This window comes from Ornithorhynchus anatinus, chromosome 1 (genome assembly GCF_004115215.2).
Source record: "Ornithorhynchus anatinus isolate Pmale09 chromosome 1, mOrnAna1.pri.v4, whole genome shotgun sequence".
Lineage (NCBI taxonomy): Eukaryota > Metazoa > Chordata > Mammalia > Monotremata > Ornithorhynchidae > Ornithorhynchus > Ornithorhynchus anatinus.
The window spans coordinates 123,842,245-123,979,419 of NC_041728.1; the positions used below are offsets into that span (position 1 = coordinate 123,842,245).

The 137,175-nt window shown below is 46.0% G+C and overlaps 1 protein-coding gene across 6 annotated transcripts; it reads right to left on the bottom strand.

The window, feature by feature from the left end:
* Positions 1 to 5,716: 5,716 nt before the first annotated feature.
* On the bottom strand, positions 5,717 to 89,739 carry YEATS2 (YEATS domain containing 2). Of its 6 annotated transcripts, XR_005660233.1 has the most exons (31): positions 89,625 to 89,739; positions 87,679 to 87,776; positions 87,484 to 87,576; positions 81,532 to 81,777; positions 80,316 to 80,431; positions 77,969 to 78,130; positions 74,751 to 74,862; positions 73,666 to 73,710; positions 68,048 to 68,234; positions 63,821 to 64,063; positions 62,112 to 62,270; positions 60,021 to 60,124; positions 57,351 to 57,458; positions 56,774 to 56,938; positions 51,093 to 51,351; positions 47,777 to 47,938; positions 43,890 to 44,032; positions 42,610 to 42,768; positions 41,287 to 41,463; positions 29,992 to 30,190; positions 26,444 to 26,575; positions 23,809 to 23,907; positions 22,909 to 23,023; positions 19,812 to 19,885; positions 17,877 to 17,956; positions 15,804 to 16,005; positions 11,189 to 11,415; positions 9,959 to 10,033; positions 9,458 to 9,531; positions 7,365 to 7,914; positions 5,717 to 7,224 (listed from the first exon to the last, which is right to left on the bottom strand). XR_005660233.1 is itself a non-coding variant. In XM_029058893.2 (30 exons), the coding sequence occupies exons 1-30, from the start codon at positions 89,722 to 89,724 to the stop codon at positions 7,806 to 7,808; spliced, it is 4,161 nt and encodes a 1,386-aa protein (XP_028914726.1). In that variant the 5' UTR covers positions 89,725 to 89,739; the 3' UTR covers positions 5,717 to 7,805. The 6 variants fall into 6 exon arrangements, 5 of the variants coding, with proteins under 5 accessions (XP_028914726.1, XP_028914724.1, XP_039768731.1 ...); XM_029058893.2 differs by having other exon boundaries at positions 5,717 to 7,914; positions 63,821 to 64,000; XM_029058891.2 differs by having other exon boundaries at positions 5,717 to 7,914; positions 57,351 to 57,455.
* Between the last annotated feature and the right edge of the window lie 47,436 nt (positions 89,740 to 137,175).

The following is a 137,175-nucleotide window of genomic DNA, read 5'->3' on the forward strand; positions in this document are numbered from 1 at the left end:
GGCTACTGACTATTTTCATTTATCTTGTCTACCTTTTTTTATGGTATTAAGCACCTAATATGTGCTAGGCACTGTACTAAGCACTGGGGTGATACAAGATAATCAGGTTGGAGATAGTCCCTGTCCCACATGGGTCTCACAGCCTTCATCCCCGTTTTACAGATGAGGTAAATGAGGACCAGAGAAGTGAAGTGATTTGCCCCACACTGCAGAGAAGTGGCAGAGCCAGGATTAGAACCCCGGTCCTCTGACTCCCAGGTCCGTACTCTTTCCCTAGGCTACGTTGCTTCTATGAGTTGAAGCTCTTGACCTTTTTTCCTTTCACGTTTCCCGCTGGGGGTTTTGTGCTGCAGTGCGGAGTTCAGAGCTCAGGAATTGACTCTAAACATTAAAAGTTGTCTCTGTGCTCTAGGTTATCCGTGTATCTCTGAAGATAACGAATGGCTGGAACAGAGAGATCTGCTGACTCCACATCAGAAAGTCAAAAGCCAAACAGTAAAACCAGGTGATGACTCTTATCCAGATTTCTTGGCGCCTCTAGCAAGTGGGGCCGCGCTGGTATCAAACCCTAAGCGAAGGCGGTGCCTAGCTGGCATCAGTAATCGTCACCTGGGTTGGCTTAGGAAGAGACGGTGAAAATTCTGAAAGGCGCAAAGGCAAACATAAAACTCCCATTGGTAGGACTAGTCGTTGCAGTTTCACGTTTGCCTGTCAACCGTTTTGTTGATCCTGGACCAAGGGAAAGGAGGTGTTCAATTATCTGTTTCCTTGTGTTAAATTTGAAGGGCTGGGATTTCTGAGAATGGAGATGGGAGGTGCAGAAAGACATGCAATCGCATGGCCCTTTCCTGCTATATTTCCAGTCAGGTGCTCAGTCAATCAGTTGTATGCCTTGAGTGCTTACTGTGTGCAGACCACTGTACCAGTATTTGGGAGAATACAATACAACCGAGTTTTTCCCTGTCCACAAAGTGCTTACTGTCTAGATGGGAAGACAGACATTAAATTATGTATATGTACACTAAGTGCTTTGGGCTGAAGGTGGGGTGAAGATAAGTTGCTTAAGAGATACAGATCCAAGTGCATAAGTGATTTAGAAGGTGAGAGGGCGTAAGGGAGATGAGGCCTCATGTGATTTTAATAAGAGTTTGAAGGTGGGGAAAGTGGTGGTAGATCATATATAAATGAGGAGGAAGTTCCAGGCCAGCTAGAGACGTGGGCAAGGGGGTGACGGCAAAATAGAGATCGTGGAGACACGGGCAAGAGGGTGATGCCAAATAGAGATGGAAGTACGGTGAGTAGGTTGGCTTTAGAGGAATGAAATGTGTGGGCTGGTTTGTAGTATGAAATCAGCTAGGTGAGGTAGGAGGGGACAAGCTGATTGAATGCTTTAAAGGCAATGGTGAGGAGTTTCTGTTTGATGTGAGGCTGGATTGGCAACCACTAAAGGAGTGGGGAGACACAGATGGAACTTTTTTTTTTTTTTAGAAAAAAATGAGGGCAGCAGAGTGAAGTAAGGAGAGGAGTGGGCAGAGACAGGAGGCAGCAAGACCGAGGAGGCTGATGGTGCTTTTGCGATTATTTGGAGGCAGTAAAGCCTTGCCAGAAGGAAGGGGACAGGTTAAGTGGGGGCTTATCTTTCCTTTCTTCGCAGTGGTGTTATTTCAGTTCCTTTCAGACTGTTTTTGCTTTCAAGACCAGTGTTCCTTTTCCTTAGGTCCTACGGGCATTGTCTGGAGGCTAGAGTGAAATAAGGTCTGGGGTGTCCAAGGGGGAAAGTAGGGAGGGGAATTCTAGGAAAGCCACATGAGGAAACTGTGGCTTCACCAGGGCTCTGACAGAGGAGGAAAAATCCAAGTGTCTTCTCCCTTCTATTCCTTGAAGTATCATTACGTGGTCTTGGACAAGGCACCTTTTCGAAGTTTCATAATCTTATCTAGAGAGTGAAGCAACCATTCAGGCAGCTGTGCCAGATTTTAAAAAAAATAATTTATGTCTATAAAACAGGACAGTGACTTTATTTGAAAGACATTATGGAATGCATTAGGTCTCCCAAGAAATTCTCTGGATCATTCAGGCTCAACAATAATTCATCTTGGGCCTTGTTCACATGTTTTGGGCTCGGGTTTTTACTAGCCCAAAGTATAGGCTGTTTTCTTATTTTTTGGTGTGGAGGGGAGAAGAGGACAGAGTGCCATAAAGCTTTCTGACTCCCCACATGTAGCATCCTTTATTCCTCCTCTCTATGCCATGATCATATATCATACCATCATCAGAGAGAAGCAGCGTGACTCAGTGGAAAGAGCACGGGCTTGGGATCAGAGGTCGTGGGTTCAAATTACACCTCAGCCGCTTATTGGCTGTGTGACTTTGGGCAAGACACAACTTCTCTGTGCCTCAGTTACCTCATCTGTAAAACGGAGATTAACACTGTGAGCCCCACGTGGGACAACCTGATCACCTTGTATCCTATCCAGTGCTTAGAACAGTGCTTTGCACATAGTAAGTGCTTAACAAATGCCATTCTTATTGTTATCATTATATCAACTGCATCTTTCTATGATGCTGTAGTTTAGTAAAGATTTTAATCATTTCTTGTGCTGGTATCCCTTTTAAATGAAGACAGTGGTCATCTTCATAGTCTGACTACTATAAAAGTCATTCAGGTTCTCCACTCTTCTTCTTCTTCAGTCTTTTCTGAAGCAGATCATGAGGCTGAGGGCAAATATAAAACCACCCCTCTAGAGCAACAGCTGAAGACTGACCGGAAAACAGCCCATTAGGAAAGAGGATGGATGGGGTAGTGATGGTTCCACTTAGATTTGATTTGCAAGAGAATATAGTTACTCATGGGAGCTAAAACTCTTGAATTTTACTTTGGAAATGAGTAAATTAATTTGGAAAATAGTTCAGCATACCATACATAATAATAGCGGTATTAAGCATTGACTATGCATCATGCACTGGGGTAGATACAATATAATCGAGTTGGACACAGTTTCCATTCCACATGGGGCTCACAGTCCTAAGCTGTGGGGGGAGAACTGCTATTTGAATCCCCATTTTACAGCTGAGGAAACTGAGGTGCAAATAAATGGAATGACTTGCCCAGAGTCACCCAGCAGGTAGGTGACAGAGGCAGGATTAGAGCCCAGGTCTCATGACTCTGTCATTTAACTAATAGTATCTATTGAGCACTTACATTGGACAGAGCACTGTGCTAAGCATTTGGGAGAATCAGTAAGCACAATCCTTGCTCTCAAGGAGCTTACCTCTACTCTTTCCTCTAGTCACAGTGCATCTAAATGTGAACATGGAAGAGCTTATGGCAGGCTCTTTGATTTTGATTTTAATTCAGGTGGTGGAATGAACTGAAGATATTGCCTGTGAACTAACCACTCTATATCAGGAAGAGGGAAAATGCCTACAGAAATACCAGGCTTTGTTCTTGGTGGCCAATTCCCAGGGCCCTAAAGCCAGTGCAATCCTGGTGACTTTGTGCTCAGCTTCAGCTAGAAAGCAAATAACTCTACTTGTAAGCCCAAGGAACTGGTTTTCAGAACTTGCCCTCTGATGCTTTTCCCTACCCCTAGAAAAAGGAAACTGTGCTGGATTATACCTGAAATGTATCTTGTTGCCCACATCTTAGTAGGCTCAGGGGCACTGGGAAGTCTAAAGTAGGTGGTGAGATCAGTTGATGAGTAGAAGCAGGTTTTTTTTTCTTTAAGAAATGATTAACAGATGGAAAATAATAGAATTGAAAAAGCACAGAGAATTTTTAACCCATTACAGAGCCTCAAATGATATTCTAGAACCCAACTCATATGGAGATCCTGCTGTCATCTTTTAAATCCTCATGTGATTATCCTTTGTATTATCATAGCGAAATTAGCTTTGCTTGTTGATTTTTCTTCACTCAACCCCTCAAAAGCTAGTTGGCAACCTTCCAAACAGTTTCAGGACTGTTACAATGTGGTTTGTAGAAACATGACAATGTAGCAAACCACTTCTCTCTAAATTCCAGGAATGAAGTACAGTTTAGGGGCTCTGCTTGAAACAGCATTACTGAAAAAAGACCCACTGTGCCCAGTTATATTAATTATCCTGGATAAATTACTGGACAAGCAGTCCTTATGGGTTGTGTGACTTTAGAGCCTAATGTTTAGAGATGTAAAAATACAAGTCCCCAACCACCTTAGACTGTAAACTCATTGTGGGCAAGAAGCATGTTTACCACCTCTGCACAATGAGTAGTGCAGAGCATTTACTGTGCTCATTAAATATGATTGATAGCTGGATAGATAAGAAGGGTTGTTTGCCACTGTTGGAGACAGAATCTGGGCTGGATGGTCCATTGGGCTTAACTACTACTGACACCCTCATGCTCATGTTCTTAGGTTCTTATGTGTGAATTCTTATGTTTCGGATAGGGCCGCATGGTACATTTCTCCTAAGGATTGAGCAGTTCCCTAGAGAATTCAGTCCCATCCAAACCTGTGGAAAGATCGAGTGGGAGCGAGGGTTAAGAATCCAAACATTCCGTAGAGGACAGTCTGAGCCTCTGGGTTCCATGGAATAAGGGGGTAAGGTTGAGCCGTCAGAAGCCACTGGCCCTCTAGAAGGTTTCTGGGTTCTTTTTTTTATGGTATGTGTTAAGCAATTACCATGTGCCAGGCACTATTCTAAGCGCTAGAGTGGATACAAGATGATCAGGTTGGACACAATCCCTGTCCCATATGGGGCTCACGATCTTTATCCCCATTTTACAGATGAATTGAGGCACAGAGAAGTAAACCGATTTGCCCAAGGCCACACGGCAAACAAGTGGTGGAGCTGGAATCGGAACCCAGGTCCTCCTGGTTCCCAGGCCCGTATTCTCTCCACTAGGCCATGCTGTTCTTGCCCAGCTGATGACTTTAGGTAAATTGGATGTTTGCCCCAGGTGACATTCTTTCATTCATTCACTAGTATTTATTGAGTGCTTACTATGTGCAGAGCACTGTACTAAGCGCTTGGAAATCAGCAGGTTCCAGAGAGAAGACCAGAAGGAACACTTTCTGAATAGAACAAGCCCAGATATAGCCTGGAATAGGTCAATCCAGCTGAGCGGGTTCATTACCCTTTGGAGATGATATAGATTCTCTACTGCTCTGAATAACTCTCCGATCCTTCTGCAGGTTTGTGGTTGCAAGCAGAACACGGACCAAGATCTTTCTGCACTTCACTTGGGTCATTCTTCTTTACTCCCTCTGAGGCTGCATAACTTATGGAGGCAAAAGCTTTCCTGGCAAAGGTTACTTAAAGTTCTGGGGAAATGTAGGTCTATTGAAGTAGCTCTTTATTTTTGGCAAAAGGGGTCAAGTTTCAGAAGTTTGTTGCAGGGGGCTCTTCCCTGGCCTTCCCAGGAATCTCATTCATTCATTCATTCAGTAGTATTTATTGAGCGCTATGTGCAGAGCACTGTACTAAGCGCTTGGAATGAACAAGTCGGCAACAGAGACAGTCCCTGCCGTTTGACAGGCTTAAGACATTGCAGTTACTACTGGGTGATTGCTGATCATCGTCGCATGATTCCTCCATACATTCTGTTGCTCCTTTCATGGGGGGACCAGATCCTGAGCTGGGAAGACCACCACTCGGACCTGGTGCTGGTCAGACCAATTATGGTTCTCTAGATAATGACATTTAGCGGGGGTTTCGAAGTCTGACCATCTCGTTATGTATATGAAAAGAAAATTTATTGTAGACATATGTTACACACATATATTATACACTATAATACAAATACATCTGAAGGGCTAAATCACTTTTCTTGGAATTATTCAATTATTCATGGTCTTAGCTCATCTGATTTTATTCATCTCTGTAGCAGGGGCAGGTCTTCCCTGGCTGAGAATTCAATTTCACAGATCATCTTATATAAATGCTTTTACATTTTAAATCTCAAAAAAGATCTGTTCTGGGTGCTTAAGAAAAAGGATGACAATTTGAGTCAAGTTAAATGCCATTAGTAGTTCAGGATACAATACCACATTCTCTGCTGAATCGAATTTTCATCTCTTCGACTCCCTCCACCTCCCGGAGAAGGGATCAGCAACAAACAGGGTGACGGAGCAAATGCTGCCATGCTGGAATGTCTTCTCTAACGGCTTCATTCTCTGTTCTCTCAACACAACCCCCCTCCCACCGTCACTGGCGTGAAAGTTAGAAAAGAAAGGCAAGGCGTCCTGGGTCCTCTCACCCTTACTGACCCATCCATTCCTGCAGGGCACAGAACACCATAATAATGTTATTTGTTAAGCGCTTACTATGTGCAGAGCACTGTTCTAAGCGCTGGGGTAGACACAGGGGAATCAGGTTGTCCCACGTGGGGCTCACAGTCTTAATCCCCATTTTACAGATGAGGTAACTGAGGCACAGAGAAGTTAAGTGACTTGCCCACAGTCACACAGCTGACAAGTGGCAGAGCTGGGTCATGGCAGTGCTCATGACCTCTGACTCCAAAGCCCGTGCTCTTTCCACTGAGCCATGCTGCTTCTCATTACTTAGGGGCTTTTCATAATTTGGTACCCCTGCTCTGCATTTATTTGTTACCGCTCTTACCTTTCCGTGAAAAGGTTTCTTTTCCTCTCTGCTCCAGGGGACTACCCCTTCCTGGTTTGGGACTGGAGAGGCTGCTCACACGCCTGCCTTTCTCCTGTTGTTTTCACTGCAGGCAAAGCAATCCCGACACACTGGGTCTGAGGGATTGCCACTCGGCTAAACCGACTGTCTGGGAAAGGGTGATTTATTATCCTCAACCACGGAGCCCATCAGCCAGTCATCCTGTGGATTTTTCTGCCAACATGGTAGTGCAAGGTAGAAGACATCACAGAGCAATGCAAACTAACCTCATGTGGGAGGCAACACATTTATCCTTAAAGGCAGCTTAGCCTTTTCGTGGTTGCCAGGATTCTGAAGTGCTGTCTATTCCCGACCATTCCATTGCTGGTGGGAGGTTTACTGGGGGGAGTTTTCTCTCTGTCTCGGAGCCTTCTCTAAAGGACAGGATATGGTCACGTTCTCCACAGGGACAGAACTTTGGCAAGTTCATTTTCACTGAGACAATACTCTGTGGCCTTCCCTTAAATGTCTACTTGTCTCCGGGTCATTACCTCCTTTGTCTGCCTCCAACGTGATTTCCATATCCTAATGTGGCTTAAAATCCCTGCAGTGGCCACGTCTCTGCAAAGAGAGAGAAAAACGCAAATTTGGTGTTCTCTTGTTGCAGATTTCTCCTTGAGAAGTAGCCAGGGAAAGAGTTGTGGGACAGAGAATAGGCCCAGGAATTGATGGATAAAAATATCAACTCCCTCCAAACTCACTTTGATTAGCTGCTACTGCTCAAGGTGGAATCTTCACCATGAAGATGGAGCCTTGAATAGCTGTCTCTAGCAAGTAACCCTCTCCAAAGAATTCATAGTGGGAGATGTCAAGGAACAGAATCAGTGCCAGGATGACCAAAAACAAATCCGGTCATCTTGATTTTGTTCCTGCCTTATTTTCCAGTCTGCATGCCAACAATGAAAAAATAAGCCAATTGACTAATAATATTTCATTTACCATCAGAAGTCTAAAAGTGTGATGTGTAACAGCACTCCTTCGTTCCATTAAGGTGCTTGTTTAGGAAGCAAAAATGATCTAGTAATGTTATTAAGTGTATATGCAGAAGAATAGCATCCATCCTGAGAAGGTAGAATTGGTACAGTCCACAGATTTTTGTTATGGTACAGTCTTTAAATCTTGCCTTTCTGGGTTATCTTCGTTCACTGTTCTTCATTTAATATCCCCATGTGTTTGTTTGTGAGGAAGTCAAGAAAGGGAATGTTACAGATGGCTTGATGAATATTCATGATGGTAATCTCTCTTGGAGTCCTGCACCAAATAAATCAAAGGGTATTACCAATGAATAGATCAACTGAACAGATATAGTCATTCAGCACTAGGAATGAGGTTTTGGAGGAAAGGGAATAATAACTTTTGATTTGTATAGTATTTTGATTTTTCCAAAGCATTTCCCAACACCTAATTCATCTTTTCCTTGCAACCTCCCTGGGAAGGAGCAGCATATGATACCATTCCTCATCTCCAGGGGCATAGGAGGATTAAATTATTTGCCCAAAGTAACACAGCAGATAGAGCTAAAATTGGAATCTAAGTCTCCAACTCCCAGAGCCTTTCCCCCTGGATCATGCTGACACCTTTGGATCTGTTAAGTAATCCCACTTCCACACCCAGCCTGTCATCAGAATCTTTTGAAAGGAGTAAGGGGAGGAAATCTGGGACAATAAACTGGAGGCTTTCTTTCAGAGGAAGCTCCTGGAAAACAGTCATGCTTAAAACAAGAGAAATCACCAATCTGGGAGAAAATTCAATCAGCCACCTAGTTCATCTCCCATATCTAAAGCCTCCAAGAGGAATCTACCATCCTTCCTTCAGGTGAGGCCATTCTGCAGCTTTGCTCGGTATTATCATGTTGAGAAATTCTTCCTAACCAGACAATCTCTCCTGCTGCAAATTGAGGCTCTTCTTCCTGCCCCATCAATAATAATAATAATACATAATGATGGTATTGTTCGCTTTCCTCACCTTCAGACATCTGACAAGGTCTCGAGAAGAGAACGTCAAGGGGTTCATTTTCCTCTCTGAAAACTAGGTGGTGGAGACTGGTGCACTACAAGACTGCAAACAAACCACTGGCCTCTTCCTGATGCTTCCCACAGCCCAGGGAGCTGCAAGATTAATTGCCATCTACTGCTCTTTGTCTGCATATGAGACTAGGACATTGCTAATGGTTTTCCAAGGACCCTATTCCAGTGGTTCTGTTTTGAGCTGTTCCACTAAGAGTCTTTTACAAAGAACAATAAAACCTGACCTTTCAGACTGTCTGGTTCAGTCTCTACTGGGTGGGTGCCTTGGGTCCTAGCACATAAGAGCATTCCTGGGGTTGTCTGCCATATGAAGCTTTAGATCCTTCCCCCCACGGTGGGCTTGGGGCTCTCCACAGTTCTGAGGCCACCCGGCCATGTAGCTTAAATGGAACTGGCTGGACAAACTCTTGTTAGCAGTTCTCCCCGGTCATCTCCAAGCCCTCCAAATGACACCAGGCTAAAGGCCCATGAGGTCGTTCATGGAACCTGATGTGGACGAGGAGGTGGCAGCAAGTTTTGGGGGAAGAGGCCACCAGAGTTACTCTGATGCTATTGCCTTTTGGTGAGGCTCCACCTACCACCCTCAGTCTACTAGTGAATGAGGACATTCCTCTGTGCACGAGTGTGTCCGGGCAGTACCCAAAATAGCCTCGGGGAGAGGGGGCAAATTGTCACCGAAATGGTTTGGCAACAGGAAGTTTAGGGAGACACTGAATTTTACCCAAGGTTTTCCAAGGCCAACATATCCAACCGGGAAATGACTGTACCTGTTGTGAGAAGCTGTCTGGTATCCCACTGCCAACGCTTGTCTCAGAATATCACTCACCAACTGCTCAGTGGCCTGAAATCAAGGTAACAGAAGTGAATGTTAAGCCTAGGCACTGCCTGACTTTTCTTATTGAAAACACTGAATGAACTGAATCTTAGTTTGGGGATGTTTCACAAATGGTTCATGATATTACTGAATGACCTCAAAAACGTTTTGGAAGGCAGCTGGCAACTAAATAAATTGGCTTTAGCAGTTAAGTCAGACTCTCACATAATGCTCTAACCCCGAATTTACTTGCTTCTTTGAAAGATCAGAACCACATGGAATTTACACTCTACAGTGAGCTAAGAAATCACACAGAGATCACATGGTGGAATAACAAAAGACACGTGAAGCAAACAGCCCCGGTACAGAGCTGATTAGAGCCTGCCCTGTTCCCAGAAGTCAACAACTACTCCCAAGTTGCCAAAGCCTCTTTCCTTCTCCGCTGGATGCCCACCTTTAAAATCATATCCTCGATAGCCGACGCGTACACGTTCTTGTGGAGCTCCACGGGTTGCAGAGAAATTCCTATCTGCAAGAATGGGAGAGGAAAGATGGCCCCATCAATTCCCAAACACTGTCACATCAGAACTATTTCAGCCTCCACACTCACCTTCCAAAGAATGGTTCAAAAGATCAAGTCTACTTGCCAAAAGTCAAAAGGGATAAACTACTGATTTGCACAGAATGGGTGGCAAACCATTTGACAAATGACATAGGTAAGGGGAATGTGTTTGGTATACTGTACACTCTCAGGCACTTAGTATAGTGCTCTACACACAGTAAGCACTCAATAAATATCACTATCTGACTACTTAGCTTTTTTACTCTTGGGCCACCTTGAATTTTCTCCCAGCTCCCAAAGGATCCATGGCCTAGCGGGAAGAGCAAGGGCCTGTAAATCAGAGGCCCTGGGTTCTAATCCCAGCTTCACCACCTGTCTGCTGTGTGTGACCTTGGGGAAGTCACTTAACTTCTCTGTGCCTCAGTTTCATCATCTGCAAAGTGGCGATTCAATACCTGTGCCCCCTCCTACTTAGAATGTGAGCTCCATGTTGGGACCTGATTATCTTCTATCCACCCCCATGCTTAGTACAATGCTTGACACATAGGAAGCACTTAATGAATACCACATTTATTCTTATCATTATCAAAAATATTTACTGAGTGCCTAACCCTGTAATTGTTACTTGGGGGACATAAAGAAAGTCAAAAGTTGGGATCCCTGTCCTCAAGATAGTGATCTTTGTTTTGTGATTCAAGCACTGGTTTCAGGAGCTTCTCATTTATTTCTGGAGAACTGGATTTCCACTTGAGATGAGGCTTAAAAAGCACAGCTAGAGGGAGGCAGTGGTGGGCAGGGAGAGATACTGTGAAATGCAATCTGTTCTTACTACTGCCTCGTCTTGGCAAGAACAGCTGGGTAAGTGTAGGTAGATGAAGGAAGCAAAACCATGGTTTTACCAGTGGTGGGTAAAAAACAGAGCTTGAAAAAGTGATTTACAATGTGTGTATGCGCACAAATCTATAACAATACATGTACACAGAGCCATCCCAATGAATCAACTTGTAAGGTGTTTTGGTGATCCATCTGATTGAAGTTTCCTGAAATCTTTATTTCCTCCGCTATCTTTATGTATTATCTGCTCTCTCCTCATTAGCCCCCGTGGATCACACTTCTCTTTACCTTCTGGGTGGTCTCGCTGACAAATTCAGATGCTGGTACTGATGCCAAGAAGAATTTCATTTCATCTTGTTTCTCTTCCTGTTCTTTTTTGATGTGTATTTTCAGTGGCTCCGTAAAATTTAGGATATCCACCTCCTCATCATTATCCGGTTCCCTTTTCTGAAACTGCTGCATCTCCTCCAGCTTTTGGCAGAGATCATTGGCAGTGGAGAATGATGACGGACACTCTAAATGAGAAGCAATTCATCGGATTTAGGATCTGACAACATAAAAAAGTGCTTTGGCACACATCTTTGTTCTTGACTGCCTTCCACAAGACCCAAGGGACTTAAGTAACAAGTTGAAAAAAAAGCTCAAAAAATATGCAAAACTTTGGTTCTTTAATGAGATTGGCAGAGGGATTGACAAATAGTGCTAACTTTTAACAGTGCTAACTTTTAAAGTCCCCATAAAACTGTTTAGCAGAGAAACCCTGGAGAATAAATGAGTCAAGGCCACCAAGCCAATTAAAACTATCAGAGGAATAACTCCAGGCCATGGCTTATCTCCATTATCACTTAAATTATGCATGGAGCTGGTGATTTAAAAGTGGAAATGAAGTAAAATAAAAGCCAATCAATCAATGAGTCAATTCTATCTAATGAGTTTAGGAAATGCAGATGATTATCAAGCAACTTTACGAATGAGTTGCAAAGGAATTTATTTACGCAAACAACCTACTGAAGGCTTAAATGCAAGAATATCCACAAGTAAAACCCAATTTATGACTTTCCCTGAGAAAAAAAATAGATGAGAACAAATAAAGACCCTGAAGTCATATATAATGGTGCACTTTTTAGATCACCTAGAAAATAATTTCCCTTGGGCTAAAAAGAATCCCGAAGCCAGAAGACCCCAATTCATTTGGAAAACATCTCAGTTTGAGAAGCACCATGGCCTAGTGGAAAGAGCATGGGCCTGGAGTCAGAGAACCTGGGTTCTAATCCTAGCTCTGCCCACTTGTCTGCTGTGTGACCTTGGACAAGTCACTTAACTTCTCTGGGCCTCAATTACCTCTTCTGTAAAATGAGGATTAAGACTGGGAGCACTATGTGGGACAGGGATTGTGTCCAACCCGATTATCTTGTATCTATCACAGGGCTTAATGCAGTGCCTGGCAGAGAGTAAGCGCTTACCAAATACCATAAAAAAAAAAAACACATCAAGAAGAGCAGGCAGAGAGTTTGCAAAGCAATTGGTTGAGGGCAGTCAGTGAATGTGTCTGTTTATTGCTGTATTGTACTCTCCCAAGTGTTTAGTACAGTGCTCTGCACACAGTAAGTGCTCAATAAATACAATTTAATGAATAAAAACAATTCTTCAAAGTTTGGCCATAAAATGAAAAAGAAAAAAGGAAAAAAATCTCACTGAAAACTTACACCAATAAATGAGAGTCTGAAATTCACATGAGGTAAAAGGAATGAAAAATTCTGTATGAACAGGAAAGCTAACAATGCATTTACACATATAGAGTTTAACAAACACTGGCTTGGGTGACCAAACAAAAAAATTATCGGATCCTCCCGCTGCTTTGACATGCGTGCGGATTGGCTTATCTGTTTATTCAATACTTCTCTCCCACCTTCTCTCCCTCTGCCAGGTCTGCTAATTACAAATAGTATTCCAAGAAATTATTGCTGAGCTGGGTGAATATATGCCAAGGGGAAGAAAACTGAAAATCTGAGAAGTGTTATGATGTCAGATTGGGAGGGGGCTCTGACAAACCTAATGGAAGGAATGGGGCTATTATTCAGCTCTAGGGGCAAAGGTACAGATCATTAATCTTGCATCCTATCCCTCCCCTCAAGATAGGGTATTAAAAAGCTTGTCCTCATTTCCATCTTTTTATGTGCTTTGACTGAGATTTTTGAGCTTTACTGAGGGAGCCCATCTGTAATCCTCTTTTACGTTCTACAGGCACAACAGCTGGCGGTGCCCACCCACATCTGCGGTGGAATTAAATCTGACAGGTTCAAAACCATGAAAACGGGTTTCAGAAATAGAATACAAATTCAGCCCAAGAATAGATCATGGGCATCCTCACTGTATCTCGATCTCCTCTGCCTTGCCACCGACCCCTTGCCCATGTCTCCTCTGGTGTGAAACTCCCACCCCCTTCAAAATCCCCCTAAAATCCCATCTCTTCCAAGAGACCTTCCCCGCCTAAGCCTTCATTTCCCCTACTCGCTCTCCCTTTGCTGTCGCCTACGCACTTGAATCTGTCCCCTTTAAGCACTTGATATCCATCCCAGCCTCAGCCGCACAGTCCTTACGTACCTATCCTTACACTCCGCCACTTCTCCTGAGAAGCAGCATGGTCTAGTGGAAAAAGAACGGGCCTTAAAGCCGGCTCTGCTGGTTGTCTGCTGCGTGACCTTGGGCAAGCCACTTAACTTCTCTGGGCCTCAGTTTCCTTCCCCATCTGAAAAAGGGGGATTCGATTACACTGTTCACCCCCGCCCCTATTTGGACTGTGAACCTCACATGGGACAGGGACCCAATTATTCAATTGTATTTATTTAGCGGTTACTGTGTGCAAAGCACTGTACAAAGCACTTGGAAAGTACAATTAGGCAACAGATAGAGACAATCCCTGCACAACAAAGGGCTCACAGTCTGGAAGCGGCATGACATAATGGATAGAGCATGGGCCTGAGAGTCAGAAGGTCATGGGTCTAATCCCAGCTCCGCCACTGTGCCGCTGTGCCACCTTTCTGCCGTGCGACCTTGGGCAAGTCACTTCCCTTCTCTGGGCCTCAGTCACCTCATCTGCAAAATGGGGATTAAGCCTGTGAGCCCCATGTGAGAGACATGGACAAAATCCAACCTGATTAGTTTGTATCTACCCCAGCTCTTAGTACAATGCCTGACCCATAGTATGCACTTAACAAATATTGTATTTATTCATGGAATCTTTATTCCATGCTAGCTGCTGCTGTAAGCAGCGTAGCTCAGTGGAAAGAGCAAAGGCTTGGGCGTCAGAGGTCGTGGGTTCTAATCCCGGCTCTGCCACTTGTCAGCTGGGTGACCCTGGGCAGGTCATGCCTTCTCTGTGCCTCAGTTCCCCCATCTGGAAAATGACAATTAATACTGTGAGCCCCACATGGGACAACCTGATAACCTTGTATCTATCCCAGTGCTTAGAAGAGTGCTTGGCACATAGTAAGCGCTTAACAAATAACATCAGTATTATTATTACAGCACTGTAATAATGGTTTCAAATCCAGACTGTTACAAAAAAAAAATCTTATGGAAATAACATGTTCAGTTAAAGGTGTCTTGCTAATAGAAGCAGCTCTGAAAAGCAGCCAAGGTATTCAGTAACCTGGGGTAACTATGCAAGAGTCAGAAAAATCAAGAAATGAAATAAATGAATATCTGTTTTAATTCTACTACCTTCCCTCTCTCTCCTCTTTTTAGTGATAATTATAACTAATGTGCACAGTAAGGGAAAGAAGGAGAAGGAGCAAAGAACCCAAACAATTTGCAACCTGATTAATCCCCCAGACAGAATAAACGAGAGCTGATTCCACAGAAAAGAACATGCCTAGGAAAAGTACGATTTTGTTCAACAGCATGGCTTCCTAAGACTCTTTAAGTTGAGCATCTGATTACTTAAAAGGATAGGAGGATCTTTCACGGTGAGTATATACTCTTTCCATAGATTTAGGATGACAAAAGATTTTGGCCAAATCTTTGTCTCCCAGGACTCCAGATTTTCCAACTCTTGATCACGCCGCAATTTCCCAGATGCAAAATGATCTCTGATGCTCTCGAATGTAAGTGAACTTTCAGAGACCCAATAATCTAATCAGGCTAATTAAAACCCTCTCTAGAAACCAGTGAGCCAGATGACTTTGTACTGACTCCTTATTTTTGTTGTGAAGAGTGTAGCATTTAAATTCATCGTCCATCTGGCTCTGATGAGATGGACATTTATACTACATCCCTCTGATTAAGGAGAAACTTTCCTTAGACTTTACAGGACTAACCCTTTTCTGCCCCCATTGGAAAAGGGAGATGGTCTAGCCTATTGAAGCAGACAAGATCTGGTGGGTTTTTTTGATGGTTTTTTTTTTTGGCTATGAGCCTGTTAGGCAGCGGAGGTGGTCATTAACCTCAGACTTCTTTCCGTCAAAAGTGCAGATTCACCAGGGAATGTGTTTCCTGGACCTGCTGGACATCCCAGAAGATACTGGTAGTGGCTCTACCAAAGAACCAATACACTGCACCATCTGAAATTGCCCTCATGAATCAATCAGTCAATCCCTCATAGTTACTGAGAACTTACTATGTGCAGAGCACTGTACTAAGCACTTGGGAAAATATGATACAACAGGCTTAGCAGGCACATTCCCTGACCATATCGAGATTACAGTCTAGAGGGGGAGGCAGCTGTTAAGATGAAGGATAAGGCATTTGTTTCTATCTGGACAAAAAGTATACTAGTCTTGCGCTGAATCCTGAGCAATGGGTTTGGACTTGAGAATTTAGCTGAGCAGCCCTCCCCAGGTCACTAACCCCCAGACTCCAGCCAAGATACCAGTCACACAACTTTTCTGCCCTCGAAGCTTACCTGGCTCACTGTCTATTTGAGTAAGCACATCCTCTATAGAGTCCTCCTCGTTTCTCATGCTCTCTGGGTCAGGTGGCGTGTAACCATGGCAACGGCACCAGTGTGCAACGTGTTTGGTTTTGAGGGGCGTCAAATGGTGAAATCGGGGGTTCTTCTCCAGGATCTCTTGTAAGATTTTTCTCATCGTCATTGCTCGTTGCCACTAGATACGAGGAAATCAAGTCAGATATTTCGTCCTCACAGTACCATAGCAGAGCAAAGTGGTTGAACATAAACCGATATGCCTGCCACCGTCTTTAATAACCTTAGTTACCTAGATGGGTGAATGAAACCCATTACAACACTCTTCTGGATTTAGATACATTTGAGATGAGTAAACTAACTGCAACAACAACTCCATGATACTGGTGATGAACAGAGAGCTTCGCGAATACTCATCTGAGGTTTATTTAAAATCAGTTGAAAATCAAACTGCACAGCTGTTGATTTACTGAAATAACAGGTGCCAACGTTGCATTTTGAGACCGGGGCGAAAAAGGATCAGAGGCTTTAGGGGACATGGGTATGAAGCAAGACAAGCTTTAATGAGCTAAAACTCCCACAAGGCACCATTTTGAGTCTTTTCAGCCCCAGTGGGAAATTCTCATGTCTTATCAGACAACTAGTGTAAACAAGGCTGGAAGATCAGTTTAAACAACCATGTGGGCAATCGGATAGAGCCTGGGAGTCTGGGCCTGGGAGTTAGAAGGTCATGGGTTCTAATCTCTGCTCTGCCACTTGTCTGCTGTGTGACCTAGGCCAAGTCGCTTCACTTCTCTGTGCCTCAATTCCCTCACCTGCAAAATGGGGATTGAGACTGTGAGCCCCAAGTGGAACAAGGACTGTGTCCGACCCAATTTGCTGTTATCCACCCAAGCGCTTAATACAGTGCCCAGCCACAATTATTATTATTATTCCCCCACTGAAGTAGGCACTTAGGAATTCCTTTTAAAGACAAGTGAGCAGGATACATCCCCACAACGATAACAATGACGATAACTGTTAAGTGTTTACTATGTGCCCGGCATTATACTAAATTTTAGAGTAGATATAAGATAATCAGTTTGGTCAGAGCCTCTGCCCACCATGGGATGCACAGTCTAAATGGGAGAGAAAACAGAGATTGCCTCTCCATTTTACAGATGAGGAAACTGAGGATCAGAGAAGATGATAATAATAATAATATTTGTTAAGCACTATGTGCCAAGCACTGTTCTAAGCACTGGGGTTGATACAAGGTAATCAGGCTGGACACAGTCCCTGTCTCACATGAGGCTTACACTCTTAATCTTCATTTTACATGAGGTAACGGAGGCCCAGAGAAGTTAAGTGACTTGCCAAGGTCACAAAGCAGACTAGTAGAAGACCCGGGATTAAAACCCACGATCTCTGATTCCCAAGGCGGTGTTCTTGCCACTAGGCCATGCTGAGTCCCAAGTGAATTCCCAAGTTAAGTGAATTGTGAAGCAGCGTGGCCTAGTCAATCAATCGTATTTATTGAGCGCTTACTGTGTGCAGAGCACTGTACTGAGTACTTAGAAAGTACAATTCGATAGAGCATGGGTCTAGGAGTCAAAAGAAGGACCTGAGTTCTAATTCTGGCCCCACCACTTGTCTGCTGGGTGACCTTGGGCAAGTCACTTAACTTCTCTGGGCCTCAGTTAACCCATTTATACCATTATACCATTTCAGATGATCGAATCAACTGCAACAACTCCATGACACAGGTGATGAAGGCATTGCTACAGGAATACTCATCTGAGGTTTGTTAAATCAGCTGAAAATCAACATGTACAGCTGTTCATTCATTGCCCAAGGTCACATAACAGGCGAGGGCAGAGCCAACATTAGAACCCGGGTCCTCGGAGTCCCAGTCTTGTGTTCTTTCACTTAGGCCTCGCTGGTTCCCAAGAGCATGCTGTAAAAGCTAGTGCCATCACCCTGACAGCAACAATGTTTACGGAGGTAGTTAAATTACAGAAGGGTTTCAGACGCTCTCCCTGGGACTTCTAGTTAGTTCAACAAAGGGCTTACCTCAGCTGCTCTCCGTTTCCCAATGTTCCAGCTATAATATTGCTCCACTGAATTTGCACAGAAGGAATTGGCATCTTCACCTAGAAAACACACGCCAGCAAACTCTGATTTGGTTTTCTTGAGCCCAAAATAGAGTCCAATTTGAGCTACACAATCCTGATGATTTTCTTAAGAGACATTTTCCCAAGCTAATTCTTTTCCTTGCAAATATGCCACGCGAAATATACTCAAATTAGGAGGCACACGATGTGTCATCATAAAAAAGGTGAACTGGAAGGGAAACACCGCTTTTCCTCCAGGTCTCTGGATAACTCTCAGGTTCAAAATGTCTGAACTGTGAATCTTTACTGGATTTATCTCTCTAGACTGTAAGCTCGTTACGGGCAGGGAACGTGTCTGCTAATTCTGTCGTATTGTACTCACACAAGAACTCAGTACAGGGTTCTGCACACAGTAAGCGTTCAAGAAATACTATTGACTGGTGGATCGATCTCCTTGTGCTCCCTCCTAAGCCTCTAAGAACTTAATGATTGCCCTCTGGAAGCAAGATGGGAAGTATTTTCCCTGATAAGTGACACCCACTGTGTGTCTCACTTATCCTCATAAACAAGTTCTCCCCTCCTTTAAAGCCTTACTGAAGGCACATCTCCTCCAAGAGGCCTTCCCAGACTAAGCCCAACTTTTCCTCATCTCCCACTCCTTTCTGTGTCACCCTGACTTGCTCCCTTTGCTCTCGCTCCACCCCCGCAACACCCCTATCCCAGCCCCACAGCACTTATATCTATATATATATATATATATATATATATCTGTAATTTTATTTATTTGTATTGATGTCTGTCTCCCCCTCTAGGCTGTGAGCTAGCTGTGGGTAGGGAATGTCGCTGTTTATTGTTGTATTGTGCTTTCCCAAGCGCTTAATACAGTGCTCTGCACACTGTAAGTTCTTAATAAATATGACTGAATGAGTTTACGGCTCTGCTCCAGGTGTTCTGGAGGAAGAGGCCAGGTCTCTGCCCATAAACAGACTATAGTCGACAGAAGAGAGTTTTATCTCTCCATGGCACTTATGTATAAATGTGTACATCTATAATTCTATTTCTTTATATTGATGCCCATTTACTTGTTTTGATGTCTGTCTCCCCCCTTCTAGAGTGTAAGCCTGGTGAGGGCAGGGACTGTCTCTCTCTATTGCCAAATTGTACTTTCCAAGTGCTTAGTACAGTGCCCTGTACACAGTAAATGCTGAATAAATGAATAAACGAACATTAAGCCAATCCTATAACTAAATGCTTCACACTCTCCCCCGGATGGAAACACATTGTCCCGGAACATCTCTTAAGGCCAGTGGGAGAACCTCTTACGCCATGAACTATTTCTGAAGCAGTGTGAAATGGAACTTTCTAGGGGGTAAAGAGAACTGATCCAATTCCAAGTACCTTAAGGACACATTTTGTATCACTGCCTTTTGCCTGAGGGCCAAGAAGAGTCACACAACTGGGCGTGGCTACCACTCACCAGGGCAGGCCCCAGCTCCGTAGAAGGCAATTTTGGAAGAGTGTTTGGCACATAGTAAGCGCTTAACAAATACCATAATTATTTAGAAGCTTTCTAGCAGCTGCACACACCCAGGGTAGGATGCCAATCTCTGATGAGCTAACAACACCAAATAGCCACTTAAAGGGAATAATGTTGTTGCTCAGTTTCAGAACTGCACGTGTAACAACAAATGTCAGAATCTCTCAGATAGGAAGGGTTGAAACCATAAAAAGGACCCACTAACTGCTCAAGAAGTTACATTTAGTCACAACCATTCCATTTCATTCACTCACAAATGCACAGACAAAAAGGGTTTTAATCAAGTGTTGTAAACTCCACCGCACAATCAAGAATATATTTCAGGTAAAGAAAAAGTGTTGCCTGCAACTTTCTTACCTTTTCGCGTGATTAACGGGATTTTTTTTACTATTGCTGTTAAAAGTTGTTGGATGTTCTCTAAATGTTCTGTGCTGGAAGGGATTTAAAAAAAAATCAAAACTTAAGGTTAAAAAAAAAATCAGATATACTAGGCTGGAACATTAGTGGCTTTTTGTTTCACCTTCCCTCTCTCAAAGACCTTCCTACTTTTCCGATGGAATTTGTTGTCATCTTTTGCCAAGAGGATGGAATGTGAGCTATAACCACCAGAGATTACTTAAGCATTACAAAAATGTTAATGCATTAGGAATTTTCAATTACATAATAAGGCAATCTTCATTATGGAGCTGCTGCCATTAATATTCTGTTACAGGTACCTCCAAGTTCTAATACCCCAAAAAAGCAACCTAAAAATAGCTTGGTTTTTGAAAGGGAAATTGCATGGCAAAATAAGGAAATCTGTATTAACCTTTTGTCTGAGGGATCTTTTACATACAAAACACAGCTCCCAAATTCTTAATTCCTTACAATTTTGGACTGTGTACTCAAGTCAACCGTATATGTAGTAAGCACTTAATACCACAAATACAAATGTATGTGTGTATGGCATTTAAGTGTTTACTATAAATACTTTCGAATCAAGTGCACAATCAAAAGTGTATTAAATGGTATTTGGTAATACATGTGTGTTTGTGTGTGTGTTTGTGTATGTGTGTGTGTCTGTGAGAAAGAGAGAGAGAGAGAGAGAGAGAGAGAGAGAAAGAGAGAGAGAGACAAAGAGACAGAGAGAGAGACAGAGAGAGAGATGGGGGTGAATGGGGTATTTGTTAAGTGCTTACTATGTGTCAAACACTGTTGGGATAGATGCAAGATAACAGGCAGAACACAGTCCCTGTTCCACAGGGGGCTCACAGTCTATATAACAGTAACAGTAGTTACAAAAATGAAAATTCTACTAGGACACTTAATGTGCTGCCTTAAAGTAACAGCTAGATTTGTCCATGTAGTCATCTGTTTTATATTCCTATGTAATGGTCAGATGTTCCTTGGGTAATGGTAACAGAATAAGCAATCATCTTGGAAAGGCAAGTTGGAATTTGGGGACTGGCTCTATCTTGATAATCTGTTCGAATGACTAACCAATAATACATTTATTAAAGTGGGCTGTGGAAAAATTCTGAGATGGAACAACGACTCCCGTAAAATTAAGAGCGGGTCTCAGACTAGGTTTCCAATTTTCTATGGCTCTTTCCTGTGATCCGCTCCATCAGCCCAAATTTCATTCTGAAATCCAACAGAAAAATGGGAAATGATCTCAGCCAGTAAGCCACCTGAGTTTGTTCACAAAACTTAAGGTTTTCCTTCTCAATTGGCAAGCCCCGAAGTGTAGTAATGCAATTAAAAAGAAAAATGTTTTTAATATTTGTATCTTGAACACGTCTGGCTATGAAGGAAATTTTATTACCCCTTTTTGTAGTCAACAGTATGCGAATACTGTATAGCATGAGAATATAAGTGTACTTTAGAGGCCCTTTATCACTACTAATAATCAATTAGTGGTATTTACTGAGCTCAGTGTAGGCAGGGAACATATCTACTTATGCCGTTGCACTGTACTTTCCCAAGAGCTTAGTACAGTGCTCTGCACACAGTAAACGCTCAATAAATACCATTGATTGATTGAGTGCTTATGGTGTGTAGAGCGCTGTACTAAGTGCTCATAGTAATAATAAAAATATTTATTGAGTGCCCCCTGGGTTCAATGCAGTATCCTAAACTCTTCAGAGAATACAAAGGAAGCACAAGACATAATTCCTGTCTACGATATTAAAATGTTATTTTACCATTAATATTGCTTATCTTTAATTTACTTAAAAAAAAGGGGAGGAGGACAATCCATAAGCTAAAATCCTAAAACCCATAGTGGGACCTGTTGACTGAGGAATTGGGTGATACTGAGCTTCACCGACGGACATGGAATTCAGACCCAGGCAGGGGTGCTTTTGATTAGATGCCACAGAACTAGAAGCAGGAGCATGGTGCAGTGATAGAATACGGGCCTGGGAGAAGGTCATGACTTCTAATCCCGGCTCTGCTACTTGTCTACTGTGTGACCTTGGGTAGGTCACTTCACTTTTCTGGCCCTCAGTAAACTCAACTGGAAAATGGGGATTGAGACTGTGAGCCCCATGTGGGATAGACTGTGAACCGTTGGGCAGGGATTGTCTCCATTTGTTGCTGAATTATACATTCCAAGCACTTAGTACAGTGCTCTGCACATAGTAAGCGCTCAATAAATACAACTGAATTGAATGAATAGGGACTGTGTCCAACCTGATTACCTTTTATCTACTCCAGCGCTTGGTACAATGCCTGGCACACGGTAAGCGCTTAAAAAAATACTACAATTACTATTAACCAAGTTACGATTCCACTTGACAGATGTGGGAGGTTGGCCTCCTCCCCAGACCCACCCTTATGCCCGTCCAATGCCAGGAGCCCCAGAGGAATGCCTTCCTCATTCCCCTACATCATACTTCAAGCCCAAGATCATTTGGGAGAAGGGCTGCTGTGAAATGCTCCAAAGTTAAGGCAAAAAGTGTGATTTGCCAGCTGTGGGGCTGGCTGTCAAATCGACTGGTCTGGGGGTTTCTGAGCTAGTAATAATTGTAGCATTTGTTAAGCACTTACTATGTGTCAAGTACTGCACTAAGTTCTGATGTAGATATAAGAACATCAGGCCAAATACGGTCCCTGTCCCACAGGGAGAACGGGTTTCAAATCCCCCTTTTCCAGGTGTGGAGACTGAAGCACAGAGAAGTTTAGTGACTTGCCCAAAGTCACATGGCTGGCAAAACCAGGATTGGAACCCAGGTCCTCTGACTCCCAGGCTCATGCTTTTTGGCTAGACCCTCGCTGCTTCCCAAGGAAATCTGTTTCTCAAGGAAACCCCCCAGACTCTACCATAGTAGAACCAAATTCCCTTTAATAGATGAGACCCAAGATCCTTGCTCGATAGAACAAAACACTGCTGGTTCTAGAGGACCTGGGCTTAGTTTTCCAAAAACATTCCAGAAGCGTTAGGCTACTCCTTCAGAAAGAACTGAGCAATTACTTGATCGTGTAATTTCCTAACTCGGAACTTTCTTCTGTTTTCACTGTGGTGTGACCATCCTGAGAGACATGCAAGTTGCCATTTGATCCAGCTGTTGTTTCTGGCTCTGTCTTCACTACAAAGAAAAGCAAACACAAGCATGAAGTCAGCAGGCAGTTCTCAGCAAGCGGAACACCACGTGCAGTGTCCGAAAAACACAAAGCCTTTGGATGGTGAAACAACAACAAAATGGCTGACCCAGCTGACTCTGAAGGAGAGCCAGGAGATGGTGACCTACCTCTTCCACCCAGCAGAGTTTCACTGGACAATGCCCAAACTATCAGATTGGGAAAAAAGTGGCATTTTCTATCAGAAAAGATCTCATCAAATCCTCAATTTGCCATAGCAACTGTGGGAATTTAAGAAATGATCCACACATCACTTATGGAGTTTCCTCAGAGGAAAATAAAAAGCAATGAAAACATTCATCACCATTTAGCCATTACAGTGAGTCAGTTTCTCATTTCTCCGTGCCTATCCATTTCCCCCTTTACCACTTCCCATCACAAATAACCATTCCGTTTTCTTCCCCAGGGTCACCCAGAGAAGGTTAGAACAGACTTGTTTTGTTTTGCTGTCTCCCCCCTTCTAGACTGGGAGCCTGTTGTTGGTGGGGATTGTCTCTATCTGTTGCCTAAGTGAACTTTCCAAGTGCTCAGTACAGCGTTCTGTACAAGGATGAGCGCTCAATAAATACAAATGAATGAATGAATGAATGACTTGGAGTCAGAGGCGAGGAACGTAGATGTGCCTCAGAGTACAGGACTGCTACACCAGGCCCAGTGGAAACAGTCATGGGCATGATTAGTCTTTTGCAAAGGCTTAATGGAATGCTAGCCCACAGCCCTTTAACGCTATTACCTTTAGCAGCTGTTGCTGGGGTGGAGCTGGAGGCAGCGGTGCTCACCACAGCTACAGATGGGACCACAGGGGACTTGCTAGCTGATAGCGACTGTACGACTGGAGGGAAAAGAAGTGGGGAGAAAAATGGAGAACTCTTCTTAAATCAATAGGATTTGTTTTCTTCATTTCTGCTAAAAAACTGTACAGCCATTTCAATTTTCATTAGCAAAAAGAGGAGGGAGAAAGAGGAGAGGGAGGAAGAAAGCTTAGTACCGTGCTTTGCACATAATAAGCGCTCAATAAATCCAATTGAATGAAGACAGGAAATCCACAGACAATCCAAAAAACCTCTTTTGAACCAAAAATTTGACAAGCAAGCTTGGCCTAAAAAAAAAAAAAATTAAAAAAGTGGCATTTGTTAAGTGCTTACTATGTGCCAAGCACTGTACTAAGTGCTGGGGTAGATATAAGATAATCAGGTCCCACATGGGGGTAAGAGTATAAGTAGGAAGGAGACCAGGTATTGAATCCCCATTTTGCAGATGAGGCAACTGAGGCATAAAGAAGTTGAGTGACATTCAAGGTCACACAGCAGGTAACAGACAGAGCCGGGATTAGAATCCAGGTCCTCTGACTCACTCATCTCTCTCGTTCACCCCACACATCCTATCCGTTACCAAGACCTGCCGGTTTCACCTCTACAATATCGCCAAGATCCGCCCTTTCCTCTCTACCCAAACGGCTACCTTACTGTTACGGGCTCTCATTATATCCCGGCTAGACTACTGTGTCAGCCTTCTCTCTGACCTCCCTTCCTCCTCTCTCGCCCCGCTCCAGTCTATTCTTCACTCCGCTGCCCGGCTCATCTTCCTGCAGAAACGATCTGGGCATGTCACTCCCCTTCTTAAACAACTCCAGTGGTTGCCTATCGACCTCCGCTCCAAACAAAAACTCCTCACTCTAGGCTTCAGGGCTCTCCATCACCTTGCCCCTTCCTACCTCTCCTCCCTTCTCTCTTTCTACCGCCCACCCCGCACGCTCCGCTTCTCTGCCGCCCACCTCCTCACCGTCCCTCGGTCTCGCCTATCCCGCCGTCTACCCCTGGGTCACGTCCTCCCGCGGTCCTGGAACGCCCTCCCTCCTCACCTCCGCCAAACTGATTCTCTTTCCCTCTTCAAAACCCTACTTAATACTCACCTCCTCCAAGAGGCGTTCCCAGACTGAGCTCCTCTTCCCCCTCTACTCCCTCTGCCATCCCCCCTTTACCTCTCCGCAGCTAAACCCTCATTTTCCCCTTTTCCCTCTGCTCCTCCACCTCTCCCTTCCCATCCCCACAGCACTGTACTCGTCCGCTCAACTGTATATATTTTCGTTACCCTATTTATTTTGTTAATGAATTGTACATCGCCTTGATTCTATTTAGTTGCCATTGTTTTTACGAGATGTTCTTCCCCTTGACTCTGTTTATTGCCATTGTTCTTGTCTGTCCGTCTCCCCCGATTAGACTGTAAGCCCGTCAAACGGCAGGGACTGTCTCTATCTGTTGCTGACTTGTTCATTCCAAGCGCTTAGTACAGTGCTCTGCACATAGTAAGCGCTCAATAAATACTATTGAATGAAATACTATTGAATGAATGACTCCCAGGACCTTGATCTTTCCATGCTGCTTCTGCCTGTGGAAAGACCAAGGACCTGGGAGCCAGAGGATCTGGGTTCTAATCCCACATTACTTCTTGGTGCCTGAGTTTCTGCACCTGTAAAATGTGAACTAAAATACCCGTTCTCTTCCCCCATTAGACTATGAGCCCCTTGTGGGACAGAGACAGTGTTCAACCTGATTACCCTGTATATTTCAGCACCTAGTACAGTTCTGTATATTAACTAGTAAGTGCTTTATAGTAAGCACTTAATAAATATTACTATATTACTAATGGTTACTACTATTCTATTAACAACCTTCCTTTCCCACCAAATGAGGTGTGATTTGAAGTTTATCTCGTGCCCCTTTCCTTACCTAGAAGAAGCTAGTGAGCAGGGCACAGGAAGGAGATTTGGAGAACCAGCCTTAAATCAAGAGTTGGCTGGACAGGTCTAATCATTGGTTCTTGTCAACCACAAAATGGGCCAATCATTGATATAGCCGAAGATGTATCAACGCTGCCCAATGTTCCACCCAGTTACTGTGGGGATCATTATGGTAATAGTACTGTTAAGCGATTACCATGTGTCAAGCACTGTTCTAAGCACAGGGGTAGATACAAGCTAATCAGGATGGACATGGTCATCCTGGACATGGACATGAGGCTCAAGGTCTTAATCCCCGTTTTACAGATGAGGTAACTGAGGCACAGGGAAATTAAGCAACTTTCCCCAGGTCACACAAGAGACAAACAGCAGACCAGGATGAGAATCCAGGGATACAATAATAATAATGATAAGAATGGTACTTGTTAAGCATTTACTACGTGCCCGGCACCGTACTAAGCACTGAATGTCAATTCCCTCCTCACCTCTTCTGCTCCTGGCTCTACTCTCTTTCCGCTCTCCCCTATTGTGAACGATTTTTGACCCCCACTTCCCATTTCTTCCCATGTACCAGGATTTGGCAACACACACACCTCCAGCTTTACTCAACCCCTTCACTCAGCTTTACCTTTATTCACGGGCATCAGGATGGTCTGGACCCCTCCGGAGGCGGTGTTCACACTTAGCTGTTTGAGTTGGCTGGGAATCGTGAGCAGAGCCGGCTGGGGATTGGACTGACTGGAGTGGATCTTTAATAATCCTAGGAGGAGAGGCAGAGGGACAGAGATAAAGAGAGACAGTTGTCGCAAAAGGGGTAAGTTAGGGTTCCCTGCACTCTTTTACCTCTCCAGCTCTGGAGTGAAGGAATAGCTGACCATTTCAGAGAGTCCAGGTAGATTCGATTTATGAAAACTTCCAGTACCTGTGGCTGTCTGGCATGATCACCTAGTTTCCTCACACTGGCAATGTACTGTTCTTCCTGACATCTCTTTGAAGAAGCCTTCTTGCTTTTCACATCTGGTAGTAGAGCTGTCCTTTGATTCAAACATGAATTATTTGAATGTCCCTTATGTGTCTGAATGTGGGTACGCCTTCTACCCACTCTGTTGTACTCTACCTTCCCAAGTGCTTAGGACAGTGCTCTGCACACAGTAAGCGCTCAATAAATACCACTGATTGATTAAGCACTTCGATACTCACCCCATTCTCCAGTCCCTGTCCCACAATGGTGCTTACAGTCTTAATCCCCGTGTTACAGATGAGGTAACCGAGGCACAGAGAAATTAAGTCATTTGTCCAAGGTCATATAGCAGACAAGTGGCAGAACGGGATTTAAAACCCGGGATCTTCTAACTCCCAGACCCGTGCTCTATCCACTAGACCACTCTGCTTCTCCAAGATTGAGAACTGGTGCCTAATTTGCAAGTTTATAGCATCCCCAAATTATCAGTTATTTGGGTGGGAGGGGTAGTTGCTCCTCTCATGAGCAATCAAAGGTTTCTTATCCCCTCCTGCCTCCAGGACCTCTCTACAATGGTCTTTTCCCCACGGCTTTCAAACATGCCCATCCTAAACCCCCTCCCCCACTAACCCACCCCCCCCCCCCCACTAACCCACCCCCCTCCCCCACTAACCCACCCCCCTCCCCCACTAACCCACCCTTGACTTCATGGCTCCATCGAGTTATCACCCCATCTCCTTCCTCCCATTCCTTTTCAAACTCTTTGAGTGAGTTGTGGTCATTGGTTGTCTCAAATTCCTCTCCTCTAATTCTCTCCTTGACCCCCTGCAATCTACTCACTCAATCTCATCCTCACCTCTTTCAGGGCCAAGCCCTTGCTCCTGTTCTTCCTTCTACCTGGAACTCCCTTCCTCTTCACAACCTACAGGCCACTGCTCTTCCCATCTTCAAAGCCCTTCTGTAATCACATCTCCTCCTGGAGGCCTTCCTTGATTAATCTCTTTATCACTCAACCCTATTTTGCCCCCCAATTGCTACTTCAGCACTTTCATGTCGCCTAACTATTGAAGTACTCATCTATCCCCATTGCATTTCATGATAGGCCTGGGAGTCAGAAAGACCTGAATTCTAATCCCAGCTCTGTCCCTTGTCTGCTGGGTGACCTTGGGCAAGTCACTTAACTTCTCTGTGCCTCAGTTACTTCATCAGTAAAATGGGGAACCCCACGTTTACTGTTACTTTCCCAAGTGCTTAGTTCAGTGATCTGTACACAGAAAGGGCTCAATAAATACGACTGAATGAATATGGGACATGGACGGTGTCCAACCTGATTAGCTTGTAATAATAATGATGGTATTTGTTAAGCGCTTACTACATGAATTCCTTATCTTTTTTAACCTGTCTGAACCTTAGTTTCCTAACCTGTAAAAAGGGATAAAATATACATTCCCTACCCTCTTCGTTACTTACGAGCCTCTTGTGAGGCAGGGACTGTGTCTAATATGAAGATCTTGTATACCCTAGGATTTGGCAGAGTGTATGGCAGAGTGTATGGCCTGGAAGTCAGAGGATGTGGGTTCTAATCCTGGCTCTGCCCATGTCTGCTGCATGACCATGGGCAAGTGACTTAGCTTCTCTTTGCCTCAGCTACCTCATCTGTAAAAAGAGGATTAAGACTGTGAGACCCACAGTCTTGGCACATAGGAACCGCTTAACAAATACCACAGTTATAACTAAAATTGTTATTGCAGTGGTTGGGAGACAAAGAGTTTTGGAGAGATAGCCTGAAGCGAGAGTCAGCAGCAGCGATGAGGCTGGCACCCGCCGGCGGAAAATTATGAAGGGCATGGTCCAAAATTTTCTTTTAAACTTAAGGGTACTGGGAAATCACTGGAGGCCTATCAGGCTCAGACAGTTAAGGTACAAATTGGAGGTCAGAAACATGTTAGAAAAGGTAGGAGAAGGGAGAGGTGGGGTAGAAAGCAGAGACACAGATCCAGGAGCAAAGTAACACAAGGCTTGGCCTGAGATAAGAGAAGAGACAGATGAGGTTGAGTATGAGTCCCTCTCCTGCCCATTTCAGCTCTCTCTCCCCTCTGTGCCAGCTATACACTTGGATCTGTTAGCTTTCGACATTTTATATTTACCTCGCCCTGATTCCCCCAACACTTGTGTACATATCTTGAAATTATGTATTATAAATTATTTATTCATATTAATGTTTGTCTCCCCCTCTAATCTGCTGGCTTGTTATGGGCAGGGAACGTAGCTGATGATTCTGTTGTACTCTACTCCCAAGTGCTTAGTACAATGCTTGGCACATAATAGGTGCTCAATCAATGCCAATGATTGACTGGTTCGTGAGAGAAGGAAGCACCAGATGGGGCAGTGGAGGGTGGGGAGTTTAAAGTGCACAGGAAGGATAATGTCCCTCCCCTCTAGACTGTAAGCTGGCATGGGCAGGGTGTCTGCCAACCTGTTGCATTTTAAGGGCTTAGTACAGTGCTCTGCACATAATAAGCACTCAATAAATACCAGCGATGATACTGGAGAAATTGTGCAGCAAAGAAGGCTGGAGGTGGGACGGAGAGGACTTGGATGGGGGTAGGGAGATGAGGGACAAGGAGTTCTGCAGTCCCCTCTGACTCAGTGGGACAGATGGGCTATCAGAGAGAAATGGAGGAACCATTTAAAGAATACTTCCACGCCTGCATCCCTACGTGTTGAGGAGGACACAATTACTTGGGTGATGTGCAAAAATCAGTGGACAAGAGGAAAATCCTGGAGAATTGGTTATTTACTGAAAAAACAGATTATTATACCCTGAAAAATGCTGAAAAAGCCAAAATTCTTTAATTGCCTAGAAGTAACTTTAACGAACTAAGTTGCTAAAATTCCAAATGAATCCACAAGGACTTGAAGCAAAGGAGCCAAGTTTCATATTGTTGAAAAGTTTTCCTTTACATCCTTTATCTATTTTACACGTCCTTAGGCTTGCCTCTCTCAGTGGCAGCCTGTCCCTTCATTTTCCAAAGAAAATTTGGGATCTTTAGTAGAAGTCGCACTTCTCCCCGAAAAAGCACTGGTCCAGGCTAGTGTTTAGACAGAGGTGGCATCCTAAAACAAGCTGGGTGAACAAGGGTGAGTTTAAAGCTTGGGCTAACTGGGAAACAAAACGCAAGCCTCCTGCAAGAAAAACAACATAAAGCATTTACCTGAAACGGCAGCTTTGCCAGACACTGCGGTAGGGGTGCTCATCAGCGATGTGGCACTTATAACAGTGGGGGTTCCGGCTTTGCTGGCTACCACAGCTCCCGTCTGCCCTTGACTTATGCAAAGTTGATGCTGCTGCCCAGAGGTTTTCATCCCAGTACCTACAGTAGAAGATGAACTGGAAGCTGCACCTTCTGCCTGCTTACTCGGGAGAGCAGGGAATAAAGAGAAGCCAAGATAAAGAGAGCATGTTAAACTTTCCCGTTCTGAACAATTTCATTTTCATCTAAGAACTGAGATTTAAGGGAACCTGGAAGTCAAATCCAAGTAAACTTATCCACGACCCTGAAATCTCTCAAAGATGATACTCAGCACCACACACGGTTAAGGCCATTAATGAATAATGTTTTCTCTTGTCCTCTGCACATCTAAGTGCCCTTAATGCTGAAAGAAGACAGTAGATGGTTTACTGCACTTTTCCTACTAAACCTGCTTTGAAATAATCGAGCTTTTCAATAGCCAATGCTCTAATGGCTGAAAAAACAATAAAAAAAAAATCCCTGCAAGCAGCTAATCAATGAGAAATAGTGACAGGCAGAGCAAGAATTCCCAACTCCCTCTGTCCTGGGGCTTTGAAGATGGCAAGAGGGGAGGGAAAGTAGGAGAGAGGGGAAATGATGCGGGGAAGACCAAGGGAGAAAGAGTGGGATCATGGTAGAAAAAGAGTAAAAATGATAGTGGCAGAGAGGAAAAAGGTTAACAGTTTCACAGAGATTAAAAGACTCTTCTGGGCTAAGCGATCTTTTTCCATGGAACTAAACTTTCCCAAAGTTCTAAATCTTGAATCCAGGAGGGAGGAAATCAGACACTAGTTTCAGGGAATTGGGCAGAATAATGAATGGGATATGGAGGGAAACCAAAATTGTATCAGTTTGATCAATCTATTGTACTGATTGATTGTTTGCAGAGCACCTTACTAAGCGCTTGGGAGAGTACAACATAAGAGAGTTGGTAGGTTCCCTACCCACAAAGAACACTCAGCTCAGAGGGAAGACAGACATTAACACAAATGAATAGATTTTGGGTATGTACATAAGTGCTATGGAGCTGAGGACTGGGTGAATAAAAAATGTGGCAGCTCAGAAGCCAAGTTGGAAATGGAATTAAACTGGGATTCTTCTGAGAATGTCATCTGAAGTGACATATATGAGGAATTCCCTGGAAAACCTGAGTCAAAGATGTCCACATTGTACGCCTTACATCACTTCGCCACCTATCCAAACCCCAGCCCCAAAGTGCAAGAAAGGGAAGAGATCAGGGATTTTGGTTACTCTGTTGTGGTATTTTCTGGATTCCTTCATTCTCCTTTCCAATTTTCACTCCAAGGAGTGTGTGAGGCCGACAAAGAGAGCCAGTGAGACAACAGCACATATACGGCTACCTTTCCAAATGGAAGTCATCTACAGAAAAAGTTTCAAACGCTGCTCTCCATAAACACAGAGGTTATTCCTCAAGAGACATTCCCATCTAGAGAGGAGTCAACTAGCTAGATGATGAGTGGTGAGCTTTCCTGTAAGATACCCCAAGACACTGCATACCCTGTAAGGTTAAATAGCTTGTCGTTCCATTCAAGATATTGCCAGGTCACATCTCCAGAAACAAAACAAAAATATTTCTTTGCTCTCAAAACCACTTGACATACACCTTCCTGCTACCAAGATGAGGTGTATTTTCTATTAGAGGACACTGATGCTATCATCTATCTTGTATACATAGGCATTGAGTGAATACACAGTGATTAGAAAAATATATACTAAATCATATTTCTGACCGGTAGTGTAATTTGCAGTAATGTGTTTGCACTACTTCTTCATATGCAGTTTAAGAAATACTTTGCCTTTTCTACCCTCCTGTTTAATAAGAGGGCTAGGCCCATATTTTTACCCCAAAGAGGGCTATTTCTTCTAGGGCTTAGCATTATGGATTCTCGAATCCCTCACTAATTTCCAGTTACAGTACTCTATGTATCTGTTACCTCTAGGAAGAGTGGCTATATAATAATAATAATGACATTTGTTAAGTGTGTTCTATGTGCCAAGCATTGTTCTAAGCACCGGGGTAGATGCAAGGTAATCAGGTTGTCCCACATGGGGCTCACAGTCTTCATCCTCATTTTACAGATGGGGTAACTGAGGTACACAGAAGTTAAGTGACTTGCCCAAAGTCACACAGCTGACAAGCAGCAGAGCAAGATTTGAACCCATGCCCTCTGATTCCCAGCCCGTGCTCTTTCCATTGAGCCACTCTGCTTCTCTAAATGGCTTTCAATTTGCCCCCAAACTATATTCCTCACACATTCATTCTTTTTTTCAAAAAATCTCAATCTCATCTCAATCTCTCTCATATTCTGTGTGGTTGCTTTTCTAGCTGGGAGGCATGAAAAAACCAACAAGGAAGGAAGGGAATGGAGGTAGGGGAAGGGAATTGAATACTGAGCAAAAGAAAAGAATACTTAAGCAATATTTACAACTGAGAGAAATTCCCCACAGACTCTCCTCTTAAAAGCCCCTTCTTGTTGAAAGCCACTTTTCTGAAGATAAAACATTCCTAAATTTATTTCACTGGCAATTAAGGCTTCTTGTTTTGGCTGGCAGTGGTAACATTTGCCTGTCTGTTGGCTACGAAGTTCAATCTCTCTTCAAATCCCCATTGGTCAAATATATGAAAGATGATCCAAGTGAAGGCCTCCTATTCTTATCCCTCTAATTACTTATCTACTAATTGGGCACCCTACTCTTCAGGAAGATTTAATTACTCTATTTCATCTACTCAGATATTACATGTTTTGCTGGGTCATCATTTCTGAAACAGTGGAATTCATTACGATAAAGAAGCGGGGGACAGAGAGAGAGACAGAGAAATCAATAAGGACAGCATTTGAGCTGTCCTTATTTGGAACTGACTTTGCTCTGGACACTTCCAATGGAGCATCTATTGGTGTGGCAGAAAGATTAAAAGGAAAATTTAGGAAGGTGGCCATGAAGAGACACTCCAGGCAATGAATGTGTGTTCTCTATTCCCTTTCCAAAGGAAGAAAAGTTAGCACTTCTATGCACTGTCCACCTATTTCCTTTATTCTTCTCCAACTTTAATACCTCCATCTCCGGTGAGGACGCCTTCCTCTTCGCATATGATATTAATCATTTGTTTGGGGTTTGCTTTTCCCAGTCTTATTTAGGCATTCATTCGATTGTACTTACTGAGCATTTCCTAAGTGCAGAGTACTGTACTAAGCATTTGGGAGAGTATGCTACAGCTACAGACCCTTTGAAGGAAGGGCCCGTTCTTATCCCCTATTTCCCCTATCACTAATCTATTTTAATGTCTGCCTCACCCTGAAGGCTCTAACCTCCTTGGGCCCAGGGATCTCATCTACTGATTCTGTTGTTTTGTACTTCCCCAGATGCTTAGTACAGAGCTCTGCACACAGTAAGTAAATACCAAAGATTAATTGTTGGCTAAATCAAGCTTCTATATAGTGCTCATTACTCTGTGGCGTTTAATAATGCCCAGTGATCCTAGTACAACAGGCACAGAATTACGTTTGGCATTGTTTTCAACCTTCCTGAATGTAGGTCCTGCATATTAGTAGAGCTCTACGTGAGAGTAGAGTAGAGATTCAAAACCTTGGAAATGCAATAACTGTCCCATATCATGTGAGCCCATTGTTGGGCAGAGATTGTCTCTATTTGTTGCCGAATTGTACTTTCCAAGCATTTAGTACAATGCTCTGCACACAGTAAGTGCTCAATAAATATGACTGAATGAATGAATTTAACCAAATGCCACAAGCGCTGGATGCCATTTCAGATGATGATGAAGTTTCCCTTAATACATCGTTAAATATATAGGGTCGCGTATAAATTTATCTGTGAAGTCCTAGTTTCTAAATTTTTTTTAAGACAGATTACTGGGGTAGTTTTTAAAATACCATCCATAAACTCCTCTCATTCCTTTCTTTAAAAAAAGGGAGGGGGAGAGGGACTGAACAAAGCTATAAATGTAATGACAAAAATCAAGGAAGTGCCAAAATAAAGCCATTTACAACCAAAAAAGGGGCTAAGTTAGTTTAAGCAAAATATTTGTTTTCCTCCTCTATGCTCTCCACGGGGAAGTGAAAAACCCTGACCCACTCCAAAAACAAAATACAAGAAAATAAAAACTAGGTCAGGTGGAATTTCTCCCTGAATGCAGAGATGAGATGAGTCTGCTCTCTCTCTCACCTCCCTACTAATGCCCTGCTGGGGCTGGAAATTTTCTGTGTCAACTGGCCTTTCTGAGCCAAAGCTGGTGGAGTCTGGTCCATCATTATTATTATTATTATTATTATTCTAATTAAATATCTTTGATGGATTGATCTCAACTGCCTCCGAAAGTGTACATTATTTCTTTCTAAACACAACGCTCACCCTGGGAGGGTTCAGGTAACTAGATTTAGCAGTTGTGGACTAATGCCAGGAAATGCTCTCCTCTGCTGCTCCTTTTGAGCCTCATCAATTATTTAGCCTCATTTAAGCTTTAAAGTTGTTTGATCCTTTAGCCGGTTACTCATAATTCACCTTTGCTTTGAGGGGAGAGGGGGCAGGGGGTGACCAGCTGTGGATCTTAAGGAAGCTGTTTATAGAATCAAGGTTTTGGGGCAACCCATGGGGTCTTCCTGGGAGGAAGCTGTCTGTAACAGCAACCGGTAGGAATAGGAAGATGTAAGATTGGAAGGAAGACCCTAGTGGAAAAAGCCCAGGCCTGGGAGTTTGGGGACCTGGGTTCTAATCCAGACTCTTCCACTTGTCTGCTGTGAGATCTTGGGCAAATTATTTTACTCCTCTGTGCTTCAGTTTCCTCATCTGTAAAATGGGGATTCAGTCCTATTCCATCCTACGTAGTCTGTGAGCCCCCATGTGGGACGAGGACTGGGTCCATCCTGATGAGCTTGCGTTCATCCCAATCACTAACTGGTATTTATTGAGTGTTTACCATGTGCTGAGCACTGTACAAAGCACTTGGGAGAGTACAATTCCAAAGGGTTGGTAGATCCATTCCCTGCCCTCAACAAGTTTACAGTCTAGAGGGCTCTTTGGTCAGTGCTTGGCACATAGTAAACATTAAATACCATAAGCGTGTCTAAGTGGAAACAGCATGGGCTTTGGAGTCAGAGGTCATGGGTTTGAATCCCGGCTCGGCCACTTGTCAGCTGTGTGACTTTGGGCAAGTCACTTAACTTCTCGGTGCCTCAGTTACCTCATCTGTAAAATGGGGATTAAGACTGTGAGCCCCACGTGGGACAACCTGATTCCCCTGTGTCTACCCCAGCACTTAGAACAGTGCTCAGCACACAGTAAGTGCTTAACAAATACCAACATCATCATCAACCAACCAACGGCATTTATTGAGCACTTACTATGTGAGAAGCAGCATGGCGTAGTGGATACATCAGGGGACTGGGAGTCTGAAGGTCGTAGGTTATAATCCTGGCTCCACCACTTTTCTGTTGTGTGACCTTGGGCAACTCACTCACTCCTCTGGGCCTCAGTTACCTCACCTCTAAAATGGGCATTGCGCCTGGAAGCCGTATGTGGCTTAAACCTAAGTACATGTTGTGATGCCTGTGGGGGAATAATGGTGGTGCTCTGACTCAAAATGTGACTGGGACTTCTATACTAAAAAGCCACAGACCAAAGACGGAAGGTCCAAGAGCAGTGAGTCCAGCTGGTGGAGAGTGGGTGTTTCCAGTGGGCAGAGGGGATGGGTGGTTGGCCTGGGCGCAGCCCCCTAAATTCACCCATGACCTCTTTCTTGCCAAATCCAATGGCTCCTACTCCATTCTAATCCTGCTTGACCTCTCTGCTGCCTTTGACACTGTCGACCATCCCCTCCTCCTCCACACCTTATCTCACCTTGGCTTCATGGACTCTGTCCTCTCCTGGTTCTCCTCTTATCTCTCTGGTCGATCATTCTCTTTCTCCTTCGCTGGCGCCTCCTCCCCCTCCCATCCTTTAACTGTTGGAGTTCCTCAAGGGTCAGTTCTTGGCTCTCTTCTGTTCTCCATTTACACTCACTCCCTTGGTGAACTCATTCGCTCCCACGGCTTCGACTACCATCTCTACGCAGATGACACGCAGATCTACATCTCTGCCCCTGTCCTCTCCCCCTCCCTTCAGGCTCACATCTCCTCCTGCCTCCGGGACGTCTCCACCTGGATGTCGGCCCGCCACCTAAAACTCAACATGAGCAAGACTGAGCTCCTCATCTTCCCTCCCAAGCCCGGTCCTCTCCCAGACTTTCCTATCACAGTGGATGGCACGACCATGCTTCCTGTCTCTCAGGCCCACAATCTCAGTGTCATCCTTGACTCGTCTCTCTCGTTCACCCCACACATCCTATCCGTTACCGAGACCTGCCGGTTTCACCTTTACAATATCGCCAAGATCCGCCCTTTCCTCTTCACCCAAAAGGCTACCTTACTGTTACGGGCTCTCGTTATATCCCGGCTAGACTACCGCGTCAGCCTTCTCTCTGACCTCCCTTCCTCCTCTCTCGCCCCGCTCCAGTCTATTCTTCACTCCGCTGCCCGGCTCATCTTCCTGCAGAAATGTTCTGGGCATGTCACTCCCCTTCTTAAACACCTCCAGTGGTTGCCTATCAACCTCCGCTCCAAACAAAAACTCCTCACTCAAGGCTTCAAGGCTCTCCATCACCTTGCCCCTTCCTACCTCTCCTCCCTTCTCTCTTTCTACTGCCCACCCCGCATGCTCCGCTCCTCTGCCGCCCACCTCCTCACCATCCCTCAGTCTCGCCTATCCCGCCGTCGACCCCTGGGCCACGTACTCCCGCGGTCCTGGAATGCCCTCCCTCCTCACCTCCGCCAGGCTAATTCTCTTCCCCTCTTCAAAACCCTACTTAAAACTCACCTCCTCCAAGAGGCCTCCCAGACTGAGCTCCCCTTCTCCCCCTACTTCCTCTACCGCCCCCCTTCACCTCTCCACAGCTTAACCCTCTTCTCCCCCCATCTCCCTCTGCTCCTCCCCCTCTCCCTTCCCATCCCCTCAGCACTGTACTCATCTGCTCCACTGTATATATTTACATTACCCTATTTATTTTGCTAATGAAATGTACATTGCCTTGATTCTATTTAGTTGCCACTGTTTTTACAAGATGTTCTTCCCCTTGACTTTATTTATTGCCATTGTTCTTGTCTGTCCGTCTCCCCCGATTAGACCGTAAGCCCGTCAAAGGGCAGGGACTGTCTCTATCTGTTGCCGACTTGTTCATTCCAAGCGCTTAGTACAGTGCTCTGCACATAGTAAGCGCTCAATAAATACTATTGAATGAATGAATGAACTCACGGCAAATTACACATCAGGACAGAGGCAGCAGGGGGATAGGCTTGGACAAGCCTCCTCCATCAGCTCTTCCTTCCAGGGGTCCCGCTGTGGGGGTCACATGGAGTGGGGGTCGCGTAGGCCTGGTGGATCTGCTTCTTCCTGATTTGACTGTAAGCCCACTGTGGGCAAGGAATGTGTCTGTGAAATTGTTATACTGTATACTCCCAAGAGCTTAGTACAATGCTCTGCCCACAGTAAGTGCTCAATAAATATGACTGCTTGACTGGTACAGGGACTGTGTTCAACCCAATTTGCTTGTAATCACCCTTGCGCTAAGTATAGTGCTTAATGAATACCCCATTTATTATTATTGTCAGTATTATTCAGTAATTTATTATTACTGAGCCAATCACTTGGGAAAGAACAATCCCACAAACAATTAGTCCTGGCAGGGACCAGTTTTTCTCATCTCTGGGCTTTACATTAATCTCCCACACGTTGGTGAAGGACTTTGGTGTAACTTCTAGACACACGTACAGTCTGTAGAATACGTACAGTCACTTCGTATCCCCCAATTTCCCAAGGCATTTCTCAAACGTCTTTTGTGCACGGGGATGCTAGAAGCACCCGCCATCCTGGAGTTTCCAATTGAAGATAGACAATAACTATTCAAGCAGAGATATCAAGGACATTCAGATGAATGAAAAAAGTATGTTAATGACGGTATTTGTTAAGTGCTTACTATGTGTCAAGCACTGTTCTAAGCGCTAGAAACACATGATATGAATGTGTTTTTACTAGTTGAATTTATAGGTAAGCAAAGGATAGGCAGGGTGGGGAGAGAAGACACAACTGTTAGGCATTTGAACACTGGGAGGGATAAAGCTTATCGAGGGAGAGAGAAGGGAGCAGCCCAGCTGGATGGAAGGTGTGGTTTGGGGGAAAGGGAACGGATGACCTGACTACAGAGAGGGAGACGGGAACTTCAAGGGGGATGAGCAGTGCGAAAGGGACGGGAGAAGTAAGGTCCTAGAGGGCAGCCGTTGTGCGGGGTATTCGGTTCAGGAGGTAGCCCACTAATTCATTCATCCATTCATTCAATCATATTTGAGCACTTACTGTGTACAGAGCACTGTCCTTAAGCACTTGGGAGAGTACAATATAACTATAAGCAGACACATTCCCCGCGCACAGTGAGCTTATAGTCTAGAGCGGAGGAGACAGAAATCAATAAGACTGAATTACAGATATAGACAACCTCAGGGCCCCCCCGCCGCCACAGGGACATTTGGTCATGAGCTCTGGGACTCTCTCGGCCGCTGGCCACTTGACTTTGAGTCTGATCGGGTAGGGTCGGATCGTCCCCCGACCCTGGTCATCGCCTGCTTATTAACACTATTGTATTGTATCTTACTGTACCATGTTGCTATATTAGCGATTTTGCTTGTTATTGTTTATTGTCGTCAGTGCTGCCACCCACCTCTCTGGCCTCACCAGCCGCCTGACTTTGAGTTTGATCAGGTCGGCCCTTAATCGAGCCTACCCCCGACCCTGGTCATCACCCGCTTATTAACACTACTGTATTGTATCATACTGTATCATGTTGCTATATTACCGATTTCGTTTGTTACTGTTTATTGTTGTTAGTGCTGCCACCCACCTCTCTGGCCTCACCATGTCCCTCCTCCCCCCCTCCTCCCTCCCGCCCCTTCCAATCTTCCCCTTCCCCTCTCTCGCTCTACTCCCTCTACCACCCCCCCTTCACCTCTCCGCAGCTTAACCCTCTTTTCCCCCCATTTCCCTCTGCTCCTCCCCCTCTCCCTTGCCATCCCCTCAGCACTGTACTCGTCTGCTCAACTGCATATATTTTCATTACCCTATTTATTTTGTTAATTTTGTTAATGAAATGTACATCGCCCTGATTCTATTTAGTTGCCATTGTTTTTACGAGATATTCTTCCCCTTGACTCTATTTATTGCCATTGCTCTTGTCTGTCCGTCTCCCCCGATTAGACTGTAAGCCAGTCAAACGGCAGGGACTGTATCTGTTGCCGACTTGTTCATTCCAAGCGCTTAGTACAGTGCTCTGCACATAGTAAGCGCTCAATAAATACTATTGAATGCATAAGTCCTGTGGGGCTGGATAGCGGGGCCGGGCGGGGAGAGCAAAGGGAGCAAGTCGGGTGACACGGAAGGGAGTGGGAGATGAGGAGAGGGGGAGTTTAGTCTGGGAAGGCTTCTCGGAGATGTGCCTTCAATATGGCTTTGAGGGGGGAAAGTAATTGTCTTTTGGATTTGAGGAGGGAGGGCATTCCAGGCCAGAGGCAGGACATGGGCTAAGGTATGGTGGCCAGATAGGTGAGACCGAGGCACAGAAAGAAGATTAATACTTAGAGAAGGGAATGTGTGCAGGCTGGGTTGTAGAAGGAGAGAAGCAAGGTGAGGTAAGAGGGGTCAAGGTGGTGGAGTACTTTAAAGCCAATGGTGAGGAGTTTTTGTTTGATGTGGAGTTGGATGGGCAGCCACTGGAGTTTTTTGAGGAGTGGGGTGACATGTCCTGAACATTTTTGTAGAAAAATGATCCAGGCAGCAGAGTGAAGTATGGACTGGATGAGGGAGAGAAAAGGGGCAGGGAGGTCAGCAAGGAGGCTAATGCAGTAATCCAAACGGGACAGGAGGAGTGACTGCATTAAGGTGGTAGCAGTTTGGATGGAGAGGAAAGGGCTGAATTTAGCAATGTTGTAAAGGGGACCGACAGGATTTGATTGACTATGTGGGTTGAATGACAGAGGAGTCAAGGACAATGCCAAGGTTACAGGTTTGGGAAACAGGAAGGATGGTGGTTCCATCTACAGTGATGGGAAATTCAGAGGAAGAAGAGGGTTCGGGAGGGAAGAAAAAGAGTTCTGTTTTGGACATGTTGAGTTGTGGTGACAGCAGAGATGTCTTGAAGGCAGGAGGAAATACAAAACTGCAGAGAGGGAGAGAGATAAGACCTGGAGATGTAGATTTGGGTATCATCCACACAGAGGTGATAGTTGAAGCCATGGGAGCGAATGAGTTCTCCAAGGGAGTGGGTGTAGAGGGAGAATAGAAGGGGACCCAGAACTGAACCTTGAGGGACCCCCACAATCAGGGGATGGGAGGCAGAGGAGGAACCAGCAAAGGAAACTGAGAATGAAGGCCCAGAGAGATAAGACGAGAACCAGGAGAGAGAGAACAGTCAGCGAAGCCAAGGTTGGACAACGTTTCCAGGAGAAGCGAGCGGTCCACAGTGTCGAAGGCAGCTGACAGGTCGAGGAGGATCAGGATGGAGTAGAGGCTGTTGGATTTGGCAAGAATTCAGGGCACTCCAGGCCATGGATAAATATTATGCAATCACCACCACCAATGACAGGAAAGAAACTACCAGAAGCACATCCCAAACATTACAGGCAAGAATAGCTGAACAACAGGAGATGAAACAAAACAATCCACCCACCACCACAGATTCATTCAAGGTCAGATTATGTATGTGAGAGGAGTCAAGGGTCAAGTGACAACACTGTTCCTCAAATAGGCTGTGAGGGAGCTGGTCTTGGCCTGGTTAGATGGTTGGGCATTTCTCCCTGACACTGAGCAAGACAAAAACGTGGACTGGGCCCATTACATTAGGGAAGTACCGGCTGCTCCCTTGCTGTTTTCTACCTTATACAGAAGGAGAAGCCCAAATACAGGGAGGGTTTGAATCAAAAATGAAGGGTAACAACATTACTCCTTTCTTCTCTCCTTCGAGAATCCCATCCCCGATTAGGCTGATGGGCTGGATTCCCTGTGGTGTTTTGTGGTACTGCCAAGTTGAGTTCCACTGACGAACCTGGGTGTGATTTTACTCACCCGCTGGCACACCACCCCCTTTGTCGCCGTGCCGCTTACCTGCTGGGCAACGCCATTGGCAGAGAGTGACACGGCGGGCGAGGTGGCGGCAGTGATCACCCCTCCTGCGACTCTCAGCACGGTGGTCCCAGGCTTGGACAGCTGCGAGGTGGCTGGCACGGACTTCAGTGCGCCGTCGGAGAGTTTTACCAATGATGCTTGGCCACTGGGAGTCGCCTGTAAATTTGGGGGTTTAGATGAAGACCCTCCGTACCTCAGCCAATACATCGCCAAGGTCTGCTGGAAAATTCCCAACCCGCTTTTCGAATCGACACCAAAGAAGACCTTTTTTGTTGGGGGAGGGAAGGGAAGGTGGCTTTGGGAGATGGACATCTTTTAATTCGGTTGCCGGTCTTGTGCCTTCTTAGCTATAAATGCGAAAATACTGCTGAAATTAGACCCAAAGCAAGTGGATAGAGGCATCTACAAATTAACCTTCTGAGGAGGTTCTTGAGGAGTGGGGAGATACGAACTGAACGTTTTTGTTGAAAAACGATCCATGCAGCAGAGTGTGGTATGAACTGGAGTGGGGAGACACAGGAGGCAGGGAGGTCTGGCAAGGAGATAGATGCAGTAGTCGAGGCGGGATAAGACTTACTACTTCTCCTAGTAGTGTGCTTCTTAGAGAAGCAGCGTGGCTCAGTAGAAAGAGAAGAGGCTTGGGAGTCAGAGGTCGTGGGTTCTAATCCCGCCTCCGCCACGTGTCTGCTGTGTGACCTTGGGTAAGTCATTTAACTTCTCTGTGTCTCAATTCCCTCATCTGTAAAATGGGGATTAAGACTGTGAGCCCCATGTGGAACAACCTGATTACCCTGTAACTAACCTTAGCACATAGAACAGTGCTTGGCACATAGTAAGTGCTTAACAAATACCACCATTATTATTATTACTAAGTACCATTATTACCCCCTTCCCCTCCCAGCCCTTGTGCATATTTGTATATATTATCTATTACTCTATTTTATTAATGATATGTATATATCTATGATTTTATTTATCTATTTTGATGGTATTGATGCCTACTTGTTTTATTTTGCTGTCTCTCTCTTTCAGACTGTGAGCCAGTTGTTAGGTAGCAATTGTCTCTGTTGCCAAATTGTATATTCCAAGCGATTGGTACAGTGCTTTGCACACAGCAAGCGCTCAATAAATATGATTGAATGAATGAATAAATTAAATTATTATTAAATGGCAGGAAAACCAACACGTCTACTTTTCACAGCAAGTTTCAAGCACTACAGTAAACCTGATCCAGGCTAAAATAAGCAACTTCTTAACTGCAGAAAGAGAACGAATGATTTACTTTGGTTTATGCAAAATTACCTGTGCAAATAAAGTGGTTTTTTGGCCCGAAATAACTTTTAGTGTCTGCTGTCCTTGACTGGAAGACGTGCTGACTCCCAAGCTCCCCTGAACCACAGACCCAGTTGCCAACTGCTTGCCAGATGTCTGAGGTGATGGTTGGCCAACTAAAAACGTTCCCTGGGGTAAAAAAAAAAAACACAATAAAAACTTGGTTAAAATCAAGGAAAGTTGAGGTCCATCTTCAAATCTCAACATGTAGCCTCAGCTAAGTCTACCGATTTAGCTAAGCTATAGGAAAGGGGATCTCTGCCTTACTTACCATTCGTTTTACTCCAAAGAGATGGTGTGTCCTTGAGTCCCAGGAATATCCCTAATTGGGTGCTTCTTTAAAAACCAATTTACAAACTACTGGCCGAAGCAAAATCAAGATTCTTGAGATCATTTATTAAATGAAACTGCTGAAATTAAGCCCTCTGAAACTGATGTCTTACAATTCCATAAAAATAGAAGCGGAGGCAGTCCTGGCCTTCAAGTGTTTCTAGTTACAACCAATGGCACACTTACAATATTTCTGTGTCCTCTTTCAGCTTTACAATATATTGGTTTTGATCTTGTAACCCTACCCTCCTTTACTAAGGTGGCACGGACAATGTAGGGGGCTGTGTGGGCACATGGGAACTGGCAAGGAATGGGGAAACCACTGGAAAAGCTGCAAAATGCAGGGGGAATGAGGGAAAATTGAAAAGGAGTGAGGGGACGGGGCAGAATGGGAGATGATGGGTGGCTGGGAAGGTCACCTAGTTGCCAGGCAGAGTTACCAGGGCAGGTTGACCCATCAATTGTATTTCCAATGAAGAAGTTGGCCATTTTACCGTGGGACCTCTCTGACTCAAAATGAATTCAGGGATGTAGCTACATATTTATAATTGATCGAGTCCAAAATTCTGACTTATTTTTTTAAAAATCGGTTTTCAATTTGGATCAGGAACCAATCCCCCATTCATCACACTGCTCCTACGAGCAAACTAGCCCCGGCCTAAACGCATGCTTCAGGAACTGTGTCGGTAAGTCTGGGGGCTACCTGCCCCACCTCTGGCGGCAGCTGACTCAAGTCTCCCAGTTGGGAGAAGACGACCTTACTGCAAATGGAAATTTCTCTTTCTGGCATTTCAGCCCGTTCTCTCCTTTTACGACTTCCCGACCAAGCTAACCCTTCGGACACTTAAAGAGGTCTATCGGTCTTCTCTTGGCCTCCTTTCCTGGATGGCATTTAGGCCCTCGTGAGTGTTATCACCAACCTGGGGAGTCTGCTTGAGGATGTAGGATGTGTAAGTCAGGTGCTGAGACACGCCGCTACTACTGGTGCTCTGAGGCCCGACTCCACCAGCTCCTCCGGCTGCCGTTCCTCCCCCAGCGCTGGTGGAAGAGCTGGACTGGAGATCTGAAACAAAATGAAAGCAACACCATGAGGAAGACCAAAATGAGCTGCTGTAAGAGCACATCTGCTTGGAAAACTCTTTTTCCCCTGCAGGAACAATAATAATAATAATTGTGGTATTTGTTAAGTGCTTACTCTGTTCCAAACATTCTACTAAGCACTGATATAGTATATACAGAGCGGACACAGTCCTTTATCCCCATCAGAGCTCCCTGTCTCAGTAGGAGGGAGAACAAGTACTGAGTCCCCATTTTACAGATGAGGGAACTGAGGTATAGAGAACAATGGAGCACTGAGCCCAGAGGGCAAATGGCAGAGCTGGGATTGGAACCCAGGTCCTCTTACTCCCAGACCTGTGCTCTTTCCATTAGTCTTCACTACTTCTTCCTCTCTACCTCTGGAATAAACATATTTTTTGTCAACTGGGGAAATTAAATCCCTAGAGCAAAGAGAGTAAGCCAAAGACCTTGGCATGAAAAAAAAAATCCATCCAACTGGCTCCCGATAACAAACAAGCCTTCTACTTTAAAGAAAGGCAAAACAGAGAAAACCCTTTGACCGGAGTTAGGTGAACCCTGTTCCTGGAAATAGAGCCCAGATTGAAGTATTTGGAAGCCGATTTCCAAGCTCAAATCGCATCTGTCTCTTTCTGCATTTCCATGGCATTTCTGCCGCTCACTCCAAGTTGCCATGGACAAATGACTCTCAAACCAATTTTTTTACAAAGATCCCCCCCTAAGGAATTCAACCAAAAGTTCAGAACTCTCTGCATTTCCAGGTCCCTTTGGGTTTCCTCTCCTTCTTGCCATTCCTAGCTACTATTTATTATATTCTACTTCTTTCTTCTTTTTCCCCTAACAGGAATCTTCTATGCCTACCCCTCTCCTCAACAGCCCTCTCTCCAGCCAAAATAATTTTCTGCCAAAAGACCCCCCCAGTGAAATCTCAGCAGACCAACCAGTGGTCCATTCCATAGTTTAAGCCCTTCCCTCAAATGTCTGTCGAGCTCACCAATAATCTTGTGAGCAGTCATTCCACCATATTTACTTTGTGCGGACCAAGCAATTAATCTTATTTATTGAGCGCTTACTGTGTGCAGGGCACTCTATTAAGCACTTGGGAGGGTACAACACAACACTGTAACAATCACGTTCCCTGCCTCAACAGCAGACCACAGTACTAAGTGCCTGGGAGAGTATGACAGAATTAGCGGACATTACCCTTGTCCTCAAGGACCTTACAATTTGGCGGGGGAGGCAGATGCTAAAATAAATTACAGGTTGGGGGGGGAACAGTTGAGTAAAAAGATATGGACACAAGTGCTACGAGGGGGTGTGGGTACCCCAGTGCTCTGATGACACAGAAGTGCTGAAATATCAATTAGGAGGGGTGTATATATTGGGTGAGAAAATAGGGATGTTAAGATCTTCATTTGGGGGTATGGGCATATTTCACAGAAATGTCTGGCAAGGTCTAGCAGGGCATATTTCACAGAAATATCTGGCAAGGTCTAGCACCAAAAAGAGATGTGAACCAGCTTCTCCTTTGAAAGCTTCATTTATTAAGAATTAATGAGCGACCCAAAGTTACAACTGTCACCTCAGTCGCTATCCCTTTCTTCCAATTAGGGTATCAAACACACTTTGCTAATATTCTCATGTAATCGAAAAATGGCAAGTCCCTCCAGGCTCATTTATCCTGACTTTATCTTCTGAACTTATGCTTTGAGAATTCCAGCATGAATCAGACCCAGAGCATAATAATTCTTTCACTTTAGCTTTTGGAGTAGGCAAGAAAAAATGGTTTTATCTACACATCTAAAGTACACGATGAACAAAAACGTCCGTCAGATGCAGAAAACAGGAGTGATCCCTCCTAGGATTTAAAAAAAAAAGGAGCTGCCAGTTTGCTCTCAGGGGCTGGATCTTCTGCTCTTGTTACAGGGAGGTTCAATGGCTTTAGGTGAATGAGACATCCCTGGCCCAATCCCTGCCCCTACACACCATGGCTCCCCCAAATGCTCATCACCACCAGGGTGTTGGTGTCACAAAGCAAGAGCAGCTCCCAGTCTGGGCTCTGGTTCCCTCCTGGGGCCAAAGATGAACAGCTTGTCCAGTGGAAAGAGCAGAGACCTGGGAGACTGAGGACCTGGTTTCTAATCCCAGCTCTGCCATTTGATTGCTGTGTGACTTTGGGCAAGTCACAGCTTCTCTGTGCCTCATCTATAAAATGAGATTTAACTCCCTGTTCATCTTTCTACTTACACTGTCAGCTCTATGTGGGATGAGGACTGTGTCTGACCTGATGGCACTGTGCCTATCCCAGCACTTAGCACTGTGTTTGGTATGTAATAAGTGCTTAACAATAACTACAATTCTTCTTCTTCTTCTTCTTCTTCTTCTTATTATTATTATTATTGTAATCACTGGCAAGGTCACCGCCCTGGGGCAACTCAGCAGAAGAAACAACATCTGCCTGGTTCCCCATATTACCCACGGAATGATGGGAGGGAATTTGGGAAGGGAGGATGTGGGAGGGATGAGGGAAGTAAAAACCAAGTAAGAGACCTGGGTACCAGCATTTTGGCAGTGGAGAATGACTAAAAGAAGCTGCCTCCATATGGCTTCCTGATTCCCAAACAGCTAGTTCTCTTTATCATTTTCTCCCCAGTACTATCCAAAAATATAAATTTTCCCCTTCCGGCTTAATGCTGGAGCGTTCCCAAATGACCCTATGTATGCACCATCAGAATCATGCACATAAAGCAAAGCTTAGACTGACATTTTCCAGCCTTTAGCCTGAGTTCCATCTTACAGTCATTGTCTAACAGCTCAACTTGCCAGCCACCACATCTAGGAGAGTTATTGTTTGAAGCAACAGGATGCTAACCCCATGTTTCACTCTCACCTTAGCAGCACTGAGGAAAATAAAAAAATAAAAAAACACTTTTGCCCCTTCAGAGGGAAGTTAAAAGCTTGTTGCAACAAGGAGCACCAGACTGGGACTCAAAAGACCCAGGTTCTAATCCTGGCTTTACTATATGCCTGCTGCGGGACCTTGGGCAATCAATCAATTGCATTTACTGAGGGCTTACTTGTGCAGAGTGCTCCACTAAGTGCTTGGGAGAGTACGACATAACAGAGTTAAGCGATACATTTCCTGCCCACGATGATCTTACAGTCCAGAGGACATTAAGTCACTCAACTTCTCTGTGCCTGTTTCCTCATCTGCAAAATGAGGGTAAAATTCCTGCCCCTCCCTTAGTCTATGAGCCCCTTATGGGGCAAGGACAGTATCCAATCTGATTACCCCAGTGGTTAGTAGAGAGCAAGGAACACGGTAAACATGTAATAACTGTCATGATGATATTTTTTTTTTAAATCCACAGATGCAGATGTCTGTAGCCATAGCCTGCATTTCTGCCTTGGTTACCTCTCCCTATAATGAGGTTCTTATCATCAGCCATACATGTTATCCAGGAATCGCCTTAGACTTCCTTTTCCCCACCATGGCCCTGCTAAGGAAGGCCCTGGATTCCACCCAGTTAAAAGTCTAGCAGAGTTGAGACCCTGAGTGCCCAGGTCTGACTAATCCCAGAGGGCATCATTGCTGCCGTTAGAAGTTATTTGAAATACTGCTAAAACAGAGACCCCTCCCCAGAAAAGAGCCCACAATAGCCCTCTCTGAGGATAATGGTGATGATAGTCCTGGAGCCCCAATTTTGAAGTGACCCAGTGGTCTACTGACTAGCACTGTTGGTTGCACGCAGGATGGCTCCTTGAGGAATCAGCAGCAGCTTCCCTTTCCCCGAAGGGTTCTTGCTGTTGGTGGTTAGGTAGAGTTTAGTGCCGGGAGGTAAATTCGCCAAGTTTGCCAAGTTGGTGGCTGGCAGCTGGAGTGTGGCCATCACTAGAATGAGAAACAGGAACACCACCGGGTGAGGGAGGAGAAGAAATCAGAGAACAAAATCAACTTTCCAAAATATGACTTCCAAAAATAATATCCAGTTCATTTAAAATAGTAATGTACAGAACAGTGTGTACAAAAGATTCCTGAGATCCACTCATAAAACAATGCGCTCACAGAACCACGCACAAAGACCAAAATGCCTAAATCCTTCCTCCATTTAATGAGACGGTTCTGCAGATTAAATAGAGTAGCCTGGACAATCAAGCATTAACTTTAGGGCCTGCCCTTAGGCATGTTGATACCCTCTGTTTCTGGAGTTAGCCTTTCTAAATCTGAATTATTCTGGATGGTCAAATTCACATATGTGCATTATTCACTCAGACTAGTGGGGTGACTAGGTCAGTTTGAAATTCCGCTTGCAGGTCACCCAAGGTGTTTCCAACTGTAGGACTGAATCCTTCAGAGGAATAGTTCAGAAAAATGAAACGATGGGACTGTTGCTTTGGCCCCCGGGTAGGAAGAGCTGAGCAGGCTGGGTTCACGATCCTCCGTTAATCTAGTCTAGTTGGCCTTGGGAGCTTTCGTTTTTCAAGGTTCCACTAAACTGACTTCAGTACAGACGTGAGGTTCTACTGGCAGGGTAGGAATGTGTCTATTATTATACTGTACTCTTCCAAGTGCTTAGTACAGTGCTCGGCACACAGTGAGCACTCAGTAAATACTACTGACTGACTCATCTGTTGGCCTTGGCAGCTTTCAATTTTCTAAGGCTCCTCCATCTTGAATTCAGTATGGGTGTATGAGGCTCCGCAGGCAAGGTGACATCAAAGACAGCAAGGATCAGATCACTGTGCCCCCAGCCAGTAAAGGTTCAGAAGCCTGGAATTCGACCTCCAGTGCTCCTCCCACTCCTTACTTGGCACTTTAAGATGCGTTACCACAAATGATGAGGGGGAACGAAGCACTTGGGCATTTTGTCGTTCGGACCCAAGGGAGCTATTGAGCCAACAAACAAATGAGCTTTCACCTCCTCTCCTTCGAAATCTGCAGCGTCACGAACGTAGCCATATAAACTTATGGATGAAATGACGGCAGAAAACTGCCTCATCACCCCAGTTCCTTCAATCCAGAATCTCTTGAGCAAAACTTACAAGATGCAAAGGAAAAGATTTTAGGAGTTAAGGACACAATTCCACAGAGTGAACACATCTCTGGACTTGGTTCACAATTTTTCATTTGTGAGAGGGCTCAAGCTCAAGCCCTACTTTCTGGACTTGGCAGGATCTGGCCGCAAGCTCTCGTTGGCAAACAAAAATACCCTGAATGCGGCCAACAGAGCCCCACTCTCAAAGCCAGTGTGAGGTAGCCAAGACACACTCAGCAGGACCTCTGAGTTCAGTTCTGACCCATTTAATTTCCTTTCCTGAAACTAACTTCACTGGCCTTTGAGAAGGTGAAAAGCCCAATGGATACCCCTCCAACCACACGGTCTGCTTAAAAAATGATATGCCAAGTGATTGTGGTCTAGCGCATACAACACGTGCCTGGGAGTCGGAAGGGCCTTGGTTCTAATCCTGGCTCCGTCCCTTGTCTCCTGTGTGACCCTGGGCAAGTCACTTCACTTCTCTGTACCTCAGTTGCCTCCTCTGTAAAATGGGGATTAAGACTGTGAGCACCATGTGAGACAGGGACTGTGCCCAACGGTGCTTGACACATAGTAAGCACTTAACAAATACCATCAGTATACTTATCATTATTTTGCTGTTTGGGAATAGTTCTCACAGTGGTATCCCCTAGCTAAAAGGGATTTTTCAAACTGGGATAATAATAATAATGATGGCATTTTTTGAGCACTTACTATGTGCAAAGCATTGTTCTAAGTGCTGGGGGGGATACAAGGTAATCAGGTTGTTCCACATGGGGCTCACAGTCTCAATCCCCACTTTACAGATGAGGTAACTGAGGCACAGAGAGGTGAAGTGACTCTCCAAAAGTCATACAGCTGACAAGTGGTGGAGCCGGTATTAGAACTCATGACTTCTGTCTCCCAAGCCCATGCTTCTTCCACTGAGCCATGCTGCTTCCCATGGGATCTATCGCAGGGATCTATCTGCATGGGCCCTTGGGCTGGAACCAGGCTTTCATCCCCCTTACTTTGAACCTTGTGAATCAACAGGGCATATGGGCAACAAGCCAACGCGTGCATATTTGGTGCAAAAGGTGGATGCCCCCAGGTTTGGGTTACTGGATCAGATCTGACCACCCAATGTGCTTCAGGGGAAGCAGCATGGCTCAGTGGAAAGAGCCTGGGCTTCAGAGTCAGAGGTCATGGGTTCGAATCCCAGCTCTGCCACTTGTCAGCTGTGTGACTGTGGGCAAGTCACTTAACTTCTCTGTGCCTCAGTTACCTCATCTGTAAAATGGGGATTAACTGTTAGCCTCACGTGGGACAACATGATTACTCTGTATCTACCCCAGTGCTTAGAACAGTGCTCTGCACATGGTAAGCACTTAACAAATACCAACATTATTATTATTTTTGCTCTTGGACCGAATCAGATTGGGGATGCACTCAAAAATCAAAATCTGGCCAGGGCAGACTCCTGCTGTCAGGAGCTTGGACCCAGAATACTCCAAGTGTCACTAACACTAAAATTTTAAAATGAGCAGGATAATGGTTTCAGATGCCTGGAAGAGATGGAGGAATCACATTTGTCCATGAACCACTCCTGCCGCTTAACTGACCAAGACCAATGACAAGACAACTCAGGGTACAGCCTCCCAGAACAGAGATTCTAGCATCGTTCTTCATCACCGGGCCCTAGAGGCATCCCAGCCAAGTGGAAAAAACACCTATCTGGAAGTCAGAAGACCAGAATTCTAGCCCTGGAACTACCTCACCACCACTCTGTCCCGCTCCCCACTTTATAGGTTAACACTAAGCAGCCCCAAAGACAGATCTTCAATCTTCATATTGTTGTAACCCGGATTGCAGTGGTGATCCAGCACTGATTTTGCCTCCAAAGAACCCCCGATCGTAATCTGCCTTACCCAGTGAACTTCAAAGAGATGTCAGAGCATCCTAAGAGCTAAGCGTGGTTTCTTTCCCTGACTCTCCCTGAATCCCGCTTTCAGACCAGGGGAGTGGAATTACCTGAGCTCTGGGTTCCACTCTTTTGCACCCCAGCAGAAGTCACTTGAGCTTTGGTTAAGGTCTGGACCGGCTGGGCGACGATGGTTCCCCCGCCTCCACTCACGATTGCTTTGGCTACTCCTTGAGTCACCACCTGCTTCGGGCCAATGGCCTTGGCTACCGAAGAACCGGACTTGGCTACGAGGATCTGACCCCCGCTGATTGCCACAGCTTGCTTCACTGTCGACTGTAAAGCGGAACTGACTGGGACGCCAACAACCTGTGATAAATCAAGCATCGGGCAATTGGTTCAGTCAGGCTCCTCCTGGATTGAAAGCCATCCACTCCTTCTAGAGGGATTGGTGGGAAATGGAGAGTAATTCTACATCTTGCATTTTTTACCCTAGGTGCTTCACAAAGAACAAGACAGATAATATTCAACCTCCCAGGGGACATATGGGAAACAGGCCTTGAAGCAGCAAGGCATAGTGGATAGAGCATGGGCCTGGGGGTCAAAAGGTTATGGGTTCTAATCCCAGCTCCACCACGTCTGCTTTGTGACCTTGGGCAAGTTACTTCATGTCTTTGTACCTCAGTTACCCCAATTATACAATGAGGATTGAGACTGGGAGCCCCATGTGGGACAGGGACTGTGTCCAACCTACTCTGCTTGTACCCAGTGCTTAGTACAGTGTTTGGCACATAGTAAGAGCTTAACAAATACCACAATTATTATTATGTTATTTATTATAGATAGTCTAATTAAGTCCAGAGAGAATGCTTTAGATTTAAAGATAGAGGGACATTTCTTAAAATCCTTGAACCAATCTTTCTAACTTAAAAATCTATATTAGCAGAGGCTCTGAGGATTGATATGTCAAAATGTCAGAGTGGTATGTCAAAATGTCAGAGATTCCAGGAACACTCAGCTTACTTAGAAATTGATTAAAAAAAAAAAGTCTGATTTTTTAAATATTAAGTAAATGTTTTTGACCTCTATCAATCAAGCAAACCACAATCAACACTGGAAATTCTTAGATAGAGGACAATTCATTCATTCATTCAATCGTATTTATTCAGCATTTACTGTATGCAAAGCACTGTACTAAGAGTTTGGGAGATTACAGTAACGGACACATTCCCTGCCCACAACCGACAGTCTAAAGGGAGAGACAGACCTTAATATACATAAATGAATAAATAAATAACAGATATATACATAGGTGCTGTGGAGATGGAAGGGAGGATGAATGAAGGAAACAAGTCAAGGCGACGCGGGGGCTCGGGGGAGAAGAACAGTCAGGGAAGGCTTTCTGGAGGAGATGCCTTCAATAAGGCTTTGAAGTGGGGGAGAGCAATTATCTGTCTGATATGAGGACGGAGGGCGTTTCAGGCCAGAGGTAGGTTGTGGGCGAGAGGTTGGCAGCAAGATAGACGAGATCGAGGTACAGTGACGTGAGTATTAGAGGAACGAAGTGTGCGGGCTGGATTGTAGTAGGAGAGTAGCAAGGTGAGGTAGGAGGGAACAGAATGATTGTGTGGTTTAAAGCCAATGTGGAAGATTTTTTTTGTTGGATACAAAGGTGAATAGACAACTAGAGTTTCTTGAGGAGTGAGAAACATGGTCTGAACGTTTTTGAAGGAAAATGATCCAGGCAGCAGAGTGGAGTATGGACTGGAGTGGGGAGAGACAGGAGGCAGAGAGGTCAGAAAGGAGGCTATGATAGTCAAGGTGGGATAGACTAAGTTCTTGTATTAATGTGGGTTCCTGCTTCATCTGGAAAACTAAAGGACTTACTGTTAGATTTCTCTATTTGCTTAAAAGGGATCAAATAGTTTAAAATGAGCTTTCAAAATTCTAACATTTATAAGTCTTAATTTTCTTCTCTCCTTTGCTAGGAACGGTACGCGTTCTCTACACCGTAAGCTCCTTGCCACGTGTTTACTAACTGTTATCCGGGAACGTGCCTACTGTTATATTGTACTCCCTCAAGCAACTCAGTACAGTGTTCTCCACAGAGAAAGAACTTAATAATTGCTACGCAGCTTGAGGTACTAAAGTAGTTTTGCTTTCGGGGGAGAGAGTTTAAAAAAGCACTAGAAAAACAACAACTCTAAGGATTGGTAGTTTACTATATTTCTAAACCAGAATTCCTACTTAATTGTGATATAAACTTTTTCCACAAGCAAACTTAAAAATCTATCCTATAAATTTCCTACTTTGGGACAGATGAAAAGAATTTTCCTGTTCTAAAACATGTTCAAAAGTCTAAGAGAGGAACAGCACAGCATTTGACCAATGACACTTAATTTGAATTTTAATACTGTGCAATTGATTCCTTAAACTGCATGGCTTCTCTAGACTGTAAGCTTGTTGTGCACGAGGAGCGTGTCTGCTAATTCTGTTGTATTGCACTCTCCCAAGTGCTGAGTACAGTGCTCTGCACATAAGAATCACTCAATAAACACCATTAACCGATTTATAGCCAGTTATGGCAGGCTATTAAAAAGAGGCAGAAGGTAGGTCACAAATCTTAGGTTCTCTGCATTTTGCTCAGTTCAGAGAATCAATTTTGGAGCCATCCTGGATACTTTTTCACCTTGAACTTGGCAGGATTTGTGTACTGCAGGAATTCTTCAGGGAGAGAAGAGAGAGTAGGCTAATAGGAATGCCACAGATAGACCATTCGGCCTTACCGACAGCAAGATGGTTCCTATTCTTGTCCTGTTTCCTTCCTCCCTTGTCACCATGACCCAACCCGCTACTCCTTAACATTTTCTCAGTTTCCTGGCTTGTCCCATAGAACTTCCCCACATCTTCTCTCCAAGAATAACTGGGTTATTTCCACTGGGTGGTGGTGTTTCCCACGCCTCTCCTAAGTCATCCAGTTCAACCCCCAGGGTAAACAAAATGAGGGAGAGCGAGAGGGGCCGTCCCTCTGAGGGACACCTGCTGCCCACAGCAAGGAATGGGACTGTTTCCCTGGCATATAGTGTATCCTTCACAAGCTACTGGGATTCCATAAACCACAGGGTCCTGTCCTAAAATAAACTACTAGATCTTCTATCTGTCTGGGACACTGGGTCCACCGGGTACAAGGAGGGGCTGAGCTGGCCTGGGCCACCAGCCCTAAATGCCCCAGCGTCCCAGTGACACCGACTGGGCCACAAGATTCCAACATTTAACTTGTTAGCTCTGCAATCCTTCCGCTGGACAGGAGGCCTCATCTGGTCAACGACAATTTGGAGGGAGAGAATTCAAGAACTAGGATCGCTCATCCATAAAACTCACAGGTCCACAGACACCCCCAGACACAACCAAACGGGGCTTTGGGTCCTTGCTTGCTGGCCATACTTGCAAAGGACCCGCTGCACATTCCATCGCACCGACTGCAACTCAGCCGACGTTATCCCGTGAGACTGATACTGCTTTTGTCTCCCTGGCTCCGACCCAGGCCATTGGGAAACCCTCCTGAGCTTCACCTCAAAGCGGGGTGAGCGGTACGGGAGGGAGAGGGGATGAAGGGAAGAGTGCTGCTTGGCTGATTTACGTGTCCTAGTGGATATGGCCTGGGCCTGGGAGACAGAAGGTCATGGGTTCTAATCCTGGCTCTGCCACTTGTCTGCTGTGTGACCTTGGATTAATCACTTTACTTCTCTGCCTTAGTTACCTCACCTGTAAAATGGGGAGTGACACTATGAGCCCCATGTGGGACAGGAACTGTGTCCAACCCAATCTGCCTGTACCCACCCCAGCACTTACTACAGTGTTTGGCACATAGTAAGTGCTTAGCAAATACCATACTTATTCATTATTATTAATGGAAGTGGATGCTACTGAAAATGAGTTGTGAGCTTTCTCCGTTTCCCCTGAGGAGATTTTGCCCAATGAGTCGTAGTCTCAGCCCAGTATGGCCCTGCTTCATTCCTGAAAAGACTGTATCAGAGCCCAAGTCTTCTTCCAGTTCCAAGACAGCGGACGGGAAGTCACCTGAGTAGGAAGGAAGCCAAATATATACTGAGCTTTTAGTCACCTCCCTTAACGGGGCATCCGAAACTCTTTTCTGGGAGCCATGTCTGGTAGGAGAGAGATCACTTTTAAGGAGCACCTATCCATAAGATGAACTTGCTGAAGTCCCCAAACTTGGCAGAGTGACTTAACTGCGCTTAACTGGGGAAATTTTAGAGCTTGTTTTGGGCAGGGAACATGACTGCTACCTCTGCTGTATTGCTGCTTGTTTCACGCCGGCCCCTGCAATTTTCCATCATCAAACTAAAGGGCAACACATTTGAGAGAAAGATGACTCTACTGTATAGCTGAGCACCTAGAAAGAGCTCAATAAATACCATTAATTGACTCAACGATCACCATCAGATGGGCCAATGGCTGTGTAGCCCTGCCTTGGCTGTGCCCTCAACCAGAGCGCCTATCTTCTGGGAACAGATGATCTAGGAAAATGTTAGGCTCTGACCAGTAAATTTAAAAATCAAGGAACCCAAATCCAAACTCATTTCAGTAACACTGCTGAACCGATGCTAGCATTTTTCATCTCTCACAGATCTGGATCCAAACACAGTTTTCTACATCGCACCAGAGATTTCCAGTGGACCTGGAAAACTGTACTCCAGGAGGGGCCCATCTAACTTTATTTTCTTTGTTCTCTGTGAATAAGTAACCACTGCCACTGGGGCAACTTTCAAGTGGCTAACATATTAAGCGCTTAATTACTTCCACAACTATTGGTTCTGCCTTAGCTGGCTAACATGGGCGTAAATTCTGTAATGTATACATCTATAATTCTATTTATTTGTATCGATGCTATTGATGCCTGCTTACTTGTTTTGATGTCTGTCTCCCTCCTTCTACACTGTAAGCCTGTGGTGGGCAGGGATTGTCTCTATTTCTGGATTGCACTTTTCAAGCGCTTAGTACAGTGCTCTGCACACAGTACAAGCTCAATAAATATAATTGAATGAACGAATAATAAGAGTTATTTCTGAAGCACCCCAGTCTGTAGCCCAAATGAGAACCGATAATCTGAGTCATTAATACATCACAATGGGTCCTTTAGCTACTCTCCAAGTGCCGGGAGGATAACGATAATCCAGGAGAAAAAGGAAAAATCAGAATGAGGGTATCGCTTAGGAAAGGAGCAAGCACAAAGACAAAAGACCCAGGAAAGAACATGATCCTCTGGACTTGATTCCTACAAATTTGGGATTCTTATTTCACGCCGGCCCCTGCAATTTTCCATCATCAAACTAAAGGGCAACACGTTTGATGGACAGATGGATCTCCTGTACAGAGGACAACTTTTCAAACAACGATCCCAGGAGTAAAGGGAAGTACAAGCGAAGTGGCAGACCAAAGTGCTGCCACATCTCCATTTTAGGATTTGTGTCAAGGGGACAGGGTCTGAATGAGGACAACAGCCTCCGGTGCCAGAGGACATACTATCTTTCTGCCTCTGTGACCGTTTTGGGATCCCCCGCGACGCCCCCCCACCCCCAACGGCATTCCGATGCTTGTTCTTGGCTCTCCACCCAGCCTCCCTTCAGGTTATTTACTGTAGATTCCTCAGGGCTCTCGCCTCCGGCCTGGCCGCCGTCAGTCATCAGACTTTTAATCAGACGGACAAACTGACAGCGGTCCACCGCGGGCCATCTCTCTCAGGGACGACAGAGTGCTTCGGTGACTATACCTTGGGGGGCGCTGTCCCGTCTCCAGCGGCCACTATCTGCTTCTGGGGTGACACGGCAATCACATGACTCCCTTTCACGGTGACATACTGAGGGAGGGGAGGTTGGGAGGTGGCTCCAGACGCAGGCAGGTGTGCGGGATCTCCGGGTTCCTGTTTTATGATGACCTTTGCGAGAGACAAATCCAACCACACTTAGCAAGGTTTCTCGAGTAAGAAGCCCCCCCGCCACTCTGACAATCCATTCTGTTGTACCCCCGGCCCACTCCTCCTTCAATCTCGAGCAGATGGAAAATGATCCCACTAAAGAGCAGATTGCACTAGCTTCAAAACCCATTCTTGGCTTCGCAGGTCAGGGCATCTTATAAGTGGTTTTCCATGGCAATCGTATGACAAGGACCCCAAAGATCAAGCGAGGCCATCTCTCAGGACTTTAGAGGCTCCATTTGGGGAATCCACATGTCGAAGGCACATGCAGGACCAGAATGCTTCTGTGAGTACTGACGCTTCGCCTAGACAGCCTGAATGTCAGGATGACACTGGACTCCCCAAAAGACACCGGCCCCAAGCAAACGCAAACCTTTGTGAAGGCTCCGAGGCCTCCGGTCACAGGTTTAGGGCTCTGCACCTTAGAATGACTCCCAATTGGGCAAAGGGGTGGCATCGAGGCAAACATGGAGTCTTCCTGCTGAGGACAAGAGAAAAAAAAAATACGACAAACCATTTGGCTGAGAAAGGCATACCAGAATAGAAATAAATTTAATTTTCAGCTCCAACTTGACCACAATCAGCCCTCATTTCCTCTCTTCCCAACCCCTTGTAGATTGCCTTTGCAACTGGATCTGCACCCTTTATTCAGGCCTCCCTCAGCCTACAGCACTTATGTACACAACCATAATTTATTTCTATTAATGTCTGTCGCCCCCACTAGACTGTAAGCTCGTTGTGAGCAGGGAATATGTCTACCAACTTTGCTGTATTATACTCTCAAGCGCTTAGTACGGTGCTCTGCACATAGGAGGTACTCAATGATTACGATTGATTGGTTGACTGGCAAGTCTTTGGACTTTGCAGATGAACATAAGAGCCCTCAAAAGATCGTGCTAAATTTCCACAAGCTTCACACCGGAGATTAACCTCTATTGTGTAGCTGAAGGCAATTTTACAATTTAGCTGGACTTTCATTCTCCAGGTTGTGACAGGGTCTGCCAAATAAGCCTCCTTTGCTGAGAAATCAGAGCTTGGTTCTTCAATCTTACTCTCAGCAAATGTCATCGCAAATACATGCAGACATGTTCCATTCTTAAATAGAGACTATAAAATACTTTTGAAGGATAGCAAGGTATCCTTTAGGGTTACAAGAGTAGCCAAAATACTTCAGAAACACCTAACGGGTTGTATTTCATGGGCAATGAGTATATAATAATAATAATAATAACAATGGTATTTAATAATTATGGTATTTGTTAAGCACTTACTATGTGCAGAGCACCATTCTAAGCGCTGGGGTAGACACAGGGTAATCAGATTGTCCCACTTGGGGCTCACAGTTTTTAATCCCCATTTTTACAGATGAGGTAACTGAGGCACAGAGAAGTTAAGTGACTTGCCCAAGGCCACACAGCTGACAAGTGGCAGAGCTGGGATTAGAAGCCATGACCTCTGACTCCCAAGTCTGGACTCTTTCCACTGAGCCACGCTGCTTCTCTATTTGTTAAGCGCTTACTATGTGCCAGGCACTGTATTAAGCGCTTGGGTGGATACACGCAAATTAGGGTGGATCTCTGTCCCATGTGTGGCTCACATTCTCAATACCCATTTTACAGATGAGGTAACCCCGAGGCACAGAAAAAATGTTGGTATTTTGTTTGGCATTTGTTAAGCACTTACTATATGCAGAACACTGTTCTAAGCGCTGGGGTAGATACAGGGTAATCAGGTTGTCCCACGTGGGGCTCACAGTTAATCCCCATTTTACAGATGGGGTCACTGAGGCACAGAGAAGTTAAGTGACTTGCCCATAGTCACACAGCTGACAAGTGGCAGAGCCGGGATTAGAACCCACGACCTCTGACTCCCATACCCGGCCTCTTACCACTGAGCCACGCTGCTTCTCTAAAAGTCAATGACTTGCCCAAGGTCACACAACAGACAAGTGGCGGAGCCGGGTTTAGAACCCATGACCTTGTGACTCCTGGGCCCGTACTCTACCTATTGCACCAAACTGCTTCCAGCACATCAACATCATCCTCAATGCAGAGCACCATACTATTTGGTATAATATGGTACAACACAGCTGGCAGTCAAGTTCCCTAACCACAATGAGCTTACAGTCTAGCATGCAGTGTGGAGACATGCTTTTGTTACTGTTTGAGGCAATTTCAGTGACAACATCATAAAACAAGCTTCTTCACAGGAGAGAAAAAAACAACCTATTGACAAAATATTGGCAAATGGTAAATAACTCCAAATCCAGTACAAAAAAATTCCTGGGCTTGAAATGCAGATATTCTTTCATTTGGGAGGGGGATGGAGGGAGAGGTTCTTGTATTCTCTCTGCCGGTAACTCAGGGCAAGCAGGTACTCTGCACATAGTAAGTGCCCAATAAATACCATTGATTTATTGACTGATAGTCTCAGTGCCAGTTTCTCCACAATTAAATAGTAAATTTCTGCTGGTCCTCGAGAACAAATCACTTCATGGGACCAATGGCCACTGCGGAGCTCTTGTTTAACGGAGACCTTGTATTCTTCTCCACAGATTTCTAAGGACTTCTGCTCTGAGGGGACGGAATAGAGGAAAACAGCTTTGGAGACAATGATGCGGTCCTACATGTTACCCTACAATCCCGCTTAAATTGAGAAAATCATAAGGTAGAATAAATATTTTAAAAATTGCAATACTCTGTGAGTTTATATCCATTACCACATCTCCATCAATAAATGGTATTTATTGAGTGTCTACAGGGAGCAGAGCTCTGGACCAAGCGCTTGGGCGAGTACAATATTACAGAATTGGCAGACACGATCCCTGCCCACAAGGAGCTTACAGTTTAGAGAGGGAGACGGTTGTTGATATAAATAGATATGTACATCTCTCTCTCTCTGCAGATCTTAAACTACAGGTGAGCCAAGTAATCCAGCAAAAAGGAAAAAGCTAAAGGTACTTCAAATTTACATTGTCAAATGACAATCCTCTGCTGGGACAGAGAATGGCTTTATAAAGATGACCGAGTGCAATAAAGCATACCTTAACAGTAGATGTTACAAAACTGCTTCCATGAATCTTTGGGATAGGGGAACCTGTTCCCTGTGGAGCCTGAGAGACACTGGACAGCTTGCTTGTGGGGCTTCCTGAGAAGGGAGACAGTTTCAGTGTGAAAGGTTCAAAATGGCAGCCACCATCTTTCCTCTCTTCCCATAGCTCTCTTTGAAAACTACCGAGGACTTTCTACATTTCTGAACAGTTTTCCCTGTTAGGTTTCCTCCTTTCTCTTGTGCCACAAACTGGATGGGTGCCTACCTACCAAGAAGAGAAAGGGGAGTCATTCCCGAGGAATTCAGCTGCTTATCTAGAGAGGAGGAGAGAAGTGATTTCATCTCTCTCCATCTCTCTTCTGAGAGGCGCAGTGAAAACGGTTTATGTCCACTGCATCTGACACTCAGAGTCCAGCTGGCATCGAGAAAAATTTCCTTTCAGAAGATTCCTGGAATCACATCAAGGTCATTAAACTGTCCCACTAGTTTCACTATTGGTGTTTCCCTTTTCATGGGTGGTGTACAAATGTCTCCAATTTACAATCCAAAATCTCTTGAATTTACAGAAAAATAAATAGGTGACTTCAGGCTTGGATTTTGGTTTTAATTTTGAGTTGATAAAGCCTTTTCTGCTTTAGAAAATATAACTTTAAAACATAAATGAATATATTGCTTCCAAGGAGGAAAACTCAGTCTTCCAGGTTAGAAGAATTTCAACAATTTCCAAAATGGGATTTGTCTGTGAGTGTGTGTGCGGGGGGGTGGGGGGGAACGATTGAGGGCTGGGGCCAGGAGGAGGAGGAAGTATGGTTTCACAATTAACTTCTGGAAAGTAGTAACTGGAAGATGCTTAAAGTTTGTAACTGCATGAAACCACCAAGATGAATCAGCTAAGTCAACAATATGATCACTGTGAAGGAGCTTCCAGGATTCCAATCAGAATTTGAGGGTTCTAGAATAGGGACACGAATGAATAGTCTTGAAAGTCATCTTCGTGAACCTGTTTCCATTTCTTTCCTCCAGTCTTTGGTGACTGTGGCACCACCTTTTCACTTGCAGGGTTTGGCCATAATTACACTACTAATCCCCTAACCCAGAATAGGAACTGTGAGGAGCAACGGCCTCTGGGTATTTCTGAGGCAGTTAGAAAGCCCCACCCTCTCCTTGTGAGCCCTAGCCCCTCTCTCTTCTTATTTGGGGTGTTTGTGTTTTTCTCCCTTTGTCCCCCCGTTCCTTGAGAACCTATTTCTTCAAATCCTAAAATGGCAGCCTCGCGAAAAACCATACGGGATCCCAGACGGACTCTTCTTTCTTTTTTGGCGTAGGCCTGAGCGGCGTAGTCACGGGTGCCCGCCTAACCGGGGCCGATGGAGGTGATGGTCCTCACTACTTTTAAAGTTGGGCTCCCAGGCTCGCTCATCTCAGGTCTCTGACACAACCTGAGAGCTTCCAGTCAGGGTGGAAAAGACCTCAAGAGTGGCTCTTTGAAGACTATCCTCCCCTCCTCCCGCTGCTCAAATCCCGACTCCCATTTCTCCCAGATGCTCCCACTGAGAGTTGGGCCTTCGGCTTCCAGCACAGGATTAGAATTCTCTGCTCTGCAGAAATCTACCCAGATCTATTCAGGAGGAGCCCCAGAGCCAGCTCAACTAAACGGCTTGTGCTGCAGGAATACCCAAGGCTCTCGGATTCTGGGGGGCACCTAATCCGGTAGGACTCTGGGCAGTAACCTCAAAGAGGTGCCGATGACAGGTCCCACTCTCTGCTGACCCTGGGAGCCACAGCCAAATGTGAGCCTCACGTGGGACAACCTGATTACCCTGTAGTAACCCCAGCGCTTAGAACAGTGCTCTGCACATAGTAAGCGCTTAAATACCAACATTATTACATTTCCATGTTTGAGAATAGCCTTAGGGCTGCTAAAACCCTCCAGAACCCACCACAACCCCCACGGTAACGTTTCGCGGTCAACGTCTTCCAAGGTGCTAACTCGTGCCCCGTCTTTGGCCTCACCCAAAAGCAGCAGTACGAGAGGGGAGGGGGGAACAGCCGTCAGCAACTCGTGCTGAGTCAAACCACCCACCTGCACTGGTGGCTGGTGCTCCCGTGACCTGCCCAGGCTTGTCCACGATCACATAAGGATTATTAAGAACAGAGCTGGCAGCACCTGACTTCATGTGCACCGGAGTGGAAGTCGGAGTGCGAGGTAGAGGAGATGGGCTCGGAGTTGATATTGGAGAGCCTTTATTATTAAAAAAAAAGGAAAAATAAATTTTATTGATTTGTGTAAATAATAACAAGTGCTTACCATGTGTAGGGCACTGTTCTAAGCATTGAGGTAGAAACAAAGTAATTGGGTTGGCTACAAGTCCAAGTCCCACATGGGGATTAAGCCTGTGAACCCTATTTTCAGATGAGGCAACTGAGGCACAGGGAAATGAAGTGACTTATCCAAGGTCACAGAGCAAGCAAGTGGTGTAGCCGGCATTAGAACCTACTGCAGTGCTTTGCACACAGAAAGTGCTCAATAAATATGACTGAATGAATGAACGAATGAACCCTAGTCTTTCTAACTCCCAGGCCCGTGTTCAATCCACTGAGCTGTGCTGCTTCCAAAACAATCAAAATACTTGTTAGTAGCAATTTTTAGAAGTCTGTGGAAGGGCAGAGAGCAAGCAGCCATACGAATTTGGTCTCATCTAGAGGAGACAGGGAAGTACTTTACAGAAGTCATTTAGATTTAGAGACAGTGAGACCCAGGGCCTCTTCTTGTCCATCCCCTCTAGACTGTCAACTCGCTGTGGGCTACGAATGTGTCTGCTTATGGTTATATTATATTCTCCCAAGCATATAGTGCAGTGCTCTGCACACAGTAAGCACTCTTTAAGTACGACTGAATCGGCAATCATTATCCTCATCAATCGTATTTATTGAGTGCTTACTGAGTGCACAGTACTGTACAAAGCACTTGGGAAAGTAGAAGCAGCATGGCTTAGTGAAAAGAGCGCGGGCTTGGAAGTCAGAGGATGTGGGTTCTAATCCTGGTTCTGCCACTTATCTGCTCTGTGACCTTGGGCAAGCCATTTAACATCTCTGTGCCTCAGTTACCTCATCTGGAAAATAGGGATTAAGACTGTGAGCCCCACCTGGGGCAACTTGATTACTTTGTATCTACCCCAGCACTTAGAACAGTGCTTGGCACATCATAAGCGCATAACAAATACCATCATTATTACAATACAACAGAGTTTGTAGATGCGTTTCCTGCTCAGGAGAAGCCAAGGTTCTGGCCCTCTCCCTGTCTCTCTCTCTCTCCTGGCTCACCATCAAATGTAAAGTCCTGCTCTTCAGGAGCAGAGAATGGATGGGGAAGAATGCCCTTCAGGCTGAAAGATACAGTTCTGGAAACTTTCCCTTTAAAAAAGTTGTCTATTTTGTTGTTAAAGTCCTCCCGAAACACCGTCCTCATCCCTTTTCTGTGTGGACTTCTTCCTCATTGGGCCTTGGGTGCTGCCTCCTTCCTAAATTGCTAACTTCTCAAGCACAGGGCCTGCGTGTCTCTTAGATATGGTTGCAGCTCTCGGTCCCAATTCCCGGTGCTTATCAACATTTGACGATACCGGTTTAGTGTCGCGACTGGGGAAGATGTGCAAGTTGGTGAGGTGAGTAGACAGAAGGGAGGGTGGAGAGCGAGGTAAAGATGACTCACTGGGTAACCTCAGTTTACCCCCACAGACAGCGGCATTCCGCTGGGATCCTGCAGGCGTCCCCCGCCCACCAACATCTTGATACCTGATACGATCTTGCAGCTCATGGTGATCGGCTGGAAGGATTTGCCTGGGGACTCAGCCGGGCTGGGAATCTGACCCTGAGGCACAATTTTGCAACTGGCGGCGATTGGCTGAAAGGCTGAGTTGCCATGAGAACCGAAGGCCACTTTCTGGGGAGTTGCCACCTTGGTGGGTGTCCGCTCTATCGAAGAGGGCAAAGAGTAAAACGTGGTGTGCCTGTCAGCCTCGGCGTTAGGAGGAAATCCTGACGGAAGCAGGGAAGAGATTAAGCCTTTAATCCGGCTGAAGGTCCTAAGAGTCTTTCCACAAATCACTCCCCTCCTCCACCACCAAAAATCTCAATAAGTTCACACAACATTTCCTATGAACATTCCCTTCCTGGAGTAAAATTAATGAACCCAAATAATTTTTCACTAATAGCCCAGCCAAAATGATCTCTCCCTGGGTTAATCAATTTCATTTCTTGAGCAACTACTGTGTGCAGAGCACTGTACTAAGTGCTTGGGAGAGTACAATATACCAGAGTTGGTAGATACATTCCCTGCCTACCACGAGTTTACAGTCTAATGGAGGAGACAGACATTGATATAAATAAATTACGGATACATAAATAAACACTACAGGATGGAGCTTGGGGTGAATACCAAGTGCCCAAAGGCAGAAGGGAGAGGGAATCAGGGAAAAGATGTCTTAACTGGGGTTGAGAGAATGGCGATGTGTAAGCCTGGCCTAATACTAACTCTTATTCAGTGATTTGCTTCATAATCGAACAAAAAGTTAAGACAATAAGCATGTTACATAAATGCTACCAAACTGTGTGTGTATACACGTGTATATTCTTTTCCCCTGTTATTTTGGCTGAAGAAATACTTGACCAAAAAAAAAAAAGATGAATAGATTCACATTAGCCCGCCACTTAACCTGAGAGAAGTTTCAGCAAAATTATAAGAAAAGTAGCTCGGAAAAAGCTCCTTTAAGCAAGTTTGTACCACATTAACCTATAACTCTGTGCAGAAAATTTAGGACTACACTCAGTTCTGCCAATATGGAGGCTTCATCAGGTGCTTTGGCACCTAAGGAACTGGTGACATTCTTCTTTCAACATGCACTTTATTGGACTCGATGAGCTGAGAATGTGTCTGTTTACTGTTGTACTGTACTCTCCAAAGTGTGCAGTACACAGTAAACACTAAACCAATACAACTGACTGACTGATATCAAATAATTTGTTTTTGTGCATTGTGCTGGAAAGGTATGTTTCAAGAAGCAACTCTTCTTCAGCATGGAGTAGTGGATAGAGAATGGGCCTGGGAGTTAGACGATCATGGGTTCTAAGGTACAGTAAGGAGTTTCTGTTTGATTTGGTGGTGGATGGGCAATCACTAGAGGGTCTTGAGGAGTGGGGGAATATTACCTGACCCTTTTTTGTAGAAAAATGATCTGGCAACAGCGTGAAGTATGGTCTGGAGTGGGGAGAGACAGGAGGCAGGGAGGTCAGCTAGGAGGCTGACACAGTAATCAAGGCAGGATAGGATAAGTGCTTGGATTAATGTGGTAGCAGTTTGGGTGGAGAGGAAAGGATGAATTTTAGCAATGTTGCGAGGGTTGAACTCACGGAATTTAGTGATAAATTGAATATGTGGGTTGAATGAGAGAGAAGAGTCAAGGATAACACCAAGTTTATGGGCTTATGAGTCAGGAAGGATGGTGGTGAAAAAGTCAGGGAGAGGACTGGCTTTGGTGGGAAGATGAGGAGTTCAGTTTTGGACATGAGGTGATGGCAGGACCTCGAAGAAGAGATGAATTGAAGGCAGGAGGAAATGCGAGACTGCAGAGAGGAAGCGAGATTAGGGCTGGAGATATAGATTTGGGAATCATCTGCATAAAGGTGGCAGTTGAAGCCATGGGAATGAATGAGTTCTCCATAGGAGTGGGTAGATGGAGTAGGTGGAGAAATGGAGAACAGAACTGAACTTTGAGGGAACCCCGCAGTTAGGAGGTGGGAGGCAGAAGTGGAGCCCGCAAAAGAAACAGAGAATGTGCAGACCGAGATATAGGAGGAGAAACAGGAGAGGACGGTGGCAGTAAAGTTGAGTTTTGATAATGTTTCCAGGAGAAAGGGGTGGTCAACAGATTCGAAGGCAACTGAGAAGCCAAGGAAGATTAAGATGGAGTACAGGCTGCTGGATTTGGCAAGGAGATCATTTGTGACCTTTGAGAGCGGTTTCTGTGGAGTGAGAGGAACTTCAGACAGCAGGTGCAGATAACTCGATCAAGGAGCTTGGAGAGGAATGGCAGGAGGAAGATGCAGAGATAGCTGGAGGGAACCATGGGGTCAAGGAAGGTTTTTTTTTAAAATAGGGGAGACATGAGGATGTTTGAAAGCAGTGGAGAGTGACACGTTGTAGATGGCGATCAGGGAGGGAAGGAGGCAGGGGGCAAGTGTTCAGATAAGGCGTGAAGGGATGGGGTCAGATGTGCGGGTGGAGGGGGTGGATTCTGAGAGAAGGCAAGAGAGGTCCTCTCAAGATACTACTGCAAAGGATGGGAGAGTTGAAGAAGGGACTAGGGGAGGGAGGGACTGGAGAGGACCACGGAAGACTTTAGGGAGTGAGGCAAAGGAGGATTTTCACCTACCATCTCTATGGGGATAATTCTAAAACTACTTCTCCAGCCCTGACCTTGCCCTTTCTTTACAAACTGCCATTTCCTTATGACACAGGACATCGCCACTTCAACGGAACTTGGCCAAAACTAAACTCCTGTGCTTCCCTCCCACCTCCTCTCTTCCCTAGTTCTAACTTTCCCATTACTGCTGCAAACATCACCATCCTCCCCCATCTCAATCTCTCAAGCCATCAGCCTCCTTTCTTTTGACCTACACACTGACCCTCACCAAATCCTGTTGGTTCTTACTTCACAACATCTCCACAATCCCAACTGCCAACATGGTGGTCCAAGCACCTGTCACCTCCTGTCCTGACTACCTCGTCAGCTTCCTTGGGCATCTCCCTGCCTCCAACCTCTTCCCTCTCGGTCCACACTTCACTTTGCTGGCTGGATGATTCTTCCACAGCAATTTTTGTGTAAATCCCCCGATTTCTCAAAAGACCTCCAATGGTCGCTCATTCTTCTCTTAGTCAAGCAGAAACTACAGACCAATGGCTTCAACTCAATTTCCTCCCACTACAAGCCAGCTTTCATGTTTCATCTCTAAAGCTAGCTTAATCTACCTCATTCTCACTTCTTGCTGTCAATCTCTTGCTCACATCCTCCCTCCTGTCTGGAACTCCCTCCCCCTTGATGTTGTTGCTACTATTATAACTGTTTACTATGCAGCAAATTTAAATAGCCCTCCTAACAATACTGCTAGCTTCAAAACCCGACTGGGAAAGGAACTCAATGCACCCAGCTGCTCCATCTCAGACTGAAGACTCTGAATTATTAAGGCTGTGGAAGGGACGTTCATTGCAGGCAGGTGAGAGGCCATAAATGCAGAGCGGGACAATTGCTTGAAAGAAATCCTGGCCCCCAGAACTGCATTTCTGAGCCAAAAGACGAAGCGGCCAACAAAAATTTGGCATCTGCGTTTTTCTAACCACACACAAGGTTATTTGTTTTCCCCAGGACATCAATTCATGACAAATCTTGGTTCAAAGCTGTCTCTCTCTCTCTCCAGACAAGCTAGAAAAAATATGGATCCTAAGCTTGACCTGGAAAACCCACCCTTAACCAGATTCCATCTTTTGCCCTCTTCCTTCAGCCTATTCCCAATTTAAAGCATGTTCTGAAATGAAGATTTGAAGGGCATAGGCCGAAAAGACACGAGAGAAAGCATGAGAGAGGACAAGGGATGGGGAGAAGAAATCTGCTATTTTCTGAGTCTTGGCATAATATTGTACTCTCCCAAGCACTTAATACAGTGCTCTGCACACAATAAGAGCTCAATAAATACAACAGATTGACCGATTATACCACTGCTGAATGCCCAGAAAAAGAGCAACAGAACTGCAAAAGCAGGACTACCCAGCATGTGTTGAAACCAGAAACGATGATTCGAGTCACAACTCGGCAAATGGACGCAATCACATGGTGTGGACGGCTCTGTGGGAAGTAGCGTGAGAACTCACAAATTCACACTGATCTCAGTGATCCGAATTGAGGGTTATAGGAATCATTCCACCACGATTCAAAAAATAAATAAATAAAACCACGAAGCTCGCTTCACCTTTATCTGCTGAGGCATCAAGTACTGCCTCGTGAGTTTGCTTTATTGGTGAGGAAGCTTTCACAGGGGCCGGAATGGTCACGGGTAGAGGCAACGACATGGGTAGGTCGGCCGCATCCGACTCTGCGGGCTGAGGATAAAGGAAGTCTTCTCCCAGAGAGTGGCGATGAAGCTCAACATCCACGACCTGCAGGGTCAAAGGGCAGGATTATAACCACATGGAATCTGGGGAAATGAGGCAGCAGGATAAAATGTTGCATCGGTATCCCGTCCGCCTACTGTGCCGGCAAGGGTTCCGGCAGCCGGACCTTTGGCCGGCAGATGGGGGACGCCATCGACCCTGCTAGGCAAGTAGGGGCAACTGCGGATCTGCCGGAGGGGTGCAGAAAGGCCTTTGTGGGACTTGCTTTGGGCTATCCAAGTTAGATAGGGTGTGGCTCCCAGTTTGGGTGCCTCTGGGAGAGACTGGAGCACCCTGAGGGCAGAGATCAGTCTAAGGCCTCTACTGTACTTTATTGTCCCAAAACCTCAGTTCAGTGCTCTGCACACACTAACTAATCACTAAATGCCACTGATCAACTGAATGAATTGGAGCAACGTTAGGACCCCTAGGCCTTGGGAAGAGGGATCGGAAGAGTCCAGACGTCATCAGGACTCCTGGGATCTTCTCCAGGGACCGCTGGAACGTCACAGGGCCCTGGAACCACGCATCCCATCGGGGTTCTTGAACAGGGAACCACTCGGGCCAGGATTCCTGTGGCTGAAGCTAGTTGCCAAAGACACACCCAAAACTCTAGCTGGTTGTCAGGCTGGACAGAAGCCATGTATGCTCCAAGCAAGCAGGCAGCCCTGCTCCTAAGAGAGGCTGACAATAATGCCCAGATTTTGCACTGCGGATTAATAAACTCCTAATAAGCAGCGCAGTGGCTGTTGAAGGAAATCTCAAACAGGCAAAAGTCACTAAATTCTCCACTCAGGAGTTAGATAGGGCCTCGAGAAAGTCTAGCCTTCGGGCGAAAAAACGCCTTAACCATCAAGTTTAAAATGGAAAAAGCTGTCACAGACCAAGCTTGGAACCTGCCCAAAAGGAATAATGGAGTGAGAGCTTTTTCTGTAACCCTGTAACATGCCACAGCAACAATCAATCATTTGTCTTTACTGAGCGCTTCCTGTGGACAGAGCACTACAGTATCAACTAGTTTCCAATAAACAAGTGTTTTGGAAAAGCCTAGCTGCAAAAGATTTGCTTATTTCTGCAAAAATGTTTTGCTATGAAGAACTATTTCTGGACTGTGAGGTGACCGCATGAAAAGCCAAGACTGAGAATCGATCAAATGTTCACTTTTCCTCCGTGGTTACTAAGAAAAGTGGAAATGGTAGGACACGTGACCAAGTTAAATAGTTGCTTAGTTTAGGAGGCGGGATTCAGATCAAACACTAGACCTGTTTGGAGCCCAGAGTGCAATGATACACAGAGATGAATAGAAACATTCAGTGTTCTATAATGCAAATTCCCAGCTAAGTATCAAATTATAAGATCCTTGATTAGACTACAAGTTCCTGAAGGGCAGGGAACATGTGCCTTGCTACTAAATACTCTCCCAAGTACAGTGCCTAGTACTCAGTAGGTGCCCAAATCGTGCCATTAAAGGACGGTCTCTTACTCAGTGAGGGAATGGGTCTTAAGAGCGGAGCAGTGAGGACTAGAAGAGCACAAGCCTGGGAGTCAGGGGGCCTGAGTTCTAATTCCAGCTCTGACAATGAGCCTGCTGTGTGACCTTGGGCAAATCAGTGAACTTCTCTGTGCTTCAGTTACCTCACCTGTAAAACAGGGATTCAATAACTACTCTCTCTCCTACTTACTTTGGGCGCCCTGTGAGGGACAGAGACGGTGTCTAATCTGATCATCCTGAATCTTCCCCGGCGCTTAGAACAGTGCTTCACTCCTAGTAAGTGAATTATTATCATTATTATTATTATTATGTCTTATGCTCAGAGTGCTGAAGCTAACTCCTAATGTCCACCAAATGTCCAGTCTCATGTAGGACAGGTTTTTCAATCCATCAGTTGATGGTATTTATTGAACGCTTTACTATGCGCAGAACGCTTGGGAGAGTACAACAGAGTTGGCAGACATGCTTCCTGCCCACAATAAGCTTACAGTCTGAAAGGGGAGACAGACGTTAATATAAATAAATAACTTATGATATATAATTTAAACGTGTATGTAAGCGCTGTGGGGTTGAGGGTGGGGTGAATATCAAATACCCAAAGGTCACAGAACCAAGTACACAGACGAAGCAGGAGAAGCGAGTCGGGTAAAAGGGGGCTTAGTCGGGGAAGGTCTCTTGGAGGACATGTGAACTTAATAATTATTTGAAGGTGGGGAGAGTGGTAGTCTGACTTAATTGGAGGGGGAGGGAGTTTCAGGGCTAGGGGAAGGCTGCGGGAAAGGGGTCGGCGATGAGATGGATGAGACTGGGACACAGTGAGCAAGCTGGCACTAGAGAAGCAAAGAGGCTGGGCTGTAATAGGTCGGTTTTTAAAAAAATTTTCAGAGTTGAAGAAATCAAGAGACCCCCGTAAGCGAGATGCAAAACAACTCTGGCATTCTCAAATATAAAACGGGTTAGGGCTCCTTGACTTGGGTTCTGTCAAAACACAGTGTAATGTGAACCCGGTCTGAGCTAGAAAAAAGGAGATTCGGTTCCAAATCCCCAACGACTGAACTAAGCCTACTTGAGAGGCATCTTGAACCGCAGCCAGACTGACCAGTGGATGCCCAGCCATTGCTGAGTCCCAAGCCGACAGGGTGGGCTTCAAAAAGCTTGAGCTAAGCCCCCTTGGGCCACAGCTCAAGGGGGAGTTGGGCAGCCACGGCCCCCTCCTAGCCCACCCAACCAAGGCTCCTGGAGTTGCCACTGAAGAGATCATATGCCCCATGAAGTCGTGCCAAGCCATCATGTGTCAGGAGGCTCAGAAGAGCTCTGTATGTGCCCTCTCTCTTTGGCTGCGGGTCAGGGGACAGTCAGGCAGATTTAGCTTTGGCTTCGGGTGGCTTGGCAGACGCAGACCAACATACTCAGCCAGCTCAGCTGCTGGTTGGCCCCCAGGAGTCCTTACTTCTCCTCCGGCGGCGCAAAGAAGGCAGGCCTGAGCATAGCCCATCTGGCCAAGGCCCAGGGACGCTAGGGAGAGCTCGACTCCGACTGTCCCCGAGGGCTGGGCCGTGACCTCCCGGGGGCCCCGGTGTTACTGCTGGGCTGCCCAGGCTCACGGAGCGCTGCCGCGCCGACTAGTCGAAAGAGGGTGGGCCTGGGAGTTACAGAACATGGGTACTGATTCTGACTCAGACACTTGTCTGCTGGATGACCTTGGGCAAGTCCCTTCACTTCTCTGGGCCTCCATTCCCTCATCTGTAAAATGGGAATTAAGAGTGGGAGCCCCTTGTGGGACAGGGAATGTGCCCAACCCGATTACCTTGTATCTACCCCAGTGCTGAGAAGAGTGGTCGGTACACAGTAAGCACTAAACAAATAGCACAGTTATTATTATTATTATTGGCCGAGTTGCTCAAATCACTATCTGCCCCCAAATCCCTCTTCCGGTCCCGCAGAGCTGCCTTAGGAAGAGGAAAATGGAGGGGAATGAAGCCATCTTCCAATATTTGCAGACTGGAAGCTCGTTGAGGGCAGAAAACATGTCTATCAACTCTGCTGCACTGTTCTCTCCCAAGTGCTTAGTACAATGGTCTGCACACAATCCTCTAGACTATCAGCTTGTTGTGGGGAGAAGGAACGTGTTGACCAATTCTGCTGTAGTGTACCCTCCCAAGTGCTTAGTACAGTGCTCTGCACACGGAGAGCGCTAAATAAACCACTAACAGACTGGAGGTGCTGGGGGGTGCTGAAGCTGGGACAGGGTGATCCCAGCCCGAGGTGACACCGGTCCTCTGAGAAGGGAGCGAAGTAAGAGCCAAGACTGTAGCAGGGACCTGGCTAGGGAGACTGGAGAGAACTGAATGTTCCTCTGGAGACTCAGGGGAAGGATCCTCTAGACTCTAAGCTTCTCGTCGGCAGTAATAACAATGGTGACGGCATTTAAGCGCTTACTATGCTCCAGGCACTGAACTAAGCACTGGGGTTGATACAGGCAAATCAAGTTGGACACAGTCCCTGTCCCATGTGGGGCTCACAGTCTCAACTCCCATTTTACAGATGAGGCACAGATAAGTGACTTGCCCAACGTCAGCCGGCAGGCAAGTGGTGATTCCCAGGCCCGTGCTCTATCGCCCCCACCATGCTGCTTCACATATCTACCAACTCCGCTGTATTGTACTCTCTTAAGTGCTTAGTACAGTGCACTGCACAAAGTAAGCGCTCAATAAATGCCACCGATTGATTGATGGTAGAGCTACATCACCTGAAAAGTCTACAGTAAGAGGGAAGGAGAGCTGTACTGGAAATCTACAGCCATTCTGAGCATACAAATCAAAAGACAAAGGAATTCATAAGAGTGTTTTCAATCGCCAGGGAATAGTGAGCTTAGAGTGACAGAAACACTTCTTATCATTTCTGAGAGGTAGGGAAGCAGCACGGTCCAGTGGGAAGAGTATAAGACTGGGAGCCAGATGATCTGGGTTCTAATCCCAGGTCCACCACTTGCCTGCTGCATGATCATGGTCAAGTTACTTAACTTCTTTTTGCCTCCATTTTCTTATTTGCAAAATGGAGCTTAAATTCCTGATCTCTCTCCCCCTTAAACTGTGAGCCCTGTGTAGGACGGAGATCTTGTCTGATCCGACCTAACCGAATCTACCCCAGCATTTAAGACATTGCTTGGCAAGTAGAGAGCACTTAAATACCAAAATTATTACCGCTTCTATTATTACTATCATTACTATTACAGCACGACTCTTCGTAATGGAAGCTTCCTCAATCACCTTTGCAACATCCCGAACAGGGGACAGAATAGGTATGAGCTTTACTTAAAAGATGAGAAAACTGTGGCCCAAAGGTTAAGTGGGTTGCCAAAGGTCATTCAGTAAGGGGATGGTAGAGCTGGGAATAGAACACCAGGTTCCAGATGCCCAATCAAAGACTGATGCCAAGTACCATAACAAGAGTAACTGCCTAAATCTGGATAAAGTAAATTTAGCACACCGGACTCTCTCGAACAGAATTTAGTTTACCTAAGAGGCATCTGATTTAACTGTCCTATTATAGTTGCCTTGACACTGCTTTAACTCAGTGGCTTTTCATCTTGGGAATATGAAAGAAGAAACTAAAACCCTTAACTCTCATCCAATTTTCTTTTTTTGCTTTTTAAAGGTATTCGTTAAGCACTTACTCTATGCCAGACACTGTTCTAAGCCATGGGATAGATACAAGGGAATCAGGTTGGACACGGTCCCTGTCCCACATGGGGCTCACGGTCTTAATCCCCATTTTAAAGATGAGGTAACTGAGGCCCAGAGAAGTAAAGTGATTCGCCCAAGGTCACACAGCAGACAAGTGGCAGAACTGAGATTAGAAGCCACATCCTTCTGACTCCCAGGCCCGTGCTCTATCCACTAGGCCACGCTGCTTCATTTAGCAGCTGGATCAGCAATAGCCTACCGTTTCTGCACCAAGGGTCTGCAAACCAGTGTACGTTCTATCCAGCTGCGGGACGACAAAAAGGGAGAATACCATGATGAAAAACACATCTGTGAATTCATTTAGAAAAATCTAGATTACAATAGGAGACCATCATCCACACCTCGACAGCAGCCTTCTTACACAGAACCCATATAAGTCCTCAGGTCCCTCCAGAAAACCCACACAAGAGCATCTTTTCTCGGAAGCGCACTTAGAGGATGTCAAAATTATGATTTAAGGCAGAAGCTATTGCGAATGCAAAGCAACATTATTTTGCCAAGCTACCAACTGATTTATCTGCTTAGTTAAGTAATGGCGACAGCCCTTTTTAAAATGGTGGTCATAAAATTCCTTAAGTGTTCCAACTGTCCTTTAGCAGACTGACTTGTTCTCCTTCAGAGTTCGGGAGAGCAAGGCTGCAGTTAGTGCCAGGAAAAAGCTTTGTAGAATACTGATTTGATGATCTCAACTGAACCCAGCACTCTGTCTCCAAGGCAGAGGATATATACACAGAAGAAGCATGTGGTGGTTGCCCTCCTTGAGAGCCATACTGATGGTTACAGATGTATTATTTAACATTCCGCCATGAACAAAACTTCCCAAGCCCTTCTTAAACCTATGATATTTTCGTCCCACACCAAGAGCCCGTGGCAAAGAACTCCATATATTTGTCACTTAATGGATGAAAAAAGGTACTTCCTTTAGTTTGTTTTAAATCAAACCATCTTTAAACTTTAATGAATGTCCCCTCATTCTGCTGTGGTGGAATTCAGGACACAGCAAGCACTGAATTGTCTATGCCCATAAAGGGTCAAATACATTGTTACACACGCTCACACAAAATGGAGGCTCCTTACTTAGTCTTACCGAGCACTCTCATCTGAAAGAGGTCAAAGGTCCTGTCCTATGCTCAATACTGAGATTACAGGGCACTAGTGGCGCCTTTTCCCACTCACTCGATTCTGTCGATTCTGTCACAACGCTATAAACAATGAATACAAACTTGAGTCAACACAAAACCAATTCCACGTTCCCCCAGGAGACCAATCACTGTGCTACTGTACCTTTAAATTATGTATGATATCTATCCGCTTGTTCTGGTTATCCTTAAAGTGGATTTGAACCCTCACGGGAAATTCTCCCCAACCCCTCCTGGTCAGGTGAAAAGGTGGCTCCCTGGGGAGAAGAAGATATTACGATTTTAGTCGACAAAGAACTAAAACCCCCTAAAAGCTCCTCTCCTCTCAAAGAGAAGATCTAAACCCCTGAGACACATATGGAGGGAACACTACACCCCAAAGCGCTGAATTGGAAAATGCATTTCGGACTCTCTCACGGGAGTTGAGAAACCACAGTAGCCAAGAGGGTGCTAAGACTGGGCTTAAAAAATGGTTGCTGGATGGATAAGGAAATCTGTATGAGTGAAAAGCCGAATCACCCCCAGTGAGGAACAAATGGGTTTCTGGGCAGGTGAGATTCTAAGACATCTGAGCTGTAGTTGCTCTGCACAGGAAGAGTGGAGTAGCAGCAGTTACTTCAACTCTACAGTGAAGCAGCAAATCATGTTAATTTCATCCAAAGGGGTTATAAAAGCCAAACCAGACTCACCAGGCGCAGCCCAACACACACCCAAGCCTGAGGCCCACCAACTCCATACTCCACACTCTCAGGGTTCAGATGAGTTCAGAGCTGAAGAAACCTGTGTTAATTTATGGATCCACTCAGACGTCCCAGAGTCACTCAGACAAGCGTGGGCTTGGAACTGGAGCAGGGATCTTTACTCATCTGGGTCCTGACTCTTGGAGCAACCCTGCAAGCATCCGGGCCAGATGAAAACCCTGGGCCCTGGCCCGGCCCAAGTCTGTTACATGGCTCAGAGTCCTGACTGGACCCTCATTTTGGGATGGGATGGACAGCTGACCGGCCGCCCAAGCACTTAACAAAACACATGAAGGGTTGGCTCTGAGGGCTGCCGGGACTTGAAGCCCACCTGCAATTCCAAAGTCTAAAGACAACCCTGGCAACATCACAGGGGCTAGTCAGTCCAGGAGAGCACTAATCTCGCCAGAAGGGACCTGGAAAAGGGATTTCAGGGACCGATCCGACCCCACGCCCAATCTCTGCCATTCCATGGCCCAGGGGCAGTGCTCACGGGTCTTGAACATCCCAAATTAGGACCCGTCCAACAACATTTTAATACCTACTGCCTCCCGTTAGCAGGAGAGAACCTGCTCTGCACACAGAGAGTGCTCAACAAATACAACTGAATGACTGATTAGCAGACAACTATCAGTAAAGCTTTCAACTCAGATGGAAAGAAAATCAGTCAGTGATATTTATTGAGCACTCACTGTGCCTAGACCACTGTACTAAATTCTTGGGAGAGGACAAGAGTATAACTTTTAGTAGAAGATGGAACTAAATCAAGATGCTAGGCTAAAATGTTTCTCACATTCCTTGTCAAACAGGAATATTTTCAAAGAAAAGAAATATAATCTATCAGCATCTCATCAGGTGGAGAATGGTAAGAGAAAAGTACAGAGCTAAGGAGGAAACAAATTTGTGGTTTTGATCTAAAAGTTTGATTAACATGAGTTTTCTAGCACAGCTGCAAAACAGGCCCTGCCTCTTTGGCAGCTCCGGCATTTGTCGCACAGCATCAGACAACATATACGTAATGCTTTATGAACCTCAGAAACGAGCACAAATAGCTACATCTAAATCCAGGACTCCGAAAGAGGATTCCATGTCATAAATCAAGGAGGTGACACAGTAGAGAAAATACATGAAAAATGGCTACATTAGCATCAGGTTATCATCACCAATACAAAGAGGACTATTTTCCAGTCTTCCAAAGCTGCAGAAGAACACCGGAAGTTGCCTGTTTGGCAGGCTAGAGGAGACCAAGATTTGGAGACGGTAGAGAGCAGCCTCTTTATTTGTGAGGACTTTTGAAAAATTTCATCTCTACTCAATACAATTTTGAAAACTTCTCCAATGTCAGGCCTTAAAATATTTGCTTTCCATAAATTCTAAGCTACTTCGGAATACATTTTTCTTCTAGAACCACGACACTCCCTTCTCACATGATCTTGGTTACATTATATAAGATGAATACTCTGAGATGTAAAGCTCAATGAATATTAAGTGCTGACAGGTACAAAGCTGGGATGCCTGGCAAGACCTGTGTTCAATCTCATTTTTGACTGAGATTTATATTTGCAATTCCTGCATTACTTGACGTTTCCTCTATTTAATAGAGCTTAACCTACATGGGCGAAAAATGAATCCTGGATTTTTCAGAACCTCCAAATCTGCTTTAAATTTATTTGCGCGGTTCAAAGTGAATTCTTATTTTACTCAGGTACTCCCAAGCAAAAAAACATTTTGGAACACAAATGGGAATTTGGAAAAAACAGAGGATTGAGAAATACTACTTGTTAAAAATACGATTTTGTTCACCAACAGACCGGGTGGGAAAGAGAATATCTGTTGGCATGCTAACATCTTGAACCCTGAGCTAAAACTATAAGACCATTTCAGGAATAAAAAAAAGGCTTTATCACTTAATCACTTTAAATTTTCTCCAGAAATAAAGTTGCTTCTTCATTCACCAGGAAACCTGTCTTGTGAAACCTCTGGGATAACCCCCAGTAATTCAAAAGACATCTTTCAACTGAAGACCTCAAAGAACATTATCTTAGGCTGTGAGTCCCATGTGGGACAGGGACTATGTCCAACCTGATAAAACTGTACCTACCCTAGTGCTTACAGTAATACTTGCCATGTAGTAAGCACTTAACTAATACCACTATAATAACAACAATAATAGGTGTCAGCATAACTCAGCATGGTAGAAATCAGCCAGAAAGAAATAGGCCCCATCCAGCAGTATAATGGTAATATGATAATCGTATTCATTGATCATTTAGTATATGTTAAGGGTTGGGGTGGATACAAGATAATGTGGTACGGTACAATCCCTGTCCCATATGAGGTTCGCAACGCAAGGAAGGAGGGAGAACAAGTGGTATTAAATCCCCATTTTATAGATGAGGAAACTGAGGCACAGAGAAGTTAAGGAACTTGCCCAAGTTCACACAGCAGGCAAGTAGCAGAGTTGGGATTGGAATATCGGTCCTCTGATTCCCAGGCCGGTGCTCTTTCCATTAGGCTACACTGCTTCTCCAGGGGGCAGTTACTTCCAGGAAGTCAGTGAGTAGCTGGTCACCTAATGGCTTTTTTCCACTTGAAAAGGCATCAAAAATACGATATCTTTTACCTGACTTCCACAAGGTCATTGGGTTTATAACTGGGATGAAGAAAGAACCAAACTTTCTTGACAAAATGATTGATACTGGGCTCTCTTCGGGACCCTCGGACATACACCATCCACTTATGTGTTGACTGGTCATTTTCTTCCCTCTTATCAGGAGGAATGTACCTGGAAGAAACAAATCCATCAGTCACAGATTCACTTAGGAGGATTAGTTTCTTAAGTAAAGATGTCAGTGATGAGATCCCAACGGTCAATTTATCAATCAACGGAATTTATTCAATCAATGGCATTTATTAAGTGCTTACTATGTGCAAAGCACTTGGGAGGGTACAATAAAACAGAATTAGCAAACATGTTTCCTGTTCAGAAACTTACAATCTACGGGAGGGGGACAGGCATTAATATGAATAAGTATATATATAAATATATACTGATATATATATATTATATATATATTGAGCACTGTACTAAGCGCATGGGAACATACAATCCAACAGATCTGGTCGGAAACGATCCCAGCCCACAAGGAGCTTATAACCTCCAGCGGTAAACTCCCATTAGAAATAAGCCTTGGTGCCCACATAAAGCAGTAGACTGCGATACCGCTCGCTCTCTCCCTTCCCTGCCGGTCACCATGCGGTTCGGGGGGGGGGGGGGGGGGCGCGGTGTGAAATGAGAGAGAAGGCGGGCGTGGGCACGAGACACACTGTGAAACACACACTGTGAAGTTTCCTACATGCGGGACTCACGCACTTATGGCTGGCTGGAAAGAGTAAACTGGAGCTGACCTGGAGTACCCCAACCCAGCAGGATTTCGCCTAGGGAGCTTTACTGCCTCCTTAGCCAGGCAGGTTTTCAGGACCCCTGCTGGGCCTGGCTGGCTCAAAGACCTTGGGTGGTCTTCCGTTCTCTAAACTTCAAACTTCAGTACAGATACCACAACCCCAGCACATAAAACCAGGACCAGAGAGTGTTCAGGTCTCCTAACAGACCTCCTAATGGCAGGATTTAAAGTAACTCACAAAATGACCCAATCCCAGCTCTTTTAAAGAGAGATTTAGTATAAATCTGGGAAGTCTTAGTAAAAATATAATTGGAATGAACCTTTATTTTACCAACCCACCGTTTAACAACCAGTCCACTCTTAAAAAACGTCTTTCTTTTCAGGAGCCAGTTTGGCTACCACTAAACTAGCCTTGAAAATAAGTGCTTAGTTCTCCCTGTCATAACGAAGGGAAGTATCAAGTACATATCTAAAATCCCTCGGTAGGCCCTTGGCACAAATTATTCACCCTCAGAAGGGTGAATACTTGCAAGGTTGTTTATATTCACACGTTTATATTCTTCTGGATTTCTGTGACTCTCTGAAATAAACCAAAGATCTAAAGCAATCATTGCACAAAAAGTCCACTGATTCTGATTCAGCTTGCTGTTTGGGGGGAATCTTGAGCAGTGCAAATCACCTGCCTCCACGAACTTCACCAAACCTCTTTCTTACAGCTGCGAGTGGGCACCAATTCAAAGATTCCTACATTAACGGAAAAGTTGAGAATCGCGATCTGACTCTCTGTGTCACTTGGCAGGCAATTATTGTGTAGCAACTAGAGGATACATGAGCTCACATTTTATTGATCAAAAATGAAGGAGTGTATCCTTGACCCCCGAAAGCCCGGCTTCACAATCCTCAAGCTGGAATTGAGTTCTAAATATAGATCATCTCCACACTAACCAAAAATACTGGTATCATCTCAGGTCCTAAGTATATGGGGAGGAAAGAAGCGGGGAGATTGGCAGGGGGATGTCACCAAGTCCCTCCAAATTCTCCCGGGGTGCTTAACCACTGACATAAACATATAAATTTACAGTAAGCAGGTGCTAGCTGTTGAATCTGACACCTGGTCAACGGAAAAGCTCAGGGGTTTTAATTTCCAATAAACTGAATTCTCTCTGAAACCAAGTTATGGAAAAACTGATCTGGTAGATTGCGTAGTGGCCCTTTTCATTTAGGGGGTGGGGAGGCTCTTTGATCGACCGTTTTCACTGGGCACGGGCCCCTGGACAAATGTCATCGTAAGGGTAAGTTCACACCAGTGGGGCTTCAAAGGTCAGACTTGAGAGCAAAGCTTAAAAGTATTCCCAGCACCTGTTAACTGTCAAGTTGGTTTCCACCCCAAGACCTCAAGCCTTCTTTGGAGCAGTAGGTAAAACCACTGCAAAAGCTTTGAAAAGAACATGCGGCAAGCAAAACAGGGGGCTTCTTGCCCCTACTTATTGATTTAGAGGTATATTTATGCACTTTCCACCACGGTGACCTCGTAGATGAAGCTGCCAAATGGGACTTCATACTCACTTGGAGACATTACCAACGACTATTGTTTTCTTCACAAAAAGGCGTGATGTTTCCTCCCCTGCCAGACTAGGATTTCTCTGGCCTGCTTTGTTGGGGCCGATCACGCTGGAAGTATCCTGAAAAGAATCCAACCAATAATACCCACTTTGGAGCACAACCAAACCTTCAGTAATAGACCTTCCTTCCATACAGATACTAGAAACCTCAAAAGTCACAGCGGTTAAGAACAGTTTATTCCTTTACCCGCAAGGTACTTCAGGAAAAGTTTTGCTCTTGCAGTGTGAATCTGGTGCGTTATAAATCCATTTCAATGAAAGTGGTCGCTTTGTGTCACAAACAGTACACAATAACCGATAGGCTATGCCACTAGACCAAGCTAGATGTAGCGTGGCCAAGTGAAAGAGCATGAAATAGGGTGTCAGGAGAAACAGGTTCTAAAACCCAGTTCTGCTGTTTGCCTGAAACGTGTCCGTGTGACTATGTAAGAGGAGGGAGGAGGATTTTAATCCCCATTTTGTAGCTTAGGGAATTGTGGCACAGAAGTGAAGTGCCTTGCCCAAGGTCACAGAGCAGACAGGTAGCGGAACTGGGATTAGAACCCAGGTTCTTCTGACTCACAGGCCCCTGCTTTATCTACTAGGCAACACAGCATTAAATTAATTCATTCAATCATTTATTGAGCGCTGACGGTGTGCAAAGCACTGGAATAAATACTCAAGAGAGCACAATATAACAATAAACAGACACATTCCCCACCCTCGACAAGCTTACAGTCTTGTCTGCTCTGTGACCCTGGAAAAGTCACTTCACTTCACTGTGCCCTCATCTGTAAAATGGGGATTCGATTCTCCTCCCTTCTTCTTAGACGGTGAGCCCCACGTGAGACAAAGACTGTGTCCAAACTCATTATCTTTTCTCTAACCCCAGCATTCAGTACAGGTAACGGCACAGTGTGAGAACTTGACAATTACCATAATTCTTATCATTGATCCTTCTGCAAAGACCATACAGTGAGGCCGGCTTTACAGATCACTGACAGAGACGCAGAAAGGGCCAGAGAATCAATGCAGAAGCCAAAAAGGCCGAATCAGGTTGTCGACTGGTTAAATATACACCTCGTTAGAGGTAGCTTGAAGAATTGACCTCTGGTCAGTTCACGTTGGCAGAGGAACTATAGCCAAAGAGCAGCCACTGCAGCCCTCGGGCTTAACTGTACCTGTCCGGTATTCCGGCCCAGCCTCTGGTCCACATTATTTGACAGCCTCTCTTCCATCTCCAGGTTGCTATTGTTGTCCTTCTCAGATAAGAAGTCATTATGTTGAGATAATGAGTCACTTTCCGAATGGTTAGCAGAAGGCGTTTCGGACCTCTGATTGGCAGGAGACGATGATCTCGACGGAGATTCCAAAAACTTCTTGATCGAAGGATGATTAAAAACCGTGGCATCGCACGTCTTTGTACCCTGTAGGAATGAAGGCGATGACACACATAACTCCAAATAAAATCACAGACCCTTTATAACTGTGCTACGCAGCACTGGTCAGAAGATGAAAGAGTGAAGGTGAAAGCAAAAAAAAATACACGATGACAACTTCTAAGAATAAGACACAGGACTCTGAAACTTTAAAAACCACCATTTAAGATGGCGAGGTTTCAAATCCACTGTCGTCCCCTAGATTTACAGTAGTTTCTCTCGATTCCGGGATCTGCTGTGGTTCTTGATCCAGGATTCATTGGATAATCCAACTTCAACCTTCTCTCCTCTTCTCCGGCCAGGGTGCCTGGAACCTAGAGATTTGAATTTGAACTTGGCCACCACTGCCGGCCTCGGACTCATCAAGGATCCACAACAAGCAAGGCGGCAACTGGGGGTCTGGGGCCACTTGGAATGATAATGGACTTAAGTGCGTCACTCACTGAATCAATCAATTGCAATTATTGCATGCTTACTGTGTGCAGAGCAGTGTACTGAGCACTGGGAGAGTCGAATATAACAGAGTTGGTAGATACATTCCCCGCTCATAAGGAGCTCAGTCTAGAGGAAGACGGTATTCACACTCTATGTGCCACTGGACAGGAGTGGACTATCCCCTGCTCCTCTGTACATTCTTTCCCCTTACTGAGCCCTCTGCACAACGTATGTCCTCAATAAATACCATTGGATGAGCAGGAATACCACAGGGTGAGCCCCCGCCCTCTCGCTTGCCAAGGGGGCAAAATGTCAGGGGCCGAGGGCAGGCAGGTTTTTTAAGAATTATTTTTAAGGCAGAGTTCAGCGGAATGAAAGCGTCTCTCTTTTAACAGCAGCGATCCTATCTGTTCCAGCTTTACTTGCCCATCTTAGTCAGTATATCCTCTCACTATGTTGCCCCAGGATATCAAGGGAAATATGAAAACAACAATGCACAGAACAGATGCAAAACTTCCATAGGGGCTAATTTTACACTTATTTATTCATTCATTTGTACTTACTGAGCACTTAATGTGTGCAGAACACTGTACTAAGCACTTGGGAGAGTAAAATACAACAATAAACAGACATATTCCCTGCCAACAAACTTACAGTCTAGATGAGGGGAGAGTGACACTAATATAAATTAGATATATGTACATAAGTGCTGTGGGGCTTGGAGGGAGGAAGAACAAAGGGAGCAAGTCAGGGTGACACAGAAGAGAGTGGGAGAAGAGGAAAAGGGAGCTTAGTCAGGGAAGACCTCCTGGAGGAGATGTGCCTTCAATAGGCTTTGAAGCGGGGGAGGACTTGAGAAGGGAGGGTGCTCCAGGCCAGAGGCAGGAGGCGGGTGAGGGGTCACCGGCGAGACAGGGAGATCGAGGCACAGTGAGAAGGTTAGCGTTAGAGGAGCGAAGGGTGAGGGCTGGGTGGTAGTAGGAGAGTAGCGAGGTGAGATGGGAGGGGACAAGATTATTGAGTGCTTTAAACCCTTGATCACCTCCACTTGGTCAGAACTGGATTTCCTCATTTACTGCATTTACTGTGAGTTGAAGGAACAAAAAATAATCTTCAGACTACAGAATTCCAAGGCAAAGGTAGAATTCTCAGGCCTCCACTTTATGTTTTTAAAAGCTTCACTGCGGTGAGAAAGCAGTGAGGATGGATGGCCAGGAGTGGAATGCCCTTGCTATTCAAAGGTAAAGGGGTGGATGTACATTCTGTATGTGAACGACAAAAAAAGCCTTAACCTTGAGTTGCTGCTCCTGCACCCATTTCTGAGCTTTACGGGAAACATGGAAACTTGTAATATGTTCCCAGGGGGCCCCTGGGCACACAATGTGCCCATAGCAGAATATGGAAGACCAGCAGTGAACACTGACCAGGGCAGACAATTTGGTCAGCTCTAGAGTGGCTCATACCTAGAAACTTGACTCTTTGCATCACCAACAGAAGAAGGCCCATCTCGGGGGTTTTCACACACTATCATCAAAATGAGGCTTTCCCAATAAAAACACAACAGCATTCCGTCATCCAAGGGTTTGCATTTACCAAAGAAAAGACTTCCTCTAAAAAAGACCTCCTGGTATCATCGCCTCCAGAAAGGAAGACCTTGCGAATTATGCAGAACTCTTTGATGAGCTGGGAAATAAGGGGAGGAGTTGGAGAGACATTTGAGGGTTCTGGAGTTTCTTAGGACATGAAAGGTACAAGTCTTCACAGCAACGGTGTGTGTGGACCAGTTTATGCTGGAGTGGAGCAACCTGGCATATGGGAGAGAGTGGGAGGCTTTAATACAGAGGACCTATCGGGAGCCACGATGCTTGTGCGTGGTCCCTCTGGTAATGGTTGCCGAGAGAGAGAGACAGTCAGTCCCATCAACTGAGCACAGCAGTGGTTATGTTATTATCACCATCAATGGTAACCAAAATATACGATAAACTGATTTGACAAAAATCACAATGGAGGGTGACTTGATCTACAGAAAGGGTGCCGGGGAAAAAAGGGAGGAGGATCTAAGTTTCAGGCTCTGAAGCTACAGATCTCTAAATAAATCTTTACTCCCCCGTCTTTCAAATCCATGAGGGAAGGAGCAAGGCCTAGTGGAAAGACTGTGACCCTGAGGGTGAAAGGATATGGGTTCTTTTCCTGGCTCTGCCACTTGCCTGCTGTGTGACCTTGGGTGGTGCCTTAACTTCTCTGTGCCTCAGTTTCCTCATCTATAAAATAGGGACTAAAATACATCCTTCCTACTTGTGCTGTAAGCCCCAGGAGGGACAGGGACTGTGTCCAACCTGATTATCTTGTATCTACCTCAGCACTTAGAACGGTGCTTGGCACATAGTAAGTACTTACGAATACTTATTATTATTATCATAATAAAATATCCTTATTTACCTCCCAGGCTGTTTTGAGAATTAAATGATGTCTGTGTGGCATCTGCTGGGGAAAGCAAAAGAAGAAGAAGAAGGAGGGAAAATCTAGATCAAATTCCAGGGCATTAATGCTAGTTAATATATGAAATGAATGAGCAAGTTGGTGATGACCCCAATTTCACAAATGCACAGGTTTCAATTCAAATGGCTGAAACAAAATCTGAGACAGAGCAATGAAGTTCAGCTCCTTCCTGTTTCCTGGCAGAACATACGAGACTACAGGAAACAGGAAATTAAATCCATGAAGTAGAGATTCTGCCACTCTGGGCAGATCTTTAAAGGGCTGGAGCCAAGAGTTCCTCTTCCATCTGCTTATTTGTCAAAGCAAATTTGGTGCTCGTGAAGAGGGCCAAGCTGCCAGCTCTCAGAGCCAATATTCACTAACCAGGCAAGCTGGTGAGGGGAAGTGGAAGGGAGAGAGATGGTGAGGAGGGAGAAAGGGGTTAGATGAGATAGGGAGAGAGGATAACTCATTTTACTAACTCTTCCAAACCTTGCCACTTTGGCTGAGTCTGCCAGTGAGGAGGAAGGAGAGAAGGTGGAGTGGATTACCCTAGGGGGTGTTTATGCTTTTTGGAGCAATTTTATCTCCCAGGATATGTGCTAGACAGTGAACACTAAAGGCCTCCACACTGCACCAGAAGCTCAACACATGAGGCTAGGAGAGAGAAAGACTGAACGGAAAAAGGGCTGCTGCCTTCAGGACAACTCCACCTGGATGTCCGCCCACCACTTCAAACTCACCATGTCCACGACTGAGCTCCTTATCTTCCCTCCCAAACCCTGTCCTCTCCCTGACTTCCCCGTCACTGTGGACGGCACTACCATCCTTCCCGTCTCACAGGCTCGCAAGCTTGGTGTCATCCTTGACTCCGCTCTCATTCACTCCACACATCCATCACCAAAACCTGCCAGTCTCACCTTAACAACGTTGCCTTTCCTTTCCAACCAAACTGCTACCTTGTTAGTACAATCACTCATCATATCCCGACTGGATTATTACATCAGCCTTCTTTCTGACTTCCCAAACTCTTGTCTCTCCCCGCTTCAATCTATACTTCACACTGCTGCCCATATTATCTTTCTACAGAAACACTCTGGGTATGCCACCCCCCTTCTCAAAAATCTCCAGTGGTTGCCTATCAACCTTCATATGAAGCAAACACTCCTGACTTTTGGCTTCAAAGCACTCCATCACCTTGCCCCCTCCTACCTCATCTCCTTCTTTCCTTCTACAGCCCAGCCCGCACACTCCGCTCCTCTGCCGCTCACCTCCTCACTGTGCCTCATTCTCGTCTGTCCCGCCGGTGAACCCTGGCCCACGTCCTACCTCTGGCCTGGAATGCCCTCCCTCCTCACACCAGCCAAACTAGCTCCCTTGCCCCCCTTCAAAGCCCTACTGAGAGCTCACCTTCTCCAGGAGGCCTTCCCAGACTGAGCCCCCTCTTTCCCTCTGCTCCTCCTCCCCTCCCTATCGCCCCTACTCCCTCCCTCTGCTTCACCCCCCCCCCCTTCCCGCACTACAGCACTTGTGTATATTTGTATATATTCATTACTCTATTTTATTAATGACGTGTATATATACATAATTCTATTTACCTATTTTGATGCTATTGATGCCTGTCTACTTGCTTTGCTTTGTTGTCTGTCTCCTCCTTCTAGACTGAGTCCGTTGTTGGGGAGGGACTGTCTGTTACTGAACTGTACTTTCCAAACGCTTAGTACAGTGCTCTGCACACAGTAAGAGCTCAATAAATACGATTGAATGAATGAACGAATGAAAAGGGAAAATTAGCTAAAGGAGTATAGATAGACCCAATTAAACACCTACGTGTTGCTAGCCCGCAGGGTCTCAGCCAAAATGAACACAAAATTCAAGAACTGTTCCAGTGGTCTCTCTCTTTGGGGTGACCTGCACTTCAAGTCCACTAGGCAGTTAATAATAGTAATAACAATAATAATAGCATTTGTTAAGTGCTTACTATGTGCGAAGCACTGTTCTAAGCGCTGGGGAGGGGGATACAAGGTGATCAGGTTGTCCCACGTGGGGCTCTCAGTCTTAATCCCCATTTTACAGAGGAGGGAACTGAGGCCCAAAGAAGTTAAGTGACTTGCCCAAAGTCACACAGCTGACAAGTGGTGGAGCCGGGATTAGAACCCATGACATCTGACTCCCAAGCCCGGGCTCTTTCCACTGAGCCACACTGCTTCTCATTGTATTTATTGAGTGTTCACTGTGCTGAGCACTGTACTAAAAGCCCCACCTTCTGTCTCCCTCCTCCAGAGTCTCACTGGGGTGACTTGCACTTCAAATCCATCAGTCAGTCAATTGTATTGACTGAATGCTTACTGTGTGCACAACACTGTACTAAGTGCTTGGGAGAGTACAATATAACAATAAAACAGACAAATTATCTGTCCACAAGGGGTTTACAGAAAAGTCAGGAAGAAGCAGACCCACCAGGCCTACGCAACCCCCACTCCCTGTCACCTCCAAAGCGGGACTCCTGAAAGGAAGAGCTGGAGGAGGAGGCTTGTCTGAGCCGATTCCCCCGCCGCCCATGCCCTGATGTGGAGTTTGCCACGAGTTGAGGGGGCTGCGCCCGTGTCAACCATCCACCTCCTCTGCCCACTGGAAAGGCCCACTCTCCACCAGCTGGACCTACTGTCTTTGGTCTGTGGCTTTTCAGTACACAAGGCCCGGTCACCTTTTGAGTCAGAGCACTACCATTATTCCCCGAAAGGTAGCACATCAGGTTCTTTGCCAAAGGATTTCTCTTACCTCTGAAACTTTAAGCAGGCCTGCAGAAGCATAGTAGTTAGCCACAATACAAGCACGCAGTTTATCCATCATCCTCCTTGCTTCCAGCAGACGCTGAAAAACAAATTCACCATGATATTTCAAAAATAGCACCAGAAGCATAATCCACTTTGGAATTTCACACACCCCCAAAGGGATGAGACAGCGCCTCGATACCTGGTCTATGACTTCAATCTCATGCTCCTTATTCTTCATTTCAACAGCAAACTGTTCTTTGATAATAGTCTCAATCTTCTGCACAGCAGCATCTCGAGCTGTTCTCAGAAGAAGACACACATGTAAGGATAACTGCTTCTCCAGTTTCTCCCTTTCCAAGATGGGCCCAGGCAAGCGAGCATTGGACTGAATTCCTAAACAAAATACTTCACATCCTCCAGAAAGCCATTACTGAAGAGAAGCAGATAAGACTGAGCAAATGCGTCTCAAGATGCTTCACCAATCCTGATGTCTTCATAGTGTGAGAAGCCCGCTCAGGGAAGCAGTGTGGACTAGTTGATAGAGCGCAGGCCTGGGTGACAGAAGGTCCTACGCTCTGATCCTGGCTCTGCCACTTATCTGCTGTGACCTTGGGCAAATCATTTAACCTCTCTGCACCTCAATCACCTCACCTGTAAAATGGGGATTAAGATGCTAAACCCCGGGTGGGACATGGACTGTGTCCAACTTGACTAGCTTGTGTCTAACCCAGAGCTTGGTACAGTGCCTGGAACACAGTAAGTGCTTAACAAAAAACCACTAAAAGAAAAAAAGCGTTCTTCGCTTCAGAGCATTTCAATGGTCCGTGTTAGCTACCAAGCTACCAAGGGGAGTGTGAGCCCGTTGTTTGGGCACGGATTGTCTCCATCTGTTACCGAACTGTACATTCCAATCTTTTAGTACAGTGCTCTGCACACAGTAAGCGCTCAAAAAATACGACTGAATGAATGAATGAAAGGATAGGGTTGAACCTCTAACCAGAGGGTTCTCCCTCCAGCCCTTCACGGCACCCTCTCACCCCTGGAATCTGTAGACTGGCCCCAGGGGAGATGGGTATGTGAGTGGCTGGGAGAATGGCTACTGCCCGTGGCCACACAATGAAAACAGATGACGACCTGAAGATGGCCCCCATGAAGATCCCAAACCTGGCCCCTTGACACCAGGAGAGCCCACATTCACAGCTGGGAACAGCTCTGAATCCTGGGAGAGGCCCCGCCAAGAACTCAATGGCATCAGAGACCTGACGACTCAACCGCCTCTTCTGGGGGCTGTAGAACCCCTCTCCCCTATGAACTCTGGCCAGAGGAGGCCCAAGCCTATTCAACTCCGGGACAGTAGATGCAGGTAGCAAAAGGTCGGGTGTCCAGTCCTTAAAGGATTACCAAGAGCAACAAGGACCCATAACTACTCATTTCCAGGAGAGGGCAGGAGCCGAAAATCATTTTACTTCAAAACTCGGGAGGACCAGGTGAGAATCACCTCAATCGATGGTATTTATTGGGCAGTTACTATGCGCAGAGCACTGTACTTAGTGACTGGGAGAGAACAAAAGAGCAGAGTTGGAAGAAATGTTCCCTGCCCACAGTATATTTTTAACTTTCAACTGAGGCTCAAGTTGACAAGGTTGAGGCACACAGTCCATGCCACTGTTATTGATATAATAATTAATAATAATGATGGTATTTGTTAAGCACTTACTATGTGCCAAGCACTGTTCTAAGTACCGGGGTAGATACAAGGTAATCAGGTTGTCCCAGGTGGGGCTCACAGTCTTAATCTCCATTTTATTGATGAGATAACTGAGGCACAGAGAAGTTAAGTGACTTGCTCAAAGTTACCCAGTTGACAAGTGGCAGAGCCGAGATTAGAACCCAAGACCTCCTCAATTCCAAGCCCATGCTCTTGCCACTGAGCCACGCTGCTCCATTAATGGTAGTCCATTACCCACCTGGGTGTTGAAATACATTCGACTCTTTAATCCGGGGGACCCTTGGCCTCTAGCTCGCTAAAATTCCCAGGACGACAGAACCTGAGGCCTTCTGACATTCATAGGGGCTTGAGAGAAACAGACCTGTGGCAGAGTTTAGTTTGTTCCCTATAACCTGGAGGGGTAAATGGGCGACTACCTGAGTTTTCAATCGCTTTGTGGCGTTTGTTTGGATGCACGACAGATATCTCCTCATAGTCTGGATCCTTCTCCTTGATAACTCTCTTGATTCCCGACATAATGGCCTTCAGCAATTCACTAATAAGAATAAAGGAAAAAAATCAATGGTCAGCACAGACATATAGTTCAGACGGCATTCGCTAATTGGCCATATTTATTTGCTAGACACATGTCTACCAAATCTGTTGTACTGTACTCTCTCAAGTGCTTAGTACAATACTCTGCATATAGTAAGTGCTCAATATACAGCATTGATTGACTGCTTTATTGAGTGTCCATCAGGTGTCATGTAATAGTGCTAGACTAAAGGAGCGGCAGTCCCTGCCCAAAAGGAGCTAAAACTCCAATGGCTGAGACAAATATAAAAAAATTTACATATATTTGGTCAAAGCTAATTATTATATGCCAAGTATTGTGGAGTAGGTACAAGACACAGTCCCTACCCCACCCAAGGCTTAGGGTCTAAGGGGGAAGGAAAACAGCTTTAAAATCCCTATTCAACAGATGAAGAAAAGGAGGCACAGAGGCAATAAACTAGATGTGGCAAGACAAGAGATCATATCAGGGAACTAACAGTTCGGGTGCAGAGGAAGGGTGTGGACACAGGAGAGGTTGGGCTGAAAAAAATGGCAGGATTTGATAACGGACTGAATGGGAGAGTTGAGCGATTAGTGAAGAACAAAGGATGGTGAGGGCTTCTATGTCAGGGAGGATGTCGGTGTTGTTGACCGAGATGTGACAGTTAGGGGGAGGAATGGGATTAGGAGAAAAGGAGAGAAGTTCTGCTTCAGACAGGTTAAATCTGAATTGCCGGCAGAATGTCCAAGTAGAGATATTCCAGAAGCAAGAGATCGGGATTGCTGATCAGGGCTAAAGGGTAGCACACGTGCAGAGCAGTGGGTCAGTTTCCTCCAAGATTTTAAACTTACATAAGCAAAACAAACTGAAAAGCATCGCTTTATGGAGATGTTTAAATATCATACTTGTGAACAATATAGCCCAGTGTTCTAAAAAGAAGTTAAACATATGGCTGAGTTCTCTCCCAAGCACATAGTACAGTGTTTTCCACACAGTAAGTGCTCAATAGATTGAATTGAATGAATGAATGGATGTCTTTGAATGGTGCTTGGCTGATAAAAATTGGCCTCTAGAAGAAGCTAACCACTCCGGGGTCTCAAACTTTCTCTTAGGATTTCCATCAACTGATTAATCAATGGTATCCACAGAGAGCTTAGGATGTGCAGAGCACTGTACTATGCACTCGGAAGAGTACAATATAAGAGACCCAGTCCCTGTTCACAATGAGCTTGTAGTCCAAAGTCAGGATGGGGATAGAGCTAATCTCTGGTATCTACTGGGGCAGGAGGGAGTGCCTGAGCAGGGGGTCGACAACGGGTGAGGCAACAGTGAGGAACAGGGAGTAGGTAGGTTGGTACTAGGGGATAATGTGCTTATCTAATTAATTGGTGGCTTGCAAACTTTCTCCCTAGACCCCCTTCCTGGGATTTGGGAGTCAGAAAGACCTGGGTTCTAAACCTGGTTCTGCTGCTTGTCTGCTGTGTGACATAGGGCAAGTCACTTCACTTCTCTGGGCTTCATTTACCTCATCTGTAAAAATGGGGATTAAGACGGTGAGCCCCACATGGGTCAGGGACTGTGGTCCAACCTGATGAGTTTCTACCTATCCCAGCACTTAGAACTGTGCCTGACACATAGTAAGTGCTTAACAAATACCATATAAAGAAGGAAGACTGCAGTGCAGTGGCCTTACCCCTGCTTTGGTGGGTCGGAATGGCTCAAACAATATTTCTCTCTTACAGATGCTATTTCCAAGCCCTTACAGCCTTACAGTTTTTAAACTGAAACCTTCCAGAAATCAATCAATGCTATTTACTAAGCACTTAAACTGTATGCCAAGCCCTGTACTAAGCTCTTGGGAGAGAAGAAACAACAGAGTTGGTAGACACACTCCTTGCCAACAATATAATAATAATAATAATTATTATTATTGTTACAGCATTTGTTAAGCACTTAGTATGTGCCAGGCACTGTCCTAAGCCCTGTGGCAGCTTCAAGATAATCGGGCTGGACAGTCCCTGTTCCACATGGGGCTCAAAGACTTAATCCCCATTTTACAGATGAGGTAACAGAGGCACAGAGAAGTGATATATTCATTTAATAGTATTTATTGAGCACTTACTATGTGCAGGACACTGGACTAAGCGCTTGGAATGTACAAATCAGCAACAGGTAGAGACAGTCCCTGCCCATTAACGGGCTTACAGTCTAATCGGGGGAGACAGACAGACAAGAACAATGACAATAAACAGAATCAAGGGGATGAACATCTCATTAAAACAATAGCAATAAATAGAATCAAGGTGATGTACATCTCATTAACAAAATAAATAGGGTAATGAAAATATATACAATTGAGCGGACGAGCACAGTGCTGGGGGAGGGGAAGGGAGAGGGGGAGGAGCAGAGGGAAAGGGGGGAAAAGAGGGCTTAGCTGAGGGGAGGTGAAGGGAGGGTAGAGGGGGAGCAGAGGGAGCAGAGGAAAAAGAGGGAGCTCAGTCTGGGAAGGCCTCTTGGAGGAGGTGAGCTTTAAGTAGGGTTTTGAAGAGGGGAAAAGAATTGGTTTGGCGGAGGTGAGGAGGGAGGGCGTTCCAGGACCGCGGGAGGACGTGGCCCGGGGATCGACGGCGGGATAGGGGAGAACAGGGGACGCTGAGGAGGTGGGCGGCAGAGGAGCGGAGCGTGCGGGGTAGGCAGTAGAAAGAGAGAGGGAGGAGACGTAGGAGGGGGCAAGATGATGGAGAGCCTTGAAGCCTAGAGTGAGAAGTTTTTGTTTTGTGCGGAGGTTGATAGGCAACCACTGGAGGTTTTTAAGAAGGGGAGTGACATGCCCAGAGCATTTCTGCAGGAAGATGAGCCAGGCAACAGTGCCAGTGTCAAGTGATGTGACTTGCCTAAGGTTGCACAGAACACAAAAAGTGGAGACGGGATTAGAACCCATTCATTCAATCAATCGCATTATTGAGTGCTTACTGTGTGCACAGCACTCTACTAAGTGCTTGGAAAGTACAGTTCAGCAATATAGACAATCCCTGTCCACAAATGGCTCACAGTCTAGAAGTGGGGAGACAGACATCAAAACTAGTAAACAGGCATCAATGTAAATAAATAGAATTATAGATGTGTACATATATACCCAAGTGCTGTGGGGCGGGAGTAGAACAAAGGGAGCAAGTCGGGGCGATGGGGAGGAGGAGCTGAGGAAAAGCGGGAGCTTAGGTCCTCTGATTCAGTCAGTCAATCACATATATAGTCATCTTTACTGAGGGCTTACTGTGTGCAGAGCACTGTACTAAGCACTTGGGAAAGGACACTATAACAATAAACAGACATACTCCCTGCCCACAGGCCCATGCTCTTTCCACTGAGCCATGCTGCTTCTCATACAGATATATCTATCTATATATATCTCCCTTTAAATTGTGGCAAAAGATCCTGCATCCAGGCTGAAAAAAACTCCAACCCTTGCCAAGACAGGTTTTTTTGGACTAGCTGTGCACTTTGTGTTTCCAACTTGTATAAACTCGTGCCTGGGTAAGAAAATAGAGAGTTTACTATACTATTGGTATTGGCAGTTGTATTAATAAGACTGCAGGGCAGCCCTTTCATTTCAGGCTTATTTCAAAAATACAATTTTTTTTTTTTTACACATCCCACAGATCTAGTTCAGTGGGAATACTTCTGCAATTGCTTCAATGTTCCAACCAAAGCTCTACTGCCATTCTGGGGTTTGCTACCGTAGCACTGTTGAAGCACGCAGTTTGCACCTCCCGTAAACACCATGTTAAATTTAATGCCTTTCAGCACACAGTTTCCTGTGATCGCAGGTGAGCCAGGCGGAAAGGCTCCGAGCGAAGACATAAATGTCGACACACCTGCAGGAGTCCAGGCAAGATGTCTTCTAAGAGCAGACTGTAATTAGTAGATTAGGGCTACTAGGCAGGAGAAGCTCGACGTAACGGTCAACAAACTGGGGGAAGGGAGGGAAATGCCTGTTGCTGCTGCTCGCTGTCCATAAGGACAACTGAGTCACCGTGGGCAGAGGGGACCATCCTAGGGGATGTCCTCTCCAGCCTCAGCCCGTACTTGGCTGCTCGCTGTCCTCCGAAGGGAAGGCAGACGACCGGGCAGACGACCTTTGGGGTGGGGGACGTCCATGCCGGTCCAGCCCATTAAGGACCCGAACACGAACAGGGCTGATCATCCCACGGAGGAAATTCTCAGTGCTCCTAGGTTGAGGGCTTAACAGAAGCAAGATCCGTTGCGCTTGATGTTTCTTCTGTATGTTAATAAATGTTTTCTTTCTGTGTTACTGAATATCGTGGTTTATTCTGTTGGTAAAGCTGAGTCACGAGACTCCCTCCCGCCTCCGGTTCCTGTCCCTAATTGACTCTATCGGGATGTAACAACTGGGTAGGCAGCTGATGCACAGTACTGACTCTAGTGAGAGGGGGAACTGATAGGTCTAGACATACAACCACTGATTCCATTCGATTCATCCATTTAATCACATTTATTGAGTCCTTACTGAGTGCAGAGCACTGTACTTAGCACTTGGAAAGTACAATTCAGCAATAAAGACAGACAATCCCTGCCCACACCAGGCTTACAGTCTAGAAGGGGGGAGACAAACATCAAAACAAGTAAATGGGCATCGATATAAATAAACAGAATTATAGATACATATACAACAAAACAAGTATGCAGTCATCGATATAAATAGAATTATAGATATATACACATAAGTGCTGTGGGGCGGGGATGGGGTAGAGCAGAGGGAGCGAGTTGGGGCGATGCAGAGGGGAGGGGGAGCTAGGAAAGGGGGGCTTAGTCTGAGAAGGCCTCTTGGAGGAGGTGAGCCTTCAGTAGGGCTTTGAAGGGGGCAAGAACAATTGGCGGATTTGAGGAGGGAGGGCGTTCCAGGCGAGAGGTGGGACGTGGGCCAGGGGTCGGCAGTGAGACAGGAGAGATCGAGGCACAGTGAGAAGGTTAGGAGCAGAGGAGCAACTCTGACAGAGGGAAGTGCCAAAAGTAAACAGAGAGTGGGGCGGGAGGGACTTTATGTTTTCCTTAGCCCTCAGAAGCTCTTTGAAGCACTTATCATTTTTTAGTTACTTAACCTAGCCCTGAAAATATGCACTGGCTCACAGCCTCGACCTAATCAAAACCAGACAATACTCCGGATAGAAACGACGCATTCTGCTTCTCCCTTCTGTTCCCTTAGGGATAGACCTTTACGGGAACCTGCGTCAGCAGAGGCATTCTGCTTCTTCCGGCATATCCTTGGGTTCCCTTGAGCTAGGGAAAGAGCAAGCCGTTGAAGGGGGTGGGAAGAGTTGGAAAGGGGAGGATGAGATTGAAGAATGTGGGCAGAGCCACTGCAAACATTATGGCTAAACAAAATAATAATAATGATGGTAATGTTAAGCACTTACTATGTGCTGAGCACTGTTCTAAGCGCTGGGGTAGATAATAATGTTGATATTTATTAAGTGCTTACTATGTGCAGAGCACTGTCTAAGCGCTGGGGTATACAGGGTAATTAGGTTGTCGCACATGAGGCTCACAGTCTTAATCCCCATTTTACAGATGAGGGAACAGAGGCACAGAGAAGTGAAGTGGCTTGCCCACAGTCACACAGCTGCCAAGTGGCAGAGCCGGAATTCAAACCCATGACCTGTGACTCCCAATCCCGTGCTCTTTCCACTGAGCCACGCTGCTCCTCCAATCTTTGTAGGGATTTAGGAAGGCTGAAAAAATATTAGCAAATCTCAATGATCAATGCATGTTCTCGATAAATTATTATCGGTCCCTACTGTCCCGCGAGCAGATATTCACTTCTAAGAACCAGGGCCCGGAGAGGCCAAATCTTTGGTGTTTAGCCACAGCCTACAAAGCGGCGGCCCTATTTCATATTTAGATCTCCACTTCAAACTTCCCGCTCGGTTCATAAATCTTTGGGGATTAGATGTACCCATCATCTGTTCCAAGTCCATTCAATGAACAAAGCCTTTAGATTTAGAAGAATCTACTAACAGTTCAACAAAACCAAAAAAAACCCAAACACACAAGGTAAAATAGGAATCCCCTGCCTAGTTATAAGTGCATCTGAGGAAGCAGGCTGGATATAGACCAGTGAGTCGGCAGGTAGGGACTCTTGTGCCAGCTCTGCCCTCGCAATAGATCTAATAATAATAGTGGTATATATTAAGTACTTACTATGTGTCATGCACTGTACTAAGCGCTGGGGGAGATCCAATACAACTAGATCAGACACAATCCCTTACAATAATAGTGGTGCCACTGAAAAGCAGCATGGCTCAGTGGAAAGAGCCCGGGCTTGGGAGTCAGAGGTCATGGGTTCGAATCCCAGACCTGCCACTTGTCAGCTGTGTGACTGTGGGCAAGTCACTTAACTTCTCTGTGCCTCAGTTACCTCATCTGCAAAATGGGGATTAACTGTGAGCCTCACGTGGGACAATCTGATTACCCTGTATCTACCCAGCACTTAGAACAGTGCTCTGCGCATAGTAAGCGCTTAACAAATGCCAACATTATTATTATTTGTTAAACGCTTACTATGTGTCAGGTAAGCAGCGAGACCTAATAGAGAGAGCACTTGACTGGTAAAAATATTTTGTCTGCCGCCCCCACTAGATTGGGCATCCCGAGTCAAATCAGTTCACCCTCCATGTTCTCCCAAGGGGCCAGCACAGGCCTGGGCCGTGGCCTGATGGATTAGAGCACAGGCTTGGGAGTCAGAACGTCCTAAATTCTAATCCAGGTTCCACCACTTGTCTCCTGTGTGACCTTGGACAATCACTTCACTTCTCTGTACCTCAGCTACCTCATTTGTAAAATGGGGAATAAGAGTGTGAGCTCTATGTGGGACAGGGACTATTATCTCGTATCTATCCCAGCACTTAGTTAACTGCCTGGCACACAGTAAGTGCTTAACAAATACCATTATCATTATTATTATTGTTATTATATCTCCTGCTGTGCACAGGACCTCCCCATTCTGACCTTCCTCTCCCTGCTGGGAAGTGGAGGCTGAGGACTTCCTTCTCCTTTACCTCTTTCCCATCCATGTTAGCCCCAAAGAAACAGCACAAACGCTAGCCATTTCCATAAGGTAGACACCCACTAGTTTTTTTTTTTATGTTTCCGTGCTTATGATTTAGTGCTATTTTTACTGTCATTATTAGAGCTTAGTACAGTGCTCTGCACATGATATACGCTTAGTAAATACTATTGAATGAATGAATTCATCTTAGCACACTTTCACTAGAGCAAAAAGATCTCCCCATTAGACTGAACACCACTTCAAGAACAAAATTCAAATATCGACTTTCCTGTTTTATCATTTCCTTATTTCTTTCTACAGAATTTCACTGAATAGAGGAGACACCCTAATTTCTCAAGACTGAATGAACTAGACCACAACCCAGGAACATTCTGAATGAAAAACTGTTTTAATGCTGGAACGAAAAAAAAACCCAAACCACTTAATCATCTTCTAAACAATGGAAGCAACACTCCACCGTACTTTTGAGCCAAAAATGAAATAAATATCTACTGAAAAGCAGAAAATGTGTTCAATGTCCTCTTTCATGCCAGAAAGTCCCTAGAGTATCCCTAGGTAAAATTTTAAAAAAATAGTTGGGCAATCATAATTTGCCTAATTCCCTAGTCTTTAATCTAAATGGAATGAATTAAAGGAGTTGCACAAGTGTCTTTGCATAATGCCTCTGATGACTATACAACCCCCACATATCCAGATGTGTTTTACTTCTCATGAGAGAAAATGAAAGCTATCACTCAACTTTTAAAATTCCTAACAAAGCCTTTCTTCTCCCATCAGTACCTTGGAAATTATTTGGGCCCCAGACAAAACTTTCATTACAAAACACATTCACAGCCACTCCTATTTTGTTTCCTCTAACTTTCCCTACTTCCACTCCCAGCCACTTTTCATAGTCAAACAAAGCTGAAGGGTTTGTTGCTTTTTGTGTTTTTTTTTTTAAACAAAGCCCCAAACAATGCTCCTTTCTACAATACAAAAAGTAAGAAGGAAGTATCAGGCCAGAGGCTTGGTGATCAAACAGAAGTGGTTCCCTTAACTAGGACATTCACTGTGGCAAGACGCTGATTCCAGAAGGTAAATAATGCTACTGCTTTAACAGGTCAGTTAAATAAATAAATCAGATAAATAAATCGTATTTATTGAGTGCTTACTGTGTGCAGAGCACTGCACTAAACACTTGGGAGCGTACAACAGAGCAATAAACAGACACATTCCCTGTCCACAATAAGTTAACTAGATATACCTACAGAAAGGTATGTTTACCAAATAAGTGGCGGCTTGCAAACTTTCTGCCCAGACACCTTTCCTGGCATCTGGTTAAAATTTAGCAGTTCTCCTTTCAATCAGGCTGCTGGATAGTGGGGTCAGTTTCACTTTGGGACAAAGTGGGAAGCACTGTGGCCTAATGGAAAGAGTCCGGGCCTGGGTTCTAATCCCGACTCCTCCACTTGCCTGCTGTGTGACGTTCGGTAAGTCGCTTTACTTCTCTGAGCCTCAGTTCCTCCAGCTGTAAAATGGGGATTAAGACTGTGAGCCTCATGTGGGACAGGGATTGGGTCCAATTCTTGTATGTACCCAAGTGCTTGTAACAGTGCCTGGCAGAGAGTAAATGCTCAATAATAATAATGATAATAATAATAATAATGATAATGGTATTTGTTAAGTTCTTACTATATGCCAAGCATTGTTCTAGGTTCCGGGGTAGATACAAGATAATCAGGATGGACACAGTCCCTCTCCCACATGGAGCTCACCGTCTTAACCCCATTTTACAGATGAGGTAACTGAGGCACAGAGAAGTGAATAGACTTGCCCAAGGACACGCAGCAGACAAGTGGCAGAACCGGGATTAGAACCCACGTCCTCTGACTCCGAAGCCAGGCTCTTTCCACTGAGCCACTCTGCTTCCATCCCGCGAGTTTACAATCTAAAGTATACTTCTGGGCACAGCTCCTCCTCCTCAAAAACCTCCGATGTCCCACCCATCTCCGCATCTAGTAGAAATTCTTTAAGCAGCTCTCACACCCACCTACTAATCCTCAGTCCTCTCCCACTACACCCCAGCCAATCAGTGATACTTATTGAGCTCTTACTCTGTGCAGAGCATTTGTACTATGTGTTTGGGCGAGTACAATCCAAGAAAGATGGTAGACATGATTCTGCCCTCAAGGGGCTCCCCATAGACAGCCAGCACATTTTGTTTCTCTAATAGTCAATCATATTTATTGAGCGCTTTCTGTGTGCAGGACACCGTATTAAGCGCTTGGGAGAGTACAATATAACAGACCCATTCCCTGCCCACAGCAAGCTTATAGTCTAGAGGGGGAAACCGGCATGAACAAAAATAAATTACAGATATGTGCTTCAGTGCTGTGGGGCTGGGAGGGGGGATGAATAAAGGGGGCAAGTCAGGGCAACATAGAAGGGAGTTGCAGAAAAAAGAGGGCTTAGGCAGGGAAGGCCTCTTGAAGGAGTTGTGCCTCCAATAAGGTTTTGAAGGGGGGGGGGGGGGGTCTGTCGGATATGAGGAGGGAGGGAGTTCGAGGCCAGAAGCAGGACGTGGGTGAAAGGTCAGCGACGAGATAGATGAGATCAGGGTACGGTGAGAAGGTTAGCATTAGAGGAGTGAAGTGGGCAGGCTGGGTTGTAGTAGGAGAGTAGCAAGGTGAGGTAGGAGGAGGTAAGGTTCTTGAGGAGTGGGGAAACATTATTATTACTATGATTATTATTATTAAATGCCATTGCGTCATTTCCGACTCATAGCGGCACCATGGATACATTTTCTCCAGAACATCCTGTTCTCTGCCATAATCCGCATCCTTCCTAATGGTTCTTCGGTTATCGTTGTTATGGTCTCTATCCATCTAACTGCTGGTCTGCCTCTTCCACGTTTTCCTTGGACTTTTCTTAGCATTAGTGTCTTCTCCAGAGAATGAGTCCTCCCGATTACGTGTCCAAAATAAGCTAATCTTATTTGGCCTTCCGAAGACTGCTTTGGTTTAATTTGCTCCAAAATCCATTTGTTTGCTTTTCGGGCACTCATAACCCTGAAGGTTTTTGTAGAAAAATGATCTGTGCAGCAGAGTGAAGTACGGACTGAAGTGGGGAGCGACACGAGGCTGGAGGGTCAGCAAGGAGGCTGATACAGTAATCAAGGCGGGATAGGATAAATGCTTGGATTAACATGGCAGAAGTTTGGATGGAGAAGAAAGGGAGGGCTCACTGCACCCTGTCTGTTGTGTGACCAATATCTTGCTCTCACCCTGCCAGCTGGCTGGAACTCACTCCCCCTTCACATCCAACACACTCCAGTTCTTCCCATCTTCAAACCATCTCCTCCAGGAAGCCCTCCCTGATTCATTTCATTCATTCCATCGTATTTATTGAGCACCTACTGTATGCAGAGCACTGGACTAAGTGCCTGGCAAGTACAACATAGCAATGAAGAGAGACAATCCCTGCCCACAAAGTGCTTACAGTCTGGAAGAGGGAAGACAGACATCAACACTCTGGGCATGTCACCCCCACCCTCAAAAATCTCCAGTGGCTGCCTATCAACCTTCATATGAAGCAAAAACTCCTCACGCTTGGCTTCAAAGCTCTCCATTACCTTGCCCCACCCTTACCTCACCTCCCTTCTCTCCTTCTACAGCCCAGTCCGCACACTCCCTCCTCTGCCGCTAACCTTCTTTCTCACTGTGCTTCGTTCTCACCTGTCCCACCATCGACCTCTGGCCCATGTCCTACCTCTGGCCTGGAATGCCCGCCCTTCCTCCTCACATCCACCACGCTAGTTCTCTTCCCCCCAGAGGATGGGGAAGGAAGCTGGGAGAATGGCTTCTTCCCTCGGCAACATGTGGGCCACTGGGGATCCTTATTTATGACAGGACTGAAGGAGTGACAGTGAAAAGTTTCAGGGTTAGAGGCTGCAGCTGGAAACAGAACCCAGGAATCCGGGCATCCAGACTTGCATGCAACTCACCCATTAGGCTCTGAGCAGTGAGTTTTGTGAGGTGTCAGAAAGACGCTAGACTGTGAGCTCAATGTGGGCAGGAATGTGTCTTTTGTTATTATTATTGTACTCTCCCAAGCGATTAGTACAGTACTTTGCGCACAGTTAAGTACTCTGTTAAGATAAATACAACTGAATGACACCTGCTACAAGGTACTTTATGAGGAAAAGAAGAAGGTGACTGGTCAGATCCCTCGCTCAAGTTGAAAAACCACCATCTAGGTTGGCAAAAGGTCAAGCTTCTACTTCTGCAGCCTTCTATAAAGATTCATATGTATTTTAAAACCCAGTCGGTTAACATCGTGCTGCTATGTTTTGAATCACTTAAACAAAGATTATGTAATTTAGCAATGATTCACTTCACAGAATATAGCATGGAAAATAATTTCATATTATTTTTCCAAAGGTACTGGAAACCTACGTCTTTGGGCAAACATACCCCACTCAACACGACCACTTTTCAAAGAAGGGATCTTGGGGGTATTCCTGTACTGTTCATTTTCTTCATTTCAAAAATTCACAATGACCGTGTTTCCTTCTGGCCATTTTAATGGCAGAGATCCAGGTAGCCTGAAGACACTTTAAAAAGGTGTAGTGGATAGAACAAGGGCCTGGGAGTCAGGAAGACATGGATTCTAATTCCAACTCTGCCACTTGTCTGCTGTGTGGCCTGGGGCAAGTCACTTCACTTCTCTGGGCCTCAGTTCCCTCATCTGTCAAACGGGGATTCAGACTGTGAGCCCCATGTGGGACAGGGACTGTGTCTGACCTGATTTGCTTGTATCCACTCCAGTGTTTAATACAGTGCCTGGCACATAGTAAGCTCCTAACAAATACCATCATTATTCTTAAGAAGTATCTAAACAGGATGGCAATAGCTTTTCCAGCAGAGTCCAAGACTAGTGAATCGCAAGGCGGAAGCCCACCCTAAGTTCCCCAAGGTGGGTCTTTCTAATAATAATAATAATAATGTTGGTATTTGTTAAGCACTTAGAATGTAGAGCACTGTTCTAAGCGCTGGGGTAGATATACAGGGTAATCAGATTGTCCCACATGAGTGTCCCATAGAGAAGCAGCGTGGCTCAGTGGAAAGAGCCCGGGCTTTGGAGTCAGAGGTCATGGGTTCGAACCCCGGCTCGGCCACTTGTCAGCTGTGTGACTGTGGGCAAGTCACTTTGCTTCTCGGTGCCTCAGTTACCTCATCTGTAAAATGGGGATTAAGACTGTGAACCCCACGTGGGACAACCTGATTCCCCTGTGTCTACCCCAGCGCTTAGTACAGTGCTCGGCACATAGTAAGCGCTTAACAAATACCAACATTATTATTAACATTATTATTAGCTCTTCATCACTCTCCATACTTTCTAGTCCCGAGCCTTACCTCAGCAAGCAGCCCCCGCAGCCACCCAGCTTGGACCCACTCCTCTCCTCTCAGCCCCCATTACCACCTCTTTGCTGGGGGCTCTTTCCCATCCTAGCAGGCTCCTCACGCATAATCAGAAGCAGAACGCTTCTCTGTCTACCTTCGACAATCATTTTTTACTCAGCGTTCAACCGCCCTCCTTTTTTGGGGAACAAGAAAACAACTCAAAACTCTTTCCATCCCCCTGGTCTTTCACAATAATAATAATGGTATTCGTTAAACGCTGTGTGCCAGGCACTGTACTAAGCGCAGGGGTGGATACAAGCAAATTGGGTTGGACACAGTCCTTGTCCCATGTGGGGCTCAGAGTCTCGATCCCCATTTTACAGATGAAGTAACCGAGGCCCAGAGAAGTGAAGTGACTTGCCCAAGGTCACACAGCAGACAAATGGCAGAGCCAGGATTAGAACCCATGCCCTTCTGACTCCCAAGCCCATGCTCTATCCACTACACCATGCTTCCATTTCTTTGGCTATTAACCCCGGGACCGTTTCTGCTGCTGACTTTCAGATCTAAGAGAAGTGGGTTGTAGACTGGGATCCCCATGTGCAACAGGAACTCTGATCCCATCACCTCGTATACACCCCAGTGCTTAGCATAGTGCTAAGCAAGCACTTAATACCATTAACATTATTATGAAAATGTCTCGCCGAACCCTCTCAAGCAATGCTGCATTTAGTTGCTGAATACAGAGAAAGGACTTAAGAAGTGGAAAGAGAAGCTGGAGATAAAAGAAGGTACCGTAGCGTTTTAAAACTGAATTATTAGAAAACAGTGTGGCCTAGTGGAAAGCACACAGGACTGGGAGTCAGGAGACCTGGGTTCTGATCCTGGCTCTACCACCTGCCTGCTGTTTGATTTGGGGCAAGTTACTTGACTTCTCAGTGTCTCTATTTCCTCATCTATAAAATGGGGGCTGAATTCCTGTTTTCTCCCTCTCCCACTTCAACTGTGAGCCCCACGAGAGGCAGAGACTGTGTCTGAGCTGACCATATGAGACTTAGCCTCGCGCTTAGCCCACAACTTGGTGCCTAACAAATACCACAATTATTAGTAATATTACTATTATCATGAATTCCAATGAGAATGAGTAAAAGAAGAGATTGCTCTTAGCCAATTCCATATATTCCTTTCTTCAGTTTCTTATCTTCTACTGAGACTTTTTAAACCGCACTGTTTGGGTAAACATGCTCCCTACCCTCTCCTCTGTTCCTCTGCTGCTCCCAACAAAAAAAAATCATCCTTTGTCCACTCAAACCTACTCCCATACAAGCAGAGAGAAGAATGGGCTATAGAGTTGACTTTTTGCAGCTGACGTCTCTTGGAAAACACTTTTTTTTTTGGTTTTATTTGTTTTTACTTCTCAGATTTCCACAGCAAGGGTTGCTTGAAAACAGGATCTCCCACTGTGACTTCTTGTTCCCTTGCCCACAAGAAAAGACTCCTTGGGCCCCCTCATCCGTTCCCCACCTAACGTAAACCAGATAAGCCCGACCACAGACAAAAGAAGTCACTGCTCCACATTCGGGAGTAAAAACCATCGGTGGCAAACAGCTGCAAAAACACAATGGCAGTTCACGTTTTCAGAAGCGTTGCTGAATGGTCTATATTCAGCAGCATGGCTGAGTGGATAGAGCATGGGCCTGGGAGTTTCGGGAGGCCATGGGTTCTAATTCTGACTCTGCCACTTGTCTGTGTGACCTTGGGCACTCACTGCGCCTCAGTTACCTCATCTGTAAAATGGGGATTGAGACTGTGAGCCCCACACGGGAAAGGGAACTGTGTCCAACCTGATCTGCTTGTATCCACCCCAGCGATAAGTACAGTGCCTGGCACATAGTTAACAGCTTAACAAATACCATGAGAATTATTATTACAATACAGCCAGTCTACTTCTGTCTTGGGGTTATGTTCTTGACAAAACACTTCGTGCTCACACACTTCGCTCCTCTAGTGCTAACCTTCTCACTCGGCCTCGATTTCACATCACTGCTGACCCCTCGCCCACATCCTGCCTCTGGACTGGAACACCCTCTCTCCTTAAATCCGCCAATTACTCTTCCCCCTTTCGAAGTCTTATAGAAGGCACATCTCCTCCAGGAGGCCTTCCCAGACTAACCCCACTCCCTTCAGCATCACCCTGACTTGCTCTCTTTGTTTTTCCCCCTCTCAGCCCCACAAGGCTTATGTACATATCTGTAATTCATTTATTTATCTTAATGTCAATCTCCCCCTCTAGTCTGTAAGCTCATTGTGGGCAGGGAATGTGTCTGTTTATTGTTGTATTCTACTCTCCCAAGAGCTTAGTACCATGCTCTGCACACAGTAGTGCTCAAAAAATACTACTGAATGAATGAAAACTGGGGTTAAGGAAAGCTTGATTTCCGCCCGTGTCAATACTGCTCACATTCACTTCTCCCAACCAAGTCAAGTTCTGTGAAGATGGAAAAACCTGCCTAATTCTGCCACCATGCTCCATCCAAAGCGCATAGTGAAAACATGCATTCTGGCAGAACTGACAATCCATCAGGCATATTTATTGGGCGCTTACTGTGTAGTAAGCGTTTGAGAAAGCACAATATTACAGTTGGTAGACACGCTCCCTGCCCACAAGGAGCTTACAGTCTAGAGGGGGAGACAGACAATATAAAGACATGTATCTAAGTACTGCAGAGATTCATTCATTCAATCGTATTTATTGAGCGCTTACTGTGTGCCGAGAACTTTACTAAGTGCTTGGAAAGTACCATTCGGCAACAGAGACAATCCCTACCCAACAGGCTCACAGTCTAGAAGGGGGGAGACAGACAACAAAACAAAACAAGTGGACATGCATCAATAGCATCAATATAAATAAATACAATTATAACACAAAAGTGCTGTGGGGCGGGGAGGTGGGTAAAGCAGAGGGAATGAGTTGGGGCGATGTGGAGGGGAGGAGCAGAGGAAATGGGGGCTCAGCCTGGAAAGGTCTCCTAGAGGAGGTGAGCTTTCAGTAGGGCTTTGAAGGGGGGAAGTGTACTAGTTTGGCTGATTTGAGGAGGGAGGGCATTCCAGGCAAGAGGTGGGACATGGGACAGGGGTCGACGGCGGGACAGGCGAGAACGAGGCACAATGAGGAGGTGAGCAGCAGAGGAGCGGAATGGGAGAGCTGGGCTGTAGAAGGAGAGAAGGGAGGTGAGATAGGAGGGAGCAAGGTGATGGAGAGCTTTGAAGCCAGTAGTGAGGAGTTTTTGCTTCATATGATGGTTGATAAGCAACCACAGGAGATTTTTGAGGAGAGGGTGACATGCCCAGAGCGTTTCGGTAGAAAGATAATCCGGGCAGCAGAGTGAAGTATAGACTGAAGCAGCGAGAGACAGGTTAGGAGATCAGAAAGGAGGCTAATGCAGTAATCCAGCTGGAATATGATGAGTGATGGCACCAACAAGGTAGTGGTTTGGATGGAGAGGAAAGGGCGAATCTTGGCGATGTTGTGAAGGTGAGACCGGCAGGTTTTGATGACGGATTGGACGTGTGGGTGAATGAGAGAACAGAGTCGAGGATGACACTGAGGTTGCGGGCCTGTGAGACGAGAAGGATGGTAGTGCCGTCCACAGTGACGGGAAAGTCAGGGAGAGGACAGGGTTTGGGAGGGAAGATAAGGAGCTCAGTCTTGGACATGTTGAGTTTTAGGTGGCGGGCGGACATCCAGGTGGAGATGTCCTGAAGGCAGGAGGAGCTACAAGCCTGGAGGGAGAGAGAACAGGGGTGGACATGTAGATTTGGGTGTCATCTGCATAGATATGAGAGTTGAAGCCGTGGGAGCGAATGAGTTCACCAAGGGAGAACAGAAGATGGAGAACAGAAGGGGACCAAGAACTGACCCTTGAGGAGCCCTTACAGTTAGGGGATGGGAGGGGGAGAAGGAGCCCAGGAAGGAGACTGAGAATGAACGGCCAGCTGAATAAAGGATGCAAGGGTGACAGCCAGAAAGTAGTGGGAGGAGAGGAAATGAAAGCTTATCTGGGGAAGGTCTCTTGGAGGAGATGTGATTTTAATAAGGCTTTAGGGGTGAGGAGAGTGATGGTCTGTCAGATATGAGGTGGGCAGGAGTTCTGGGCCGGGGGCAGGACATGGGCAATGGGTCGGTCGGCAGTGAGATAGACAAGATCGAGGTACGGTGAGTAGGCTGGTATTAGAAGAGCAAAGCGTGTGGGTGGGTTGTAGAAGGAAATTAGAGATGTAAGGTAGGAGGGGGAAGGGTGGTTGCGTGCTTTAAAGCCAATGGCAAGGAGCTTCAGCTTGATGCGGAGGTGAATGGGCAACTGCTGGAAGCTCTTGAGGAGTGGGGGAACACGGACTGAACGTTTCTGTAGAAAAATGATCCGGGCAGCAGAGTCAAGTATGGAATGAAGTGGGGAGAGACACGAGACAGGGAGGTAAGTAAAGGGGCTGATGCAGTAATCAATGCAGGATGGGATAAATGCTTGGAATAATGTGGCAGTTTGGATGGAGAGGAAAGGGAGGATTTTAGCGATGTTGTGGAGGAAGAAGTGACAGGATTGGGTGACAGACTGAACATATGGAGTGAATAAGAGAGATGAGTAGAGGATAATGCCAAAGTTATGGGCTTGGGAGATAGGAAGGATGGCGGTCCTGTCTACAGTGACGGGACTGTCAGGGGGAGGACGGGGTTCAGGTGGGAAGACAAGGAGTTCTATTTTGGACATGTTAAATTTGCAAGGTCAGCAGGACAAGCAAGTAGAGACATCCTTTAGCAGATTGCAGAGAAGGAGAAAGATCAGGGCTGGAGATGTAGAGCTGGGAATCATCTGCATAGACATGGTTGTTATGATTAATAATAATAATGGTATTTGTTAAGCACTTACTATGTGCCAGGCATGTTTTAAGTGCTGGAGCAGATACAAGATAATTGGTTTGGACACAGTCCCTGTAACACACACAGCTCCCAGTCTTTATCCCCATTTTCCAGATGAGGGAAATGAGGCACACGGAAGTTAAGTGACTTGTCCAAGGTCACAGCAGACAAGTGGCGGAGCCAGGATTAAAAGTCGTGTCCTTCTAACTACCTGGCCTGTGCTCTATCCACTAGGCCATGACGCTTCTCCAAAGCAACGGTTGAAGCAATGGGAGTGAATGAGTCTTTCAAAGGAGTGAGTGAAGGATGGAGAAAAGAAGGGGACATAGAAGTGATCCTTGAGGGACTTCCACAATTTGGGGTTCTCCCCATCCTTAGCATTTGAAGCTATTCCTCTTGGGGAACTCAGACGCTCTCACACCAACCTTGAACTAGCACCTCAAACTAGCTAGCACCTCTAAGCAGACAGTAATCCCAATCTCTACCCTTCTCTGCAGCTCCGCCCCCAGGATTTGTCCAAAACTGAACTCGTCTTTCCTCTCACCATCCTCTCCTCCACTTAGCTTTCCATCATTGAGGACCAGGCCGCATCCTCCCTGCAGTAATAATGCTACTGGAAGTAAGAGTATTCATTAAACTCTTAATAGGCACGGAACACTGTACTAAAATGCTGCGAACGAGTCCATGGGTGGAAACTCGACATGAATCTTGACCCTCCAGGGGCTCAAAATCTATCAATGTAGGTCGGGGGGAAGGACTAGAGACAGACACACTGGGAGTAATGAAACATTAAAACAACATAAAAGTCAAGGACAAGTACATAAAACACAAAATAACAAGAGTCACTAGGAAGCTGAGGTTAAGAATTTCAGGCTCCACGGCATACCCACTGCCCCTGAAATGGCTATCATAGCCACAGGCTTTCCCAGGGTCCTCATATCCAAAACAGAACTCCCTATTTTCCCATCCAAACCCTGTCCATCCCGACTTACCCATCACTGCAGACACCATCACAAACCCGCCTGCTTCACAAACCACAACCTTGGCATTATCTTCGACTCATCGCTCGCATTCCACCCACATATTCCATCTGTCACCAAATCCTTTGGGATTTACCTTCACCACAATGCTAAATCTACCTTTTCCTCTCCATCCACACGGTTACCTCGTTGACCCAAGCACTTACCCAATCTCAACTCGAATACTGCTTCAGACTCCTTTTTGACCTCCCTGCCTTCTGTCTCTCCCTTTTCCAATCGTTATTTCACACTGTTACCCGGATCCATTCTCTAAAAATCCATTCAGTCTCGCTACTCCTCAAGAAACTCCAGTGATTTACCTTCGATCCCCACATCAAAAGGAAACTCCTTAACGGTAGCTTTAAAGCATTCAATTAAGCTCTCCCTTCCTAAATAGCTTACCTAGATAACTTCCAACTATAGTCCAAACCACACATTTCACTCCTCTAATGACAACCTACTCCCTGTACCACCATCTCGTCTATTTCGTCTATTTCGCCACCAACCCCTTGCTCACATCCTCTTTTAGGTCTGGAACTCCCTCTTCCTTTATAACCAACAGACTACCACCGTCACCACCTTCAAAGCCTTTCTAAAATTCACACCTCCTTCAAGAGGCCTTCCCCAAAGCAGCCCTCATTTCCCCTATACACCCTTTCCTTCCTGCAACCCGACGCCCTTGGATCTGTCCCCTTTAATCATTTGGCATTCATTCCATCCTCCGTCCCACAGCACTTAGGTACATAACCATCTCCTCATCCAGACTTGAAACTCCTTGTTCACAGGGAACGTGTCTACTAATTCTGCTGTACTGAACTGTACTAAGCACAGTGCTTGCACACAGTAAGGGCTCAGTAAATACCACAGATTGACTGCAGGGACTGTTTTCTTCCACCCCCCAAGGGAGGATGGGATGTTCTCTCCTCGCTGGGGCGGAGGGGAGTTGGATCCGGCCCCCAGGGATGCAGCTTGGCCGGCACGCAGAGCCGAGCCCTGGGTGACAGGGAGCCAAGGTAGTTTGCTCGGCCATCGTGGCGAGGTAGGGGAGGACACGTGCGTGCTGGGAGACAAGGCTGCAGCTGCTGGATGTTTTGCTTGGCCATGGTCTCTCTAGCCTGCAATCTTGACATTACCCTTCATTCCTCCCTCTTTCAACTCCCACAGTCTGTCACAAAACGCTGTCAATTGTTTCTCCAGAAAGTTTCCAAAATCCACCCCTTTCTCTCAGCCTAACGGAATGCTCCGGTCTCTCCAGGCTTGATTAGCGCATCGGCCTCTTTACTGGTATCCCTGCCTCCAGTCTCCCCTCTCTCTCCAGTCCATAATTTATTCCCCATCATTTTTCTAAAATACTACTCTGCATAGATCTCCCCATCCCTCCAAAACCTCCAGTGGTTGCTGATTCCTCCTTCCATCAAGCAGAAACTTCTAACCACTGGCTTTAAGAACTCAGCTTTTCCCCTCTGACTACCCACTCTCTTTACCCGCTAACACCCCAGCTCGGATTTTTGGGCCTTCATCCTCATCTCTTCCATCACCAATCTCTTATTCACATCTGCCCCTCTGCCTGGAACTCTCTTCTGCTTCATGGCTGGCAGACCACTGGTTTTCCCATCTTCAATGCCCTTCAGGAGCCAATTTCCTACAAGTGGCCTTTCCCAGTTGATTCCTATTCACCCCACCTTATATCCCCAGGTACCATTCCAGCATTTCCCTGCTACCTAAGCACTTCTATAGCTGTAGTAACAGCATTTATTGGGCTGCACCCACCAAGAGAGTGCCCTACACTGTACCAGGTAATTGGCAAGCCCAATTACAAGATAATTAGTAATAACAAGCAACACATTCCCTGCCCCTCAAAGAGCCTATTCTCTAATGGGGGGCGAGGGGAGAATTGTGCAAATGGCTTATACTCTATTACTTCCTCCTTATCTCTAATTTATTTATGTGACTGCAATCCCCCACTAGACTGTAAGTACATTCCTTGAGGGAAGGGGTCATAATGTGCATAAATCTATAATTCTCTATTTCTATGGATGCTATTGATGATGTCTGTCTCCCCCCTTCTGGACTGTGAGCCTGCTGTGGGCAAGGACTGTCTCTATTTGTTGCTTAATTGTATTCTCCCGAGTGCTTAGTACAGTGCGTGCTCAAAGAATATGACTGAATGAATACATGAAACGCCTACTAATTCACTGTACTCTCCTGACGACTTAGAACAGTGTTCTGAATACAAGAGGCTAGAAAAACGATTACCATCCCAGAAGTAGGTGAAGTGAGACTTTACCGTGTCTTTGAGCCAGCCGGTTAGATTGCCGCTTTAACAGCAAAGGAACCGTAGGGTTCACAAACACTGGGTGGTGCTAGTTGTGCACAGGGAATGTATCTGTTTATTCTTGTATCGTGCTTTCCAAAGCGCTTAGTAAAGTGCTCCACACACTGTAAGCGCTCAATAAATATGACAATGAAAGACCACTGAATACATAGTCATGGCTGTGAGTACAGGAGGGAGAAGCCAGTCAAAAGTGTACAAGAGAAAACAAGGATATGTGGTCCAAAGAGAATAGGACAAGGAATGGTATTTACATGAGTGTCCACCATACTAAGTGCTTAGGAAAATATCACAGAAACCAAAGACGGAGAAACCCTTGTATGAATTTTTCCAGCAGCTGGGGCAAAGCAGGAACTAGAACTCCGGTCTCTTGGCTACTCTATCCATGTTCTTTCCACCAGACCACCCTGCCTCTGGGTAAAGTGAAGAAGTCAGCACCACCCCAGCAGAGACGAGAGACATTTTGAGGAGAGAGAGCAGATCTCCTGCTTCTCTTCCCCGGGGCCAATCAAAGCTAGGCTGTTCTTCAACCTTGCTAATTCAACTTCACGGGCTGCCATGAGAAAGAGTGCCAGCTTCAGTCAGGAATAGGCTGACTCAGTGGCGATTTGGGCACATTTCAGGGCCTAGAAAAGCCAAGCTTTAAGAACTCTTGATTCTCACCTGTTCCACTTCCAACAGGATCTAGCTGCTGCACTGATCGGGACAATTAGCCCGAAAGCTGCGCAATCTAGTGCAAAGAACCTGGGTCTGAGAGTCAGAGGACCTGGGTACTCTGCCACTTGTCAGCTGTGTGACCTTGGGCAAGTCGCTTAATTGCTCTGTGCCTCAGTGCCTCAGTTACCTCATCACGCTGGGAAGCAATGTGGCTCAGTGGAAAGAGCACGGGCTTGGGAGTCAGAGGTCATGAGTTCGAATCCCAGCTCTGCCACTTGTCAGCTGTGTGACTGTGGGCAAGTCACTTAACTTCTCTGTGCCTCAGTTACCTCATCTGTAAAATGGGGATTAACTGTGTGCCTCACGTGGGACAACCTGATAGCCCTGTATCTACCCCAGTGCTTAGAACAGTGCTCTGCACATAGTAAGCGCTTAACAAATACCAACATTATTATTATTAATTCCAGCTCTACCACTTTTCTCTGGGTGATCTTGGACAGGTCATTTCACTTCTCAGTGTTTCAGTTTCTGTACATGGGGGATTATTATAATAATAATGGTATTTATTCAGCGTTTACTATGTGTCAAGCACTGTTCTAAGCGCAGGGGCTCAGAGTCTTATAGCAGCATATGCAGTCCAAGAATGGTCCTGGAAAGACAGAGCCCCATGTGGGGCACTGACTGTGCCCAACCTGATTATCTTGTATCTACCCCAGTCATTAGTGTAGTGCCCGACACATAGTAAGCACTTGACAAATACCATAAAAATTAGCAAAAGGAGTTTTGTTTTTGTTTTTTAAAGGGGGAATGTCTTTTCTCCAACTCAACCAAATTTTACCCATTTCCTATTCTTTCAGGCCCATTCAGCTCCCTGAAGAGGTGGTCTACTCTTCACTATTTCCTGCAGTCCACAGACAGAGAGTACAGAGTTTACATTTTAAGTGGCCTGACAATTATCAAACATAAATAAAGCAGAAACATATATTAACTGCTTTTTATAATTAGGTTTTCCTCTTTTTGTTGTTGGATAAATTTCAAGTAGATGCCTCCAGTGCTTACGGGGAATTTTCAGATAAAGAGGCTAGAGATTTGTTTGGTTTATCTGTTTCCAAAAAAATACAAATGGAATAATTCAGTTGAAATATTTTCTTTCCCTGCTGAGGGATGGGAAGGCACAGCTAAAGGCAAACTGTCACCCACACTCGGAAAAGCTGAGCTGAGCAGCCCTCTCTCCTCTCCACTGTAAGAATAATAATAATAATGGTATTTGTTAAGCGCTTACTATGTGCCAAGCACTGTTCTAAGCGTCGGGAAGATACGGCGTCATCAGGTTGTTCCACATAGTTGTTCCACAGTCTTAATCTCCATTTTACAGATGAGGTAACAGGCACAGAGAAGTGAAGTGACTTGGCCAAAGTCACACAGTTGACAAGTGACGGAACCAGGATTAGAACCCACGACCTCTGACTTCCAAGCCCGTGCTCTTTCCACTAAGCCACGCTGCTTTCTAATCACAGAGATCCCCCCCCCAATCAGAAATAAAATCATTTAACGATTTAATGCGTGTGTTTTATCTACACACTCACCCATCACATATTCAAGGACAGTCCTATCCATTTTACCATGTCAATCTGAGTGCCATTTTACTACTTCAATCTGAGTGGATTGACAGTGGTTTTTTTCAGTGCTTCCAAAAAGGAAAGTTTTAAAAAGCTCAACCAATAGAAATTCCTCATAAATTTTCTTCTAAAGCTTGGTCTATTTTAGGGTAAACGCTGCTTTAAATTCACTATTGTACTCTGCAAGATATTTATATTCACGAAAACATTACCGGGTGTGGTTTGAGCTCTTTATAGGTGCAGTCATATTTGGATTAAGGGCAGTTTCAACATCAGTACGCAAAAGCCAGAAAGTCAGTAATAGGGTGGATGAAGACTATCATGACAGGAAACTAACGTAGGTGACTAAAATAAACCCCTATTAAAACCAAACCATAAAAAAGGAGTCTCCTGGTAAAGAAAGGTGGTGCAAAGGAAGTTGTGGTCCACTGGCTCATCAACCTAACAGGCTCCGACTAAGAAGAAATCCAGATTCTTGCCAGTTTCTACATAGTCGTCCCCTACGTCTACCTGTCTTCTGGGAATGGAATGAAGGCAATCCCGCTCTGCCATTTATCGGTTGGAAATTGCAGAAGGTGATAACTGTCTTCACCCTATGCCAAATCAGAGAAATACACTTTTCTTTCTTTCATCCGTGATGATGATGATGGTATTGGTTAAGCGCTTACTGTGTGCCAAGCACTGTTTTAAGCGCTGGGGTAGACACAGGATAATTAGGTTGTCCCATGTGGGGCGCACAGTCTTAAGCCCCATTTTACAGATGACAGAACTGAGTCACCGAGAAGTTGAGTGACTTGCCTAAAGTCACACAGCTAAGTGTTGGAGCCAGAATTAGAACCCACAACCTCTGACTCCCAAGCCTGGGCTCTTTCCGCTAAGCCACGCTGCTCCTCCAGGTGTCATCTCTTTGATGGCACATTCAGTGTGCCGGGTCTCGAAGGTTCTCTGCTGTCCGGCCTCCAGGGTGTTGAGGCGTGCTCTCAGACCCCAAAGGGAGCACCACAAAGGCCTTGCTTGAAAAAAAGGAAACTGTACAAAGTTCTGATTCTCCTTCGTCTGAGCCTTGGAAACCCAATCCGAACAAAAAGCAAACACTGCACGAGCTCATGGAAACCAATGAGCTACTACCCTACTGAACGAGATTTCAAACACTTGTGCTCTTTCCCTGTCCGTCAAATAGACTACGAGCCCGTCACTGGGCAGGGATTGTCTCTGTCTGTTGCCGAACTGTACATTCCAAGCACTTGGTACAGAGCATGTACTGCTCAATAAATACTACTGAATGAACGAAATCAATCAATCACTGGTGTCATGAGAAGCAGCATGGCCTGGTGGAAAGAGTATGGGCCTGTGAGTCAGAGGATCTAGGTACTAATCCCAGCTCTGCCAATTTTTTTAATGGCGCTTGTTAAGTGCTTACCATGTGCCAGACACTGCACTAAACCTTGGGCTATATACAAGCTAATCAAAGTGGATACGGTGCCTGTCCCACCTGGGGCTCCCAGTCTTAATCTCCATTTTCCAGATGAGGTAAATGAGGCCCAGAGAAATGAAGCGACTTGCCCAAGGTCACAGAGAAAAGTGGTGGAGCCTAGATTAGAACCCAGGGCCTTCCGACTCCCAGGCCCGTGCTCTCTGCTCTAGGCCATGCTACTTCAATTGCCTCCTGTGTGATTTTGAGTGAGTCACTCAACTACCCTGTGCCGCAGTTTCTTCATCTCTAAAATGGGGATTAAATATCTGTTCTCCCTCCTACTTACACCCTGAGCCCCATGTGGGTCAGAAACTGTCTCTGACCTGAGCCCCGCCCTTAAAACAGGGCTTGACATATTGTAAGCACTTAAATACAATAATAATAATGATATTTATTGTCTTTGAACTCTGTTCGGAGAAACGAGCAAAAAGCATCAGTGGATCCTTCAGCCGGCTAAGAGAGAAGCCATCATGTCTGGACTGAGAAAACACAAAGAGAAGGTGGCCAGAACAAGTCAAAGAGCCTCCACCCCTTATCCGGGCATCCTCCTCGAGCATCATTTAGGGAACACCATCCCACTCTCCGACACAGGGAGAAAGCAGTCCCAGTGTAAAACCCACAATTCTTGTGGGGTTAACAAGCTCCAATTGCCTCTCCTTTTGAAAAGTAGGCACTGAGATCCAGCACCCCGACAGACCTGCGATGTCTGCCGATCGACCGGCTTTACTGAGCACTTACTATATGCAGACAATGTACCAAGCGCTTGGGAGAGCATAACAGAAGAGAGTTAGTAGACATGTTCCCTGTCCACAAGGAGTCTTAGAGGGGAGTATACAGTCTAGAGGACCGATCGTCTTGATTGTTGATCTTCCACCCATGGAAAAGATGTTTTTTCCAGAACCCTGACCAGCACAAATGATCTGCCTGGGATTTTTCTTCTAAAAGTGGTACTGTGTCTTTTTAGGCTCACGTTTCTTCTTAAAAGAGAGAAAACTCCAGGCGGAGTCTAATGAGCCAGGCTGGACTGGCCCAAGCTGCCAGGGCCAGAAGGATTTCTCTGGTGCAGAAATCGGCAAACTTCCGTACCCGAGTGCTACCAACAGGTGTGGCGGCGCCAATTCGTGCCACCAGTTGACCCGTGGAGAAAAGCGAAAATGGAGGAGGAGGAGGGTTGGGACCGTGTCTTACTTATTCTGTTGTATTCTTCCCAGTGCTTCATACAGAGCTCTGCACAGAGTAAGCACGCAATAAATACCACTGGTTGTTTGGAAGAGGAGGGGAAAAGAAAAGAGAGTCCACCTGGTGAGGGGCATTAGAAGATCACTCACACTACAAAGACTACAGGATGTCCAACCCTATCGATCAGTCAATCATTCTGCACTGGCAGAGCTTGGGGAAGGCAGGAGAAGGGCTGGGAAAAGCCTAGAGGGTTCAGCAACCCCTATCTTTAGCTAAAGATCTATGAACCCTGAGTTTTCCCTCAGTTTATACCTCCTAAGGCTCCTCCGCATCTCCCCACCTTTCCAGCGCAATAATCACGGCGCCATACTGGATACTCCCAGTGAAAGACTCCCCTCCCCTCTAGACTGTAAGATCACTGTGGGTAAGGAATGTGTCTGTTTATTGTCCTACTGTATTCCCCCAAGCACTCAGTACCGTGCTTTGGACACAGAATTGCTCCATAAATACGACCGAATGAATGTGCCCGATAAAGACGATTGAAGGAATGAATGAATGAGCCCGTCTTCTGGACTGTGAGCCCGTTGTGGACAGGGATTGTCTGTTTCTTGCTGAATTGTACTTTCCAAGCACTTGGTACAGTGTTCTGCACACAGTAAGCTCTCAATAAATATGAATGAATGAGATTTAACGAGCTTCCTGCCTGTCGAGGTGTGTCGACCACCGTCCTGCAGGGCATGTAATGTCAGGTGCCACACAGAGCAGTGGAAAAACCTGGTCCCAGCCCACGGGTAGTTACGATCCGAGTTGCCGAGCAGGTGGGAAGGAGCTACAGTGCTAGAGCGGCCCACACTCGTGATAGGAAGAAGAAAGGCGGTGGGACCTGCCCGAATCACTTTCCTAAAATAAGTTTGGTCTACGTCTCCCCACTCCTCCAGAATCTCCTGTGGTTTGACCATCCAACTCCACCTCCTTACCATCGACTTTAAAGCACTCAGTCAGCTCGCCCCCCTGCCTCCCTTACCTTACGATCAACCAGTGGCACTCTATGGTGCAGAACACTGAAATAAATGTTTGGGAGAGTATGATACAATAAACTTGGCAGGCGTGTTCCCTGCCCATAACGATCTTAACGATCTTAGTCTAGAGATGAGTTTACATGTCACCGATTTCCTACTACAACCCAGCCCGGCCCAAATACTTGGCTTCTCTAATGCCTACCTACTCATTGCACCTGGGTCTCGTCTATCTTGCCGCTGACCCCTTGCCCACATCCTCCCTCGGGCCTGTTACTCCTTCTCCCTTCATCTCTGAGAGCCCACCGCTCTCCCCACCTTCAAGCCTTAGAAAAATTACATCGCCTCCAAGTAGCCTTCTCTCATCTCGCCTAATCCCTCACTCCTTTGCATGGATCTGAACTAAGAGTCACCCCACCCTCAGCCCCTAGGCACATCCATCCTCTAGTTTCACATCTGTCCCCCCCTCCGTATGACAGACCACCACTCTTCCTACCTTCCAAACCTTATTAAAAGTCACATCTCCTCCAAGAGGCCTTCACCAATTAAGCCCTCTCTTCTCCAAACTCCCTCTCCCTTCTGCCTCACCTATGCACTTAACAGTGGTACCCTTAAGCACTTGATTATCATCACCCCCATTCAGCCCCATGGCACTTACATACCTATCCGCAAGTTATTTTTATTAGTATCTGTATCTCTGGGACTGTTAACTCCTGGCAGGAAGGGAACAGGTCTATCAACTCTGTGGTATTGTACTGTCCTGAGTGCTTAGTACAGTGCTCTTGCCCACAGTAAGAACTCAAGATGCATCATCACTGATGGATGGGGAAAATGAGAGGTGATGCTACGATTTACTCTCTGTGTTGAATACTTTTTGGAAAGCCCAATATTATTCATCATCTATCGATTCACGTGCTCTCTGTAGGCCAGCTTAGCAAGGAAACTGGCTTGAAGTCCTTTCCTCTGCCTACTCCCCGAAAAGGCTCTGAAATGAACCCCTAAGTGGATATAAGTGGCCACCTGAATCTTTGTCCCAGTAGAGGATGCCAGGCTCAGGCGTCTGGCCCCCACTTCCCACTTCCAACTGGAAGCAGTGTGGCCTAGTGGAGAGAGCAAGGGTCTGGGAGTCAAAGGACCTGGGTTCTAGGCGCAGCTCTGCCGCTTGTCTGTTGTGTCACTTCAGACAAGACACTTAACTTCTCCGTACCTCAGTTCCCTCATCTGTAAAACGGGGACTAATATTCTGAGCCCCATATGAGACATGGACGGTGTCCAACCCGGTTATCTTGTATGCACCCCAGGGCTTAGTATAGTGACTGCCCCATAGTAAGTGCTTAACAAGGGCCATCATAATAATAATAATTATTATTATTTCACCATTTCAGCACAGGGAAGTTCTGAGAGCTGTGAGCGGCCACAGCTGGGGCGGAGGCAGCAGCTCCTAGAGCAGGAGGTGGAATCCTGGGATTGGGGGGGAAAGGGTTTATTATTCATTTACTCACTCAATTCTATTTACTGAGCACTTAGTGTGTGCAAAGTACTGAACTAAGCGCTTCGGAGGGTACGCTACAACAGCAGACACATTCCCGCCATTCCGACCCACCAGGAGCTCACAGTCCAGAGGGGGAGACAGACACTGATGTAAATAAAAATATTACAGATATATACACATGTGCTGTGGGGCTGGGAGGGAAGATGAATGAAGGGAGCAATTACGAACGGCGCAGAAGGGAGTAGGACAAGAGGAGAGGAGGCCTTAGTCAGGGAAGCCTTCTTGGAGGAGGTGGGCCTTCAGTAAGGTTTTGAGGTAGGGGAAAGCAATCAACTGAGGGTGCCAGCAGGCTTGGCACAAAGGGGCAAGCTCCTCGAGGGTAGGCACCATGTCTAATTCCCATCTGGGTATTCCTTCCCCGCTTTCGGGCCAGCAGTCTGCACACGGCAAATGCTTAAGAAATTTACACTAGCGTTCAATACAGTGCTCTGCACAGAGGTGAGTCACTTCACTTCTCTGTGCTTCAGTTCCCCTACCTGTAAAATGGGTATTAAGACCGTGAGCCCCTTGTGGGACAGGGGCAGGGTCTGATTTGATTACCTTGTATCTACCAAAGTGCTTGGCACATAGTAAGCATTTAACAAATATTATGATTAAGATAGGGGCAGCATGTGGCAAAACTGGGCTAGGAGAGGGGATGTCCCCTACCTAAGGGGGGAGGGAGGGGAGGAAGGGGGGAAGCTGGGGTTTCCCTTCAAAGGGTTGGGGCAGGAGGGAAAGGAAGGAGGGAGGGAGGGAGGAAAGGAGGGAGGAGGAAAGGAGGAGGGGAGGGAGGAGGGAAAGAGGAGGAAGGGGGGAAGGAGAAAAGGAGGGGAGGGAGGAGGGAAGGAGGAGCAAGGGGGGAAGGAGGAAAGGGGGAGGGAAGGAGAGAGGAGGAAAGGAGAAGGGGAGGGAAGGAGAAGAGGAAAGGAGAAGGGGAGGGAAAGAGAAGAGGAAAGGAGGGAGGAGGGAAGGAGAAGAGGAAAGGAGGGAGGAGGAAAGGAGAAGGAGAGGGAGGAGGGAAGGGGGAAATGGAGGAGGGAGGGAAGGAGAAGAGGAAAGGAGGGAGGAGGAAAGGAGAAGGGGAGGGAGGAGGGAAGGAGGAAAGGAAGGGAGGGAAGGAGAGAGGAGGAAAGGAGAAGGGGAGGGAAGGAGAAGAGGAAAGGAGAAGGGAGGGAGGAGGGAAGGAGGAAAGGAAGGGAGGGAAGGAGAGAGGAGGAAAGGAGAAGGGGAGGGAAGGAGAAGAGGAAAGGAGGGAGGAGGAAAGGAGGAGGGGAGGGAAGGAGGGAGGAGGAAAGGAGGAGGGGAGGGAAGGAGGGAGGAGGAAAGGAGGAGGGGAGGGAAGGAGAGAGGAGGAAAGGAGGGGAGAGGAGGGAGGAAAGGAGGAAGAAAGGAGAAGGGGAGGAAAGGAGGGAGGAGGAAAGGAGGAGGGGAGGGAGGAAGGAGGGGAGGGAGGAAGGAGGGGAGGGAGGAAGGAGGGGAGGAGGAAGGAGGAAAGGAGGGAGGAGAGGAGGGAGGGAGGAAAGGAGGGAGGGAGGAAAGGAGGAGGGGAGGGGAAGGAAGGAGAGGAGGGAAGGACGAGGGGAGGGGAAGGAAGGAGAGGAGGGAAGGACGAGGGGAGGAGAGAGGGAGGAAAGGAGAGGGAGGGCTTGGTCACTTTTGTACTGTGTGACCTTGGGCAAGTCGCTTCACTTCTCTGTGCCTGAGTTGTATCTACCCCAGTACTTACAACAGTGTTTGGCACAAGATAAGTGCCTAGCAAATACCATCATTATTATTATTATTATGGAGGAGGAGGAGGAGGGGAAGGAAGAAGGGAGGCGGAAAGGAAGGGAAGGAGGGGAGGGAAAAAAGGAGGGGGGGAAGGAAGGAGGGAGGAGGGGGAGGGAGGCGAGGGAGGGAGGAGAGGGAGGGAGAAGAGGGAGGGAGGGAGGGGAGGAAGAGCCCCCGCCCCTGTCCGCGTGCTGTCCGGAAACAGCTGCAGCCCGTCCGTCCGTCCGTCCGCCCTCCCTCCCTCCCTCCCTCCCGCCCGTCCGCCCCTCCGCGGGGCCGGGCCCAGCCGGGCCGAGCCGAGCCGAGCCGAGCCGCCGCCGCCCCCGCCGCCCGGGCACACAAAGCCCGCACCCGCCCCGCCCCGCCCCGCCACTCACCGCCCGCAGCCGGGCCCGGGCCCCACACCGGACTCCCGCTCCTCCTCCCCGCCGCCGCCGCCGCCGCCGCCACGAGGCTCCGCCGGACGGACGCCCGCCCGCCCCACCCGCGCCGCCAGCAGCCCGAGCCGAGCCGAGCCGAGCCGAACCCAGCCGAGCGGGAGGGGGGGGAGGGGAGGGGTCAGGGGGAGGAGGGGGCGGGGCCTCCGCGGGGCTGCGCACGACACCGCACGGCAGGGGCAGGGCAAGGGGGGTGGCGGGGGGCGGGACGCACGGCGGCTGCGCCGAGGCGCGCGCGGGCCGGGGGCGGGGCCGAGGGGGCGGGGGGCGGGGCCGGGAGGGCGGGGGGCGGGGCCGAGGGGGCGGGGGGCGGGGCCGAGGGGGAGGCTGGCCCGGCTCCAGCCCCATCCCACGCGGCCGCTCCCCGGCGCACCCCCGATACTCGTAGTCATCATCAGAACGGGGGGATTTCCTAAGCGCTTAAAGCTCACCTCCTCCAAGAGGCCTTCCCACACTGAGCTCCCCCCTTCTCCCTCTGCTCCCTCGAGCCCCCCCTTCACCTCTCCGCAGCTGAACCCTCTTCTCCCCCCTTTCCCTCTCCCGTCCCACCCCCTCGGCACTGTACTCGTCCGCTCGACTGCATGTATCTTCATCACCCTATTTATTTTGTTTAATGAGATGTGCATCAGCCCGATTCTACCTATTTGCCATTGTGTTAATGAGATGTTCTTCCCCCTGACTCTACTTATTGCCCTTGTTCTGGCCTGTCCGTCTCCCCCCGATTAGACTGTAAACCCGTCAAAGGGCAGGGACTGTATCTGTTGCCTATTTGTCCATTCCAAGCGCTTAGTACAGTCATCTGCACATAGTAAGCGCTCAATAAATACCAGTGAATGAATGAACGAACATGTGCCAAGCGCCGTTTCTAAGCGCTGGGACCCATACGAGATCAGCGGCTTAGCTCGCGGGCTTCGTCCCCATTTGACGGATGAGGTCACCGAGGCACCGAGAATAATGATAATCATAGTGGTATTTGTTAAGCGCTGGCTATGCGCCGAGCACCGGTCTAAGCGCCGGGAGAGATGCGAGGTCATCAGGTTGGCCCACGAGCTTCATCCCCATTTGACAGATGAGGTCATTCATTCATTCGATAGTATTTATTGAGCGCTTACTATGTGCAGAGCACTGGACTAAGCGCTTGGAATGAACAAGTCGGCAACAGATAGAGACGGTCCCTGCCCTTTGACGGGCTTACGGTCTAATCGGGGGAGACGGACAGACAAGAACGATGGCGATAAATAGAGTCGAGGGGAAGAACATCTCGTAAAAACAGTGGCAACTAAATAGAATCAAGGCGATGTACTGAGAATAATAATAATAATGATAATGGAGATATTTGTTAAGCACTTGCTATGTGCCAAGCACCGTTCTAAGCGCTGGGAGAGATACAGGGTCATCAGGTTGGCTCGCGGGCTTCGTCCCCACTTGACGGATGAGGTCACGGAGGCACCGAGAACAATAATAACAGTGGTATTTGTTAAGCGCTGGCTACGTGCCGAGCACCGTCCTAAGCGCCGGGAGAGATGCGAGGTCATCAGGTTGGCCCACGAGCTTCATCCCCATTTGACAGATGAGGTCACGGAGGCACCGAGCATAGTAGTAATAATAATGATGTTGGTGTTTCTTACGCACTTACTATATACCGAGCACTATTCTGAGCGCTGGGGGAGATACAAGGTGAGCAGGTTGTCCCACGTAAGGCTCACAGTCTTCATCCCTATTTTACAGATGAGGTCGCTGAGGCACCGAGAATAATAATAATGATGGTGATATTTTTTAAGCGCTTACTACGTGCCAAGCACGGTGCTAAGCGCTGGGGGAGATACAAAGTCATCAAGCTGTCCGACATGACGCTCACAATCTTCATCCCCATTTTCATCCCCAATGACAGATGAGGTCACTGAGGCACCGAGAATAGTAATAATAATAATAATAATAAATAATGATGGTATTTCTTAAGAGCTTACTATGTGCCGAGTACTGTTCTAAGTGCTGGGATAGATACAAGGTCATCAGATTGTCCCACATAGGGCTCACAGTCTTCATCCCCATTTTACAGATGAGGTCACTAAGGCACAAAGAAGGTAGGCAACTTGCCCAAAGTCACAGAGCTGACAGGTGGTGGAGCCAGAATTAGAACCCATGACCCCTGACTCCCAAGCCCGGGCTCTTTCCACTGAGCCACCCTGCTGTGGAGTTGACCTTGGGCTTTAACGTGCTTATTATGGTGTCTGTTAACGGCTCACAAGGTGCCAGGCACTGTGCGAAGCACTGGGGTGGATCCAAGCAAATCAGGATGGACCCACCAATCCCTGTCCCCAGTGGGGCTCACAGTTTCCATCCCCATTTTACCGATGAGGGAACTGAGGCCCAGAGAAGCAGAATGGCTTGCCCCACGTCACACAGCAGATAGGTGACAGAGCTGGGATTAGAATCCGTTCTCACCTGTCCCGCCGTCGACCCCTGGCCCACGTCCTGCCCGTGGCCCGGAATGCCCTCCCTCCTCACATCCAACAAACTAGCTCCCTTCCCCCCTTCAAAGCCCTACTGAAAGCTCACCTCCTCCAGGAGGCCTTCCCAGACTCAGCCTTTTCCTCTGTTCCCCCTCCCCTCCCCATCACCCCTACTCCCCTCTGCTCTACCCCCTTCTCCCCACCCCACAGCACTTGTGTATATATGTAGCTATCATTCTATTTATTTATAATGATGCTTCTGATGCCTACTTGTTTTGAAGTCTGCCTCCCCCTCCTTCCAAACTCTCAGCCCGGTGTGGGCAGGGATTGCCTCTATTTCTTGCTGAATTGAACTTCCCAAGCGCTTAGTACAGTGCTCTGCACACAGTAAGCATTCAGTCAATACAATTGAATGATGAATGAATGCACTCAGGTCCTGCTGACTCCCAAGCCCATGCTCTAGCCACTGCGCCATGCCGCTCCCAATGGTAAAACTGCACGTTGGTATGAAACTGCATTCGTCATCGATATTTATTGAGCACTTGCTACACGCAGAGCACGGGACTAGACACTTGGGAGACGGCGATGCTACAGAATTTGCAGACACATATTCGCCCATTCATAAGCCCATTCAGAGAGGATCGACGCTATTTACTGAGCCTTCACGATGTGCAGGGCACTGGGAGAGTACAATACAACAGAGTTAGCACCTACATTTCCTGCCCACAACAAGCTTACAGTCTAGACGGGGGAACGGATATTAACGTTAATCATTTAGATAACTCGATCCGGAAAAACTCCCTGCCGTTCTGGTGAGCGTTGCTCAGACACCACTGTCGAGACGCCGACGGCTCGGAAAGCGCTGTTAACGTCAGTAAGTTTGAAAACTTTATCCGGAAGAACTCGCTGCCGTTCTGGTGAGCGTTGCTCGGACACCACCGTTGAGATTCCAACGGCTCAGAGGACAAAGACGCTGAGTTGTTCGAGCAATACTCCTGGCTGTGCAGAGTGGTCCAAATTCCACGCGAGTCAGCGAGTCAGGACGACAGCTGTCGCCGGTGGTCTTGTAACAAGGGGGATCCTCTCTGAAACCTCCCCAGCGGCAGACCCCCATTGTGCTCCAGAGGCTAGTCGGGATGGTCTGACCTGCTTAGAGCGATGGTCTGACCTGCTTAGAGCTGACTTCTCCGTGCCTCGGTTACCTCTTATGCAAAATGGGCATTAAACACTATGAGCCTCAAGGGGGACAGAGACTGGGTCCAACCCGATTACCTTATATCGACCCCAACGCTTAGAAAAGTGCTTGGCAAATAGTAGGCACTTCACAAATACCATAATTATTATTAGTAAGAAGGTTGCGTGTTAGAGTAGCAGAACGGCCTAGTGGCAAGAGCACGGGCTTCGAGTCAGAGGTCGTGGGTTCTAATCCCACTCCGCCAATTGTCTGCTGGGTGATCTCGAGCCAGTCACTTGACTTCTCCACGACAATTAACCATTTCAACCTCCATTACTGAAGCTCAAAAGGGCTTAATAAAAATCTATGTCCTATGTTACCTCGTCTGTAAAATGGGGATTGAGACTGTGAACCCCATGTGGGACAGTCTTCCCCTTGACTCTATTTATTGCCATTGTTATTGTCTGCCTGTCTCCCCTGATTAGACCGTAAGCCCGTCAAAGGGCAGGGACTGTCTCTATCTGTTGCCGACTTGTATATTCCAAGCGCTTAGTACAGTGCGCTCAATAAATACTATTGAATGAATGAATGACAGGGACTATTTCCAAACTGATTACCTTGTGTCTGCCCCAGGGTTTAGAACAGTGCTTGACACATAGTAAGTGCTTAACAAATACCATAGTATTATTATTATTGTTATTGTTATTATGAGTGGACATTCTGTTGGGGAGGGGAGGACCACCAAATGACCTACAAGGACACAAAGCGCTAACCCAGTCTTCAAGGTCGCTCTCTCCACCACGGCACAGCCTGTATCCTGAACTTTTTCAACTCCATCTTCCACACAAACCTAGAAAATGGCCCAGGAAGGGATAGTTCAGCCACAGTTTCTGCGGTCTTTCTCTAGACTGTAAACTCCCCGTGGACAGGGATCATGTCTATCAACTCTATTGTCCTTTCCCAAGATTTTAGCAGAGTGCTCTGCACACAGCAAGCACTCAATAAATGCCACTGATTGATTGAGGGGAGGAAGAGAAAGGGTCATATCCTCTCCACTTACCTCCCTGCTGTTCCCACCGGCCGACCCCAGCCATGGGTGGGTGGTTCCCAAGGCTTTTCTGGGTAGGGGAATAGAGCCCTCAAATTCCAACTCTTTTACCCATTTTGGGATCCCTGATCACGTTTCTCTTACATAGTGTACTATACCCTTTGCTCATGAAGGGGATGAGGATATATTATCAAAATAATAATATCTTGATTATTGGAAAAGCAGCATGGTTTAGTGGCAAGAGCCTGGTCTTGGGAGTCAGAGAACATGGGTTCTAAGCCCAGTTCCACCTCTTGTCTGCTGTGTGATCTTGGGCAAGCCACTTCACTGCTCTTTGACTCAGTTACCTCATCTGTAAAATGGTGGTTAAGACTGTGAGCTGCATGTGGGACAACCTGATCACCTTGTATCTACCCCAGTGCTTAGAAGAGTCCTTCACCAGCTTCACCTCCCCCTCCCATCCACTAAGTGTAGGGGTTCCTCCAGGGTCAGTTCTTGCCCTCTTCTGTTCTCCATTTATACTCACTCCCTTGGTGAACTCATTCACTCCCACGGCTTCAACTATCATCTCAATGCAGATGACACCCCGATCTACATCTCCTCTCCTGTTCTCTCCTCCTCCCTTCAGGCTCGTATCTCTTTCTGCCTCCGGGACGTCTCCTGTCTGCCCGCCACCTAAAACTCAACATGTCCAAGACTGAGCTCCTTATCATCCCTCCCAAACCCTGTCCTGTCCCTGACTTTCCTGTCACTGTGTACGGCATGACCATCCTTCCCGTCTCACAGGCCCACAACCTTGGTGTCATCCTTGACTCTGCTCGCTCATTCACCCACATATCCAATCCATCACCAATGCCTGCCACTCTCACCTTTACCATATCGCCAAGATCTGCCCTTTTCTCTCCATCCAAAGAAGCTCAAGAGCCTGGGCTTCGGATTCAGAGGTCATAGGTTCGAATCCCGGCTCTGCCACTTGTCAGCTGTGTGACCGTGGGCAAGTCACTTAACTTCTCTGTGCCTCAGTTACCTCATCTGTAAAATGGGGATTAACTGTGAGCCTCACGTGGGACAACCTGATTACCTTGTATCTACCCCAGCGCTTAGAACATTGCTCTGCAAATAGTAAGAGCTTAACAAATACCAACATCATCATCCAAACTGCTATCGTGCTGGCACAAGCTCTCATAATATCCCGACTGGATTATTGTGTCAGCCTTCTCTCTGATCTCCCTTCCTCCTGTCTCTCCCCACTCCAGTCTATTCTTCATTCCGCTGCCCAGATCATCTTCCTACAGAAACGCTCTGGGCGTGTCACTCCCCTCCTTAAAAACCTCCGGGGGTTGCCTATCCACCTCCTCACGAAACAAAAACTCCTCACTCTGGGCTTCAAAGCTGTCCATCACCTTGCCCCCTCCTGCCTCTCCTCCCTTCTCTCTTTCTACTGCCCACACCACACGCTCCGCTCCTCTGCCACTCACCTCCTCACCGTCCCCCGTTCACGCCTATCCCGCCGTCGACCCCTGGCCCATGTCCTACCGCTGTCCTGGAATGCCCTCACTCCTCACGTCCGCCAAACTCTCTCCCCCCTTCAAAGCCCTACTGAGAGCTCACCTCCTCCAAGAGGTCTTCCCAGACGGAGTCCCCCCCCCCCCCGCTCCCCCTCCACCCTCTGCTCCTCCCCTTTCCCCATTCCCTTCCCTTCAGCACTGTCCTCATTTGTAAATATTATTTATTACCCTATTTATTTTGTTAATGAGGTGTACATCCCCTTGATTCTATTTATCGTGATAATGTTGTCTTGTTTTTGTTTCGTTCTGTTTAGCTCTGCCATCTGTCTCCCCCGATTAGATTGTGAGCCCGTCACTGGGCAGGGATTGTCTCTATCTGTTGCCGAATTGTACATTCCAAGCACTTAGTACAGTGCTCTGGACATAGTAAATGCTCAATAAATACTATTGAATGAATGAATGAACAAATACCATAATTATTATTATTATTATTATTATTATTAAGATACTATTACCTTCATCCCCCCAAGTTGGCTCAGCAGGATAATAAAAATAGCTGGTGGTAATCAATCACTCAGCCAATCGAGAAGCAGCGTGGCTTAGTGGAAAGAGCACAGGCCTGGGAGTCAGAGGACCTGGTTCTAATCCCGGCTCCGCCACTTGTCTGCCGTGTGATTTTAGGCAAATCATTTCACTTTCACTGTGCCTCAATTACCTCATTTGTAAAATGGGGAGTAGGATCGGGAGCTCCAGATGGAACGAGGACTGTGTCCAACCTGATTATCTTTAATCTACTCCTATGCTCAATGCAGTGCCTGGCAAATCGCGCTTTAATAAATGCCATAAAAAATCGGTTGAGCGCTTACTGAGTGCAGAGCACTGTATTAAGTCTAGAGGGGGAGACAGACATTTAAATAAATTACAGATATGTAATAAAGGCTGAAGGCCTGAAGGTGGGATGAGTAAAGGGTGTAAATCCAGGTGCAAGGATGATAGAGAAGGGAGAGGGAGTAGTGGAAAGGAGGCGGGGAGGTCCTCTTGGAAGAGAGGCGATTTTAATAAGACTTCGAAGGAGTGGAGGGTGATGGTCTATTGGATATGAAAGGGGAGGGAGTTCCAAGCGAGAGGCAGGACAGGGGTAAGAGATCGATGGTGAGATAGACAAAACTGAGGTACAGTGAGAAGCTTGGCATTAGAGGAGCAAAGCGTGTGGGCTGGGTTGTAGTGGGAAATCAGAGAGATGAAGTAGGAGGCTGGTGATTGAGGGAGGGCTTTAAAGCCAGCGGCAAGGAGTTACTGTTCGGTGCAGCGGATGGGCAACAGCTGGAGGTTCTCGAGGAGTGTGGGGAAACGTGGACTGGATGGTTTTGTAGAAAAATGATCCCGTCGGCAGAGTAATGTATGGACTGAAGTGGGGAAAGACAGGAAGCAGGGAGGTCACTGAGGAGGCCGATGCAGCTGTTAAGGTGGGATAGGATAAGTGCTTGGATCAACGTGGTAGGAGTCTGGATGGAGAGAAAAAGGTGAATTTTAGCGATCTTGCAAAGATAGAATTGACAGGATCTGACGACAGAGTGAATATTGGGTTGAATGAATGAACGAAGGGAAATTGAGAAGCAGCGTGGCCTAGTGGAAAGAGCGTGGGCCTGGGATTCAGAGGACCTGGGTTCTAATCCTGGCTCTACCAATTGTCTGTTGTGTGACCTTGGGCAAGTCCCTTGACTTCTCGGTGCCTCAGTTACCTCATCTGTAAAATGGGAATGGAGACTGTGAGGCCCAAGTGGGACAGGGTCAGGGTCCAACCTGATTATCTTGCGTCTGCCCCAGGACACAGTGCCTGGCACAGAGTAAGCATTTAATAAATACCATTTAAAAAAAAAAACAGGAGAGAGAGGAGTCCAGGATAATGCCAAGGCTACAGGGAGGGTGGTGGTCTTGTCTACAGTGATGGGAAAGCTACGGGGAGGACAGAGTTTGGGTGGAAAGATGAGGAGTTCTGCTTTGGACATGTTAGGTTTGAGGTGTCAGCAGGTCATCCAGATAGAGATGTCCTGAAGGAAGGAGGAAATAGGAGAGCACAGAGGAGAGAGATCAGAGCCGGGCAACTCCTGCATAGAGATAATAACAATAATAATTATGTTGGTATCTGTAAAGCGCTTACTATGTGCAGAGCACTGTGCTAAGTGCTGGGGTAGATACAGGGTAATCAGGTTGTCCCACGTGAGGCTCACAGTTAATCCCCATTTTACAGATGAGGTAACTGAGGCATAGAGAAGTGAAGTGACTTGCCCACAGTCGCACAGCTGACAAGTGGCAGAGCCGGGATTCGAACCCATGCCCTCTGAATCCCAAGCCTGGGCTCTTTCCACTGAGCCACGCTGTTAAAGCCATGGGAGCAAACGAGGCAAGCTTGTGCATCCTCAGTATCTTGGGGACATGGTGGGAGGTGAGATCAGTAATAAATCCAAAACTAAACTTCCTGCCAAATCCTCTCCCCCACCACGGCCGACAACACCCCCATTCTCCTGTCTCTCTCAAGCCTGTAATCTGGGCTCCTTCCTTCTCTTTTAATCTCTATACTCAGCCTGTCATCAAATCCTGTCAGTTCTTCCCCGATATTTCCATGATGTCACACTTAAGTATGTATTTGATGTACTCTCTTACTTCCTCCTCTCTGAAATTTACTTCAGTGTCAGAGTCCCCCATTAGGCTCCTTGAGGTCTGGGATTACATCTACGATTCTATCATGCTCCCCAAAGTGCTTAGTACAGTAATGTACTTACAGGCAATAGGACATGGAGGGAAGCAGTATGTCCTAATTGGAAAGTGCATGGGCATGGGAGTCAGAGAACTTGAGTTGAGAACTTGTCTGCTGTGCAATTTTGGACGTCACTTAATTTCTCTGTGCCTCTGTTCCCTCATCTGCCAAATGAGGATTCAGTACCTGTTCTCCCTCCTACTTGAACTATAATTCCCCTGTGGGACCCGACTGTCTTGTCTCTAACCCATTGCTCAGAGCTTGCCTGGCTTAGTTGAAAGAGCATGGGCTTGAGAGTCAGAGGTCGTGGGTTCTAGTCATTCAATCGTGCTTAATTGAGCATTTACTGTGTGCAGAGCACTGTACAAAACGCTTGGAAAATACAATTCGGCAACCGGCTCTGCCACTTGTCAGCTGTGTGACTTTGGGCAAGTCACTTAACTTCTCTTTGCCTCAGTGACCTCATCTGTAAAATGGGGATTAAAACTGTGAGCCCCCCATGGGACAACCTGATTAGCTTGTATCTACCACAGCACCTAGAATAGTGCTTGGCACATAATAATAATAATAATGTTGATATTTGTTAAGGGCTTACTATGTGCAGAGCACTGTTCTAAGCGCTGGGGTAGACACAGGGGAATCAAGTTGTCCCACGTGGGGCTCACAGTCTTCATCCCCATTTTACAGATGAAGTAACTGAGGCACAGAGAAGTTAAGTGACTTGCCCACAGTCACACAGCTGACAAGTGGCAGAGCTGGGATAGTAAGTGCTTAGCAAATTCCACCATTATTATTGTTATTATTACATAGTAAGTGCTTAACAAACACTAGCTATTATCACTATCAATAACGATGATGATGATAATAAATACTTCCCAAGCCCTTAGTACAGTGCTCTGCACACAGTAAACATTCAATAAATGATTGAATGAATGAAATACTGTTCATTGGCTGAAGGTGATGCCTCAAACTAATAAAATTAAGTTGGGGATCTAACTCCTATGCTTAGGGCTTGACCTCCAACTTGACCACCAAGAGAGAAGCAACGTGGCTCAGTGGAAAGAGCATGGGCTTAGGAGTCAGAGTTCATGGGTTCTAATCCTGGCTCTGCCACCTGTCAGCTGTGTGATTTTGGGCAAGTCACTTAACTTCTTGGTGCCTCAGTTACTTCATCTGTAAAACGGGGAGAGGGCTTTGAGCCTCAGGTGGGACAACCTGATTACCTTGTATCTATCCAAGTGCTTAAAAGGGTGCTCGGCACATAGTAAGTGATTAACAAATGCCAACATTATTATTATTATTTTTAACTCTCCTCAACCATGGTCTCCTGCTTCGGTTGCAGGGGCTATCACAACCTTCTAATCTGCCCTGCCCACCCTCTGCTGGACTCATACCTAAGAGGGGTGGGAAACAAATGGTTGTTCTAGAGGAAAGGAGGAACTCGTGGGGTTGGAATTGGATTGTTAATTGCTAGAGCGTTTAAGGGCTGTTGTTCTTAATGCCATATTGGGTTTCTGCCCACCCTTCTTCTGTTACTTAGAGTAGGAAGAGTAAACAGAATTCCTGAGCTTCGCTTACAGCTTTGTCTCAAAGGAGGGAGTTTTCTTGGTGGGTGTCGTTTGACAGGCCTGGACAACAGTGTGGCGAAAAGAACAGTCACATTTCGAATGCTTAAAAGCCTCTCTGGTGGTGTGTGTTCTCATGGAAAATTTAAAGGCCAAAATCATCTTTACCTCTCTTATTCAGGCTCTCATTATTTAGTGTGAAATGACTTTGTTTAAACAATCCCCAGGTTTTATTTTTTCTCCTTCAGGGAAAAGAAGGTTGAGGCTCAACCCTTGTTTTCAAAAGCTTCGAAACTGCAGTCACCTTCATCTCCACTTCCTTTCCGATCACCCCATACGTGACAGATTCATTATTTGGTTTCCACCTGGCTTTTATCCAGTTGTTCTAACTTCCTTACTGGTCAGTGTTTTTGAAGTTCAGTGTGTTCAACTTGTGTGTGTAGTGAAAGTGTTCGCAGTGAATCATCTATGATAGATGAAACTTTGACAGAACAAGGACAGCTGTAACAAGAGCCTCGTTACTGCAAATGGAAACCGAGGCACGGACTGGGCAGGGCACCGGCGATAGGTGTCCTTATGCCGTGAAAGTTTCCAAGGCAGTCTGAGTGAGGGGCTTGTGGAAGCCAAAGAAATAAAGCTCTCCACCCCTCCCCCATCTGCCATTTTGAAAATCTGACTTCCAAAGATAGAGGTCTTTGGCAGCAGGGCAGGATAAACGATTTGCCTTGCCCAAAGATCCTGACCCTCTTTGCCCTGTCAGCCTTTGTCAGCTTTGCCCTGGCCCCCAAAAAGACATGGGAGGGGGTTCTGACTGGGGGTGACCATAGCGTTATCTCTGCTCATAGGCAGGCAGGGAGGAAATGGCTGTAGGATGGTGAAAGCCCGTCATTGGGCAGGGATTGTCTCTATCTGTTGCCAAACTGTATACTCCAAGCGCTTAGTACAGTGCTCTGCACATAGTAAGTGCTCAATAAAGACTATTGAATGAATGAATGAATGAATGAATGAATGAATGAAAGGAGGTGTGAATCAAGTGGGGCTTCCAGTGGGTAGGATCAATAGTCCAAGCATGTCAGAAGAGATGGGGGAAGAAAAGAAAATAAGAGCTAGACATGTAGGCAGGGAAGATGGATACCCTCACCCCATATTCTAGTCACTCAGTCATCCCTCAACTCTCTTCTTCTCCAATTCCCTCCCTTTTCCTCACCTCCACGGTGCACACACACGACTTTGAAAGGCCTGCACCAACACTCCCCCACCGCCAACAGAGTAAGAGAAACCACTGTAGAGTGTAGCCACTGCTTCCAGTGACATCCAGAGATTCCAGTCCAGAGCCTAAGAGTCTACACTCTGCTTCTATTTTTATTTTATTTTTTACTTTATCTTGCCCCTGCAGCTCCACTGCAGGCTGGTTTCTCAGACACCACCATCTAGCTCCCATAACCCAAAGTGGGGACTTTCACAGGACCCACTGACCCTTTCTGTAGAATTTTAACATTGGTCTCCCCTGCTAATAATAATAATAATGATAGCATTTGTTAAGTGCTTACTACGTGCCAAGCACTGTTCTAAGCGCTGGAGTAGATACACGGTAATCAGGTTGTCCCATGTGGGACTCACCGTCTTAATCCCCATTTTACAGGTGAGGTAACTGAGGCACCGAGAAGTAAAGTGACTTGCCCAAAGTCACACAACTGATAAGTGGCGGAGACGGAATTAGAACCCACACCCTCTGACTCCCAAGCCCAGGCTCTTTCAACTAAGCCACGCTGCTTCTCTGAGGCAGCTCTTCCCTGCTTGCTAGACTGTAAACTTGTCTATAGGGAAGCAGCATGGCTTAGTGGATAGAGCCCGGGCTTGGGAGTCCATGGTCATGGGTTCGATTCCCAGACCTGCCACTTGTCAGCTGTGTGACCGTGGGCAAGTCACTTCACTTCTCTGTGCCTCAGTTATCTCATCTGTAAAATGGGGATGAAGACTGTGAGCCTCATGTGGGACAACCTAATGACCCTGTATCTACCCCAGCGCTTAGTAAGCACATAGTAAGCACTTAACAAATACCAACATTATTATTATAAATGGTTAAACACACAGTTCGGGATAATTTTGGAAAAAAAGACACTGTATGGTTCTGACACCGGAACCAACCCCACACTGATCACATTGTTCCTAGGAGAAGATCGGTTCCAACCTGCAACATTTCTATTTATGACGCAGCTTTCGGAAACCGATTGTATAGTAAATCCCGGGGCCGCCTGGAGGGTTAACCAGCCTTAGTTTCTACCAGAAATATCTTGAGAATACGAAGCTTCACACTTTTTTGATACAGTATCTAAGGAATTTATCTTCTCTTCCTTAGGTTTATTTTATCAGTGATATGCGTAGCTAGTACTTTTCTGTAAATCAAAATGTAACAAAACAGGCGTAATAAGAGTACTAGTCAGAAGACACATTTATTAGATGTATTAAACTTAAAAAATGAAATATGCAAGAAGTACATTTAAATATAACAAGTACGGTACTGAAGTGCTACAACAGACTATGAAAAACAATGATAAACAAGCCATCTCTCACTGAGAACACAATCTGGAGTTCTCAAACTGTCAGCAAACAACACTCAGCTGCCTTTGATCATGTGCAGTTTATGAAGGGGGCTGCACTTTTATTCAGCTCTACATCGTGCTATGTTTGCTCCAGAAAATGGCATTGGTTCTTAACAAAACCAACTTTTAATTTTCTGTAAATAAGGGAACTGGCAAAGATAAAATGAACTGCTTTAAAGACTTAAAAAAAAAAAGCCTTAAAGGGAGAAAATATGACTTTGGTGTTAACAAAACCAAAGAAATGAGTGGAGCTAATCTTTTGATATGCAAGTATAGGCCTATAAATTCAAAGGTCATTTTTAATGGGCTTATGTCACAAGGTACCTGAATACGACAATATTGAAGCATCTTGATCTCAAATATCATTTTGCCCATTATATTACAATCACCTTGCATTTTACTCCAGCTGTAACAGATTTGACTGTTTGTTGAAACCTCTAAAAAGGAAGTATGGGTTATTCAGGCAAAAACAAAACAAGATAGGAATTCAGCCAGATACTAATTAAAAGGAATACATTTCAGTTTAAATATATCCTCATTTTTGTCCTCTATTTTCAAGTGTATACAAGGAGTGTTTTCTTAAAAAGTGAAAATGCGGCAACGATGTTTGTTCTACAGAAAACAAACATGAAGCTTGCCTAAAACAGTCCTTACAAACTGAGAGCTGAAAGAGTGCTGGAGAAGGTAAGGCACACCAAGCAAATTCAGGCACAATTATTTATCAACATTAAAAAAACACCTCTTCTTTGGAACAGTAATGTAAAATAAGTTACTAGACCTATCAGTGTCATTTTTGTGTATCGTTTATAACTTGCTCATCTTCGATTCTAAACTGAAAATCTAGGTAATCACGCAAGTGTACAACATTCATACAAAAGCCACTCATTAAAAATATTGCCCTAAGTACTCTAAAAATGAATTATCCCCTTAGAATTTTCTAGAATTAGCTACTGATTCATACTTTCCGGCTCATGAGGATTCTGGTGCACAACAGTGGAGGAGAATGCAGAGTCAAGTTAGTTAATGTCTATCTTATGGCAACTTTTGGCCATAGGGGCATGCATTACCAAGTGCCTGAGGAAACTGGGTTTTTGTTTGTTTTGCTTTGTTACTCAAAGATAAATGTAATGCAAGCAACAGGAGTCTGGCTTCTAATACCCCTGAAGAAATGATTTCAGCAAGGGCAGAAATCACAATGAGGTGAGCTTTTGGTAAAGATCGTTGGCACCTTGATTTCACTCGAATCAGAGCAGCTTTGAGGAATCTTCTGAAAGAACTAGAGATCTTAACGTTAGGCCCAGCATGGCCGGTAAGTCTTTCTCCCTGGAAAGCATAATCTGAGATATTCCACAGGTGAGATTCAAGCCACTTCAGCAAATACATCTAAGCCATGCAGCCTCTTCTTTCTTATGAGTTAGGACAAGTTGAAAGCACTTGCCCAGTTGTTGTTTGGGCTCTCACAGCAAATTTTATGCTCTGCTGCCCTTTTCAGAGTACAGAGAAAAACCTGGTTTGCCTTTTCTAGGTGGACAAAAGTAAAACCACGGAACTTTTGTCTTTCCTGAGTTTCCCTATAGAGCATTTGACAGAAGCGATACGTGAAGAGTTTTCCGAGATTCCCGATGAGAAAACGTATCAACTACTGCCACGTTTTTTTCCCTTTGAAAAAAGGACAATGAACGTTCAAATTTTACTAGATGGGAAGTCACGCATTAAAATCAGTATTAGAAGACCAGAATCGCAAGCGTAATCAGAGTCCTGCTTATTAAAATTCCACCACCAAAGGTACAGTAGCGGCAAGCAGGTCCCTGACTGGGCATTCGATTCTTCTAGAAACTTCTGGGTGGCAAGGGGGCATATGCTTAAACACTTGAGTCACCTGATTTTTTCAGTCGGCGGATAGTGAAGATCCAAGAAGCCCTTTCAGATCACATTTTAGCGGGGGAGGCGATGGTTGGGTTGAGAGAGAGGAAAGGTCTTCACAGCCCATCTGAATTAAACAGGAAAAATCGTGGAAGACATCTTCCAGTGTTTAAAGCCTCTCCTCCCCTTGCTCCGAGAAGGAATCATCAACCTCGGTAGGAAGTCTGAGTTCCCTTCAGCTCTGTGGACAGACCATAGAATTCCAAACTCTTCCGACTCCAACAGTGACTTGCCATATGACGTTCTACATTACGTTCTGTGAACCGCAGAAACCATTCACCGTTTACCTACAACTTTCGGTGTGGTGAGAGTAACAGTAATTGATTGCTTGCTGAGTGGCCTTGGGCAAGTCACTCACCTTCGCTGTGCCTCTGTTTCCTCATCTGTAAAATGGAGATTCAATATCTGTTCTCCCTCCTACTTAGACTGGGATCCCCATGAAGGACCATTTGAAAAACAACAACGGCTAGAGTGCGATGGAAATAAAAAGTGCCAGGGATATGCACAGTGATAAAATTATTGGGGATTTTCTTAACTCAAAATCAAAATTTACTTTCACTCCATTTGCTTTTCTCTGATCCTTAAAGCAAATTGAGTCCTAAGAAATATATATTTTTAGAATATTGAAACACAACAGTATTGCCCCCAAAATCACCTGGACACTGCATGATGGCAATAACATTAATCATGGATAATAACGTAATTATGTAAATAACATACCAACACACCCAAATAATTTTTCATCTACTAAGTTCCGAGAACCTATCAAATACAGTACAGTGGGATGGAATATGATTCATGGCTAAAAGATTGGACAACTAAGACTTCTATACGGTTTCTCTAAAGCTATACATTTATTTTTTAGCAATCAAAGATAAGGTAAAGCTTTAAGAATGACTCCCAAGGGAAATATCCATTCGAGAAGGTTTTCTCATTACCCTAGGTTTTGCCAATTAGAGATTTTAGCCTTCCAATGGCTCTTGCATGTATACGGCCAATTTTCAGACTGATCATAAGTCATTTGTAACTGATTTGATTTGTTTAGATATTTAGACATAAAGCCTTTAGGATGTTTTCCCTTACTTATGCAACTAGCTAGTAATATGATTACAGTTCTTTTCCTTAATGAGGCACATCATGTGTTTTTAGCTTGGTTGATGGGGTACAGTCTTAACCTGGCATTCTGAATCTCTAAATGGAGTACAAGTCGTGAACCTTCACAGACGGTTCATCCCTTTTCCATATTTTTAATCGGCCAAAATAAATTGACCTGGACACCTTCCACTAAAAACACAAACATCTATGCAAGCTCAAGAGTAGTAAACAGCTGTACTTCTCCTGACCAGGATCAGAGATAATGGTCCTTAGCCTCTAGGCTAGGTTGAAATTGCTAAAAGTACATTATGAGATTTTAGGCACTGATGGAAGGGCAAGAAACAGCGTCATCATTGGTATAAGTTCCAACATCTGCTTATGCACAGATTCTGTTTCGTAGGGATTCAGCTCAGATTTGCTGTAAATTAAATGCACAAATGAAGATACAATAACAAAACACATGTCCACAACAGTTAAAATGGCACATAAATGGTAAAAATCTATGCTACAGGGACAATTGTCTTGAAAAACATGTTAGATGCCTGTATTTACAGATGGGCACTAACTTTACAATTATACATTTAAATGCAAAAGAGTCTTTGCACCAGAGCGTCCTATTATCTACAAAAGGAATTGAAGAGCAGATTACCGTCAGTGTCGAGTTACTTAAAAGGACAAAATATTTGCCACAGAGTGAAGGTTTAAATACTCAAATTTACCTCTAGTTTGATTTTAGGGGAAGCAGCGTGGCTTAGTGGAAAGAGCACAGGCTTGGGAGTCAAGGGACATGGGTTCTAATTCTGGTTCTGCCACTGGTCTGCTGTGTGACCTTGGGCAAGCTGCTTAACTTCTCTGTGCTTCAGTTACCTCAACTATAAAGTGGGG

What these genes read in the sequence shown, in the direction of transcription:
- YEATS2 (XM_029058890.2), bottom strand. Translation starts at nt 89,724, where the DNA reads ATGTCGGGAATCAAGAGAGTTATCAAGGAGAAGGATCCAGACTATGAG. An exon ending in ACGGGACAGCGCCCCCCAAG is followed by an intron (nt 51,352 to 56,773) that starts GTATAGTCACCG and finishes GATTTATCACAG; the next exon opens with GTTGTTGGCGTCCCAGTCAG. An exon ending in TCCTCAAGCAGACTCCCCAG is followed by an intron (nt 42,769 to 43,889) that starts GTTGGTGATAAC and finishes TTTTTACCCCAG; the next exon opens with GGAACGTTTTTAGTTGGCCA.